At 37.4% G+C, this 138,671-nt stretch overlaps 6 protein-coding genes, 1 long non-coding RNA gene and 2 pseudogenes across 14 annotated transcripts; 7 read left to right on the top strand and 2 right to left on the bottom strand.

Moving 5' to 3' along the window:
- Positions 1–27,139: 27,139 nt before the first annotated feature.
- Positions 27,140–35,157, bottom strand: LOC122348356 (annotated as a pseudogene).
- On the top strand, positions 32,544–33,936 carry LOC122348535. Its single transcript, XR_006251338.1, has 3 exons — positions 32,544–32,957; positions 33,066–33,219; positions 33,504–33,936. It is a non-coding gene; the product is annotated as an uncharacterized LOC122348535 (long non-coding RNA).
- An 824-nt stretch (positions 35,158–35,981) lies between the features above and the next one.
- On the top strand, positions 35,982–38,605 carry LOC122342847. The gene is made up of 3 exons (XM_043236985.1): positions 35,982–36,435; positions 36,649–37,073; positions 38,552–38,605. The coding sequence occupies exons 1-3, from the start codon at positions 36,027–36,029 to the stop codon at positions 38,603–38,605; spliced, it is 888 nt and encodes a 295-aa protein (XP_043092920.1). The 5' UTR covers positions 35,982–36,026.
- Positions 38,606–41,528: 2,923 nt separating this feature from the next.
- Positions 41,529–46,697, top strand: LOC122342838. The gene is made up of 4 exons (XM_043236977.1): positions 41,529–41,790; positions 42,004–42,426; positions 42,533–42,751; positions 46,585–46,697. Exons 1-4 carry the CDS (start codon positions 41,529–41,531, stop codon positions 46,695–46,697), a joined length of 1,017 nt encoding a protein of 338 aa, XP_043092912.1.
- A 4,854-nt stretch (positions 46,698–51,551) lies between these two features.
- On the bottom strand, positions 51,552–56,874 carry LOC122335048 (annotated as a pseudogene).
- Positions 56,875–57,146: 272 nt separating this feature from the next.
- Positions 57,147–69,058, top strand: ncapd3 (non-SMC condensin II complex, subunit D3). Its single transcript, XM_043243043.1, has 35 exons — positions 57,147–57,240; positions 57,649–57,800; positions 57,909–58,071; positions 58,193–58,368; positions 58,485–58,652; positions 58,976–59,037; positions 59,507–59,594; positions 59,682–59,815; positions 59,909–59,981; positions 60,422–60,547; positions 60,677–60,929; positions 61,048–61,083; positions 61,171–61,290; positions 61,378–61,451; positions 61,708–61,842; positions 62,266–62,486; positions 62,582–62,773; positions 62,892–62,989; positions 63,521–63,630; positions 63,711–63,818; positions 63,993–64,104; positions 64,328–64,429; positions 64,554–64,792; positions 64,880–64,959; positions 65,036–65,173; positions 65,322–65,455; positions 65,697–65,893; positions 65,980–66,090; positions 66,263–66,433; positions 66,566–66,678; positions 66,863–66,930; positions 67,799–67,840; positions 67,942–67,992; positions 68,189–68,246; positions 68,729–69,058. The coding sequence occupies exons 1-35, from the start codon at positions 57,189–57,191 to the stop codon at positions 68,799–68,801; spliced, it is 4,230 nt and encodes a 1,409-aa protein (XP_043098978.1). The 5' UTR covers positions 57,147–57,188; the 3' UTR covers positions 68,802–69,058.
- An 813-nt stretch (positions 69,059–69,871) lies between these two features.
- wdr19 (WD repeat domain 19) lies at positions 69,872–85,483 on the top strand. Its single transcript, XM_043251215.1, has 37 exons — positions 69,872–70,005; positions 70,389–70,480; positions 70,578–70,643; positions 70,916–71,041; positions 71,137–71,252; positions 71,556–71,671; positions 71,760–71,840; positions 72,181–72,293; positions 72,530–72,703; positions 73,439–73,509; positions 73,586–73,758; positions 73,915–74,029; positions 74,296–74,402; positions 74,492–74,614; positions 75,314–75,463; positions 75,783–75,930; positions 76,227–76,434; positions 76,631–76,790; positions 76,929–77,039; positions 77,149–77,258; positions 77,429–77,486; positions 77,675–77,708; positions 77,740–77,817; positions 78,236–78,323; positions 78,439–78,522; positions 78,749–78,895; positions 79,069–79,193; positions 79,399–79,508; positions 79,735–79,803; positions 80,378–80,455; positions 81,755–81,851; positions 82,035–82,159; positions 82,797–82,878; positions 83,252–83,402; positions 83,670–83,793; positions 84,042–84,118; positions 84,213–85,483. The coding sequence occupies exons 1-37, from the start codon at positions 70,000–70,002 to the stop codon at positions 84,325–84,327; spliced, it is 4,008 nt and encodes a 1,335-aa protein (XP_043107150.1). The 5' UTR covers positions 69,872–69,999; the 3' UTR covers positions 84,328–85,483.
- Positions 85,484–86,709: 1,226 nt separating this feature from the next.
- Positions 86,710–107,552, top strand: glrba (glycine receptor, beta a). 2 transcript variants are annotated; one of them, XM_043238057.1, is made up of 11 exons: positions 86,715–87,234; positions 91,321–91,449; positions 92,522–92,628; positions 93,998–94,065; positions 94,216–94,442; positions 95,943–96,025; positions 96,186–96,326; positions 100,681–100,833; positions 102,685–102,833; positions 105,711–105,860; positions 106,563–107,552. In XM_043238057.1, exons 1-11 carry the CDS (start codon positions 87,230–87,232, stop codon positions 106,857–106,859), a joined length of 1,509 nt encoding a protein of 502 aa, XP_043093992.1. In that variant the 5' UTR covers positions 86,715–87,229; the 3' UTR covers positions 106,860–107,552. The 2 variants fall into 2 exon arrangements, with proteins under 2 accessions (XP_043093994.1, XP_043093992.1); XM_043238059.1 differs by lacking the exons at positions 102,685–102,833; positions 105,711–105,860; positions 106,563–107,552 and adding an exon at positions 102,500–102,609 and having other exon boundaries at positions 86,710–87,234.
- Positions 107,553–110,318: 2,766 nt separating this feature from the next.
- gria2a (glutamate receptor, ionotropic, AMPA 2a) lies at positions 110,319–138,465 on the top strand. 7 transcript variants are annotated; one of them, XM_043238055.1, is made up of 16 exons: positions 110,319–110,637; positions 110,842–110,982; positions 121,487–121,726; positions 123,655–123,851; positions 124,003–124,056; positions 125,443–125,601; positions 125,758–125,925; positions 126,012–126,116; positions 126,975–127,082; positions 127,181–127,387; positions 127,522–127,889; positions 128,393–128,591; positions 130,197–130,444; positions 133,413–133,527; positions 134,558–134,807; positions 136,475–136,694. In XM_043238055.1, exons 1-15 carry the CDS (start codon positions 110,565–110,567, stop codon positions 134,801–134,803), a joined length of 2,628 nt encoding a protein of 875 aa, XP_043093990.1. In that variant the 5' UTR covers positions 110,319–110,564; the 3' UTR covers positions 134,804–134,807; positions 136,475–136,694. The 7 variants fall into 7 exon arrangements, 5 of the variants coding, with proteins under 5 accessions (XP_043093990.1, XP_043093989.1, XP_043093988.1 ...); XM_043238054.1 differs by lacking the exon at positions 133,413–133,527 and adding an exon at positions 132,864–132,978 and having other exon boundaries at positions 110,322–110,637; XM_043238053.1 differs by lacking the exon at positions 133,413–133,527 and adding an exon at positions 132,864–132,978 and having other exon boundaries at positions 110,323–110,637; positions 134,558–134,692; positions 136,475–138,465.
- The last annotated feature ends 206 nt before the right edge of the window (positions 138,466–138,671 follow it).

Here is a 138,671-nt window from a genome sequence, read left to right as displayed (position 1 = left end):
TGGATGCAGTGTGGGATTTCGAGTTCACGCACACAGACCCTCTTGACCCAGTTATTGAGGAGGAGATAAAGGAAGGCCCTGATGTTTTCAAAACAATTTACGTGCAGCTTTTGCCCTTCTCAATGAGGAGGATGACAATACACAGGTATAACGTGATGATACTGTGATCTTTGTGCATCTCACTTACAAAATATAGTACATCTGATGCAGTGATTGTAATTTTTACTTGCTTATGATGTATTTTTCTCTACCCAGAGTGTCTAGGTGGTGTTGGTGAGAGGCAGGTCTCTGCAAAACTGTCCTTTTCCTACTTCATCCTTGGTGCTAAAACCAGAAGTCCCAGTCTTGAACAGAGACTATGTGGTCTGGGCAGCCTCTCTATACTTGTTGTTGCTAAAAATACCTGGTCAGTTTCTATCTTTTTGCATCTAGCTGCAGTGCTGGATTCTGTTCCTAATGCATGGCATGACACAGATTCATTTTGTTTTATTTAACACTCATTGGGCAGTGAGTGTCATCTCGTTTTACATGCGAGTAAAGCTAGACAGTTGGCATTATTACTTAAGAAAAATGCATGAGCGTTTTTAATGTTGAAAAATATTTGTGCATGAACAGCACTCATTACACAAGTACACTAGTGTTCTTTGTGTGATTCCTCTGTTTCTGTGGTTTGGAGGTGGATTTATGTGGTTTTGAGCATTGTAAATCACAGTACTGCTGGATATCTGGTAAGGCACACTACTGAGTGCCACTGCACCAGCACTGCAGGGCATCGACTCCAAGACGCTGTGATCTACTGGGAAAAGTTGCACTCTGGGTGATGGTTTGCATATGATAGATTTGTCCAGCATCACCATGGCACAGTGGGGACGGGAGAAACTTATCTGGACTTCTACAGGGCTGACCACGCCCAGAATAAAAAAACCTTCCACTGCTCATTCACTCTGCAGGTGAAAACATATGTTTCGCATTATGTTAACATTCCTCCTAGTCATTAAGTGAAAAGGAAAGTTGCTCATGCTAATCGAAGTACTCTTTCAGTCACATGTTAAATGCTTGTTAGGGTTCACAACTGACCACTAGATGGCAGCAGAAAAGCTATTATTGAATGTAGAGGACCGAGAAGTCAAAGACAGCGAGGAACACCAGCGGTCACCAGAAAAAAAGAGCTTTAATTAAACTCAAAGAGTACCTTTACAAACTCGACCAGGCAGACAGAGACAGACCAGCAACAACAACAACAACAAAATAGAAACAAAGGTAAATAACGAATACAAAGCAACTAATTTGTGTGCATCAAATCAGCAACGTGTATGTTACATAAATGAAACCTATGGAAAATAAGATTATAAACCGTGTATGCTTGTGATTAACAAATGCAACTGACAAACAGTTAAACTAAAACCATAAATAAACGCAGTTTACAAACTGTGTTGTGTGTGTGTAAAAGGTGATACAGGTATATTACCACTCATGTGTGGCCACCACTCCGGGCCGTCACATTGACACTGAACATACACTGCCTGTTCACCACCTACGATTTAACGAAGCAAACAGGTGATATGATCTGGCATACGCTGCAGCTGCTCAGGTCTAGGATTCCAGCAATGTTATGTTATTCCATACATTTTTCCCTGATTGCATGGGCATATTCAAGATAAAAAATATACCAAGGATTTATCAGGCTCAAATTGTGAAAGAAGGGTTCGAAGCATTAGATGTGATTTTCACACATGGATTGGCCACATAGAGTCCATGCTTTAACTCCGATGAGAATACTTTGGATCTTACTCTAGAAGACTATGTGAACAGTTCAACTCTCCGTCATCAATATATAATCTTGGCCGAAAAATGTATGCAACTCTGGATATAGGAACAAATGTTACGACATTGCAGAAGCTTATCAGAAGAATCAAAGCTAAAGACAGTCCAAAGAAATATGTGTGTGTGTGTGAGCCTTTTTTTTTTTGCACAGGCAGTGTACATTGATCATGAAATGTACACTGCCTGTACAACTAATCTTTTTGTTATGAATAAAGAAAAATAATTATTATAATTTTATAACGTGGTAACATTTAATTTAATTCCACTTATTTTTTTACTTGATGTTTTCTACACACGTGGAGTGAGTTAGACACATATATGAAGTATAAAGAGATATACATTACCATAAAGCGAATAAGGCCACAATTTGTATTTCGTCTATCTATCATGTTTTTGGATGTTCTAAACTTGCGATAAGCGCATCCTGCCCGTTTCTTTGTCTAACTACGAGCAGGTCGCCGCCATTGTTGTCTTTTCTTCGGCTGATATTCACGCAGACCTGCTCGTACAGCGACATCCAGCGGCTGGCTTTCTACTTTGGGCGGATTGGAAGATTGCTTTCTTAATAGAGCATTATCGCCATCTACTGTGTGAAGTATGAAATAGTATTTGGGGCTTGTTCATTTTACGTGGTATGGGTCTAAAATGGACCAAGTTTGCCACGATAGCAGTTCTGTTCAAATGGAAATATATTTGGTTTTGGTTTGATATATTTCATTCCATTCAGTAGTTTATGTAACACAGGTGGCTCTTTAAAGTGTGACGTGTGTGTGTGTGTGTGTGTGTGTGTGTGTGTGTGTGTGTGGCGTCCGGAAAATAATAGTGTAGGTGCGGTTTGATTGGGCAGCGATTGCCAGAAATGAAAGCATCCATTCTCTGGGAGCAACTGATTGGGTGTGGTAATATACACTTTGGCGGGGAGTATCGCGAGAACTTCTTCCATAGCGACTCAGAGGGCTGCTGAGGAAGTGTTGTGACATCAGCGAGGAGTTACTCGTGCGAGTAAAAGTTTTCAACGAAACATCGTCGTAACACTCGTGGTTATTTCCCCCTGCTTTTTCCGGGCGTTACAAAGACACACTCATGTATGAAAATCGTCATCTTTATTTAAAGGGCGTAATAAAGCGCTGTTTAAATTAGCATTATTTGAATTTCAGTTGGTTTCCACTGACATTCCAATACGTCACAAGCGCCCGATTGCTGAACAACGAGAAAGTTTGCATTTGTTTATGCGTTTGGTTGATGCGTTATCTCAAGACGACTTACATTGGACTGTAATCTACAATAAGTAGCTATTCAAAGTCTTTTCACGATCTACAGAGATAGTGTTTTTGACTGTTCTACCGGACATCATGTCATTTACTTCATCCGAGTGAAAATGCTCCTGACGACCCTCACAGGCCGACGACACATTCTCGCTGAGTTGGAACTTCGCAACAGCTTTGAATCGGACTCCGGAGGCATGCTTTGACATCACCCATTGCATAAAAAATGAGCTGCAACCCCGCATGTTCATGCAGGACAGAGGATGTAATGACGGTTTCAGGTGCTGAGCGTTGGCGGCATCTCCTCTTGTAGCCAAATCGTCCGCAGTCCTCCGATGTCCAGCGCATCCCTCCATACATCCTGCAATTCTCTAAGAAGCAGCAGGGCCTTCCAGAAAAGCATGGATTTCTGTAGTGACCACGAAGTGTCTTCTATCGAGTCTACATCTCTAAGTGTCTGGGCTGTGGACAGCAGTACAGAGTAACACTGAAATGTGGTCCTGCACTACAATATAAAGTATCTAGAAGCACACTATAGAGTATAAAAAGTTCCCAAGTCTCTGTCTCATATTTAGTTACTACATTTGTTGTATATTTTGCATAGAAGCAATTTTAATGTTAATGAATGTAATACTCACGGGACATGTTGTCGTCTAAGAGGTCAAGTGAATGCTTCTTAGTTTCGTTTTAGAAAACCATGTCAGTCTAAGGAAGAAAGTGAAGAACAGGATCTGCTCCTCTTCAAGAGGACATGGAATGCTATAAAGCGTCCTTCGTTCAGTTGTGAAACACTGACAGAGCGTTCACGCCTCGTCAAATGACACAGATCTAGGCGGTGCAGATTCATCACGTCTTGGGATCCTAGGCTGGCTGAATGGGCTTTGACAGTGCCAACAACCCCTTTGAAGAGGAGGGCGTGACAATAGCCTGGAACTGTTAAGCATTAGCAGTGAGGGAGGCGAAGTTGGTCCGGCAGAGTGGCCCCTGCTAGAAAGAGAAGAGTGCGCATGTTCTGATGCATTGAGAACACGTGCGTAACAAGTCTTCCCTGAGCCTGAAGAGGCAGTGTGAAGTGGCGCCTTCTGTGAGAACAGCACAGGTAGAAGCAGTACAGTGAAACCTGGGACATTTGTGCCCAGATAGTAAATACCAGCACAGTGCATGGCATATGCAAATGATTCAGTCTTTTGAATGATTTTAGAAAAACACAGCGGTTTGAGAAAAGGATGAAGAAAGGGGATTTCTTCAGTCTTTAAGCATGGAAGCCCTTAAAGTGGCCCTCCTTCTGCTGCTGCCGTGGGGACCAGAGTTGAGCCATTTGTGCCTCTGCAGAACTTCGGAGCCGAATCCAGAGCCAGCTGATCCCAAACCACACTTTGTTGCAGAGCCCTTTGGTTTTCAATAGTTTATTGAAATGTATGCATTTGAATTACACTGTATAATTTCATTAAGAATGTTTAAGCTAGTATTTGTGAAATAATCTCCTAGTTTATTGCTATTATAATTGTACAAAAAGCATTTCATTTAAATGGCTGATGATGTTTAAAATGTTTTATTTAATAAAATGTACATATAAAAATAATATCTCTCTTTGTCTCTTACTTTTGGCTGCTCCAAAAAGGTGAAATGCATCTCAAATGTTGAAGCTTAAATGTAAAGTCTATGAATTTAAAAAAAAAAGAGTATAGGCCTAAATATCAATATATTGAGATGAGATTCATTGACGTTTATTTTAGAAAAATCATTATAATTTATTTAAAATGCAACTACTAAATAGTATAAGATGCAGTCCTTTTTGTGACGGAAATAAAATAAAATTGAATTTCACTGGGAATTTGCAATCATAATTTCCACAATAAAGAAAAAGGTTATGGATGATAGTGTGAGTTAAAAAAATACTGCAACTCTATGTCACTTCTGAGGGGTTATCGCATGTCCTCTAAAGCTGATCGATTTCATGTGATAACCCTGAAGACTCATGGGTTATGAGGAAGAGCCAGAGGATGAATTAAAGAAAAACCCTGAAATAGATTTACATATTTACTTTTTTTAGGTGAATATTCCTTTAACAGAATCTGCTGCGCATTATTATTTATAAAGATCAAAAATTTATCAGACAGGATTATAGATCAGGTCTGTCACTTGCGTACAAATGTTATTTTTAAATTATCAAGAACAAAAGGACTGGAGTTTTTTTTTTTTTTTTTTTTTTTAAGTACTTTTTCAAAAGAATGGGACAAATCCACACACAGATCACACCTATGTGAAAATTAAAGATTGTAATTAATGTACCTTTTTGGAACTGAAAAAAGAGTGAAATACTGGAAGATGGCAAGATGCACTCGAGTCATTGATAAAGAGAAGTTTCAGAAATTACCCACTCATTGGGCAGTAAGGTGTCATCTCATTTACATGCGAGTAAAGCTGTAGACAGTTGGCATTGTACTTAAAAGAAAAATACATGAGCATTTTTAATATTGAAAAATATTTGTGCATGAACACTAGCACACACCCATTACACAAGTACACTAGTGTTCTTTTTGTGTGATTCCTCTGTTTCTAGTTTGCAGGTAGTTTATGTGGTTTGAGCATTGTAAATCCACAGTGATGCTTTGCTGGATATCCTGATGAGCACACTACTGAGTGCACTGCAGCACTGCAGGCATCGACTCTAAGACTGCCTTGATCCTACTGGGGAAAAGTTGCACTCTGGGTGATGGTTTTGCATATGATGGGTTATTCCAGCATCACCGCTGGCACAGTGGGAGCGGAGGCTTATCTGGACTTCTACAGACTGACCGCAGAATAAAAAACCTTCCTGCTCCATTCACTCTGCGGGTGAAAGCTTATATGTTTACGCATTATGTTAACATTCACTCCTGGTCATTAAATTAGAAAAGTTGCTCATGCTAATCAGAAGTACTCTTTCAGTCACATGTTAAATGCTTGTTAGGGTTCACAACTGACCACTAGATGGCAGCAGAAAGCTATTATTGAATGTGAGGGACCGAGGAAGTCAAAGACGAGGAACACCAGCAGTCACCAGAAAAAAGAACTTAATTAAACTCAAATGCCTTTACAAAAACAAACCAGGCAGACAGAACAGACCAACAACAACAAAAAAAAGCCACCCAAAATGGACATAGCAACATAAAGAGAAAGATGGACCCATTACAAATTAAAAAGAAACACTAAATCATCCCCAGAGAACCTAACCCATAACCAAACAACATAAATAGACAACCAAATATAATTAATAAATCAGCTACTTTCCTTTGCCCCCGACCATCTCTCTGAATGGTATGTCAGGAGAACCATTCCCCCTTAAATTCCCAGTTTCCACCGGACTCTTAATTTTAAGTCACACCAGGAAGCTGCAGTACTTGGGCACTGACAATCGTCACCACACACGCCCGGTAAACTTTAGCCAAAATAGAAACAAAGTATGCTAGATACAGCAACTAATTTGTGTGCACTCCAAATCCAACAACGATGTATGTTATAAATGAAACCGATGGAAAATAAGATTATAAACCGTGTATGCTTGTGATTAACAAATACAACTGACAAACAGAAGTTAAACTAAAACCATAAATAAACATGATTTACAAACTGTGTTGTGTGTGTGTGTGTGTAAAGGTGATGCAGGTATATTACCACTCATGTGTAGCCACCACTCTAGGTCGTCACGTGACACTGAACATACACTGCCTGTTCACCACACCACGATTTAGCAGAAACAAACAGGTGATATGATCTGGCATCGCTGCAGCTGCTCAGTCTAGGTTCAACAATGTTATGTTATTCCATACATTTTTTTCTTCCCCTGATTGCATGGGCATATTCAAGATAAAAATGTAGGATTTATCCAGGCTCAAATTGTGAAAGAAAAGAAGGGTTCAGAGAGCATTAGATGTGATTTTTCACACATGGATGTACCGCAGAGTCCATACTTTAACTCGATGAGAATCTTTGGGATGTACTCTAGAAGACTATGTGAACAGTTCAACTCTCCCGTCATCAATATAATCTTAGCGAAAAATGTATGCAACTCTGGATGGGAACAAATCTTCGACATTGAGAAGCTTATCAGAACAATCAAAGCTAAAGACAGTCAAAGAAATATGTGTGTGTGTGTGTGTGTGTGTGTGTAGGCCTTTTTTTTTTTTTTTTTTTGCACAGGCAGTGTACATTGATCATGAAATGTACACTGCCTGTATTCAATACTTTTGTTATGAATAAAAGAAAAATAATTATTATAATTTTATAACGTAGTAGCATTTCGTTTAATTCCACTTATTTTATGATGTTTTCACACGTAGGTGAGTTGAACACATATGAAGTATAAAGAGATATACACATTACCATAAGCGAATAAGGCCACAATTTGTATTAGTCCTCTGTATCATGTTTTTGGATGTTCTAAACTTACCGATAAGCGCATCCTGCCCCGTTCTTTTTGTCTAACTTCCACGAGCAGGTCACCGCCGTGTTGTCTTTTCTTCGGCTGATATTCACACGCAGACCTGCTCGTACAGCGACATCCAGCAGCTGAAACTTTCTACTTTAGGCTGATTGGAAGGTGCTTTCTTAATAGAGAGCATTATCGCCATCTACTGTAGTAGCAGAAATAGTATTTGGGGGGGCTTATTCATTTACGTGGTATATAAGGTCTAAAATGGACCAAGTTTGCCAGTAGCAGTTCTGTTCAAATGGAAATATATTTGGGTTTGGTTTGATATATATTTCATTCCATTCAATGGTTATGTAACACAGGTGGCTCTTTCCGGGAGTGTGTGTGTGTGTGTGTGTGTGTGTGTGTGTGTGTGTGTGTGTGTGTGTGGCGGTGGGGAAAATAATAGTGTAGGTGCCGGTTTGATTGGGCAGCGATTGCCAAGTGAACATCCATTCTTCTGGGGAGCAACTGATTGGGTGTGGTAATATGCCTTTCTGCTGCGGGAGTATCATGAGAACTTCTTCACGACTCAGAGCCTGCTGAGGAAGATGTTGTGACATCTTGAGTTACTCATACGAGTAAAGTTTTCAACGAGAAACATCGTCGTAACACTCGTGGTTATTTCCCCCTGCTTTCGGGCGTTACAAAAGACACACTCATGTATGAAAAATAAAATGCATCTTTATTTAAAGGGCGTAATAAGCGCTGTTTTAAAAAATTAGCATTATTTGAATTTCAGTTGGTTTCCACTGACATTCCAATACGTCTGGCGCTTGATTGCTGAACAAGCGAGAAAGTTTGCATTGTTTATGCGTTTGGTTGATGCACGTTATCTCGCGACTTACATTGGACTGTAATCTACAATAAGTAGCTATTCAAAGTCTTTTCACGATCTACAGAGATAGTGTTTTGACTGTTCTACGGACATCATGTCATTTACTTCATCCGAAGTGAAAATGTCCTGACGACCTCACAGGCCCGAAGCGACACATTCTCCGCTGAGTTGGAACCGCAGCAGCTTTGGGCCGGACTCCGGGAGGCATGCTTTGACATGTGCATTGCATAAAATGAGCTGCAGCCGCATGTTCATGCAGGACAGAGAGGATGTAATGACGGTTTTAAGTTGCTGAGCGTTGGCGGCATCTCCTCTTGTAATACGTCGTCCGCAGTCCTCGATGTCAGCGCATCCCTCCATACATCCTGCAATTCTAGAAGCAGCAGGGCCTTCCAGCATGGTTTCTGTAGTGACCACGAAGTGTCTTCTATCAGTCTACATCTCTAGGAGGTGTCTGCCTGCAGACTCTGTGGACAGCAGTACAGGTAACACTGAAATGTGAACCTGCACTACAGTATAAGAAGTATCTAGAAGCACTATAGAGTATAAAGTTCCCAAGTCTCTGTCTCATATTTAGATTCCTTTGTTGTATATTTTGCATAAGCAATTTTTAGACCAATGAATGTAATACTCACGGGACATATTTATTAAATGTAAGTCAGTGAATGCTTCTTCGTTTTCGTTTTAGAAAACCATGTCGAATCTAAGGAAGAAAAGTGAAGAACGAGATCTGCTCACTCTTCAGAGGACATGGAATGCTATAGCGTCCGCCGTTCAGTTGGCCAAACACTGACAGAGCCGTTCAACGCCTCCGTCAAATGACACGAATCTGAAGCGGTGCAGATTCATCACGTCTTGCGGATCCTAGGCTGGCTGAATGGAGCTTTGGCTTGGTGCCAACAACCCCTTTGAAGGAGGATGACAATGGCCTGGAACTGTTAAGCATTAGCAGTGAGAGGAGCGAAGTTGGTCTCGGCAGAGTGGCCCCTGCTAGAGAAGAGTCTTGCGGCATGTTCGTGCGTGAGAACACGTCGCCAACAGAGTCTTCCTGAGCCTGGAAGGGCCCGGGTGATGGCGCCTTCTGTGAAGAACAACCTCAGGTAAGAACGAGTACAGTAAAACCTGGGACATTTGTTGTGTAGATAGTAAATACCAGCACAGTGCACTGGCATATGCAAATGATTCAGTCTTTTTGGATGATTTTAGAAAAACACGCGGTTTTGAGAAAGGATGAAGGGATTTCTTCAGTCTTTAAGAAAGCATGGAAGCCCTTAAAGTGGCCCTCCTTCTGCTGCTGCCGTGGGACCAGAGTTGAAGCCATTTGTGTGCCTCTACAAAGAAGACTCGGGCGAATCAGAGCCAGCTGATCCCAAGCCACACTTTGTTGCAGAAGCCCTTTGGTTTTCAATGATTTATTGAAATGTATGCATTTGAATTACACTGTATAATTTGTAGAATGTTTAAGCTAGTATTTGTGAAATAATCTCCTAGTTTATTGCTATTATAATTGTACAAAAAGCATTTTCATTTTAAATGGCTGATGATGTTTAAAATGTTTTTATTTAATAAAATGTACATAAAAATAATATCTCTCTTTGTCTCTACTTTTGGCTGCTCCAAAAGGTGAAATGCATCTCAGAAATGTTGACTTAAATGTAAAGTCTGAATTTAAAAAAAGTATAGGCTAAATATCAATATGTTGAGATGAGATTCATTGGCGTTTATTTTAGAAAAATCATTATAATTTGTTAAAAATGCAACTTCACCTAAATAGTATAGATGCAGTCCTTTTTGTGACAGGAAATAAAATAAAATTGAATTTCACTGAAATTTGCAATCATAAATTTCCACAACGAAAAAAGGTTATGGATGATAGTGAGTTAAAAAAAAATACTCGCTCCTGTCACTTCTGGGGTTATCGCATGTCCTCTAAAGCTGATCGATTTCATGTGATAACCCTGAAGACTCATGGGTTATGAGGAGAGAGCCAGGATGAATTAAAAGAAAAAACCTGAAATATGGTGCATATTTACTTTTTGGGTGAACTATTCCTTTAACAGAATCTGCGCATTATTATTTATAAAGATCAAAATTTATCAGACAAGAGTTATAGATCAAGGTCTGTCGGCAGGTACAAATATTATTTTTAAAATTATCAAGAACAAAGGACTGGAGTTTTTTTTTTTTTTTTTTTAAGTACTTTTTCAAAGAATGGGACAAAATCCACACACAAGTCACACCTATGTGGAAAAATTAAAGATTGTAATTAATGTACCTTTTGGAACTGAAAAAAGTAGAAATACTCGAAAGATAGCAAGATGCCTTTCGAGTCCGTGATAAAGAGTTTCAGAAATTACCCACTCATTGGGCAGTGAGTGTCATCTCATTTTACATACTTGAGTAAGCTGTAGACAGTTGGCATTGTACTTAAAAGAAAAATACATGACATTTTTAATATTGAAAAATATTTGTGCATGAACACTAGCACACACCCATTACACAAGTACACTAGTGTTCTTTTTGTGTGATTCCTCTGTTTCTGGCACCCAGGTAGTTTATGTGGTTTTGAGCATTGTAAATCCCTGATGCTTTGCTGGATATCTGATGAGCACTACTGAGTGCACTGCAGCACTGCAGGTGTCGACTCCAAGACTGTGATCCTACTGGGAAAAGTTGCACTCTGGGTGATGGTTTTTGCATATGATAGATTTGTCCAGCATCCTGTGGCACAGTGAGGCGGAGAGGTTATCTGGACTTCTACAGACTGACCCATAGAATAAAAAACCTTCCTGCTCATTCACTCTGCAGGTGAAAATATGTTTCGCATTATGTTAACATTCCTCCTGGTCATTAAATTGAAAAAGTTGCTCGCTAATCAAGTACTCTTTCAGTCACATGTTAAATGCTTGTTAAAGTTTACACAACTGACCACTAGATGGCAGCAGAAAAGCTATTATTGAATGTGAGGACGAGAAAGTCAAAGACGAGGAACGCAGCAGCAGTCACCAGAAAAAAAGGGCACGAGTGAAACTCAAGAAATGCCTTTACAAAAACAAACCAGGCAGACAGAGACAGACCAACAACAACAAAAAAAAACCACCAAAATGGACAACACAACAGCTTATAAAAGAGAAAGATGGACCCATTACAAATTAAAAGAAACACTAAATCATCCCCAGAGGAGCCTAACCCATAGCAAACAACATAAATAGACAGCCAAATATAATTAATAAAATCAGCTACTTTTTCCTTTCTTGCCCCCCGACCATCTCTGAATAAGGTATGTCCAGAGAGAACCATTCCCCTTAAATTCCCAGTTTCCACCGGACTCTTGGTACCGTCCACACCAGGAAGCTGCAGTACTTGGGCCTGACAATCGTCACCACACACACTTGATAAACTTAAGCCAAAATAGAAACAAAGGTAAATAACAGATACAAAGCAACTAATTTGTGTGCACTCCAAATCACTTAACGATGCTTATGTTATAAATGAAACGATGGAAAATAAGATTATAAACCGTGTATGCTTGTGATTAACAAATGCAACTGACAAACAGTTAAACTAAAACCATAAATAAGCTTGCGGATTTACAAACTGTGTTGTGTGTGTGTGTGTGTGTGTGTGTAAAAGTGATGCAGGTATATTACACCACTCATGTGGCACTTCACCACTCGAATGCGTCACATTGACACTGAACATACACTGCCTGTTCACCACCTCGATTTAGAAGCAAACAGGTGATATGATCTGGCATCGCTGCAGCTGCTCAGGTCTAGGTTCAACAATGTTATGTTATTCCATACATTTTTTCTTCCCTGATTGCATGGCATATTCAGAATAAAAATGCCAGGTTATCAGGCTCAAATTGTGAAAGAAGGGTTCAGAGAGCATTAGATGTGATTTTCACACATGGATTGGCCACCACCCAAGTCCCATACTTTAACTCCGATGAGAATCTTTGGGATGTACTCTAGAAGACTATGTGTGAACAGTTCAACTCTCCGTCATCAATATATAATCTTAGCTGAAAAATGTATTGCAACTCTGGATGGGAACGATGTTCTGACATTGCAAGAAGCTTATCAGAACAATCAAGCTAAAGACAGTCAAAAATATGTGGTGTGTGTGTGTGTGTGTGTGTGTGTGTGTGTGTGAGCCTTTTTTTGCACAGGCAGTGTACATTGATCATAAAATGTACACTGCCTGCTATTCAATGCTTTTATTGTTATGAATAAAGAAAAATAATTATTATAATTTTATAACGTGAAATGTATTTACAATTTAATTCCACTTATTTTTATGATGTTTCTACACGTGCGTTGGAAGTTAGACACATATATATGAAGTATAAAGATATACATTACCATAAACGAATAAGGCCACAATTTGTATTTCGTCTATCTATCATGTTTTTGGATGTTCTAAACTTACCGATAAAGCGCATCCTGCCCGTTTCTTTGTCTAACTTCCACGAGCAGGTCGCCGCCATTGTTGTCTTTTCTTGATATTCACACGCAGACCTGCTCGTACAGCGACATCCAGCAGCTGAAAACTTTCTACTTTGAGCTGATTGGAAAATTGCTTTCTTAATGAGCATTATCGCCATCTACTGTGTAGTATGAAATAGTATTTGAGGCTTGTTCATTTTTACGTGGTATATGGGTCTAAAATGGACCAAGTTTGCCACGATACTTGAGTTCTGTTCAAATGGAAATATATTTGGTTTTTAGTTTGATATATATTTCATTCCATTCAGTAGTTTATGTAACACAGGTGGCTCTTTGAGTGTGTGTGTGTGTGTGTGTGTGTGTGTGTGGCGTCGGGGGAAAATAATAGTGTAAGGTGCGAGTTTGATTGGGCAGCGATTGCCAGAGTAACATCCATTCTTCTAGGAGCAACTGATTGGATTATTATTAATATACCTTTGCGAAGTATCGCGAGAACTTCTTCCACGCGACTCAGAACCTGCTGAAAGTGTTGTATCGCGAGTTACTCGTACGGTAAAAGTTTTCAACGAGAAACATCGTCCGTAACACTTTCCGTGGTTTTCCCTGCTTTCGGGCGTGCAGACACACTCATGTATGAAAATAAAAATGCATCTTTATTTAAAAGGGCGTAATAAAGCGCTGTTTTAAAATTCGCATTATTTGAATTTCAGTTGGTTTCCACTGACATTCCAATACGTCACAGCGCTTGATTAACGCTGGTATAGAAGAAAGTTTGCATTTGTTTATGCGTTTGGTTGATCGCGTTATCTCAAAGCGAGCTTATTGGACTGTAATCTACAATAGTAGCTATTCGAAGTCTTTTCACGATCTACAGAGATAGTGTTTTGGCTGTTCTACCGGACATCATGTCATTTACTTCATCGAGTCAAAATGTCCCTAGCTGACCTCCCAACAGGCCAAGCGACATTCTCCGCTGAGTTGGAACTTCGCAGCAGCTTTGAATCGGACTCGAGGAGGCGTAGCGTCATGCATTGCATAAAATGAGCTGCAACCGCATGGTTCATGCAGGACAGAGGATGTAATGACGGTTTAAGGATTGCTGGTAGGCGGCATCTCCTCTTGTGAAAGCCAAATCGTCCGCCCAGTCCTCGATGTCCAGCGCATCCCTCCATACATCCTGCAATTCTCTAAACAGCAGGGCCTTCGAACATGGATTTCTGTAGTGACCCGCAATGTCTTCTATCGAATCATCTCTAGGAGTGTCACCTGCAGACTCTGTGGACAACCCAGTACAGAGTAACACTGAAATGTGGACCTGCACTACAGTATAAAGTATCTAGAAGCACTACTAAAATTATAAAGTTCCAAGTCTCTGTCTCATATTTAAGATTCCCTTTACATTTGTTGTATATTTATTTTGCATAGAAGCAATTTTTAGACCAATGAATGTAATGCTCACGGGACATATTTATTAAATGTAAGTCCAGTGAATGCTTCTTACGTTTCGTTTTAGAAAACCATGTCAGTCTAGGGAGAAGAAAGTAGAAGAACAGGATCTGCTCATTCTTCAAGAGGACATGGAATGCTATAGCGATCGCCGTTCCAGTTGTAGAAACACTGACAGAGCGTTCAACGCCTCCGTCACATGACACAGATCTGAAGCGGTGCAGATTCATCCGTCGCCTTGCTTGGCGGATCACTAGGCTGGCTGAATGGAGCTTTGACGGTGCCAACAATTTGAAGGAGGGCATTGACAATGGCCTGGAACTGTTAAGCATTAGCAGTGAGCGAAGTTGGTCGGCAAAGTGGCCCCTGCTAGAAAGTGCGCATGTTCACAGTCGTGAGAACACATTTTGTAACAGAGTCTTCCCTGAGCCTGGGCAGTGGCCAGTAGGCGCCTTCTGTAGAGAACAACACAGGTAAGAGCAGTACAGTGAAACCTGGGACATTTGTGTAGATAGTAAATACCAGCACAGTGCACTAGCATATACAAATGATTCAGTCTTTTGAATGATTTTTAGAAAACACATGGTTTGAGGAAAAGGATGAAAGAAAGGTTCTTCAGTCTTTAAGAAAACATGGAAGCCATAAAGTGGCCCTCCTTCTGCTGCTGCCATTAGGACCAGAAGTTGGAGGCATTTGTGCCTCTACAAAGAGAACTCGGGCGAATCCAGAAGCCAGCTGATCCCAAACCACACTTTGTTGCAGAGCCCTTTGGTTTTCAATGATTTATTGAAATGTATGCATTTGAATTACACTGTATAATTTCATTAAGAATGTTTAAGCTAGTATTTGTGAAATAATCTCCTAGTTTATTGCTATTATGGTGTACAAAAAGCATTTCATTTAAATGGCTGATGATGTTTAAAATGTTTTATTTAATAAAATGTACATATAAAAATAATATCTCTCTTTGTCTCTTACTTTTAGCTGCTCCAAAAGGTGAAATGCATCTCAGAAATGGTATTTGAAGCTTAAATGTAAAAAGTCTGAATTTAAAAAAAAAAAAAGAGTATAGCCTAAATATCAATATATTGAGATGAGATTCATTAGCGTTTATTTTAGAAAAATCATTATAATTCTTTAAAAATGCAACTTCACCTAAATAGTATAAAGATGCAGTCCTTTTGTGACAGGAAACTAAAATAAAATTGAATTCACTGCATAGAATTTGCAATCATAATTTCCACAATAAGGTTATGGATGATAGTGTGAGTTAAAAAAAATACCAAGCTCCTGCTCTCCTTCTGGGGTTATCGCATGTCCTCTAAAATGATCGATTTCATGTGATAACCCCTGAAGACTCTACATAGGTTATGAGAAGAGCCAGGATATTGAATTAAAGAAAAAGCCACGAAATATGGTGCATATTGCTTTTTGAGTGAACTATTCCTTTAACAGAATCTGCTGCGCATTATTATTTATAAAGATCAAAATTTATCAGACAAAGAGTTATAGATCAGGTCTGTCACTTGGTACAAATGTTGTTTTTAAATTATCAAGAACAAAGGACTGGAGTTTTTTTTTTTTTTTTTTTAAGTACTTTTTCAAAGAGATAGGACAAAATCCACACACAGATCACACCTGTAGCAGAAAATTAAAGATTGTAATTAATGTACCTTTTTGGAACTGAAAAAGTGAAAAATACTGGAAGATGGCAAGATGCACTCGAGTCCGTGATAAAGAAGTTTCAGAAGTACACCACTCATTGGGCAGTGAGTGTATCTCATTTTACATGCGAAAAGAGTAAAGCTGTAGACAGTTGTGGCATTGTACTTGAAAAATGCATGAGCATTTTTAATATTGAAAAATATTTGTGCATGAACACTAGCACACACCCATTACACAAGAAGTACACTAGTGTTCTTTGTGATTCCTCTGTTTCTGGTTGCAGGTAGTTTATGGCGGTTTGGTGTTGCAAATCACAGTGCTTGCTGGATACTATCTGTTGACACACTACTGAGTGCACTGGCACTGCAGGGCATCGACTCCAAGACTGTGATCCTACTGGGAAAAGTTGCACTCTGGGTGATGGTTTTTTTGCATATGATAGATTTGTCCAGCATCACCATGGCACAGTGGGGCGGAGAAGGTTATCTGGACTTCTACAGACTGACCGCGGGAATAAAAAACCTTCCATAACCATTCCTCACAGGGTGAAAATGTTCCGCATTATGGCCAACATTCCACTCCTGGTCATTAAGTGAAAAAGTTTATATGCTAATCGAAGTACTCTTTCAGTCACATGTTAAATGCTTGTTAGAGTTCACAACTGACCACTAGATGGCAACAGAAAAGCTATTATTGAATGTGAGGGACCGAGAAGTCAAAGACGAGGAACACCAGCAGTCACCAGAAAAAAAAAAAAAGACTGAAATTAGAAGCTCAAGAAGTGCCTTTGCAAAAACAAACCAGGCAGACAGAGACAGTTAACAACAACAAAAAAAAAAAAGCCACAAAATGGACAACACAACAGCTTATAAAGAGAAAAGATGGACCCATTACAAATTAAAAGAAACACTAATCATCCCCAGAGAACTAACATAACCAAACAACATAATGAACCATGGAAATATAATTAATAAAATCAGCTACTTTTCCTTTCTTGCCCCCGACCATCTCTCTAGAATGGTATGTCCAGGAAACCATTCCCCCTTAAATTCCCAGTTTCCACCGGACTCTTAATTTCGTCACACCAGGAAGCTGCAGTACTTGGGCCTGACAATCGTCACCACACACGCCGGTAAACTTAAGCAAAAATAGAAACAAAGGTAAATAACAGATACAAAGCAACTAATTTGTATTGCACTCCAAATCAGCAACGATGTATGTTATAAATGAAACCGATGGAAAATAAGATTATAAACCGTGTATGCTTGTGATTAACAAATACAACTGACAACAATTAAGCTAAAACACTTAAATAACACCAGTTTACAAACTGTGTTGTGTGTGTGTGTGTGTAAAGTGTGAGTATATTACACTCATGTGTGGCCACCACTTTCGGGTCGTCACGTGACACTGAACATACACTGCCTGTTCGCACGCCTCGGTTGCCAGAAGCAAACAGGTGATATGATCTGGCATCGCTGCAACTGCTCAGGTCTAGGTTCAACAATGTTATGTTATTCCATACATTTTTTCTTCCCTGATTGCATGGGCATATTTGAATAAAAATGCAGGATTTATCAGGCTCAAATTGTGAAAAGAAGGGTTCAGAGAGCATTAGATGTGATTTTCACACATGGATTGGCCACCGCAGAGTCCATACTGCTCCGATGAGAATCTTTGGGATGTACTCTAGAAGACTATGTGAACAGTTCAACTCTCCCGTCATCAATATATAATCTTAGCGAAAAATGTAACTCTGGATGGGAACAAATGTTACGACATTGCAGAAGCTTATCAAGCTAAAGACAGTCAAAGAAAGTATGTGTGTGTGTGTGTGTGTGAGCCTTTTTTTTTGCACAGGCAGTGTACATTGATCATGAAATGTACACTGCCTGGCCCTATTCAATGCTTTTGTTATGAATAAAAGAAAATAATTATTATAATTTTTATAACGTATTGTATTTACAATTTAATTCCACTTATTTTTACTTGATGTTTTCTACACACGTGGAGTGAGTTAGACACATATATGAAGTATAGAGATATACATTACCATAAGCGAATAAGGCCACAATTTGTATTTCGTCTATCTATCATGTTTTTGGATGTTCTAAACTTACCGATAGCGCATCCCTGCCCCGTTTCTTTGTCTAACTTCCACGAGCAGGTCACTTGCGCCATTGTTGTCTCTTTTCTTCGGCTGATATTCACACGCAGACCTGCTCGTACAGCGACATCCAGCTGAGAAAACTTTCTACTTTGAGCTGATTGGAAGATTGCTTTCTTAATAGAGCATTATCGCCATCTACTGTGTAGTATGAAATAGTATTTGGGGCTTGTTCATTTTACGTGGTATATACGTTAAAATGGACCAGTTTGCCCACGGTAACAGTTTCTGTTCAAATGGAAATATATTTGGTTTGGTTTGATATATATTTCATTCCATTCAGTAGTTTATGTAACACAGGTGGCTCTTTAGGAGTGTGTGTGTGTGGCGTCGGGAAAATAATAGTGTAGGTGCGATTTGATTGACAGCGATTGCCAAGTAAGCATCCATTCTTCTGGGAGCAACTGATTGGGTGTGGTAATATGCCTTTGCCGGGGAGTATCGCGAGAACTTCTTCGCGTGACTCAGAACCCTGCTGGATGTTGTGACATCGCGAGTTACTCGTCGCGAGTAAAGTTTTCAGCGAAACATCGTCCGTAACGCCTCGTGGTTTTTCCCCCTGCTTTTCGGGGCGTTACAAAGACACCTCATGTAACAGAAAATAAAATGCATCTTTATTTAAAAGGAAGTAATAAAGAAAGCGCTGTTTTAAATTCGCATTATTTGAATTTCAGTTGGTTTCCTGACCAATGCGTCCGCAGCGCTGGTGCTGAGCAACAAGAGAAAAGTTTGCATTTGTTTATACGTTTGGATTGATACGATCTCATGACTTATTGGACTGTAATCTACAATAAGTAGCTATTCAAAGTCTTTTCACGATCTACAGAGATAGTGTTTTGACTGTTCTACCGGACATCATGTCATTTACTTCATCCGGTCAAAATGTCACAACGACCCTCACAGGCCCAAGCGACACATTCTCCGCTGAGTTGGAACTTACGCCCAACAGCTTTGAATCGGACTCGAGAAGGCATGCTTTGACATCATGCATTGCATAAAATGAGCTGCAGCCGCATGGTTCATACAGGACAGAGGATGTGTGGCGGTTTTTAGGATTGCTGAGCGTTGGCATCCTCTTGTGAAAAGCCAAATCGTCCACCAGTCCTCCGATGTCAGCGCATCCCTCATACATCCTGCAATTCTCTACGGCTTAGCAGGGCGCTAAAAGCATGGATTTCTGTAGTGACCACGAAGTGTCTTCTATCTGAGTCTACATCTAGGGTATCACCTGCAGACTCTGTGGATGTAGTACAGGTAACACTGAAATGTGGACCTGCACTACAGTATAAGAAGTATCTAGAAGCACTATAAGTATAAAGTTCCCAAGTCTCTGTCTCATATTTAAGATTCCTTTACATTTGTTGTATATTTTGCATAAGCAATTTTAGACCAATAGATGTAATACTCCACCGAGTTTATACTATTAAATGTAAAGTCCAGAAGTAGATATTCTTACGTTTTAGTTTTTTGAAAACCATGTATCAGTCTAGGGAAGAAAGTGAAGAACAGGATCTGCTCATTCTTCAAAGAGAGGACATGGAATGCTATAAAAAAGCGATCGCCTCGTTCAGTTGTGAAACACTGACAGAGCCGTTCACGCCTCCGTCACATGACACAGATCTAGACGGTGCAGCTTCATCACGTCTTGCGGATCCTAGGCTGGCTGAATGGAGCTTTGACAGTGCCAACAACCCCTTTGAAGGAGGGCGTGACAATAGCCTGGAACTGTTAAGCATTAGCAGTGAGGAGGCGAAGTTGGTCTCGGCAGAGTGGCCCTGCTAGAGAAGAGTGCGCATGTTCTGATCGTGAGAGAGGCGTGCGCAAGCAGAGTCTTCCCTGAGCCTGAAGGAGCCGAGTGGCCAGTGGCGCCTTCTGTGGAGAACAGCACAGGTAAGAACGAAAGTACAGTAAAACCTGGGACATTTGTGTAGATAGTAAATACCAGCACAGTGCACTGGCATATGCAAATGATTCAGTCTTTTTGAATGATTTTTAGAAAACACACGCGGTTTGAGAAAAGGATGAAGAAAGGGATTTCTTCAGTCTTTAAGAAAGCATGGAAGCCCTTAAAGTGGCCCTCCTTCTGCTGCTGCCGCGGGACCAGAGTTGAGCCATTTGTGCCTCTACAAGAGAACTTCGGGCGAATCCAGAGCCAGCTGATCCCAAACCACACTTTGTTGAGAGCCCTTTGGTTTTCAATGATTTATTGAAATGTATGCATTTGAATTACACTGTATAATTTCATTAAGAATGTTTAAGCTAGTATTTGTGAAATAATCTCTAGTTTATTGCTATTATAATTGTACAAAAGCATTTCATTTAAATGGCTGATGATGTTTAAAATGTTTTTATTTAATAAAATGTACATATAAAAATAATATCTCTCTTTGTCTCTTACTTTTGGCTGCTCCAAAAGGTGAAATGCATCTCAGAAATGTTGAAGCTTAAATGTAAAGTCTGAATTTAAAAAAAGAAGTATAGGCCTAAATATCAATATATTGAGATGAGATTCATTGACGTTTATTTTAGAAAAATCATTATAATTTATTTAAAATGCAACTTCACCTAAATAGTATAAGATGCAGTCCTTTTTGTGACAGGAAATAAAATAAAATTGAATTTCACTGAAATTTGCAATCATAATTTCCACAATAAAGAAAAAGGTTATGGATGATAGTGTGAGTTAAAAAAATACTCGCTCCTATGTCACTTCTGGGGGTTATCGCATGTCCTCTAAAGCTGATCGATTTCATGTGATAACCCCTGAAGACTCATAGGTTATGAGGAAGAGCCAGGATGAATTAAAGAAAAAAACCCCTGAAATATGGTGCATATTTACTTTTTGGGTGAACTATTCCTTTAACAGAATCTGCTGCGCATTATTATCAATCAATCAATCATTTTTATTTATATAGCGCTTTTAACAACACAGGTTGCATCAAAGCACTGTACAGTATAATGACAAGGGATGTATAATGACGAAAGTGACCAATTTCTTATTAAATGCAGAGACGGGTCTCTGTAGTCAATTTAACGATAATCACTAGAAGTTAAGTGTCCCCAACCAAGCAAGCCAGAGGCGACAGCGGCAAGGAAACAAAACCCCATGCATACAGAATGGAGAAAAAAAACCTTGGGAGAAACCAGACTCAGTTGGGGTCAGTTCTCCTCTGACCGGACGCCCAGCACTTAACTTCCAGTTCAATTTTAAGCGCTGCTGTGTCAGGTAGTGTAAATGACTTTGTGTGTGTGTGTGTGTGTGTGTGTGTGTGTGTGCATCAGGATCTGGTGATCTGTCGACGAGCGCATCTAGGTGTTCTGGTCTCTGATGAACATAATCTCTGGTGCTGATCCACCATCTAGTCTGGATACAAACTGTGAAAACAGATTGAGAAAGAAACAGGACTAATATTAGCGTAGATGCCATTCTTTTTACGATGTCACAAGTACATCGTATTTTAGGAAATAGTGTTCCCGGTTCCAGCAAATCTAAGTAATGCAGCCTAAAAATCCTTTAACGGTTTGAATAATAAAAGGTGTGTTGGTGTGTTATGTGTAGGCTAAGTTAAAAAGATGTGTCTTTAATCTAGATTTAAACTGGCAGAGTGTGTCTGCTTCCCGAACACAGTTAGGGAGATTGTTCCAGAGTTTAGGTGCTAGATAGGAAAATGATCTGCCGCCCGCAGTTGATTTTGATATTCTAGGTATTATCAAATGGCCAGAGTTTTGAGAACATGGCGGACGTGCAGGACTATAATGTGATAAGAGCTCGCTCAAGTATTGAGGAGCTAAACCATTCAGGGCTTTATAGGTAATTAATAAGATTTTAAAATCTATTCGATGTTTGATAGGGAGCCAGTGCAGTGTTGACAGAACCGGGCTAATATGATCATACTTCCTAGTTCTAGTAAGGACTCTGGCTGCTGCGTTTTGGACTAGCTGAAGTTTGTTTATTAAGCGTGCAGAACAACCACCCAATAAAGCATTGCAATAATCTAACCTTGAGGTCATAAACGCATGAATTAATATCTCTGCATTAGAGGTTGAAAGCATAGGTCGTAATTTAGATATATTTTTAAGATGGAAAAACGCAGTTTTACAGATGCTAGAAACATGATTTTCAAAGGAAAGATTGCGGTCAAACAGCACACCTAGGTTCCTAACTGATGATGAAGAATTAACAGAGCAGCCATCAAGTGATAGGCTGTGTTCTAGATTATTATATGTGGGTTTTTAGGTCCAATTATTAGCACCTCTGTTTTTCAGAGAATTTAACATTAAGAAGTTACTCATCATCCAGCTTTTTATATCGACTATGCATTCTGTTAGATTATCAATTTGGTGTGTATCACCAGGCTGCGCTGAAATATAGAGCTGAGTATCATCAGCATAGCAGTGAAAGCTAACACCATGACTCCTGATAATGTCTCCCAGAGGTAACATGTACAGGTTGAAAAGTAACGTCCTAGCACTGAGCCTTGAGGAACTCCATATTTCACTTTTGATCGATATGATACCTCCTCATTTAATGCCACAAACTGATAGCGGTCAGATAGATATGATGTAAGCCATGCTAAGGCGCTTCCTCTAATGCCAACATAGTTTTCTAGTCTATCCAAGAGAATGTTGTGATCGATAGTATCGAATGCTGCGCTAAGATCTAATAGCACTAATAACGAGATAAAACCACGGTCAGATGATAGAAGCAGGTCATTAGTAACTCTAATGAGAGCAGTCTCAGTACTATGGTACGGTCTAAAACCTGATTGGAAATCCTCACAGACACCATTTTTTCTAAAAGGAATACAGTTGTGAGGATACTACCTTTCTAGTATCTTTGACAGAAAGGGAGATTAGAGATTGGTCTGTAATTTACTAAGTCTTTGGGATCAAGATGTGGTTTCTTAATAAGAGGTTTAACTACAGCCAGTTTAAAGGTTTTGGGAACATAACCTAATGACAATGATGAATTAATAATGTTCAAAAATAGGATCTATGACTTCTGGAAGCAGATCTTTTAATAGTTGAGATGGAATAGGGTCTAACATACATGTTGCTGGTTTAGATGATTTAACAAGTTTGTACAAGTCTTCTTCTCCTATAATAGAGAAAGAGTGTAATTTTTTCCTTAGGGGTTCTAAAGCTCACTATCTGATGTGAAACTGTAGTTGTGGCTGCATAGTTACAATTTTATCTCTGATGGTATCAATCTTAGAAGTAAAGAAATTCATGAACTCATTGCAGCTATACTCTTGGGGCATATTAGCACCTGCTGATGCTTTATTTTTGTTAATTTAGTCACTGTACTGAATAAATACCGGGGTTGTGTTTGTTTTCTTCTAAAAGGGATGAAAAATAATCAGATCTTGCTATTTTTAATGCTTTTCTGTATGACAGCATACTCTCCGCCAGGCAATACGAAATACTTCTAATTTGTTTTTTCTCCACCTGCGCTCCATTTTCCGGGCTGCTCTCTTTAGGGGTGCGTGTGTTGTCATTATACCAAGGAGTCAGATTGTTTTCTTTTATCTTTTTAAGTGCAAAGGAGCAACTGTATCTAAAGTGCTAGAAAAAGAGAGTGCATAGTTTCTGTTACATCATCAAGTTTTTGCATCGTATTGGATGAACTAAGGAATTGAGATAAGTCAGGAAGGTTATTTCAAAGCTTTCTTTTGTGGTGAAGTGATGGTTCTACCATACTTGTAATAAGGTGCAGAGTTTACAGGTTTAGCTATACAGAGTTCACACAAGACTAGATAGTGATCTGAAATGTCATCACTTTGCTGCAGTACTTCAACCATTTTAACATCTATTCCATGTGACTGACCCATGTGTATTATTTATAAAGATCAAAATTTATCAGACAAGAGTTATAGATCAGGTCTGTCCGCTTGGTACAAATGTTATTTTTAAATTATCAAGAACAAAGGACTGGAGTTTTTTTTTTTTTTTTTTTTTTTTTTAAGTACTTTTTCAAAGAATGGGACAAAATCCACACACAGATCACACCTATGTGGAAAATTAAAGATTGTAATTAATGTACCTTTTGGAACTGAAAAAGAGTGAAATACTGGAAGATGGCAAGATGCACTCGAGTCCGTGATAAAGAGAGAGTTTCAGAAATTACCCACTCATTGGGCAGTGAGTGTCATCTCATTTTACATGCGAGTAAAGCTGTAGACAGTTGGCATTGTACTTAAAAGAAAAATACATGAGCATTTTTAATATTGAAAAATATTTGTGCATGAACACTAGCACACACCCATTACACAAGTACACTAGTGTTCTTTTTGTGTGATTCCTCTGTTTCTGGTTTGCAGGTAGTTTATGTGGTTTTGAGTATTGTAAATCACAGTACTTTGCTGGATATCTGATGAGCACACTACTGAGTGCACTGCAGCACTGCAGGGCATCGACTCCAGACTGTGATCCTACTGGGAAAAGTTGCACTCTGGGTGATGGTTTTTGCATATGATAGATTTGTCCAGCATCACCATGGCACAGTGAGACGGAGAGGTTATCTGGACTTCTACAGACTGACCATAGAGAATAAAAAACCTTCCACTGCTCATTCACTCTGCAGGTGAAAATATGTTTCGCATTATGTTAACATTCCACTCCTGGTCATTAAGTGAAAAAGTTGCTCATGCTAATCAAGTACTCTTTCAGTCACATGTTAAATGCTTGTTAGGGTTCACAACTGACCACTAGATGGCAGCAGAAAAGCTATTATTGAATGTGAGGGACCGAGAAGTCAAAGACGAGGAACACCAGCAGTCACCAGAAAAAAAGAACTTTAATTAAACTCAAAGAAGTACCTTTACAAAAACAAACCAGGCAGACAGAGACAGACCAACAACAACAACAACAACAACAAAAAAAGCCACCAAAATGGACAACACAACAGCTTATAAAGAGAAAGATGGGCCCATTACAAATTAAAAGAAACACTAAATCATCCCCAGAGAACCTAACCCATAACCAAACAACATAAATAGACAACCAAATATAATTAATAAAATCAGCTACTTTTCCTTTCTTGCCCCCGACCATCTCTCTGAATGGTATGTCCAGGAGAACCATTCCCCCTTAAATTCCCAGTTTCCACCGGACTCTTAATTTTAAATCACACCAGGAAGCTGCAGTACTTGGGCCTGACAATCGTCACCACACACCGCCCGGTAAACTTAAGCCAAAATAGAAACAAAGGTAAATAACAGATACAAAGCAACTAATTTGTGTGCACTCCAAATCAGCAACGATGTATGTTATAAATAAAACCTATGGAAAATAAGATTATAAACCGTGTATGCTTGTGATTAACAAATGCAACTGACAAACAGTTAAACTAAAACCATAAATAAACATGATTTACAAACTGTGTGTGTGTGTGTGTGTGTAAAAGGTGATACAGGTATATTACCACTCATGTGTGGCCACCACTGGCCGTCACATTGACACTGAACATACACTGCCTGTTCACCACCTCGATTTAACGAAGCAAACAGGTGATATGATCTGGCATCGCTGCAGCTGCTCAGGTCTAGGTTCAACAATGTTATGTTATTCCATACATTTTTTTTCTTCCCTGATTGCATGGGCATATTCCAAGATAAAAATGCCAGGATTTATCAGGCTCAAATTGTGAAAGAAGGGTTCAGAGAGCATTAGATGTGATTTTTCACACATGGATTGGCCACCACAGAGTCCATACTTTAACTCCGATGAGAATCTTTGGGATGTACTCTAGAAGACTATGTGAACAGTTCAACTCTCCGTCATCAATATATAATCTTGGCGAAAAATGTATGCAACTCTGGATGGGAACAAATGTTACGACATTGCAGAAGCTTATCAGAACAATCAAAGCTAAAGACAGTCCAAAGAAATATAAGTGTGTGTGTGTGTGTGAGCCTTTTTTTTTTTTTTTTTTTTTTTTTGCACAGGCAGTATACATTGATCATGAAATGTACACTGCCTGTACATTTCAATGCTTTTGTTATGAATAAAAGAAAAATAATTATTATAATTTTATAACGTGGTAACATTTACAATTTAATTCCACTTATTTTTACTTGATGTTTTCTACACACGTGGGTGAGTTAGACACATATATGAAGTATAAGAGATATACATTACCATAAACGAATAAGGCCACAATTTGTATTTCGTCTATCTATCATGTTTTTGGATGTTCTAAACTTACCGATAAGCGCATCCTGCCCCGTTTCTTTGTCTAACTTCCACGAGCAGGTCGCCGCCATTGTTGTCTTTTCTTCGGCTGATATTCACACGCAGACCTGCTCGTACAGCGACATCCAGCGGCTGAGAAAACTTTCTACTTTGAGCTGATTGGAAGATTGCTTTCTTAATAGAGCATTATCGCCATCTACTGTGTAGTATCAAATAGTATTTGGGGGCTTGTTCATTTTTTACGTGGTATATGGGTCTAAAATGGACCAAGTTTGCCACAATGTAACGGTTCTGTTCAAATGGAAATATATTTGGTTTGGTTTGATATATATTTCATTCCATTCAGTAGTTTATGTAACACAGGTGGCTCTTTCGGGAGTGTGTGTGTGTGAGCGTCGGGGAAAATAATAGTGTATTCCATTCATTTAACTTTTCACAATAATGTGTCATTTTTACTCACTTTATGGTATTCGCTTTTTTGGTTTTAAATTAAAGTGCTTGAAAAGGTACAATGACGTTTGACAACACATTTTACTTCATGCCAAATGTTTAATTTAAAGACATTAACATTCAAATTGAAGTTTTCTTTTTAGTAGGTTAAAATTTAACACTGCATCAAATCCCTCTTTAAAAAGGGGTCAAAGGTACAATCGAGATCAAAGTGTATTGTAATGTTCTACTCAAGCTAATAAGTATTGTGCTTCCAAATTAATCCATCTATGTATATAAAATCTAATACACTTTACACACTTGTAATATCCAAAGTCATATAATCTAAAATAATTTATGGAAATAAATTATCTTTGAACATTTTGAAAATACAGTTTGCTAGAAACAGAATTTAAGAACATATACTTTACAGTTTAATGCATAGAAAGAAAAGAAAGAAATAAAGAACTTCAGGTATTGCACTAGTTTGTTAATAATGACATTCTCCATCCAGGGACTTTTAGGTTACAAGGCCATCATTCACACTCGATCACTGCCTGGAGCAGAAGCTCATCGGGTACCTCTTCAGTGGCCCTTTCTACTTCCTGCAGAGCTTCCAGATAAGCAGGGTCATCCGGCCACTCTCCCCAGTCCTCAGCTTTCTCAGCCTGAGGAGCCGAGGAATCAGTCCTGGGTACAGAAGTCTGGGCAAGCTCGATGTTCCCCAGTTCATCCGTTAAATACGCCTGATCCTCCTCATCCTGCGCAATTCAACACACAAATATACATTCAAACTTATGTATGGTTACGTAAATTACAGGTGATTCTCCAGAAGAACTAAATCCAGCCTGACCTCCATCAGCAGGTGGCTCATGCAGACTTCTTGAGGCAGTGGGAAGCCTGTTAAACCATAGAAATGCCATAATATTACAATCTAACCCAAATCCATGTAACATCATTCCCTACACAAGTTCCCTATCTAGTTAACAAACAAACAACACTGCCCTCATCAGATCTGAAAGTAATGTCATCTATAGCAAAGAAACTGTCACCTCTACTGGCAGGACAAGCTAAAGTAGTTTAACTATATAGTAGCTAGAAAGTAAAAGGTTTATTACTGGAGGATCTGTAGTTCTGTCTTCTGCACTCAGGGTCATGACATCTCTGATACCACACTTCTTCTTTGAGATCCACCACAATTCTATGAAAAATAAGAAAGAACGAGCATTACTGTAATTGTTACAGACCCTCAAACAGACGATATTAATCAATGCAAGTCGCAGCCGTGAAGACCCACATGATGTTGTTGCTCTTGTGGCGCTTCACGTTGTGGCACCAGCGAATTTCTCGATATCATAAACCAACAGCTGTTCAGACGCAAAGTAGTTCCATCTCCGGATGCCTGTTTGGGTTAAACGTGACATTCAGTTAACAAAGTATTCAGTTGAAATAATTCCTTTTGAGAAAAAGGCGGTTTTGCTTAAAATTCAGTAGAAAGAAACTAAAAGTACAATGAAAGCATGGCACCATTTTGTTACAGTTGCTTACTTCCTTGAATGCCGTCTTTGCACAAGAGTGTCAGCACGATTCATCCACCTCTTTAAAAGAAGATAGCTTCTGTTCACCCAACAGATCTATACGGAAGGACAGAGCGAGAAGTGTCTACTTGTAGTTAACTGTCAATGATGTGAATAGTAAAGCATGACATTCAGGCAGGGTGGGAAATGATCCTAATAGGGCTGGTGAATGTTCAGTTTCATACATATAAAGGCACATTTTAAGTTAAGCACATTGCAGCATTGAGATGGTTAATTCTGTTCTTAGAAACCACTGCTAGCACTTGGTGATGTTAAGTTGTATTTCTCATTACCAGAGCTATGTGGCTCTCTCTGAGGGGACAGACACTGAGATCCTGCTGTACTCTTCTGTGGCATATCATAAGTCAAAATCCTCTGTCCTGTGAAACTAATTCAAAACAGCCATGTGTGTTAGTGTGTGTGTTAGTGTGTGTGTGTGTGTGAAACTCGATATTCTAAAACAATGGCACAATCAGAAAAAAGTTGACCCAACCGTAGTGTGGACAACACACCTGATATTGGTGATTAAGGAAGTTAAAAATATGCATTCTTCTTTTGTGGTGTGCTTGGAGGCTTTGGGACAAACTTGTTGTCTTCTGCCACACAAAAGGCAGCATTCTTTCCAAGTTTGGAGGACTTGTAGAGACGGAAGTTTCTGTTCTTGGTGTAGACCCCTTCAAAGGAGGAAAGAGTTACTTTTAATCTCGTCCCTTACCTTCACTTGCAGTACAATTTAAATCATAAGAACATATTTAAAAAACTACATTCTGATAATAAAAATTTAAATAAAATGTCATCAATACATTTTAAAAACAGTCAAGTACACTGTATAATAATGTTTAATATTTTATTTTAAATAATATTTTATATTTTAATAAACATGATTTATGTCTTCATTTAAAGAAGTACACTCACATTGATGTTAACTAACATACTAAAGCACACACAAAGTACTTGATTATAATTTTAACAGTTGTGTTATTTAAAATTACAAAGTAAATATAGATTAAATGTACAAAATTCATCATTATAAATGTAAATGAAATTACAAATATATTTAAATACGCAACATATTATAATTTATTAAACATATTGCAGATGACCATAAATTAAATATACTTTAACCATATTTCAAAGATAACAGTAATAGTAATTTTGAATTTAAAAGGTAGTCAAGTAACTAATTTAAAAAAATGTAAGTTTTATAAAAGTAATTTTAATTTCAAAAGCATTTATTTAATTGTAAATAAAATGCAATTACATATCAGAAAACATTACATTCTGCTAACACTCCATGCTTTTATTTACATTATATATTATTAATATATTATTTATTTAATAAGTACACTTATTCATTTCATCAACAGCAAAGAATTTGCAGTGAACAGTAGTCCTTTAAAGTCAAGTGTTTCATTGAAATAATCGATTTTATAAGACTTTTTAAAAATGAAAAAACTTTTAATTCCTACCCAGGTCAACAAAAAGTTGTTCTTGTCCATTTTTGCTCTTCACTATCAGAAAGTCAAGATCCTTCTCTTCATACTTTCTTCTCTTGGCCTGTGATCCATCCACATCAGCTCTGTTCTCTCTTGGACAAACTTCTGTTGTGGGTGCCTCTGGTTTGCTTTAAAACAAATTAAACCAATATGATATTATATCAGAAACAGAAGGATGTATGAAGGTAGAACACTGCGGAAATATAAAAGATTTGTCTGTGAGAAACAGATAAAATTTTGGTTACATCTTCCACTGTCTGTCATCTCACCTTTTCTGAAGGCTTTTTAGAGCAGGATGTAGGATATCATGAATAAATCGACCTGCAAACACACACATCACTATCACAGACCGTAACAAATATATATATATATATATATGCATCAACCACCACGTAATCACTTTTAGTAAATGTTGAAGATATGACTTTGACTCACCAACATGAGAGTTGTCTTTGAATGCAGCACTGGGAAGCATGAAGATAAGATGACGACTAAACTTCTCAGTGGTGCTGGAGTCTAGATTAAGGACATCTTTTGCAGAGCAGCGTAGACCGTAAACCTCCTCAAGCTTCTCACACACATACTGTTATTGCATACGGGGGAAAGTTATTGTAATTGATGAATAAATGTATTTGGAGCTATTTTAAGCTTTTTTTGTATAACACACTATTCAAAAGCTTTAATAAGGTCAATAAGAATTTGTTCTTTTGGAAAGATCTTTTGAGCTCAGCAAGGCTGCATTTACTTGGTTAAAAATACACTGTAGAGAGTAATATTGTGAATAATTATTACAATTTAAAGTATGTTTAAGTAACTTAATAAAATGTATTCATGCAATAGCAAAGCTTTATTTTTAGCAGCCGCTATTCCAATTTTCAGTGTCACACGATTGCCACGATGCAGATTTGGTGCTCAGTAACAATTTTCCTTATTATATATGTTGAAAGCAGTGGTGCTGTTTTTTTTTTGTGTGGAAAAATTATACATTTTTAAAAATATATGTCTTGAATTTGATATTTAGCATAAATGTAATAAAAATTAACAAATAATTTAATTATTTTATTTTAATCACATTTGTTTTATAATGAATATATTTAATTTTAATTATATTTATTTAAAAATTAAATAACACATCTGTTTGCAATCATTTGTAATTTATTGTGATTTATCTTTTGTAACATTGTAAATGTCTTTAATATTTGTTTACTTCCATATGTTCTTGCTAAATACAAATACAAATATTTAAACAAATCGTACTGACCCCAAATGACTGAAGTAGTGTACACTTACTTGAATTAGTTTTGTCACCATCATCTTGCCGTCCAGGTGCGTGTTGGAGGCTTTGTCGAACTCTAAGTCAAAGTAGAGTTTGCAGACGGCCCCTTCCAGAATGACCTCATAACAGTGCATCAGAGACTGTCTGTGAGTGCTGAGGAGACAAAGATCTCTCATTCACCTACAGCTATGCCTTTAAGTGCATGCACTTTTTATTAATTAAAAGTACATCACTACTGATTACACTTTTATAAAATTCCTCATCTGTAGCAAATTACTTCCTTTAAATATCTTTCCTAAAACTAATTTATACATATTACGTGTCAGGGGTACCTGTAGTAATGCCAGAGTTCACTGTAGCTGGTCACTAGGAAAATCCTCTGTCCAGCATCACTGCCTTCCTTCTCCAACGAAAATAAATGCACGTCCTGATAAAGACATAATAAGAGCCAAACATAGTGGTAGGTATACTTCATTTAAACAGATATACAGCAGCTTCTGTTAATGTATTTAACCTGTTTAATGTGCTGAGTGAAGGTGATGGCTGCGTTCTGCCGTGGGAAGAGTCTCCAGACAGAGGAGGGCTGCCATGGCCGGGACAGACGGGGCTTGTACGGACAGCTCAGAGGAGAAGACTGAAAAGATGAGGCTCTCTGCTCCACAGACTTCAGCCTGTCCTGCCATTTTTCTCTTGTCATCCTGGCTTGAAAACACTTAAGTATGATTAAATCACACTAATGCTCTGTGATGTGATCAGCAGAGTACAGTAAAGAGCTCAGGAGAACTGAAGTCACCCGTAAACAAATAAAAAAGTCCATCAGCAAACAACATACAGCGGATCATAATAGATTTCTCTAATACTACTTCTCTAATACTCTATATGGATATTTTTAGGCTGTATTATGTATGGTGTGCATATCAATACATTTAGAGACAGACAGACAGACACAGAGAGAGAGAGAGAGAGAGAGAGATACAATTGTACTGATGTCGGATGACATGTTAGTTATGTTACAGTACTTTATAATATATAACGTACAATGTAACGTGAATCTATGGTGTTTATATATTTACCGCCTGTACAAAGAGTACATTTGAATGATGAGTGCTACACCTAGTTTGGTCGCTTACTTGTATTCTTCCTTGTGTAGTCCTTCGTTAATTATTTTTTGTATATTTACAGTCTGAAGCGTTCCCTTTATCATGTATTTTCTCTTTTTGAGGAACGCGCTTCGCTGCACGTCATAAAAATGAAGCGTTGCGCATGCGCCGGATACACCAAGCGCGAAACGGAACTGCTTTGATTCATGAATATTAATAAGCCAACACCCTCCCTCATCGTTGATGACGTTATTTTTTCTTTTTTTTTTGTCTAATTGTTCACATGTTATATTTTTGTAGATGCGTAACATGTGTGCATGTTACGGTACAATATGGTATTGTGTTATAACAGAAAGTTTAATAAAAACGAAATAAAGTATTTACTTAATATTCATGAGCTCCCTGCGTATGTCGCCGAGCATAGCATAGCAGATAAACATTAACTATCCGTTTAAACTTTATAATTCGATTAAAAACAATCGGGTTTACTGTATCACTACATAGTCATACTATATAATACACATATAATCACATCTTGTGTCAACTTAACGAGCAGCCTGCGTCTTTTTGGGGGGCGTTATTAACGAGAGCGACCATATCGTGTTGACTTTTTGACATGTTTCAGCCTGGGTGGATGCAGTGTGGGATTTCGAGTTCACGCACACAGACCCTCTTGACCCAGTTATTGAGGAGGAGATAAAGGAAGGCCCTGATGTTTTCAAAACAATTTACGTGCAGCTTTTGCCCTTCTCCAATGAGGAGGATGACAATACACAGGTATAACGTGATGATACTGTGATTTCTTTGTGCATCTCGCCACAAAATAGTACATCTGATGCAATGATTGTAATTTTTACTTGCTTATGATGTATTTTTTCTCTGCAGAGTGTCTGGGTGGTGTTCGGTGAGAACGGAGTCTCTGCAAAAACTGTCCTTTCCTACTTCATCCTTGGTGCTAAAACCAGAAGTCCCAGTCTTGAACAGAGACTATGTGGTCTACAGGCAGCCTCTCTATACTTGTTGTTGCTAAAAATACCTGGTCAGTTTCTATCTTTTGCATCTAGCTGCAGTGCTGAATTCTGTTCCTAATGCATGGCATGACACAGATTCATTTTGTTTATTTATTTAACACTCATTGGGCAGTGAGTGTCATCTCATTTTTACATGCGAGTAAAGCTGTAGACAGTTGGCATTGTACTTAAAAGAAAAATACATGAGCATTTTTTAATATTGAAAAATATTTGTGCATGAACACTAGCACACACCCATTACACAAGTACACTAGTGTTCTTTTTGTGTGATTCCTCTGTTTCTGGTTTGCAGGTAGTTTATGTGGTTTTGAGTATTGTAAATCACAGTACTTTGCTGGATATCTGATGAGCACACTACTGAGTGCACTGCAGCACTGCAGGGCATCGACTCCAAGACTGTGATCCTACTGGGAAAAGTTGCACTCTGGGTGATGGTTTTTGCATATGATAGATTTGTCCAGCATCACCATGGCACAGTGAGACGGAGAGCTTATCTGGACTTCTACAGACTGACCCGCAGAATAAAAAACCTTCCACTGCTCATTCACTCTGCAGGTGAAAACATATGTTTCGCATTATGTTAACATTCCACTCCTGGTCATTAAGTGAAAAGTTGCTCATGCTAATCGAAGTACTCTTTCAGTCACATGTTAAATGCTTGTTAGGGTTCACAACTGACCACTAGATGGCAGCAGAAAAGCTATTATTGAATGTGAGGGACCGAGAAGTCAAAGAGACGAGGAACACCAGCAGTCACCAGAAAAAAAAAAAAAAAGAACTTTAATTAAACTCAAAGAAGTACCTTTACAAAAACAAACCAGGCAGACAGAGACAGACCAACAACAACAACAAAATGGAAACAAAGGTAAATAACAGATACAAAGCAACTAATTTGTGTGCACTCCAAATCAGCAACGATGTATGTTATAAATGAAACCTATGGAAAATAAGATTATAAACCGTGTATGCTTGTGATTAACAACCGCCGGTGCAACTGACAAACAGTTAAACTAAAACCATAAATAAACATGATTTACAAACTGTGTATGCTTGTGATTAACAAATGTGTGTGTGTGTGTGTGTGTGTGTAAAAGGTGATGCAGGTATATTACCACTCATGTGTGGCCACCACTCGGGTCGTCACATTGACACTGAACATACACTGCCTGTTCACCACCTCGATTTAACGAAGCAAACAGGTGATATGATCTGGCATCGCTGCAGCTGCTCAGGTCTAGGTTCAACAATGTTATGTTATTCCATACATTTTTTTTTTTCCCTGATTGCATGGGCATATTCCAAGATAAAAATGCCAGGATTTATCAGGCTCAAATTGTGAAAGAAGGGTTCAGAGAGCATTAGATGTGATTTTTCACACATGGATTGGCCACCGCAGAGTCCATACTTTAACTCCGATGAGAATCTTTGGGATGTACTCTAGAAGACTATGTGAACAGTTCAACTCTCCCGTCATCAATATATAATCTTGGCGAAAAATGTATGCAACTCTGGATGGGAACAAATGTTACGACATTGCAGAAGCTTATCAGAAGAATCAAAGCTAAAGACAGTCCAAAGAAATATGTGTGTGTGTGTGTGAGCCTTTTTTTTTTTTTTGCACAGGCAGTGTACATTGATCATGAAATGTACACTGCCTGTACATTTCAATGCTTTTGTTATGAATAAAAGAAAAATAATTATTATAATTTTATAACGTGGTAACATTTACAATTTAATTCCACTTATTTTTACTTGATGTTTTCTACACACGTGGGTGAGTTAGACACATATATGAAGTATAAGAGATATACATTACCATAAACGAATAAGGCCACAATTTGTATTTCGTCTATCTATCATGTTTTTGGATGTTCTAAACTTACCGATAAGCGCATCCTGCCCCGTTTCTTTGTCTAACTTCCACGAGCAGGTCGCCGCCATTGTTGTCTTTTTCTTCGGCTGATATTCACACGCAGACCTGCTCGTACAGCGACATCCAGCGGCTGAGAAAACTTTCTACTTTGAGCTGATTGGAAGATTGCTTTCTTAATAGAGCATTATCGCCATCTACTGTGTAGTATCAAATAGTATTTGGGGGCTTGTTCATTTTACGTGGTATGGGTCTAAAATGGACCAAGTTTGCCACGGTAACGGTTCTGTTCAAATGGAAATATATTTGGTTTGGTTTGATATATATTTCATTCCATTCAGTAGTTTATGTAACACAGGTGGCTCTTTCGGGTGTGTGTGTGTGTGTGTGTGTGTGGCGTCGGGAAAATAATAGTGTAGGTGCCGGTTTGATTGGGCAGCGATTGCCAAGTGAAAGCATCCATTCTTCTGGGAGCAACTGATTGGGTGTGGTAATATACCTTTGCGGGGAGTATCGCGAGAACTTCTTCACGCGACTCAGAGCCTGCTGAGGAAGTGTTGTGACATCGCGAGAGTTACTCGTACGAGTAAAAGTTTTCAACGAGAAACATCGTCGTAACACTCGTGGTTATTTCCCCTGCTTTTTCGGGGCGTTACAAAGACACACTCATGTATGAAAATAAAATGCATCTTTATTTAAAGGGCGTAATAAAGCGCTGTTTTAAAATTCGCATTATTTGAATTTCAGTTGGTTTCCACTGACATTCCAATACGTCACAGCGCTTCGGTGCTAGACAACGAGAGAAAGTTTGCATTTGTTTATGCGTTTGGTTGATGCGTTATCTCAAAGCGACTTACATTGGACTGTAATCTACAATAAGTAGCTATTCTCAAAGTCTTTTCACGATCTACAGAGATAGTGTTTTTGACTGTTCTACCGGACATCATGTCATTTACTTCATCCGAGAGTCAAAATGTCCCTGACGACCCTCACAGGCCCAGAAGCGACACATTCTCCGCTGAGTTGGAACTTCGCAACAGCTTTGAATCGGACTCCGAGGAGGCATGCTTTGACATCATGCATTGCATAAAAATGAGCTGCAGCCGCATGTTCATGCAGGACAGAGGATGTAATGACGGTTTGGGATTGCTGAGCGTTGGCGGCATCTCCTCTTGTGAAAGCCAAATCGTCCGCAGTCCTCCGATGTCCAGCGCATCCCTCCATACATCCTGCAATTCTCTAGAAGCAGCAGGGCCTTCAGAAAGCATGGATTTCTGTAGTGACCACGAAGTGTCTTCTATCGAGTCTACATCTCTAGGAGTGTCACCTGCAGACTCTGTGGACAGCAGTACAGGTAACACTGAAATGTGGACCTGCACTACAGTATAAGAAGTATCTAGAAGCACTATAGAGTATAAAGTTCCCAAGTCTCTGTCTCATATTTAAGATTCCTTTACATTGTTGTATATTTTGCATAGAAGCAATTTTAGACCAATGAATGTAATACTCACGGGACATATTTATTAAATGTAAAGTCCAAGTGAATGCTTCTTCGTTTTCGTTTTAGAAAACCATGTCAGTCTAAGGAAGAAAGTGAAGAACAGGATCTGCTCACTCTTCAAGAGGACATGGAATGCTATAAAGCGTCCTTCGTTCAGTTGTGAAACACTGACAGAGCCGTTCACGCCTCCGTCTAATGACACAGATCTAGACGGTGCAGATTCATCACGTCTTGCGGATCCTAGGCTGGCTGAATGGAGCTTTGACAGTGCCAACAACCCCTTTGAAGGAGGACGTGACAATAGCCTGGAACTGTTAAGCATTAGCAGTGACATATCCTCCACTGAGGAACGAAGTTGGTCTCGGCAGAGTGGCCCTGCTAGAGAAGAGTGCGCATGTTCTGATCGTGAGAACACGTACGCAAACAGAGTCTTCCCTGAGCCTGAAGGAGCCGAGTGGCCGAAGTGGCGCCTTCTGTGGAGAACAGCACAGGTAAGAACGAAAGTACAGTAAAACCTGGGACATTTGTGTAGATAGTAAATACCAGCACAGTGCACTGGCATATGCAAATGATTCAGTCTTTTTGAATGATTTTTAGAAAAACACCGCGGTTTGAGGAAAAGGATGAAGAAAGGATTTCTTCAGTCTTTAAGAAAGCATGGAAGCCCTTAAAGTGGCCCTCCTTCTGCTGCTGCCGTGGGACCAGAGTTGAGCCATTTGTGCCTCTACAAGAGAACTCGGAGCCGAATCCAGAGCCAGCTGATCCCAAACCACACTTTGTTGCAGAGCCCTTTGGTTTTCAATGATTTATTGAAATGTATGCATTTGAATTACACTGTCTAATTTCATTAAGAATGTTTAAGCTAGTATTTGTGAAATAATCTCCTAGTTTATTGCTATTATAATTGTACAAAAGCATTTCATTTAAATGGCTGATGATGTTTAAAATGTTTTTATTTAATAAAATGTACATATAAAAATAATATCTCTCTTTGTCTCTTACTTTTGGCTGCTCCAAAAGGTGAAATGCATCTCAGAAATGTTGAAGCTTAAATGTAAAGTCTGAATTTAAAAAAAAGTATAGGCCTAAATATCAATATATTGAGATGAGATTCATTGACGTTTATTTTAGAAAAATCATTATAATTTATTTAAAAATGCAACTTCACCTAAATAGTATAAGATGCAGTCCTTTTTGTGACAGGAAATAAAATAAAATTGAATTTCACTGAAATTTGCAATCATAATTTCCACAATAAAGAAAAAGGTTATGGATGATAGTGTGAGTTAAAAAAAAATACTCGCTCCTATGTCACTTCTGGGGGGTTATCGCATGTCCTCTAAAGCTGATCGATTTCATGTGATAACCCTTGAAGACTCATGGGTTATGAGGAAGAGCCAGGATGAATTAAAGAAAAAAACCCTGAAATATGGTGCATATTTACTTTTTGGGTGAACTATTCCTTTAACAGAATCTGCTGCGCATTATTATTTATAAAGATCAAAATTTATCAGACAAGAGTTATAGATCAGGTCTGTCCGCTTGGTACAAATGTTATTTTTAAATTATCAAGAACAAAAGGACTGGAGTTTTTTTTTTTTTTTTTTTTTTTAAGTACTTTTTCAAAGAATGGGACAAAATCCACACACAGATCCCACCTATGTGGAAAATTAAAGATTGTAATTAATGTACCTTTTGGAACTGAAAAAGTGAAATACTGGAAGATGGCAAGATGCACTCGAGTCCGTGATAAAGAGAGAGTTTCAGAAATTACCCACTCATTGGGCAGTGAGTGTCATCTCATTTTTACATGCGAGTAAAGCTGTAGACAGTTGGCATTGTACTTAAAAGAAAAATACATGAGCATTTTTTAATATTGAAAAATATTTGTGCATGAACACTAGCACACACCCATTACACAAGTACACTAGTGTTCTTTTTGTGTGATTCCTCTGTTTCTGGTTTGCAGGTAGTTTATGTGGTTTTGAGTATTGTAAATCACAGTACTTTGCTGGATATCTGATGAGCACACTACTGAGTGCACTGCAGCACTGCAGGGCATCGACTCCAAGACTGTGATCCTACTGGGAAAAGTTGCACTCTGGGTGATGGTTTTTGCATATGATAGATTTGTCCAGCATCACCATGGCACAGTGAGACGGAGAGCTTATCTGGACTTCTACAGACTGACCCGCAGAATAAAAAAACCTTCCACTGCTCATTCACTCTGCAGGTGAAAATATATGTTTCGCATTATGTTAACATTCCACTCCTGGTCATTAAGTGAAAAAGTTGCTCATGCTAATCGAAGTACTCTTTCAGTCACATGTTAAATGCTTGTTAGGGTTCACAACTGACCACTAGATGGCAGCAGAAAAGCTATTATTGAATGTGAGGGACCGAGAAGTCAAAGACGAGGAACACCAGCAGTCACCAGAAAAAAAGAACTTTAATTAAACTCAAAGAAGTACCTTTACAAAACAAAACCAGGCAGACAGAGACAGACCAACAACAACAACAACAACAACAAAAAAAAAGCCACCAAAATGGACAACACAACAGCTTATAAAGAGAAAGATGGGCCCATTACAAATTAAAAGAAACACTAAATCATCCCCAGAGAACCTAACCCATAACCAAACAACATAAATAGACAACCAAATATAATTAATAAAATCAGCTACTTTTCCTTTCTTGCCCCCCGACCATCTCTCTGAATGGTATGTCCAGGAGAACCATTCCCCTTAAATTCCCAGTTTCCACCCGGACTCTTAATTTTACACACCAGGAAGCTGCAGTACTTGGGCCTGACAATCGTCACCACACACCGCCGGTAAACTTAAGCCAAAATAGAAACAAAGGTAAATAACAGATACAAAGCAACTAATTTGTGTGCACTCCAAATCAGCAACGATGTATGTTATAAATGAAACCGATGGAAAATAAGATTATAAACCGTGTATGCTTGTGATTAACAAATGCAACTGACAAACAGTTAAACTAAAACCATAAATAAACATGATTTACAAACTGTGTTGTGTGTGTGTGTGTGTAAAAGGTGATGCAGGTATATTACCACTCATGTGTGGCCACCACTGGTCGTCACATTGACACTGAACATACACTGCCTGTTCACCACCTCGATTTAACGGCTAGCAAACAGGTGATATGATCTGGCATCGCTGCAGCTGCTCAGGTCTAGGTTCAACAATGTTATGTTATTCCATACATTTTTTTTTCTTCCTGATTGCATGGGCATATTCCAAGATAAAAATGCCAGGATTTATCAGGCTCAAATTGTGAAAGAAGGGTTCAGAGAGCATTAGATGTGATTTTTCACACATGGATTGGCCACCGCAGAGTCCATACTTTAACTCCGATGAGAATCTTTGGGATGTACTCTAGAAGACTATGTGAACAGTTCAACTCTCCCGTCATCAATATATAATCTTGGCGAAAAATGTATGCAACTCTGGATGGGAACAAATGTTACGACATTGCAGAAGCTTATCAGAACAATCAAAGCTAAAGACAGTCCAAAGAAATATGTGTGTGTGTGTGAGCCTTTTTTTTTTTTTTTTTTTTTTTTTTTTTGCACAGGCAGTGTACATTGATCATGAAATGTACACTGCCTGTACATTTCAATGCTTTTGTTATGAATAAAAGAAAAATAATTATTATAATTTTATAACGTGGTAACATTTACAATTTAATTCCACTTATTTTTACTTGATGTTTTCTACACACGTGGGTGAGTTAGACACATATATGAAGTATAAGAGATATACATTACCATAAACGAATAAGGCCACAATTTGTATTTCGTCTATCTATCATGTTTTTGGATAGTCTAAACTTACCGATAAGCGCATCCTGCCCCGTTTCTTTGTCTAACTTCCACGAGCAGGTCGCCGCCATTGTTGTCTTTTCTTCGGCTGATATTCACACGCAGACCTGCTCGTACAGCGACATCCAGCGGCTGAGAAAACTTTCTACTTTGAGCTGATTGGAAGATTGCTTTCTTAATAGAGCATTATCGCCATCTACTGTGTAGTATGAAATAGTATTTGGGGGCTTGTTCATTTTACGTGGTATATGGGTCTAAAATGGACCAAGTTTGCCACGGTAACGGTTCTGTTCAAATGGAAATATATTTGGTTTGGTTTGATATATATTTCATTCCATTCAGTAGTTTATGTAACACAGGTGGCTCTTTCGGGAGTGTGTGTGTGTGTGTGTGTGTGTGTGAGCGTCGGGGAAAATAATAGTGTAGGTGCCGGTTTGATTGGGCAGCGATTGCCAAGTGAAAGCATCCATTCTTCTGGGAGCAACTGATTGGGTGTGGTAATATACCTTTGCGGGGAGTATCGCGAGAACTTCTTCACGCGACTCAGAGCCTGCTGAGGAAGTGTTGTGACATCGCGAGAGTTACTCGTACGAGTAAAAGTTTTCAACGAGAAACATCGTCGTAACACTCGTGGTTATTTCCCCCTGCTTTTTCCGGGGCGTTACAAAGACACACTCATGTATGAAAATAAAATGCATCTTTATTTAAAGGGCGTAATAAAGCGCTGTTTTAAAATTCGCATTATTTGAATTTCAGTTGGTTTCCACTGACATTCCAATACGTCACAGCGCTTCGGTGCTAGACAACGAGAGAAAGTTTGCATTTGTTTATGCGTTTGGTTGATGCGTTATCTCAAAGCGACTTACATTGGACTGTAATCTACAATAAGTAGCTATTCAAAGTCTTTTCACGATCTACAGAGATAGTGTTTTTGACTGTTCTACCGGACATCATGTCATTTACTTCATCCGAGAGTCAAAATGTCCCTGACGACCCTCACAGGCCCAGAAGCGACACATTCTCCGCTGAGTTGGAACTTCGCAAACAGCTTTGAATCGGACTCCGAGGAGGCATGCTTTGACATCATGCATTGCATAAAATGAGCTGCAGCCGCATGTTCATGCAGGACAGAGGATGTAATGACGGTTTGGGATTGCTGAGCGTTGGCGGCATCTCCTCTTGTGAAAGCCAAATCGTCCGCAGTCCTCCGATGTCCAGCGCATCCCTCCATACATCCTGCAATTCTCTAGAAGCAGCAGGGCCTTCAGAAAGCATGGATTTCTGTAGTGACCACGAAGTGTCTTCTATCGAGTCTACATCTCTAGGAGTGTCACCTGCAGACTCTGTGGACAGCAGTACAGGTAACACTGAAATGTGGACCTGCACTACAGTATAAGAAGTATCTAGAAGCACTATAGAGTATAAAGTTCCCAAGTCTCTGTCTCATATTTAAGATTCCTTTACATTGTTGTATATTTTGCATAGAAGCAATTTTAGACCAATGAATGTAATACTCACGGGACATATTTATTAAATGTAAAGTCCAAGTGAATGCTTCTTCGTTTTCGTTTTAGAAAACCATGTCAGTCTAAGGAAGAAAGTGAAGAACAGGATCTGCTCACTCTTCAAGAGGACATGGAATGCTATAAAGCGTCCTTCGTTCAGTTGTGAAACACTGACAGAGCCGTTCACGCCTCCGTCTAATGACACAGATCTAGACGGTGCAGATTCATCACGTCTTGCGGATCCTAGGCTGGCTGAATGGAGCTTTGACAGTGCCAACAACCCCTTTGAAGGAGGACGTGACAATAGCCTGGAACTGTTAAGCATTAGCAGTGACATATCCTCCACTGAGGAACGAAGTTGGTCTCGGCAGAGTGGCCCTGCTAGAGAAGAGTGCGCATGTTCTGATCGTGAGAACACGTACGCAACAGAGTCTTCCCTGAGCCTGAAGGAGCCGAGTGACGAAGTGGCGCCTTCTGTGGAGAACAGCACAGGTAAGAACGAAAGTACAGTAAAACCTGGGACATTTGTGTAGATAGTAAATACCAGCACAGTGCACTGGCATATGCAAATGATTCAGTCTTTTTGAATGATTTTTAGAAAAACACCGCGGTTTGAGGAAAAGGATGAAGAAAGGGATTTCTTCAGTCTTTAAGAAAGCATGGAAGCCCTTAAAGTGGCCCTCCTTCTGCTGCTGCCGCGGGACCAGAGTTGAGCCATTTGTGCCTCTACAAGAGAACTCGGGCCGAATCCAGAGCCAGCTGATCCCAAACCACACTTTGTTGCAGAGCCCTTTGGTTTTCAATGATTTATTGAAATGTATGCATTTGAATTACACTGTCTAATTTCATTAAGAATGTTTAAGCTAGTATTTGTGAAATAATCTCTAGTTTATTGCTATTATAATTGTACAAAAGCATTTCATTTAAATGGCTGATGATGTTTAAAATGTTTTTATTTAATAAAATGTACATATAAAAATAATATCTCTCTTTGTCTCTTACTTTTGGCTGCTCCAAAAGGTGAAATGCATCTCAGAAATGTTGAAGCTTAAATGTAAAGTCTGAATTTAAAAAAAAGAGTATAGGCCTAAATATCAATATATTGAGATGAGATTCATTGACGTTTATTTTAGAAAAATCATTATAATTTATTTAAAAATGCAACTTCACCTAAATAGTATAAGATGCAGTCCTTTTTGTGACAGGAAATAAAATAAAATTGAATTTCACTGAAATTTGCAATCATAATTTCCACAATAAAGAAAAAGGTTATGGATGATAGTGTGAGTTAAAAAAAAATACTCGCTTCTATGTCACTTCTGGGGGGTTATCGCATGTCCTCTAAAGCTGATCGATTTCATGTGATAACCCCTGAAGACTCATAGGCAAGGCAAGGCAAGTTTATTTATATAGCACATTTCATACACAATGGTAATTCAAAGTGCTTTACAAAAGAGGAAATAAAATAATTACAAGGTTTAAATAACAATAAAAGAAATTAAAATAAAATAAAAACACTGATTTAAGATAAATTGAATTTAAAGCAAAAAGAGATTAAAACAGTTTAAATAAAAGAAGCAAAGTAGCACAGTTCGGACGCAGCACAGTGCTCATTCTGTAAATGCACAACTAAACAGATGAGTTTTGAGTCTGGATTTAAAAGTGACTAATGTTTCAGCACATCTGATCTCTTCAGGAAGCTGGTTCCAGATGCGAGCAGCATAATAACTAAAAGCAGATTCTCCTTGTTTGGTGTGAACCTTTGGTATTTCTAACTGACTTGATCCTAGTGATCTGAGTGGCCTGTTAGGTGTATAAATAGTGATCATATCTGCAATGTATTTAGGTCCTAGTCCATTGAGTGATTTATAAACGAGTAAAAGTGCTTTAAAATCAATTCTAAATGTCACTGGAAGCCAGTGTAAGGACCTGAGGACTGGTGTGATGTGCTCTGATTTTCTGGTTCGAGTCAGGATCCTGGCAGCAGCGTTCTGGATGAGCTGCAGCTGTCTGATGGTCTTTTTGGGAAGGCCAGTGAGGAGACCATTACAATAGTCCACCCTGCTGGTGATGAAGGCATGGACTAGTTTCTCCAGGTCTTGCCTGGGCACAAAGCATCTGATTCTTGCAATATTTTTAGGGTGATAGTACGCTGATTTAGTCACTGCTTTGACATGACAGCTGAAACTCAGGTCGGTCTCTAGAATCACACCAAGATTCTTGACTTGCCTTTTGGTTGTTTGACCCCTTGAGTCAAGATATGCATTCACCTTGTGAACTTCATCTTTATTTCCAAATGCAATGACCTCAGTTTTCTCCTTGTTTAACTGAAGAAAATTTTTATGCATCCAACTGTTGATTTCATCGATGCATTGGCAGAGTGAGTCAATGGGGCTGTAGTCACTTGGTGATAAGGCTAGGTAAATCTGCGTGTCGTCAGCATAGCTGTGATAGGCAATTTGATTCTTTCTCATTATTTGACTTAGTGGGAGCATATACAGGCTAAACAAGAGCGGGCGCAAGAATTGAGCCTTGTGGGACTCGCATGTCATGGACGTCCACTTAGACTTATGCTCTCCTATACTCACATAATAACCCCTCCCCTCTAAATATGACCTGAACCAGTTTAGAGCCATTCCAGAAAGCCCGACCCAGTTTTCCAGTCTGTCTAGAAGAATGTTATGATCGACAGTGTCAAACGCAGCACTAAGATCTAGTAGTACCAGCACTGATATTTTACCAGAATCAGAGTTTAGGCGAATATCATTTATTATCTTAACTAACGCTGTCTCTGTGCTGTGGTGCGGTCTGAAACCAGATTGAAAATTATCCAGATAACCATTTGAGTTCAAGTAGCTGTTCAGCTGATTCAGAACTACCTTTTCAATGATCTTGCCTATGACCGGAAGATTTGATATCGGTCTATAGTTACTCAATATACTGTTATCAAGATTTCTCTTTTTCAGGAGGGGCTTAACAACCGCAGTTTTCAGGGCGTTTGGAAAAGTCCCAGAAAGAAGTGATGTGTTCACCACTTCTAAGATGTCAGCTTTTAAACAGTCAAACACGCTTTTAAGAAAGGATGTGGGAAGTGTGTCAAGACAGCAGGTTGAGGATTTTAGGTGCTGTACTACTTCCTCCAAAGTTTTGCTATCAATTGCGCAAAAACACACATAGTGACTCCTTTTTGAGATTTTGGTTGAATCTGACATATCTCTACATCATCTGATGTTTTAATTGCCTTTCTGATGTTTTCGATCTTCTCAGAAAAGAATGAGGCAAACTCATTGCATTTGCTGTCAGAAAGCATTTCACTGGGAATCTGACTTGGGGGGTTTGTCAGTCTCTCAACCGTAGCAAAAAGAGTGCGGGTGTTGTTCAGGTTACTATTTATAAGGTTTGAGAAAAACTTCTGTCTTGCTGTGGCTAATTCCACATTAAAAGCATGCAGGCTGTCTTTATAGATGCTATAGTGGATTTCAAGTTTTGTCTTCCGCCACGTCCGCTCAGCCTTTCTGCATTGCCTTTTCATGATCTGCACTGCTGTTGATTTTCTCAACATGACTTTTGTCTGCCAGTCTTCTTACTGACTTTCACTGGTGCAATGTCATCCATGACATTCTTAACTTTTGAGTCAAAGGACTCTAGGAGAAGATCAACGCGATCGGCAGAAATGCTTGGCATTGAAGAAACAGCCTTCATAAATAGCACACTTGTGTTCTCATTAATGCATCTCTTTCTGACAGTGACAGATCTGGATTCAGTGGTAGCAGAGATCAATATATCAAAGAAAATACAGAAGTGATCAGACAGTGCTACATCCTTGATAACAATGGATGAAAGCTGTAAACCCTTACTGATGAGTAAATCTAGCGTGTGCCCATGGTGATGTGTAGGTCCATGCACATGCTGAATCAGCTCAAAAGTGTTTAAAACAGTTATAAATTCTTTTGTAGTTTTGATTTCTGCATTTTCTATGTGGATATTAAAATCCCTGCAATCACAAAACAGTCAAACTCTGAACAAATCATTGATAACAATTCTGTGAACTCTTCAACAAAGGCTGGAGAATATTTAGGAGGCCTGTAAATAATGATAAACAGGATGCGTGGAGCACCTTTCAACACAATCCTAGATATTCAAATGACAAGTACTGACCAAATGACACTTGTCTGCACTGAAAGACATCTTTAAAGAGAGCAGTAACCCCACCCCCTCTCTTGTCAACTCTGCAAACATTCATATAAGTGAAGTTGGGAGGGGCTGTTTCATTGAGCACTGTTGCACTGCAGCTTTCTTCAAGCCATGTTTCATTTAGAAACATAAAATCTAGATTGTTTGTAATTATTAAATCATTGATGACAAATGATTTGTTTTTAGTGATCGAACATTTAATAATGCTAGCTTGATGGTAGTACTTTTTTGTTTCTATAGCAGTCTGAGTTTGTTGTCTAATGGGCCGCAGATTAGATTTGTCAGCTGTACGCCTTGAGAAGGCCTTAGACTTTCTATCCTGTAATAAGACGGAGATAGTGAGAGACACACTGGGTTCCCGCTTGTTTTCTAAACATCCCTGAAAGTTTTTGCTGTAGTTGCGGGGACCCGAAACACATCACTGAGAGCTGTTATCAGTTGTTTTTGCTTTACCAGCTGCAGATGGAGGAGGATGGCCTGGCGTTGTCGCAGCGGCCGAAGAGCTCTCGCTGGAGGAGGGCGAGCTGGGCCCAGCGGCCTTGGAGGTGGTGGTGCCCGCCGTTTTGTAGTTGATAACTGGGGGCTCGCAGCAAAGGAGTGGGAGAGTCTGGTTTTAGCCACCAATTCCTCCATTTTTGTGAGAAGCTGAGAAGTGGCGATGCTGGAGAGGGATAATGTCTCTGGTAAACAGAGCATTGGTGTTTCCGTGGCAGAATTATGCTGTCCTGGCTTCCCTGGCTGATTACCAGAGAGTCGCCCTTCGGCTCTGAGTCCTGGAGCCGTTGTTGTGCGTCACATTGTGTCTGTGATGGGCTCTGCGGGCAGGGCTCAACCGTGATAGTGTCCACAAACAGTGCTTGTTGTGGCTCTGTGGTGTTTTCAGTGTCCTTGTGGGATGTGTCGACCAGATGATGACTCTGAGGCTGATATGAAGTCCTGTCGTCATCCATACTTTGTCCAGGTGTGTGTGTGCCATTCATGTTGAGTGGACTGGCACACTCTGCTGATGGATGACGGAGTGAAAAATAGATGTTGTCCTTTAACACTCTCGCACCAAGTTTGTTTGGGTGAAGGCCATCCAGTTTAAACAGTTGTCTGTGTCCCCAGAACAGATTGAAGTTGTCGATGAAGTTGACTCCTTTTTGACTGCAGGTTCTTTGTAGCCAAGTATTCAGTCCAAGCAACCGTGAAAACATGTTTGTTCCCCTTGCTGGGAGTGGTCCACTGATGAACGACTGGACTTCAACTCTTTGAAGTGTTTCGATGAGTTCACTGAAGTCCCTCTTCAGGAGTTCTGATTGCTCCTTACGAATGTCATTCTTCCCCACATGGATGATGACTCGTTTTGCAGTCTTGTGCTTCATTAGAATGTTCTGAAGTCCATTGTTTACATCAGAGACGGTCGCTTGAGGAAAGCAGCATGTAGTTGTCGTTCTGCTCCTGACGTTTCTGATAATGGAGTCTCCGACTATCAGAGTTCTGGGCTCGGCTGCTCTGTGATCTGAACGCCCGCTGTCTGCTCGACCTTGAGCGCCTGTTTGTAGCGGTGTTAGCTACTGGCTGATATGACTCTTGCTCAGTCACTTTCGGGGATTCCTCACCCAAATTCGTTAGAGATTCAAATCTGTTCTCGAGCTGTACAGGGGGTGGTAAAATACCAGTTTTTCCAAGCCTTCTCATGGCCATGTCTGGGGTAGATGATGCCACAGCGGCAATATGAGATACTCGTGACAGTCTGATGTCTCGAGTGCCTTTGGGTCTCGCTCCCTGTCTTTGCCACTGATTTGTGTGTTGATCAGCTTTAGCTTGATTCGCTACATTTGTATACTGTCGAGGTTGATTCGATTCACAGGACTCACCGGCTGTGGGCTGAGGGGGTCCGTGATGATCTGCTGTGTGATCTGCTTGTTTTGGGAGTCCAGCAAGTAACTTCGTTTCAAGAGCCACAATCCTTTGTAGCAGTCTGTGGCAGTTTGTGCAGCAAGTAGATTCCAGAAGAGGCATTTTCTTTCTTGTTTGTTGAAGATAGGAAGCTGTGTTTTCCCGTCTCCGGAATGTAAGCTGCTAGCAGCGGGAGGCAGATAATCTAGTTCTTTGTAGTAGCTATTATTGCAATCCCGAAAGTTTTTGCCAAATATGTGTTGTTTGAGCACTGTGCTATATGCTGAAGTTAAAACTTAGTAAAATCAGAAAAAAAAAGTAGATAAAAGTAGATAAAAAGTAGATAAAAAGTAGATATGATATAGGTTATGAGGAAGAGCCAGGATGAATTAAAGAAAAAAACCCCTGAAATATGGTGCATATTTACTTTTTGGGTGAACTATTCCTTTAACAGAATCTGCTACGCATTATTATTTATAAAGATCAAAATTTATCAGACAAGAGTTATAGATCAGGTCTGTCCGCTTGGTACAAATGTTATTTTTAAATTATCAAGAACAAAGGACTGGAGTTTTTTTTTTTTTTTTTTAAGTACTTTTTCAAAGAATGGGACAAAATCCACACACAGATCTCACCTATGTGGAAAATTAAAGATTGTAATTAATGTACCTTTTTGGAACTGAAAAAAGTGAAATACTGGAAGATGGCAAGATGCACTCGAGTTCGTGATAAAGAGAGAGTTTCAGAAATTACCCACTCATTGGGCAGTGAGCGTCATCTCATTTTTACATGCAAGTAAAGCTGTAGACAGTTGGCATTGTACTTAAAAGAAAAATACATGAGCATTTTTTAATATTGAAAAATATTTGTGCATGAACACTAGCACACACCCATTACACAAGTACACTAGTGTTCTTTTTGTGTGATTCCTCTGTTTCTGGTTTGCAGGTAGTTTATGTGGTTTTGAGCATTGTAAATCACAGTACTTTGCTGGATATCTGATGAGCACACTACTGAGTGCACTGCAGCACTGCAGGGCATCGACTCCAAGACTGTGATCCTACTGGGAAAAGTTGCACTCTGGGTGATGGTTTTTGCATATGATAGATTTGTCCAGCATCACCATGGCACAGTGAGACGGAGAGCTTATCTGGACTTCTACAGACTGACCCGCAGAATAAAAAACCTTCCACTGCTCATTCACTCTGCAGGTGAAAATATATGTTTCGCATTATGATGTTAACATTCCACTCCTGGTCATTAAGTGAAAAAGTTGCTCATGCTAATCGAAGTACTCTTTCAGTCACATGTTAAATGCTTGTTAGGGTTCACAACTGACCACTAGATGGCAGCAGAAAAGCTATTATTGAATGTGAGGGACCGAGAAGTCAAAGACGAGGAACACCAGCAGTCACCAGAAAAAAAAAGAACTTTAATTAAACTCAAAGAAGTACCTTTACAAAAACAAACCAGGCAGACAGAGACAGACCAACAACAACAACAACAACAACAAAAAAAAAAGCCACCAAAATGGACAACACAACAGCTTATAAAGAGAAAGATGGGCCCATTACAAATTAAAAGAAACACTAAATCATCCCCAGAGAACCTAACCCATAACCAAACAACATAAATAGACAACCAAATATAATTAATAAAATCAGCTACTTTTCCTTTCTTGCCCCCGACCATCTCTCTGAATGGTATGTCCAGGGAGAACCATTCCCCCTTAAATTCCCAGTTTCCACCCGGACTCTTAATTTTCGTCACACCAGGAAGCTGCAGTACTTGGGCCTGACAATCGTCACCACACACCGCCGGTAAACTTAAGCCAAAATAGAAACAAAGGTAAATAACAGATACAAAGCAACTAATTTGTGTGCACTCCAAATCAGCAACGATGTATGTTATAAATGAAACCTATGGAAAATAAGATTATAAACCGTGTATGCTTGTGATTAACAAATGCAACTGACAAACAGTTAAACTAAAACCATAAATAAACATGATTTACAAACTGTGTTGTGTGTGTGTGTGTGTGTAAAAGGTGATACAGGTATATTACCACTCATGTGTGGCCACCACTCGGGTCGTCACATTGACACTGAACATACACTGCCTGTTCACCACCTCGATTTAACGAAGCAAACAGGTGATATGATCTGGCATCGCTGCAGCTGCTCAGGTCTAGGTTCAACAATGTTATGTTATTCCATACATTTTTTTTTTTTTCCCTGATTGCATGGGCATATTCCAAGATAAAAATGCCAGAATTAATAAGGCTCAAATTGTGAAAGAAGGGTTCAGAGAGCATTAGATGTGATTTTTCACACATGGATTGGCCACCGCAGAGTCCATACTTTAACTCCGATGAGAATCTTTGGGATGTACTCTAGAAGACTATGTGAACAGTTCAACTCTCCCGTCATCAATATATAATCTTGGCGAAAAATGTATGCAACTCTGGATGGAAACAAATGTTACGACATTGCAGAAGCTTATCAGAAGAATCAAAGCTAAAGACAGTCCAAAGAAATATAAGTGTGTGTGTGAGCCTTTTTTTTTTTTTTTTTTTTTTTTTTTTTTTTTGCACAGGCAGTGTACATTGATCATGAAATGTACACTGCCTGTACATTTCAATGCTTTTGTTATGAATAAAAGAAAAATAATTATTATAATTTTATAACGTGGTAACATTTACAATTTAATTCCACTTATTTTTACTTGATGTTTTCTACACACGTGGGTGAGTTAGACACATATATGAAGTATAAGAGATATACATTACCATAAACGAATAAGGCCACAATTTGTATTTCGTCTATCTATCATGTTTTTGGATGTTCTAAACTTACCGATAAGCGCATCCTGCCCCGTTTCTTTGTCTAACTTCCACGAGCAGGTCGCCGCCATTGTTGTCTTTTCTTCGGCTGATATTCACACGCAGACCTGCTCGTACAGCGACATCCAGCGGCTGAGAAAACTTTCTACTTTGAGCTGATTGGAAGATTGCTTTCTTAATAGAGCATTATCGCCATCTACTGTGTAGTATGAAATAGTATTTGGGGGCTTGTTCATTTTACGTGGTATATGGGTCTAAAATGGACCAAGTTTGCCACGGTAACGGTTCTGTTCAAATGGAAATATATTTGGTTTGGTTTGATATATATTTCATTCCATTCAGTAGTTTATGTAACACAGGTGGCTCTTTCGGGAGTGTGTGTGTGTGTGTGTGAGCGTCGGGGAAAATAATAGTGTATTCCATTCATTTAACTTTTCACAATAATGTGTCATTTTTACTCACTTTATGGTATTCGCTTTTTTGGTTTTAAATTAAAGTGCTTGAAAAGGTACAATGACGTTTGACAACACATTTTACTTCATGCCAAATGTTTAATTTAAAGACATTAACATTCAAATTGAAGTTTTCTTTTTAGTAGGTTAAAATTTAACACTGCATCAAAAAGGGGTCAAAAAAACAATCAAGATCAATTTGTCTGAGATCAAAAAGTGTATTGTAATGTTCTACTCAAGCTAATAAGTATTGTGCTTCCAAATGAATCCATCTTTGTATATAAAATCTAATACATTTTACACACTTGTAATATCCAAAGTCATATAATCTAAAATAATTTATGGAAATAAATTATCTTTGAACATTTCGAAAATACAGTTTGTTAGGAAACAGAATTTAAGAACATATACTTTACAGTTTAATGCATACGTAGAAAGAAATAAAGAACTTCAGGTATTGCACTAGTTTGTTAATAATGACATTCTCCATCCAGGGACTTTTAGGTTACAAGGCCATCATTCACACTCGATCACTGCCTGGAGCAGAAGCTCATCGGGTACCTCTTCAGTGGCCCTTTCTACTTCCTGCAGAGCTTCCAGATAAGCAGGGTCATCCGCCACTCTCTCCCCAGTCCTCAGCTTTCTCAGCCTGAGGAGCCGAGGAATCAGTCCTGGGTACAGAAGTCTGGGCAAGCTCGATGTTCCCCAGTTCATCCGTTAAATACGCCTGATCCTCCTCATCCTGCGCAATTCAACACACAAATATACATTCAAACTTATGTATGGTTACGTAAATTACAGGTGATTCTCCAGAAGAACTAAATCCAGCCTGACCTCCATCAGCAGGTGGCTCATGCAGACTTCTTGAGGCAGTGGGAAGCCTGTTAAACCATAGAAATGCCATAATATTACAATCTAACCCAAATCCATGTAACATCATTCCCTACACAAGTTCCTCTATCTAGTTAACAAACAAACAACACTGCCCTCATCAGATCTGAAAGTAATGTCATCTATAGCAAAGAAACTGTCACCTCTACTGGCAGGACAAGCTAAAGTAGTTTAACTATATAGTAGCTAGAAAGTAAAAGGTTTATTACTGGAGGATCTGTAGTTCTGTCTTCTGCACTCAGGGTCATGACATCTCTGATACCACACTTCTTCTTTGAGATCCACCACAATTCTATGAAAAATAAGAAAGCTGAGCATTCTGTAATTGTTACAGACCCTCAAACAGACGATATTAATCAATGCAAGTCGCAGCCGTGAAGACCCACATGATGTTGTTGCTCTTGTGAAAGCGCTTCACGTTGTGGCACCAGCGGAATTTCTCGATATCATAAACCAACAGCTGTTCAGACGCAAAGTAGTTCCATCTCCGGATGCCTGTTTGGGTTAAACGTGACATTCAGTTAACAAAGTATTCAGTTGAAATAATTCCTTTTGAGAAAAAGGCGGTTTTGCTTAAAATTCAGTAGAAAGAAACTAAAGTACAATGAAAGCATGGCTCCATTTTGTTACAGTTGCTTACTTCCTTGAATGCCGTCTTTGCACAAGAGTGTCAGCACGAATTCATCCACCTCTTTAAAAGAAGATAGCTTCTGTTCACCCAACAGATCTATACGGAAAGGACAGAGCGAGAAGTGTCTACTTGTAGTTAACTGTCAATGATGTGAATAGTAAAGCATGACATTCAGGCAGGGTGGGAAATGATCCTAATAGGGCTGGTGAATGTTCAGTTTCATACATATAAAGGCACATTTTAAGTTAAGCACATTGCAGCATTGAGATGGTTAATTCTGTTCTTAGAAACCACTGCTAGCACTTGGTGATGTTAAGTTGTATTTCTCATTACCAGAGCTATGTGGCTCTCTCTGAGGACAGACACTGAGATCCTGCTGTACTCTTCTGTGGCATATCATAAGTCAAAATCCTCTGTCCTGTGAAACTAATTCAAAACAGCCATGTGTGTTAGTGTGTGTGTGTGTGTGTGTGTGTGTGTGTGTGAAACTCGATATTCTAAAACAATGGCACAATCAGAAAAAAGTTGACCCAACCGTAGTGTGGACAACACACCTGATATTGGTGATTAAGGAAGTTAAAAATATGCATTCTTCTTTTGTGGTGTGCTTGGAGGGCTTTGGGACAAACTTGTTGTCTTCTGCCACACAAAAGGCAGCATTCTTTCCAAGTTTGGAGGACTTGTAGAGACGGAAGTTTCTGTTCTTGGTGTAGACCCCTTCAAAGGAGGAAAGAGTTACTTTTAATCTCGTCCCTTACCTTCACTTGCAGTACAATTTAAATCATAAGAACATATTTAAAAAACTACATTCTGATAATAAAAATTTAAATAAAATGTCATCAATACATTTTAAAAACAGTCAAGTACACTGTATAATAATGTTTAATATTTTATTTTAAATAATATTTTATATTTTAATAAACATGATTTATGTCTTCATTTAAAGAAGTACACTCACATTGATGTTAACTAACATACTAAAGCACACACAAAGTACTTGATTATAATTTTAACAGTTGTGTTATTTAAAATTACAAAGTAAATATAGATTAAATGTACAAAATTCATCATTACAAATGTAAATGAAATTACAAATATATTTAAATACGCAACATATTATAATTTATTAAAACATATTGCAGATGACCATAAATTAAATATACTTTAACCATATTTCAAAGATAACAGTAATAGTAATTTTGAATTTAAAAGGTAGTCAAGTAACTAATTTAAAAAATGTAAGTTTTATAAAAGTAATTTTAATTTCAAAAGCATTTATTTAATTGTAAATAAAATGCAATTACATATCAGAAAACATTACATTCTGCTAACACTCCATGCTTTTATTTACATTATATATTATTAATATATTATTTATTTAATAAGTACACTTATTCATTTCATCAACAGAAAAGAATTTGCAGTGAACAGTAGTCCTTTAAAGTCAAGTGTTTCATTGAAATAATCGATTTTATAAGACTTTTTAAAAATGAAAAAACTTTTAATTCCTACCCAGGTCAACAAAAAGTTGTTCTTGTCCATTTTTGCTCTTCACTATCAGAAAGTCAAGATCCTTCTCTTCATACTTTCTTCTCTTGGCCTGTGATCCATCCACATCAGCTCTGTTCTCTCTTGGACAAACTTCTGTTGTGGGTGCCTCTGGTTTGCTTTAAAACAAATTAAACCAATATGATATTATATCAGAAACAGAAGGATGTATGAAGGTAGAACACTGCGGAAATATAAAAGATTTGTCTGTGAGAAACAGATTCAATTTTGGTTCCAATGTCTGTCTGTCATCTCACCTTTTCTGAAGGCTTTTTAGAGCAGGATGTAGGATATCATGAATAAATCGACCTGCAAACACACACATCACTATCACAGACCGTAACAAATATATATATATATATATATGCATCAACCACCACGTAATCACTTTTAGTAAATGTTGAAGATATGACTTTGACTCACCAACATGAGAGTTGTCTTTGAATGCAGCACTGGGAAGCATGAAGATAAGATGACGACTAAACTTCTCAGTGGTGCTGGAGTCTAGATTAAGGACATCTTTTGCAGAGCAGCGTAGACCGTAAACCTCCTCAAGCTTCTCACACACATACTGTTATTGCATACGGGGGAAAGTTATTGTAATTGATGAATAAATGTATTTGGAGCTATTTTAAGCTTTTTTTGTATAACACACTATTCAAAAGCTTTAATAAGGTCAATAAGAATTTGTTCTTTTGGAAAGATCTTTTGAGCTCAGCAAGGCTGCATTTACTTGGTTAAAAATACACTGTAGAGAGTAATATTGTGAATAATTATTACAATTTAAAGTATGTTTAAGTAACTTAATAAAATGTATTCATGCAATAGCAAAGCTTTATTTTTAGCAGCCGCTATTCCAATTTTCAGTGTCACACGATTGCACGATGCAGATTTGGTGCTCAGTAACAATTTTCCTTATTATATATGTTGAAAGCAGTGGTGCTGTTTTTTTTTGTGTGGAAAAATTATACATTTTTAAAAATATATGTCTTGAATTTGATATTTAGCATAAATGTAATAAAAATTAACAAATAATTTAATTATTTTATTTTAATCACATTTGTTTTATAATGAATATATTTAATTTTAATTATATTTATTTAAAAATTAAATAACACATCTGTTTGCAATCATTTGTAATTTATTGTGATTTATCTTTTGTAACATTGTAAATGTCTGTAATATTTGTTTACTTCCATATGTTCTTGCTAAATACAAATACAAATATTTAAACAAATCGTACTGACCCCAAATGACTGAAGTAGTGTACACTTACTTGAATTAGTTTTGTCACCATCATCTTGCCGTCCAGGTGCGTGTTGGAGGCTTTGTCGAACTCTAAGTCAAAGTAGAGTTTGCAGACGGCCCCTTCCAGAATGACCTCATAACAGTGCATCAGAGACTGTCTGTGAGTGCTGAGGAGACAAAGATCTCTCATTCACCTACAGCTATGCCTTTAAGTGCATGCACTTTTTATTAATTAAAAGTACATCACTACTGATTACACTTTTATAAAATCCTCATCTGTAGCAAATTACTTCCTTTAAATATCTTTCCTAAAACTAATTTATACATATTATGTGTCAGGGTACCTGTAGTAATGCCAGAGTTCACTGTAGCTGGTCACTAGGAAAATCCTCTGTCCAGCATCACTGCCATCCTTCTCCAAAGAAAATAAATGCAGGTCCTGATAAAGACATAATAAGAGCCAAACATAGTGGTAGGTATACTTCATTTAAACAGATATACAGCAGCTTCTGTTAATGTATTTAACCTGTTTAATGTGCTGAGTGAAGGTGATGGCTGCGTTCTGCCGTGGGAAGAGTCTCCAGACAGAGGAGGGCTGCCATGGCCGGGACAGACGGGGCTTGTACGGACAGCTCAGAGGAGAAGACTGAAAAGATGAGGCTCTCTGCTCCACAGACTTCAGCCTGTCCTGCCATTTTTCTCTTGTCATCCTGGCTTGAAAACACTTAAGTATGATTAAATCACACTAATGCTCTGTGATGTGATCAGCAGAGTACAGTAAAGAGCTCAGGAGAACTGAAGTCACCCGTAAACAAATAAAAAAGTCCATCAGCGGATCATAATAGATTTCTGTAATACTACTTCTCTAAGGATATTTTTAGGCTGTATTATGTATGGTGTGCATATCAATCAATACATTTAGAGACAGACAGAGAAGAGAGAGAGAGAGAGAGAGAGAGATACAATTGTACTGATGTCGGATGACATGTTAGTTATGTTACAGTACTTTATAATATATAACGTACAATGTAACGTGAATCTATGGTGTTTATATATTTACCGCCTGTACAAAGAGTACATTTGAGTGATGAGTGCTACACCTAGTTTGGTCGCTTACTTGTATTCTTCCTTGTGTAGTCCTTTGTTAATTATTTTTTGTATATTTACAGTCTGAAGCGTTCCCTTTATCATGCATTTTCTCTTTTTGAGGAACGCGCTTCGCTGCACGTCATAAAAATGAAGCGTTGCGCATGCGCCGGATACACCAAGCGCGAAACGGAACTGCTTTGATTCATGAATATTAATAAGCCAACACCCTCCCTCATCGTTGTTGACGTTATTTTCTTTTTTTTGTCTAATTGTTCACATGTTATATTTTTGTAGATGCATAACATTTGTGCATGTTACGGTATAATATGGTATTCTGTTATAACAGAAAATTTAATAAAAACGAAATAAAGTATTTACTTAATTAATATTCATGAGCTCCCTGCGTATGTCGCCGAGCATGCTGGGATTGCGGTCCCCTCCGGTGCAGCGGCTGTTGGCGCGTTATTTTGAACGAAGTATGGAGTTGATGCATGCGTTGCAGTTATTAAAATTAAACAGTGTGTCTACAGGTACGGTTCATTTATTTATTTTGTCACCAGCATGTCCTAGAAACAACGGCTAAAAGCCTTTTGAGGTGCACTGCGTGTTTTGTTGTAGTAAACTTCGAAACATTTTGAGTTGCAACTGACGCTGTCATTTCTGGGGATTGTTTTGGTTTCGGTTTATGGTTTATTGTATCACATATTAGATTTTAGTACAAAACCTTTTTGTTTTACCATAGCAGATAAACATTAACTATCCGTTTAAACTTTATAATTCGATTGAAAACAATCGGGTTTACTGTATCACTACATAGTCATACTATATAATACACATATAATCACATCTTGTGTCAACTTAACGAGCAGCCTGCGTCTTTTTGGGGGGCGTTATTAACGAGAGCCACCATATCGTGTTGACTTTTTGACATGTTTCAGCCTGGGTGGATGCAGTGTGGGATTTCGAGTTCACGCACACAGACCCTCTTGACCCAGTTATTGAGGAGGAGATAAAGGAAGGCCCTGATGTTTTCAAAACAATTTACGTGCAGCTTTTGCCCTTCTCCAATGAGGATGATGACAATACACAGGTATAACGTGATGATACTGTGATTTATTTGCGCATGATGCCACAAAATAGTACATCTGATGCAGTGAGTGTAATTTTTACTTGCTTATGATGTATTTTTTCTCTGCAGAGTGTCTGGGTGGTGTTCGGTGAGAACGGAGTCTCTGCAAAAACTTTGGTGGCTGTCCTTTCCTACTTCATCCTTGGTGCTAAAACCAGAAGTCCCAGTCTTGAACAGAGACTATGTGGTCTACAGGCAGCCTCTCTATACTTGTTGTTGCTAAAAATACCTGGTCAGTTTCCATCTTTTGCATCTAGCTGCAGTGCTGAATTCCGTTCCTAATGCATGGCATGATACAGATTCCTTTTGTTAGGCCCTTGTGAGTTTATGTTATGCTTTTTGTCCGTCTTTAGGGAGTGTTGCAAATAAAGTGTACCACCAGATTCTTTTTGATACCTGTCTGAGCATGCCACTGAAATGCTGGCCTCAAGACTCCGGCAAGAAACGCAAGAAAGATTCTTTAAAAAGCTCTCAAGGTGATCCAAAAACTGGCAAACGATCAAAACCCCCAAAGAAAGTGCCAGAAGAGGTATAGAGTTTTGAATTAGTTTGTTTGCGTATGCCACATTTACATTTATCATCTTTAAAAGCATTTTTCTACTCAGTCAGTGTGACAGTGGTGTTATGTATTTTGTATCCAAACAGGTAGAGTTTGATGATGACGAAGATGACGAAGAAGAGGGGATGTACTTTGCTGCGCAGGATTTGCTGAAAATAAGAGAAGGCATTGTCTTGCTGGTTCGCACACTTCTGAGACTGCTCGAGAGATTTTCTCTTCGAGACAAACCTCAGAGTGCTGACAGCTGTGTTCAGGTCAGTCAGTGATCAATGAATGATCAGGAAGTTCCTCACTCAGCACTTGTTGTGTGCTTCTTGTGCTTGTGTTGGGGATTTGTGTAAATATTAAAGTATTTTTAGGTATAGCTATTTTTGTCTGTTTAAAAAGCCCATTTTTGACATCAATAAAAAGCCTCTTTGCTCAGTTAGATGATCAGTTCTCACATAGCTTATAAGGCAATGTTTTTGTATAGATTTGAATATATTTTTCACATATTAATAATAACCTTTGAAATTTGTTTTACAACTGTACTTACAGAATGCAGTTTTTTTATTATTATTATTTAATTTACTTTCAGCTTTTCACTGAACTTACCAACTTTGAGCCGGTCATTGGAGATATGTCATTCTCTCAGGAAAGGTAAATGGAAAAAAAAGAGAAAGATAAGGAAATGCATTTCAGCCCTACTTTTAGTATTATTTAGATATTATTTATTAATATTTTTCATTGGCTTTTATTTTTATATTTTATTTTAGTAATGTTATACAATATTATATAAAAGTGTGTGTGTGTGTGTGTGTGTATTTATGTATGTATATATATTGTTTTACCTTTTAATTTGTTTTTATTTCAGTTATAGTTTTTGTAACTGTAATATTTCAACTTAAACTAATTTTTTTTTTATTTTGTTGCCAAGACAGTATTTCTATTTTGCATTTGTTTTTCAAAGAGTTTTTAATTGTGTATTAAATGTATATTGATATTAAACTATTTCAGTTATTCCAAACTATTCTTCTAAATCAAACTATTGTAGTACAGTTTTATTTAATGATATCAGTTGTAATGCATTTGATAAGAGCCTGATATTTATGATATGTGTGTTTTGAAGGTGTGTGGACCAATTAAAGAGTCTGCCTGAGCTGTCCTATCATGGACTGGGGCTACTTTGCTCAACCATTCATGGTGAAGGAGATGAGGTATGGGTTGCTCCAAAAAGACCACTGCGTTTTAGTTGCGTGAGTTACATTACACTGCTTGATCTTTATAGGTGTTGTGTTTTACAGTGTCGTCGCAGAGTATTCCGCAAGCTACTCTATGTTATTCTGATGATGAAAACACAAGAGAGCTCCAAGCCATGTCTTCTTGCTCCATCTCAGGCTGTTTGTGGTGCCAGAGACCAGGCTATACTTTTCATTAGGTTGGTGACTTTTTGTTTTTAAGATCTTTTTTTGTCTGTGTGTTCAGCGTTGATTCTGTTGATTATAACTGAATTATGTGTTGTGTGTTTTAGTCATATTGTTGATGAGCAGAGGGAGGCCACGCTGCCGCTTTTACGGATCCTTGTACAACATATCTGCCATCAGGTATATATTATTTTCAAATAAAATTGACTAAATTCGAAAAACTGAATTTCTTCATTTTAGTTATGTTATTAATGACTCTCATTTCTCGTGTTATTCCAAACCTGTATGTTATATCTTTTCATGGAACATGGACATTTTTGAAGACATTTATATTGACATTGTTGAAGGAACACTCCACTTATTCTCCAGCTTTAAAAAGTAGAGGTTTTTTTTATTTATCCATTCAGCCCATCTCCTTTGACCAAAGATGACCAAAGAGTTTCAATATTTTTCGTATTTAAAATGAATGATATCATGCAAAAATTTTGGGGGATATTTCTTTCATTTACTCGCCTCCATGTCATTCTAATCCCACAAGACGTCTGTTAATCTTCACAAATTTTTAATCCCTCCATTAAAAAGTCCAGGTCACTCTGTGTTTGTGTGTGTGTGTGTTTAAGATGGTAGAGAAGTCTGACTATCGAGCCAGTGGAGCACAGGCTGTTGGGAAACTAATGGCTAAGATGTCATGTCAGGACTATGCAGCCATTGTTAAGTGGCTCTATAGCTACTCCCGAAACAAGAAGGTAAACTGTGTGCCATGTAATGTAATGTAATTTTAATTTCAAACACAACTTACCTTGTGCACTATTCATTTGTTATTTGTCAGTGTTCTTGTCTGTTCCTGATGACAACCAGTTAAATCCTCTGTTCAGGTGGCATTCAGAATGTTTGCGCTTGATGTTGCCATGGTCCTGCTGGAGCAGAGTGAGAGGGAATTGGACGACACGGTGGACCCTGAGCTGGCTGTGTTCCTGCCACACAGGTTTCTGGTGCACAACATCATCTACAATCATCGTAATGATGTTTCCCCTACAGTCAGAGGGCACGCGTTGCACTGCCTTGCACAGTGTCTGGAGCTTGGTTCCCAGAATGCTACAAAATGTGTTCATGAGCTCTTTTCCAACAGTATGTATATTACTACAGTAATGTAACTGTACAGCTCTGTGTACAGTGTTTGTATATGAACGTTATATTGTTTATTTGTAACAAGTTTGAATACTGAATAAGCTTTTTTTTTTATCAGGTTCTCAGACTATATTGGAGTCAGGCCGCTCTGAGCGTAAGATCATATTTCGGTGTTTAGAAGGAAGTAAGAGTGAAGCATTTTCGTAGGCGGTGATGGTTCAGTTTGGGTTTTGTTTTTCAGAAACTCTAAAACGACGAGAGACTGTTCAGAAAACCGCTCTGACCTTCAGAACCATTGAGCTTTCAAAACACAAGAGCATGACCACGACCCACAGGAGCGTCATGAATACTTCTTTACAGAGTAAGCTCACCATACATTAGCCTCGTCATTTAAGTGTACAATTTTACTTGACTATTTCTTTATTAATGTTTCTGTATTTATTTTTAGATGAGGAAACTGTGACCCTGTTTAAAAAACACGTCAGTGATCCAAAAACCAATGCTAGAAAAAGCGCACTGGAGGTACGGAATAGATTCTACACTTTGAAGCATTTCACCTTGTTCCTACTGGTTAAGGTTACTTCCGGCCAACATTCTGTTTTAGTCCTTTATTTGTTAGATGATTTGCACTGTAAAATCAGACCCTATTGAAAAGTTGCTTTTAAGACCTGCTGTTGTAGCCATCGCTTTTCGATCTTTTCCAACAAAACCATGATTTTTACAGTCAAAATACTATAAAGAAAGCGGCTATAATTGTGTGTTTCATGTGTTTGTGTAGACTATCATGAGTCTGCTGAAGCATGGGGTGATCTCATGCAGTGCAGAGAATCTGAATATTCTGTCAGATCGCTGCAGGGATCCTGCTGTCTCAGTGAAGAAGAAAGCCATGCAGTGCCTTATGGATCTCCTTGCTGTGAGCAACCCCCACCCACCTTACAATGCTATGTCCATCTGTTAAGACCGTAATATGATTAGCTAGTCAAAACATCAATCTTTTACCCTTGCCTCTACATTGTAACTGTTACTGCCAAGGTTTGAATTCTAACTAGTTTGAATTTCTCTTTTTCTCGTAGCCAATGTAAGCCATATAGTATGTTCGCTTTCTTTCACAAATTTAGTCCTAAATTTGTCCTACAAATCCTAAATCCTAATCTACAAATGAGATCCTAATCATTTTTGTTTGCACAATTTTGTCCACAAAATAATTGAAAAAACATTTTTTTAGGCCTGTCCGCATAAGGGTTGCTATAAACCTTTAAACTCATACTTCCATACGCTGGTTTCGTGTGTCCCCAGCAGGTTGAAAACTTCTTCCTTTGAAACATTATGTTTATAGGCTCTGCCTGAGAATAGAGAAGTGCAGGAGGCCTGGCTGAGAGGAGTGTTACCGGCTGTCATGGACTCTGAGAGCTCTGTGCAAGAGAAAGCTCTTGAATGTCTTGACCGTGTTGTCATCGCTCACATTAAGAGTCAAGGCAAATATCTGGATAGTGACACCTCTCAGATGCTGGCCTGGGAATTACTGGGGCTGATTTGTGAAAAGTGTCAAGACCTCAGGTCAGTAACACGTGTCTTAACCATCTGTGACTAGTGGAATATGACATGTTTTCTGTTTTAATTCTGTCATCCTCCTATATCTTTTTATTTTTCAGCCGGTATTTCAGCAAGGCTTTCAGCGTGTGGGCTCCGCAGCAGAAGTTCACTCCTGCGTTTGTGAATGGTTTGCTATCTCATACCAAAGGAGAGAGAGCTGCTGCTGCCTGGTTGCTGTTAGCTAAAGTTGCCAGTTGCTCTCCTAAACTGAACTATGGCACCATACTGGATACCTGGGAGAATACTATCAGGTCAGAAAACACAGCTAAGCAAGTGGGAGAAGCAGGATTTTTTTAAACCTCATAGTAAATGTACAAACAGGTAAAGTATTAGGAAAAATATAATTTATTTATTTGTTTTTATTAATAGGTCACCAGTTGTTTCAGTTACAATGACCTGTCATATCTTGAGTGTTCTGGGTGACGTTGCGTCTAATATCAATGACGACACCAAAACTAGAATAGTAGGTAAGTGGACTTCAGATTGCAACTGATACGGTCGCAAATGCATCAGAACATCAGAAGAGTATTATTTTTTTATTATATTTAAAACTAGTTCCCATTGGTGAAAGATTAGGCTGACCAAAGCTCCATTTATTATGTTATATATATTAAAATAAACAGTGACGTTGAGAAATCTTTTTACAAATTAAAATACCAGCTGTTTTAATATATTTAATGATACGAAGCTGAATTTTCTGCAGCCTTTTATCTACTCTTCAGTGTCACATGATACTTCAGCAATCATTCTAATATACTGATTTGATGTTAATAAAACATTTCTTTTAATTATCAAAATTAAATAGAACTTTTTAATTGTTCTTCAATTGTTCTTATTTATTAAAAATAAATAAATACTTGCTGCCTGAAACTTTTGTACTGTAGTGTATAGGTAGTCAATTTAATTAGCTACTGCATGTTTGAGTAAGAAGGGTAATTCAGTTAAACTGATTGTATTTTAACTCAAGTACATTACAAATGCACATTTTACCTGTGTAGATGATCTGATGAGCTGGTTGAAGACTTTCAGCCTGCCTTTAGAAGTGATCAGCTCCTGTGTGGATACTCTGGTCCGATTTGCAAGATCGGACAACACTCAGGACGCATTGGTAAGATCATCACCAGTGCAATTTTATGTTGTAATGTGTCATTTATACCCTAATACTTTGTGTGTGTGTGTGTGTTTTAGAAGTTCTTGGATTGTTTCTGTGGAGAGCTGGTTTCTGTGTGTGAGAGTTACCTGTCTGCTGTCATTCTACAAGAGAAGGGAGCTGAAAACATCAATGAAGACCTGCTGGTATAGAACAAGATTTTTATTAAAGAGGTCAAATTTAAAAAAATATATATGCTTAACACATCATTGAAGTTTTTTGCAATGTCAAGCAATATAATTTAGTTTTACATGACTGTTCTACACAATGTCTGACTCTTACTATTAAGGATGTTTTTCTATCCTTCATGTGTTTCTCAGGTCAAACATCTTTACACACTGGGTGCTGCTTCTCTCCATTGCCCTTCTAAAGTGGGAAAGAGAATTTTCCTTCTGGTTCAATCTGTTCTAACTCCCTCAGAACAACAGCCAGGTTTGTCCATGCAACTTTTTTTTTGCTTTGTATGGATGTGTATCTATCCAAGTTTTCTTGTATGCATATGTCAGTGTTAAGCCAAAGAAAGAACAAAGAGCTTCTCAGAAAACTGTTGTAAAATCTGCCCAGACTAATAGTATGTGGGTTTAAACCATATACACCTGATTTGTCTTGGAGAAACCATCTGAACTGCATGTTTTTTTTTTGTTTATTCTTCCAGTTCCTGCTGAAGGAGAAGAGCTGCCAGCTAGTCAGCCTCTTTCTCAGTTCAAACCCAATTCCATGCCAACATTGGTGCGAGCGCATGCTGTTATTACATTAGGTCTGAAACATTTCCAAACAAATTGGTTACTTTTAGATTGGTTACTTTTTTTCTACACAAAACCCGGCAGGCAGAATGTGACGACATCTGTTTTGAGTTTGGTCTTGTTCTTTTTCTTTCATAGGTAAGCTGTGTCTACAGCACGAGGAACTGATGTTGAAGTATCTGCCTGTGTTTGCGCGGGAGCTGGAAGTGGGCACAGAGTTGGCCGTTCGCAGTAATGTGGTAGTGGTGATGTGCGATCTTTGCGTGCGGTACACCAACACAGTGACCCGATATATCCCAAATATCTCAGCCTGTCTGAGAGACAAAGACCCCATTGTTCGAGAGCAAACCCTCATTATGCTCACTAATTTATTGCAGGTACACATGCAAACCTGTGATCAGACCTACAGAGAATCCTCAGAGAGTTTTGTTCTGATATTTGTTTGATGTTTTGCTCTTTAACAGGAAGAATATGTGAAATGGAAAGGTGCACTGTTTTTCCGATTTGCTATTGCCCTTGTGGACCCAGACCCTACCATTGCAGAGTAAGACCAAAGAAGAGCTTATTACAGTGCACTTTCTTTTGCCATTTAATCTAATGTTTTGATGTGTTTTTTTTAGTCTTTGTGAGTACTGCCTGGTTGACCTCCTGCTTAAGAAGAGTCCTCTCATGTTTTCCCAGCATTTCATCGAATGCGTTTTCCACTTTAACTCTTATGAAAAACACAAGAAATATAATAAATTCCCTCAAACAGAGAGGTAAATTCTAAAATGATTCATCATGAACCTGGATTTGACTTTTTGCAGTGGTTTGCAAAAAATACTTTTTAATTTTCTTCTGTTTATGGGAAGAAACTACTTTTAAATGCTGTGAGTTCTGAAATTGTGTTTGTATGTTTTCTGTCAGTGAGAAAAGCAAGTTTTCTCTGAAAGGACCACAGAATCAAGGCAAACGTTTCAGGATCTACAGGTTCCTACTGAAAAACTTTACTGATGAACAACGATTCAATATCACTACCAAAATCTGCCAGGACATCCTTGGTAAGAGCTGTGTGTAACTGACTGCTTGCTGTGCTGTTTGTAGTGTGAATCATAATTAGAACATTATGTAACAAATGAATGATCAGTGTTAACATTAAGATGAATGGTCTTTCAAAATGGAGTAAAACAAAGGTTAAACGAATTCTGAATCTGAATTCATCCTAAAGAAGATACGTAGATGTTATCCTCGCATATATAAGCATACACGGAAGTTAACTTTACAGAATCTTCTTTTCTCCAGCCAGCTTTGTGGACTCTGAGCTGCCTCTGGATTCTGAGGGTTCAGAGTTGCTTGCTGATACATTTGACATCCTGTCACTAAAAGAGATGAAACTGACAGCCATGAGTGGCCCAGCAGCAGGAGAGGAACCTCAGGAGGATGAGATGGCCATGGCTAAAGCTGTCTTACAGGTGGCCCAGAAAAAGCTGATCTCACAGGTGAGGGATCCTGAAGGTGGATTCGGAAGGTGGTCTACAAACTGTTGCCTGATCTTTGTTGAACTGCCCGTCTGTTTTATGTTCAGGTTCAAAAGAGGAACTTTGTGGAAAATGTTATTCCTATCATCATCAGTCTGAAGAACATGCTTGAGGAGCAACACTCGCCTGTCCTCAAACACCTTATGGCCTACCTACAGGTAATGCATATAGATGTGATTAGAGAAGAAAGGCTGAGGAAATTAATCTGTTATTCATGCCTGTCTATATTGCATACTATTAGTCTAACAATGTGCATTTGAAACAAGCCAAACAAACCAAATATTTTGCCCCAAACAAACATTTATTCTGACTTTCATGTTTGTGTTACAGGTGACCATGCAGGACTATCGTTCAGAAGTGAAGGAGCTGTTTGCTGCTGATGAGCAGTTGGCTGCAGAGGTGGAGTATAACCTCAAACAGTTTGAAAAGGAAAAACAAGAAAAAGAACAACAGCAGACGGAGAACCAACTGGCTAACTTTACCCTGTCACCTCGGCAAAACGTGAGTCAAACATACACCTGCGTCAGGAAATTGGAACTGGCAACAAAGCCATTATGTGTTACTGCTGGTTTTAACTACTTTGCTTCTTTCCTGTTTTTCCTTTCTCTTCTCTTTTATTTTTTATTTTTTTAGGGCAATGCTGTGGCTTCTCCTGCCCAGGCAGCAAACGTAGGGGGGCAGACAGGTTTTGCCAGCCCTCTGAATGCTGCTAAAAGTTCTGTACAAACCCCTAAATCTGCTCTCAGGTAAAACTAGCCACATTCCAGTACAACAGATAATTGGTATTTTTATTTAATTATTAAATTAATTAATTAGACATTGCCAGCGTGGTTTAAGCTTTAAAACTATTGTCATTAGCACACATTATTTGCAAAGATTATTTGTATGAATAGATATGGTGCATTTATTTTTTGTTTTGTTTTGTTTTAGGCGTCGCACTTATGCTGGCATGGTAACTCCAGTCAGGACCCATTCTTCCCCTACGGTGTTTTCAACAGGTAAACCAAATAACAGCCTTTCTGTTGTCGGCAAGAGAACAGTTATATCGCTTATACAGAACAATAAAGAAAATTGATTTCTTATGGGGTTTTTTTGCTTCTGTCATTTTAATAATTACATGACTTCGAATTAATTTTTATTTTATTTTATTTTCCACTCATTTTAAGGAAAATAACAAAGACCAGTTAAAATTAAACATTAATTAAATAGATTTCACTTGCAGGATCTTAACAAAAAAAGAGCTATTATATAAAATGCATGTTATGTTTTTTTTTGTTGTTGTTTTTTTAGTACTGTCCTGAGTAAGATATTTTACACAAAAGTACATATAGTCAAAAAAAAGGGCCAAAAAATATTAAAATAACCAATACAGGTGATCTACGATCTATTTTTTTTTGTTTTGTGACGGTTGTTCATGTTCATGTTTGTCCTGAACAGATAAAACTGAGCTCTGTTTTCAGAAAAATCCTCCATGTCCTGCAGATTCTTCAGTTTTCCTTTCCAATAGTCACTGTAGGGTTTTGAGATCTGTCTTTTCACACTGAGGACAGTTTTAGGGACTCAAATAGAACTATAAAAGAAAAAATAACATGCATTTAGTATAATCTCACTTAAGTATAATTTGCCTTATTTTTCACACATTCTGCAAGGGGTGCCCAAACTTGTGCACACCACTGTATGTCTCTATATTCAAACTGGTCTTCAAACCAGCAACAAATAAAAACTGCACTTATGGTTACAAACTTTGGCAAAGGTGTATTTGTGTTCTGTTATGGGTGGCAAAAAAAAATAATAATTTTGTAAAAGTCAGAGTTTCTCTCTCTCTCTCTCTCTCTATCTCTCACTCTTTCTCTCTTACTCTCACAGGACGAGGAAAACAGCTTGGGAGAGCCATCAGTACTCCACAAGGTAGTACTCATCTTTTTTGGATTTCGCAGATAGTTATGATGGGTCCCCTTTAAGCTTAAACTTTCTGATTTGTATTTTTTTTATTCCCCCTCTCTTTTAAGCGAGCATCAATGAAGTGACATTTGGAGAGCAAGTCAGTGCCATCTGCAATGGTAAAACATAATTTTTTGTCAGAATAAAATAATGTGAATAGCAGTTTCTATGTAGATATATTATCGAAAACCTTTTTTTATATGTTGGTGACTTAAAATTAGTTTTTCAAACATACTGTATACGGTTTTCAGTCAAAATCAGTAAAAGTACTAAATGAAAGATTGTGAACACATTAACATTTCTATCTGGTTACAGGAAGCAAAATTTTGGATGAAGAAAGGAGTGTTCTGCATCTCATGTCACCAGAACAACAGTATGTTTATATATTTCAGATAAGTTAAGAATTTACAGTGTTTCATGTAACTGAATTGTAGTAGGAGTTCCAAACAACAGGTTGACATGCACGCAAGGTCAAAAATCATTTTCTTTACCTTAAACAATTCATTTTTGCAAAGCCCTCCGGTGATTGTTTGATTTCATTTAAAGCAGGGTCACCACTCCAAAAGAAGTGCCTAGTGGCAAAGAAGGAATTTTCATTTTCATTCAGACCAACGACAATATGCAAATGATAATTATTTTTTTTTTTTTTTTATCAACATCTGCTCAGGGTTGACTTTTTCTTTTGAGAAACTGTAGCTTTATACACATGCACATTCATTTTTTTTTTTTTTTTTTTACTTTGCACGATGTTTTCATTTACGTACTGTTACACACTGCATAAAAGGTCATTTTCAAAAAATCCTCAATAGTGGCACTTTTAATATTAGTAATATGTATTTGTTTTATTTCCCACAGAAAACCGGTGCCCAGGCAGTGGAATGTGGAATCTCCTCTTGTACAAAAACTGAGAACTAAAAAAAGGTTTTAGTGAATGTTTAATTGTGCCTTTATAACAAACAAACTTTGCATCAAGAGTCATCTGTGAAGTATTGTTTTTTCTTTCTTTTTTTGCTGTTCCATCTTGTCTTATGTCTTTCTTTTGATACATTGGGTTGAATCATGCAAATTCTGGCATCCTTTTTATATTGAAATATACTTGTTGGAAAGCTACTTTCCTGATGTTCATATCTGTAGAGATGTGTGGCTGACGGTTAATGGCTGGATTACATAAAAAATGCACTTGTACACAAGTGTTTTGTTTCTTTATGGTGTCTAAAAAAGTTTGCCACTTCGTGGATTACTGCATGTGTGCATGCATACACACCAACATAAATATGAAATAAACCATAAAAGAGAAAATGTTATGCAAGTGTCTCTAGTAATAAATGTTAGTTTACTTACTATCACTAACTGAACCTCTTGTAGTATTGATGAATATTAATTAACTGATCCAAGAGAAAATATGACATGAATGTAAGAATGTTTTTTTGTCCTTATTGCTTTTATCAAGCTTTTTCCAAAAGGCCATCTTGTACATTTTAGTTTCATCTCAAAAAGTACAAAGTTCAATGTCACAGTAGTTGTAGTTCATCTCAATGCCACATGAGGGCGACAAGTGCCTTTTGATAACTCAGGAATTGATAAATCAATTCTTCCACACGTACATACAGAGAATTGATATTACGTTACGTTATATATATATATATATATATATATATATATATATATATATATATATATATATATATATATATATATATAAGAACAAAAAATGATTATCATTAATCATTTAAGATTATACATTTTGTATCAGAAATAAGTAAGTTTAAGATCCAGGTTTCAGATTTGCTGAATAGTCTTCAGTAAAACATTTCGTCTCCTTTGCGAAATTTGTAATATGGTTGCAAAATATTAAGGTTTAAACAAATGAGACTTCATTCTAAAACATTAACTCTCAATCATACTGTTTGTAACTGAAGTTTATAATTTGCTTTACATATATTTAGGCAGATAGGCGCCGGATATTATTTACCGCGTGCGTGTAATGTATCATTACTAAATAAATCCGCTTTCTTGTCAGTGATGTCTTGCTGAAAGCTGACTGGCTGTTGCTAAGAGGTTGCTAAGAGAGATTAAGACGCGTCGGAGTGAAGCACTCTGGGAAGTAACGTGTTCGAAATACAAACATGAAGGCACGTATGTTTTTACAAATATGAGCTATTTAATGTCCCGTTGTATCTCAAATGCAACGTCGCTGTTTGAAGTGCACGTGTGCTTCCTCAAAGACACATTAGCATGCTTTTAGGAGCATCGAGAATAGCGTTAGCATGATGGCTAGTTAGCTCTACAGCAGTTCAGTCTGGTAGCAGAGAAAATAAAAGGGTTTAAATAAAGTGTAAAAACTGCAAAATATTTGTGTGTTTCCTAATAAACAAAATGTTGACCTAAAGGGCTGGACTGCTTTTTACTTTTATTTCATAGTAACGTTGTGTCGTTTTGTGGTCATTTTATCCCGAAATTGTATGACCGCAATTTATAAGCGTTTTGAATTGAAACTAGTTTCGTCTCTTTTCAGCGTGTTTTCACGCTGTCAGAAAAGACCTGGTCTGCATCTTGCTTGCAGTACAAATGGCAGAAAACAGTAGGAAACTATCTTGCAGTTGCAGGGTGAGTACCTGCGCTTGCTTAGTTTAAGATACATCTATTAAGTTTACATCTTTTTAGGCAAAGTTTGAGTTATTTGTCATATTTTATTGATCCACAGCCCTGACAATTTAGTAAAAATCTTTGATCGGCATGGACAGAAGGTTAATGAGTTGAATCTCTCTGGGTAAGTCAGCATTCATGCATGTACTGTCTATCTATTATTAAGAGAGTAAGTTTAGGTTGCTTTGTTTTTGAATAACTAAATATGTTAATATTACTGGACCGACATTCTCTTTCTGTCATTGCTCATATTTGAATGTTCTTTTATTTATTTTTTATGTATTTTATTATTTGTATTTTATATATATATATATATATATATATATATATATATATATATATATATATATATATATATATATATATATATATAATTGATTTATTTTTTGCATGCAGGATTTGTGTGTCTCTTGACTGGGATAAAGATGGCGATATCTTGGCAGTGATTGCAGAAAAGTCCAGTTCCATTTACTTGTGGGATGCAAATGTTAACAAAACCTCACAGCTGGACAGTGGCATGAGGTGAGGAATGTGATGAAAAAACATGTTCTTGAGAATAAATGCCTTCAGTTGCATTGTTTTTGAAATGTCTTTTGGTTTGTTTTCTTTTGATGCAGAGATCAGATGTCCTTTCTGCTCTGGTCTAAAACTGGGCCACTATTAGCAGTTGGCACATCTAAAGGAAACCTGCTCATCTACAACCAGCAAACCTCACGCAAGATTCCTGTTCTGGGTAAAATTTAAGCGACAGATTTATGAGATGAAAATGAATATTGACTATATAATACTCTCAATTATCAAGTTATATGTATAATGTTCTGCACATATGTTTTGGGCAGACACTCAAAAAGATACTTGCTCTATGGAATAAACTCCTCAAAATCCGGTGGTTTTATAATAATCCTCATAAAATACTTTTCTGACGTTTTATTTATTTCCATACTTTTAACTTCAATTTTCTCTTTATTTTGTTATATATTCTAGGGCAAAAAATCGCTAGTTTAAAATATTATTACGATACTGTGTGTACTTGTAGGCAAGCACACGAAGAAGATCACATGTGGCTGTTGGAGCTCTCAGAACCTCCTGGCACTGGGCAGTGAAGACCGCAGCATAACAATCAGCAACCATGAAGGAGACACCATTCGACAGGTGCACGAGGCTCTCTCAGATCAACACCCTTATAATATTGAATATGTTGATGCAGACATATAAATACCCCACCTTTTTTCTCCTTCAGACCTCTGTGAGGGCAGATCCTGCAGATGTTCAGTTCTCAGTGATGAAAACAGATGAGCGATCATCTCCAGGAGAAAGCACTGTATGTTAACATGCCCATTTTTGCACTGATCTTACTTATAGGTAGAGGTCAGCGTAATAATAATAATATTTTATACATTTTTTTTTACATCAAGGTAAAATAAATATATTTATAATCTATAAAATATAGTTAAAGTATATAAATATAAAAATATGGAACATGTCCATTTATTATTATTACATATTAACAACAACAACAGGATTATGCAGTTAATTAATTCGTTACTTAATCTTTTCTGATTATTTTCTAATTTATAGATGCTGATTTGAAGTTGATGTATGTTAACCCTTTCACATTGTTTTATGCAAATATATCTACAGGTATGATCTTTCATTTTCAGGTTAGTGTGGCTTTAGGAAAGAAGACCTTGTTTCTGTTTAATCTAAATGATCCAGATAACCCTATAGAACTGGCCTTTCAGCAGCGTTACGGCAACATCATCTCCTACCGCTGGTACAAACACACACACCGAGATTAGCTATACTTAAATGTACGTTTAGTATATTTGTCACAGCCTTGCTCTTTAACCACTGTGCTCAAGCAAGGACTGTTCCTTCAATGTTCAATGTTCCTTCATACTGTAAACTTAAATAAACATTTGTTTCGATTAAAAAGCTGTAACAAAAAATACAAAGAAAAAAATCGGGTTGTTTTTCACACGCTGAGCATATTTTCCATTTTCTCTCTAGGTATGGGGATGGCTATATCATGATTGGATTTTCACATGGCTACTTTGTAGTCATTTCAACACACATCCGTGAGATTGGCCAAGAGTTGTTTCAAGCCCACAATCATAAAGACAGCCTGACTAGCATCGCCATCTCTCAGTCTCTAAACAAGGCTGCGTCCTGTGGGGACAACTGGTAAGTGTTCATTAGTATGCGTGTGTCATTACAATAGATGTTTTCACAACTGCCATATGCCACATTTCCCAGTGGGCAGATTGACTTGTTGGCCGGTTGTCAAAAACAATTTATATGTACAGAACCATAAGGCTGGGAGGTGTATTGAGTTTGTATGCTGTATGAATATATTTTTAGTACACAGAATGAGGCAGTACCATTCATATCGACATGCAGTAATTTGATACAAGCACATCTGAAAAATAGAGGTAGACATACAGTGAGCTGCTGCAGGGAATCCTGCATAATCCATTGTGTCTTATACATTTTTTAATATTAAGGGATTTCTTGTATGATATAGTTAATGTGTAGTTTAAAGTTTCTTGCCCCTGTCTGTTTCATTTATTGTTTCATTTTATTTTCATTTTTAGTTAAGCAAAATATTTTTAAAAGGCATTTTTGCTTTAAATTGTAATTAGAATGTAATGTGATTTCAACCCTTTTGTGCACGTGGTTAAATTCACTCATTTTCATTAGCTTTTAAAATTAACATTATTTCATTGGGCAATAACAAATACAGTTTTTTTATTATTATTTTAATCCAAGTAAAAAAAATCTATAAAATATAGACAGATAGAAAGTTATAGAAAAACATTGCACCTTTTTTTCTGCCTGTCATGACATTATCCACCACACATTAAAAATTACATTTTCATCTTGTGCATATGATATAACACTAATATATCTTTCTGCCAGTATTAAGATACATGACTTGACTGATCTGAAGGAAATGTATGCTATAGTCACTCTGGATGAGGAGACCAAAGGTATAAAATATTTTTGATGAATATATGTATATGTGTGAAAAGCATTAGTTCTTAGTTGTGCACGTGTGTTTCTCAGGGCTTGATCAGATGTGTTGGACTGATGATGGGCAGTTGTTAGCCGTATCTTCTCAGCAGGGAACTTTGCATGTCTTCCTCACCAAGCTGCCCATATTGGGAGACAGCAGTGGCACTAGAATCGCCTTTCTCACATCCTTGTTGGAGGTCACAGTTGCCAACCAGGTGGAAGGGGTAAGGGGCTGACACTTATTTATCAACCGCCCAGAACACACTAGAAATCATCTAGCTCCCTCCCACAACACCCTTCTATTATTTGTGTGTTTTTACCAGAATGTTTTTCCATAGAAATTGGAATAATACTATTTGATGTATTTTCTCTCTTCTAAGGAGTCCCCTGTTCCTGTTGCAGTGGAGGTGGAGCCTAGTTTTATAGCTGTGGGACCTTATCATGTTGCTGTGGGCATGAATAACAGAGCGTGGTTTTATGCATTAGGAGACGATGGTAAGTGAAAAATAATATAAATTCATGGTAGGGGATGAAAGGAATATTTTGATTTGTAGTATTGACTTCTCTAATTAAAAGGAACCTCTACCAAACAAACCTCTGTCATCAGACGAATCCATGTGAATCGATTGGTTTAATTCAATTCATGTTAATAGATATGATAGCTTCATATGTTGAACAGATTTTATTTTGCCGTTTATTTAGATTTATAGAACAATTGATTAGGTGAACCAACCATTTAAGTGTGCGTGTGTATGTTTTAGGTGTGGAGCGTGTGAAAGACACTGAGTATTTAGGGACAGTGGCCAGTATGTGCCTGAACTGTGACTATGCTGCTGCCTTGTTTGAGGGGAAGATCCAGCTGCATGTGGTAAGAATCTAATGTCATGTGTAAAAAATAAAATACTTTTTCCTGCTTTTTGTTTTATTAGTATTGTGTTTGTGTGTTTTATGTGAAAGATTGATGGAGATGAGCAGGTTGTGCAGGAGGACAGACAGACAAAACTGTTTCCAGAACCCGATCAGAAATACCGCATCCTCAGTCATGCTCTAACCTCTGAGTTTCTATATTATGGGACGGATGTAAGTATTTTATCTGTACATCTTTTTTCACTTTCTCATTTTATTAAGTGCATGGTTATGGTCCTGTATGCTGATTGGTTTGTGTTAAAATATACTTTATAAAACGCATGCATCACCTAATTCTGTAATGTTTGCAGTATGCAAATACTGCACCTTAAAATGACTAATATGTCCAAAATTAGATGAAAGACACCCAGATGAACCTTCTGCTGAGAGTGAGAGTCTGCACATGTAATGGGCACTTTATTTTGTCATCATTTGTGATGTACACTCATCATTCATTAACTGGCGAGGAACAGCAACATAGCTGTACATCATAGTTTACATGACAATTACAGCATAATGGATAATATTAGTTTTAAACGATTCATGTATTAAAACAATTTTACTTAAATACAATACTAAAAGGTGCAGTCAAGATGCAAACTGAACTGACACATTTCTTGCTACCCCTCCTAATAAATATAGTTTTTTTTATAGGAACTCCCAGGTTTCTATTAATAATATATTGTAGTTTTGTTATTCATATATATAGAGTGTATCAAAGGATGTTTTCATAGTGTTTGAAAGCAATATGATACCAAAGCATGAGTAATGTGAGGCTTTTAATGTGACTGTTCATGAAATGGTTCATGGCTTTATGTGCCTTATTACCTAAAATTTGTATCATTCTTTGTGTTTTTCTCTCTTTTTCTGTAGACTGGCTTGATCCAGTGTTTTTATTTTGAAGACTGGCAGAGTGTGAATGAGTATCGCCACACAGTGGGTGTACGCAAAGTCTTTCCAGACCCCAATGGAACACGTCTTGTTTTTATCGATGAAAAAAGTGACGGCTTCCTATACTGTCCGGTACATACACACACACACACACACACACACACAAATTCCGCTCTTAAAAGGATTGTTTATCAAAGAATGTCTTACCCTTTGTTGTTCCAAACGTGTGTGCCTTAAATTTTCTGATATTTTGGTGACTATTTACCTCTATTTGGTGACTATTTAACACTTGGACATTTTCAAAATATTTTTTCTTTTGTATTCCACAAAAGAAAATTAGTAATTCAGGTTTGGAACAACATTAGGGTAGACAAATGAGGACCATTTGTTAAAATATGACATTGCTGAGAGACTCGTGTCAAACTTTAAAATAAGTCTGTATTTCCTACAGGTGAACGATTTAGTGTTTGAGATCCCAGACTTTTCTCCTGCCATTAAAGGGGTATTATGGGAAAACTGGATCAGCAATAAGGGTGTGTTTGTGGCGTATGAGGAGGACAAAGTCTACACGTATGCCTTCCACAAAGACACCATACAGGGTAAAACAATGTCTTTTAGACATTCCTAAAAGGATTTTAAGGAAAGCATGGACTATGCCTTGGAGACATAAACCTAGTCATACTATGCAAATATCAACAGTACAGTAATGACATGTATGTGGAAATCTGTTTATTGCAAGAAAATCACATGCTAGTTGGTTCTGAATAAATTCTCAAATTCCATTCCTAGTCATCAATTCCCTGTGCTAGAAAGTTTGTCTTATTTGATACAGAATTTTTTTATTTTGATTACAGGAATAATGATACAGAATTTTATTTGTGGTGTTTTCCCCTAGGCTCTAAAGTGATTCTAGTTGGTGCCACCAAGTTGCCGTTTTCCCATAAGCCCTTGCTGTTGCATAATGGGGAGCTGACATGTCAGACCCAGAGTGGGAAGATTAATAGTGTGGTTCTGAACACACATTCGTTCCTCAGCAACCCACACAGTGACACCAGTAAAGACAAACACCAGTCGTTACTGCAACAGGCCATTATGCTGAAAAGGTATTTTCATGCTACGTTAGTTTGATTCTGTAGTTTATTGTGCAGGCTTAACTAAATTAAGCCAGATAATACTAACCTAAATGCTTCTAAAACATGGTTGTTGGATGCATAATGTATCAATGATCACAAACGATTTCACTTCAGCGCCTCAGATTTCTTCAGCAACATTCATTACGGTATGTTGGTGTGTGTGCAGGTTTTCCGATGCGTGGAATATCTGCAAAGCTCTGAACAGAAACGAAGCATGGGGTGAGCTGGGAAGGGCATGTCTGCATCACATGGAGGTGGAACTGGCCATCAGAGTATACCGCATGATGGGAAACGTCGGCATGGTCATGTCCCTAGAGGATATCAAGGTCAGATAGCAAAGCTTTTAGACAGCATTTTAAACCTGATAAACTGTTCTTATTGTAAATATTTTATCCATGCATATGTTTCATAAAAAAAAGCTCTATTTCACAACAAAGTGCTTTTGCTTTTGTAACTGTTTATAGGGAATAGAAGATCAGAATTTGCTGGCTGGTCATCTGGCCATGTTCTGTAATGACTACAACCGAGCCCAGGACTTGTATCTGACTTCTTCATATCCTATGGCAGCCCTGGAGGTAAAATACATGCATGCACATTCATGAAGGTTTACAAGTATGCATCTATACTTCCCAAGTCACTTTGACTAGTTGAACAGTTAGACTAATCGAGCTATTGTATGTGTAGATGAGAAGAGACCTACAGCATTGGGACAGTGCGTTACAGCTGGCTAAAAGACTGGACCCTGATGAGATCCCGTTTATTTCTAAAGAATATGCCATACAGCTGGAATTTGTGTAAGTCAGCTACATTACATGAGTTAATTACACCTGTTTTGTACACCTGTCATTAAATGCTTGTGCACAGTTTACTGTATCTGATTGTAAGTGACATTGACTTGTTTTCTGTGCTAGATGTGTCTGGCTGTGTATGATAATGTAAAGTCAAATGTTGTGTTGCCCTCTAGTGGAGATTATACGAATGCACTGGCTCACTATGAGAAAGGAATAACCGGAAACAACAAGGTCAGTGTCTGCATGTTTGTGAAATGATGATAAACCACTTTAAAGGGAATTCCCAGTTTCAGTAGAGGCTGGCATCTGTTTTAATCAAAAAGGGTGAAAGTTTTGTACGTCAATGTGATGGAACAAGGCATGGCTCATTCAGTGACCGTCGCTGGTAGGAGATCCTTGATGTGTGTGTGTGTTTCTAGTTTCAAGATCACGATGAGAGCTGTCTGGCAGGTGGTGGATCATGTCTATGTGTGTGTGTGACTAGTTTCAAGATCAGCTAACCTGGCTGGCAAACACCCCAGCAGAGCTCTTAAGAAAGACTGTGGGGCCATTCTGAAGAGGAGCTAACCAGGCCATCAAACACCCCAGCAGAGCTCTGTGTGTGTGACTGTGTGTTCTGTGTGTGTGTGTGTGTGTGTGTGTGTGTGTGTGTGTGTGTGTGTGTGTGTGTGTGTGTGTGTGTGTGTTAGGGCTCCACGATAATGACAAAAATCATAATTGTTGATTATTCCCTTGAAATTGTAATTGCGAGTATAATCACAATTTACACAAGCAAAAACAACTTTTCTATAGTATCAAACCACAAATGTGAACTATACATTGGATTTGTTTCTTAAAAAAAAAAAGAAAAAAATATGCATAGTATTAAAATAAAACCTAGTGTATGTGTGTGTTTGTGTGCATTCATTGAAATACAAATTACTTTCGTTTACCTCTTTTAATAGTTTGCTGTGATTTCTTGTTGGCTGAATGATTTTGTGTGCAGCAATACTCAGAAGCAGCTCAGCTTTATGAAAAAGGCCAATACTATGACAAAGCTGCCTCCGTCTACATACGCTGCAAAAACTGGTAATTAACAACTTCACAGCAGTAATTAACATTTTATATCACAAATTTGAGTGTTGCACGATGGATGCAAATTTGTGATTTGTAGCTAATTTTTAATGTTGATTTCTAAACACAGGGCAAAGGTGGGTGAGCTCCTGCCCCACGTGACTTCCCCAAAGATTCACCTGCAGTATGCTAAGGCAAAGGAGGTGGATGGCAAGTATGTATCAGAAGTCCCTTTAAGAAAACACCCTCTAACAAAGCGAGGACTTGATAACATTTCATTTTTAAATATAATTTAGCAAAGTGTAGAATAATCTCAGTCTATTTTCTCTCTAAATAGAATTTTGACTCTGACAGTTGAAAGTGTTTATTGAGGGTAATGCATCTACAGTATTGTAAAAACATGTTCAACCACATGCCCCTTTACAACTTTTGTGACTTAGATATAAAGAGGCGGCAATGGCCTATGAAAGCGCACGAGACTGGGACAACGTCATTCGAATCCTACTGGAGCATCTTAACAACCCTGAGGAGGCTGTACGCATCGTACGAGAAACTCAATCCATCGAAGGAGCCAAAATGGTGGCCAGGTGAGTAACGAGAGAAACACCAAAAATCTGTGTGCCAAGAAAAACTAAATTATAACATTTCTTTTTTTTCACCAACCATTGAAAATGGTTTACTTAGATTGCTAGAGATTATTAGGGTTATTCTAAGCTCAACTATTTGCTGTTAGTGTAATAAATACTTGGCGTCTGCACAGGTTTTTCCTGCGTTTGAGTGATTACGGCTCAGCAATCCAGTTCCTGGTTTTGTCACGTTGCAGTGATGAAGCTTTTCAGCTTGCCCAGCAGCATGGGCAGATGGAGGTCTACGCCGACATCATCGGTGATCTCTCTGATCATCACACACTTGGGCCATTCCTACTATGCAGAATGTATTTCTAAAAATATAGTAAACCCTGTTATAAGAATCCTTCCTTCAATTACTCCACAAAAACATAGTGCTGCATATACAGTAGGAATGACCTGCTTCATTTAACCAAACAGCACCATTTATAAGTCTTATTCAACTAAATTCTGTTTGAGTTTAGGTTCAGAGGCTACAGTAGAGGACTATCAGAGCATAGCGCTGTATTTTGAGGGAGAGAAGAATCATCTTCAGGCTGGGAAGTTCTTTCAGAAGTGTGGACAGTACAGCAGGGTAGGAGAACTGTGTGTGTGTTACTGTAGATTCCTTCTCTCTATTTCCTTCCCATGTATGAGTGCATTTCCTCTTGTCTTTTAAGCTCTCACTTTTTGTCACACTTGGTTGCTCTTCCCTCTTTGCTCATTATCTCTAAAAGGGATTCTTGACTCAGCTGACTGTGCTAATTACATCAGTCATTAAATGCTTATTAATGTATTTGTATCTGTCTGTCCACACACAGGCGCTGAAGCACTTTTTGAAATGTCCTAGCTCTGATGACAGTTTGGCCATAGAGATGGCCATTGAGACGGTGAGCTGGGGAGCTGCTGTTTCACTCTTTTCTACACTACAGTTTACGTAATTTATCACAAAGGGAGATGCACAATGCTTATACTGTGTATGTTTTTAAAAACCAGCGCTGGGATATTTTAGCTCAAAGTATGTCAGTATTCTCTCTAAATATTCTACTGAAACACCACAGTTTACAATTCCAATCAAGACTGTTAGGAATAACATTATAACCTAGAAATCAGTCATATTACGAGTTCTATCCCTGCTAATTCCCATCTCTGTGTAATGGTTTAAAAGCCCAGAAATAAGCATCCGCATACATACTAGAAAACATATCGCACATTGTAACGTTGTTTGATGCCTGAATTCACTTGTACCATATTTCCTTTCATTTCATTTTAATTTGATTTTATTTCTTTTTTACTTTGTAAAGTTATAGAGCAGCCATCATTCTTACCAAATAATAAAAATATTTTTTAACATTTATATGTTCCCTAACCAGAAAAAAAAGTGTTTGGCAAGAATTATTGATTATGTCTAGTTGTAAACAGTGTTATGATGATGATGATGATGATTTTATGTCTGCTTGACAGGTAGGGGAAGCCAAGGATGAAGCTCTAACCAATCAGCTTATTGATTACCTGATGGGGGAAAGTGACGGAATGCCAAAGGTATTGAAAACTTAACACAGATCTTAACATAGCTGCAAACGAACTGTAGCATCTGATATTAAATTAAAAGTTATATCAAGATGGGAATTTTGTGCCATATATTACATTAATTTCAGTTAATTTTATATATATATATATATATATATATATATATATATATATATATATATATATATATATATATATATATTTTTTTTTTTTTATTATTATTATTATTATTTTTTTTTTTTTTTTTTAAATTTTTTTTTTTAGCAGGATGTAATAAATTGATCAAACATTTGATTAAAGGCTTCTACATTGTTGCAGAAAAACAAAAAAATAAGTCCTAAAATAAAAATTATCAGAAACTGTCAAGCAGCACAAAAAATTAAGGATCATGTGACCGTAAAGACTGCAGTAAAGACAACACTTCAAATCATTATTGTTTGCACTTCAAGTAATGTAGCAATGGTGAGGGGAACCTTAAAATCCCTTAAATCTTACTGACCTAAAACATTTCAACAGTTGTGCAATGTGACCACACGAAATATTAATATACTGTATGTGGGTTGTATTGCTATAGCTGATCACAACATCTGAATTTGAGGTCCATAAACGCTTATTTCTTGTTTGTTCCATGACCCTGCTGGGTTCATCATTGCTTAGTGCTCCAGGTTTCTTTTAATATTTTATAAATTACAAGGGTTATCTAGTGGCTCCAGGCAGCTCTAACATTGCCCGTTACTTTAGGATTTTATCAAGTTTGACTTTTTCTTTTGTAAATGTGTGGGTTCTCTTAAAATATCGGCACTGAAACATTTAAATGACTGTATTTAAACAAGTATTGGTTGAATTTTGCAATTATGTACTATAAATATGTTGTTGCACTCATCATCTGATGGGTTCCTTTTGTCCGTACACTCATCATCTCTCACTCATCCTCTCTTTCTGGCGTGTCACTGCATGTGTGTAGTCTCTTGCCGTGAGTAGCTCATTGCATTTGCTGATGTTTCTCTTTGTGGTGACCCAGCAGAAGGCACTTCTGTGTGTGTGTGTGTGTGTGTGTGTGTGTGTGTGTGTGTGTGTATGCAAAGTAAAAATTGTGTTTGTGTTTTGATTGCTTCATTACTTAAAATTCTAAATGTGTGTGTTTGTTTTGTAGTTATTTGAACAGTTTAGGTAAAATAGTGTGATTCTGAGGAAATGTATAGGGTGGTCTACCTTATTTGGTTGCAACATATATAGTATGTAGCGTCAGAAGTGTGTTATCAGAAAAAGTGTTTCGACTAGATAATGTCTGTTGGTTCTGCTCTTTCCTAGGATGCAAAATATCTGTTCCGGTTGTACATGGCTCTCAAACAGTACAGAGAGGCAGCAAGAACTGCTATTATTATTGCCAGAGAGGAGCAATCTGCAGGTCTGATTTCAGTGCTTTCGGGTTATCCATGTAGAGTTGTAGATTGTCATTCACTGTTATCGTGTTAAGTGTAGTTTTTTAGGAGCACGTTGCGCCAATCCAGACTCAAAGTGGGAAAATAAGAAGATAATACATTCTTAGGGAATTCCCGGTGTGTTTGTGTGTGTGTGTTATGTGCTATAGGAAACTACAGGAATGCCCATGATGTTTTGTTCAGCATGTACGCTGAGCTTCAGACACAGCACATTAAGATCCCAGCAGAGATGGCCACAAACCTGATGATCCTGCACAGCTACATACTAGTGAAGGTGGGAAACACATGCTTGCTGTATGTCACATTTTAACATATATTATTTGCATAAAAATAGAATAAAATTTTTGCATTATGTTACAAAATGTCAAACCGAGTGTTGTATTACTACTGTTTAAAGGTTTGTAATATGTTAAAGGTGAAGGTAGGGATTTTTGCATTGTCACATAGATGTAGAAAAGTTCTTTTAAATTGTAATTGTAAGTATTTGACAGTGTTTCTGTTTTATTCTGTTTTATTTTTTTATCAAATAAACTAAACTTGGTGAGTACAAGACATTTTTGAAAAAATCTTCCCAACCCCAAACATCTGAACTATAGTTTATATCATTTATTTCAGTAATACACTATAACATATTGTTAATCTTAAAGTATTATTAAACCTTTTGGTTGTCTAATATTAATGTGACAAAATACTGGCTACTCCGCAAAGACACGCGTGTGAACTTGAGGGGAAACTAACTTCACAAAAAAATCACCTAGATACCGGTTGGTTTTTCATCACTTGTCTTGTATCTAATATTTCAAACATACATTTATGTTTGGTTTAAGCGACTAAGTGTTCAAATTATTTTTGCTGCCCCAGTTTAATATTAGTATTTTATATTTATGTCATGAATGTTTATATTCTTTCAGATCCATGTTAAAAGAGGAGATCATTTAAAGGGGGCACGAATGCTTATCCGCGTCTCCAACAACATCAGCAAATTCCCATCCCGTGAGCTGCTTTTGTGCACCTACCCACACACACACACACACACACACATATACAGTACATACCTCAGTACTGTTATGGCTGTCAAATCCACTAAACATTTTCTTATATAAAGATGAGATGACAATCCTGCATCTCTTTTACTGGTTTAACAGTCAATAATAGATCACTTGGATCTCTTGTGCCTTGTAAGCTGATTATATAATGACCCTGACATCACTGAACAACAGCAGTTTATCCAGCATATTGAGGCATCTCCTTCATAGTCTCTGTGGTCTCCCTGAGCATTATGCCTTTTTAAACTAACTTTGGAGGCACTGGGTCCACCTTTAATGTAGCATAAAGCAGTGTATGTGTGTGTGTTTATGGCCTACAGACATTGTCCCCATCCTCACATCAGCGGTTATTGAATGTCATCGTGCTGGACTAAGGAACTCTGCCTTCAGTTTTGCCTCTATGCTGATGAGACCAGAGTATCGCAACAAGATTGATCTCAAATACAAGAAGAAGATAGAGGCCATGGTCCGGTAATACACAAGGAAACACATCTAATAAGAATTAAATGCTCCAATTTATAACGTAATTTATTTGCGAACGTTGTCTGTTTTGTTTTAGCAGAATGCTATTTCAGTGCATTTAGGTTCTGTTTAAACCAGTGGTTCTTGACCTTTTTGACTTCTGAGCCCACCATTGTCCACAACAACTGCTAAACAAATTTGGACTGAATTTGCACAAACGCAGCACAAGTGTTTGCCGCGACCCAATCATTGACTTTTTTCTGTTTTTCACGTCAGTCGCCCAGATACTTCTGAGGTGGAGGAGGAGAGCTCTCCCTGTCCCTACTGCGGCTTCAGCCTGCCTGAGTGTGAGCTGCTCTGTCCCGGCTGCAAAAACAATCTGCCCTACTGTATCGCCACAGTGAGTACACACAACTTAATCTACTGCATCACTGCACTGCCTGAACACAGGGAGCGGCATACAGTTTCACAGACGTCACAGAGAACTGTTTAACTTCCTCTCTAGGTGCTATATATATTTCATTCTAGACTTGTCCGTGACTATAATGAGAAGAATGTCAATAAACTTGACTTGACCTTTTGGTGTGTATATGCGGGCACACACAGTTACACAGTTTGTCTGATAGATGTGTGTGTCATTATTTTCAGGGTCGTCACTTGGTCAAGGAGGACTGGTGTGTCTGCCCACACTGTGATTTCCCTGCTCTCTATTCACAGTTCACCCAGTAAGTCTCATCCATCCACGCTTCACCTCTCCATCCACCTATCTAGTCACCCACCCATCCATTGATTTTCTGTATTTGGATGTGTTTGTTTCAGGCTCTTGGAGACAGAGTCGGTTTGCCCCATGTGTTCTGAGACCGTAAATGTCAGTGAGGTGAAAAAAGTTTCAGACTGCTCCAGATATCTACAGCAGGACCAACTGGAGCGCTGAAATCCACAAAAAGCATGAAAAAGGGAAAAGAACGGGTAATGAGAAAAATCTCTTGCTTCTTTTGCTCAAACAATGGGGGGCCAAAATCGGAGACCTCTAATTAAATGAATCTGTTTTGCATTTTGCATAATCTGTCTGCTTAAGGTTTTAGTAAATGAACAATACTAATTGAATAAAATTGTTTCATGATTATTTTTGTGGACAAAACTAAAATGGATGAATTGTGTAACTGTGCCCCTTGTTTCTTGTTTTTAAGAAGCAAGAAATTATATTCTTTTACTGAAAATACAAAAATATTATTTATTCATCAATATTGTAGCAATTCGCAATCATGTTATATTATTAATTTTAAAATGCAGAATAAAAAAAGAAAATATGTGAGCTTTTTTGTACATTTGTAAATGTGTATACATGCATTTATAACTACGGTAGATGATGTGGGCTAAACGTACAGAGGCAACTACCAACATTTATAATAAGGACGACATGATATTCTCCAAAACCCTCCTCCATCTGCCACTGGTCAAACAAACAGGTAGCCTTGTCTTAAACTCATTTACTAAATCTGTGTTGTTATATCAGGCAGCTCAAACTCAAAAGCAATGTTGAAAAAAGCATCTATACTTTTGAGGGACATCAACCTATAACTGTTGTCTCACACATTAAAGTGGTAAAGAAGAAAATGACACAACCAGCTTTAGTCCGAGTGATTCGTGCTGCTGTTTTTTAGCTTGGCCACAAGAGTTCAGCACTGCAGTGTGAGCTAATGAAAGGAGAAAGACCGTTAATCTAACCACCCAAGTGCTGACATTTATGTTGAGCTGGACTGTCCGTTCATTTTACACGTGGCCTTAAAGTTTTTAATATAGAGAGGCTCTAGTTTTGTTTTTTAAATTTTACCCATACCTTACTGCTTTTGAGATTTAGGTCAAATGCATTTTGAATAAGCTTTAATGAACTAAAATAGTGTAATTGTAATCACCGGAGTTTGTGAAATCTGATTTATTTGCTAGTATATTTGCTTTGAGATTCTTGTTTGTTCTTTTTAAGGGATATTTCAAATTTAATATGACGTGCTTCTGTGTAACACAAATAAAGATATTTTGAAGAATGTTGTTAACCAATCAGTTTTGCAATAAATCTCTTAAGGCACAAATGTTTTCATACTTAATATTTTAATGTGGATTGAAAATACACGCCCTGGCTGTGTCTGTGGACACCGCATACAAACAGTGAGCTCCATTCTTCATTTGTAGTGGTCAAATTTGTCCGAGCAGAAGATGAATTGTGTTCCTGTCAGCCCTGGACAGATGGTGTATGTGTGTGTGTGTGTGTGTTGTATATGTGTAGAAGGCATGAAAGCATGTCCCATATTTGGCATAGCATCTGTCTTGTTTTGTAGTATCTAAGCGGATGACATTGTGTAATGATCACTTTTATTAGAATGATAGTCACTCACCGTAATTGTATTCTTTAAAGCATAATTCACCTGTGAAACCACCACATCTGACACAAGATTGTGTGTGTGTGTGTGTGTGTGTGTGTGTGTGTGTGTGTGTGTGTGTGTGTGTGTGTGTAATACAGGAGTGAAAGCTGATGTTTTACAGCTTCTGAAATGCTGAGGTAAGTTTGTAATCCGTAAAGACCGTCATGAAGCTGTCCAGTGTGTGTGTGTGTGTGTGTGTGTGTGTGTGTGAGAGACAGTGAGAGTGAGTTTGTGTGTCTCCTCTGCAGCATGCTGGCGTTGTGCCATGCTGTGAGCAGAACGGCTTCAAAAATTCTGAAACAATTGTATTGTTTTATTTCCTAGTTGTGCTGAACATGTACTGGGTTCTCTGCACCAACGTTTTATATACTAGTACTTCATGTATGTAAATAGAGAATGAGTTTTATTCAGTGTTTCTTATATATATTCTGTGTGTGTGTATTATACCTCATATGTATCACTGATATGCTAAAACAGCAGCACAGAAGAAATTTAATTTTTGGATATTATATATCATTCAGATCAAGTATAAATTATATATATATATATATATATATATATATATATATATATATATATATATATATATATATATATATATATATATATATATATGAAGGGGAAATAAAATTATGTTTGACCAGTAAATAGTCTTTTTTTAAATAAATGTGTTATATTAATTTTATATAAATGTATCTAATTATTTATTTAAATATAATTCATCCTATTCTTAGTGTACCTTCACATTGTTTGTGCGAATCTTATTCTCTCTTATTCCTATTCTTACATGGGATCATTTATCTTTCCTGCCACTTTCCCAGCTCTCTCTCTCTCTCTCACTCACACACACACACACACACACACACACACACACACACACACACGAGAGCCCATCCCATGCCCTCATTTAGTTCTGTGGGCTCAGTGTAAATCTGTTAAGAGAGACGGCTGTGATTTAATGTGACACAAAGGACGAATCGAGGTGAGGAGGAGCTGTTTCCAAAACCACTAACGTCTCGTGAATTCTTAAGCCTCTCTCGCGTAGTACACTCAGGGATCGCGGCTTTCTTTAATTCAAAACGCTTTCATTTGTTCAGCGCTTGATTTCGCACAAGACCGGTCCTTTACATCTCCCGAGTCACTTAATGCTAGGCTGTAGTCGCGCAGTTAGGTTTCGTAAGTTAAACCCAGGCGGAGAAAGTGACGCCGGTGCGGGACAGCGCGTGCTTCATCGCGCGAGAGCACAGCAGCAGCAGCAGCAGCAGCCTCACTGCAGCGGGACAGGTGCATCCACGCGCAATCCGTCACACACACCGAAACTGAGCCCGAGCGTGGATGTGCATGCAGTGACAGACATGTCGGTTGGCTGGAAGCGTGCTTGAGCGGGGGGACGCTAACATCAGCTGTGTTTTCTTCATGAGGTAAGCCTACGTGACTTTACTGTATTACGTACGGATGAGACGATCTCAGTGACACGCGGTTTTTCTGCGGTTCGGCATGATTTCACAAGTTCTCGGAGTGAGTTATTGCGAGTGTCTCTTTATTTATATCGCCGTGTACGTCTGCGCCGGGAGGTCTGGAAGTGCTTCGCGGTGAGCCGAGTGTTCTCTCGTGTTTTCACTGCGGATCTGTGCTGGATTCCGTCCCGGGTGTTTTTCGCTCCGCCGCTGGAACGAGAGCTCTTATTAGCGTCAGGCTAATTAATCTGCACATTATAAGGTGCGACCGAGCGAGTAGCAAGCTGTTCCAGGGGTTTTTACAAGAGAATGTGTTAATGAGTTTGAGCAAGACACATTTCTCAGATGATACTTATCTAAACCAAACACTTTAATATAGGCCTTTATGCAGTTTGGGCTAGTTACTCGAACAAAAACAAAATAAAAAATACTAGTTACTCCTTTCAAAAGTAATGTTATTGTTTCACCATTACTTTCTGGCAACGGTATAGATACATTACTTTTTTACATTACACTACTTCTTTTTTCTTCATAATCTCCATAACATTCTTCTAATATGTTACTAACAATATTTTTCTGCCTCATCATTTGACCAGAATCAACATAGGAACAATCAATAATTGTAATTGTAGCTATAATTTCTCTATTATACCTAAATACAGTTACATTCCATGATGTATTTTATAAGAGGAAATTTTTTTATATAGGATCAGAGGGATGTAGGTGGGCAAGCCATATAATGCCAGAGTAAATTAATGCCACCTTTTTTCATCAGTGTTCAGAATATCTTTTCTCCCGACAAAATCAACGTATTGGCAATATTATTATCCGCTTATTTATATTCCGTACGCCTCTCTGGTGAATTCACGTGCCTGCGCGAGTTGTAAAAATTATAAAAATAAATCTAGGAATTATTAGATTTTACATCAGTAGGGGTTGAAGCATTGAAATTAACTAGCTGTTTTATGGTCAGTCACTGTAATATTATTACTGGAATCTTGTTAGTAATTTGTTACACTACTAGTTACTGCAAAAAGTAATTTTTATTACTGTGACTAGTAGGGCTGCCCTCGACTAAGGAATTATTTCTTTTGGTCGTTCATTTGAAGTCATAGTCGATTAATCACACGTTTATTAATAAACCATTTCAATGAATATAATGAGCCTTTAATTGCCTACATAGCCTATAGTGCTCTAGCGCTCGCATAAAGCTTGCCACAGCACACCGGCAGAAGTAATGATTATGAATGTGTCCGAGAAAAACTGTAAGGAGGCTGCATTAACATTTTAATAATTTGGTAACCTAGTGTTTTATTTGTTTTGAGCTTCAGAGATGCAGTCGCGGCCCTAGCTCGTCTTCTCTGTAACAGTGGATGCCTGTATGAATTTTTAATATGGATTACTTAATCTGAGAATTTGTTTTCCGTTTGAATTAGTTAATTTGAAAGTACATTTCACTTAAATGTATTTTAAGTGAAAGACCGAGACGGCAGAAAGCGCGTCATCTTTGCTTTGATTATTTTTCAAAAGCACAGTATTGTGAGTGCGCACAAATAAACATAGAGCCTTTACGGAATTTAAAAGATGTATTACTCTTATCTGTATGATTAGAAGTGACAGAGTATTTTAAGAGCAAGTGACCGCACCGGCGCCTCCATCTGCCATGCAGTGAGCGCTACTGTTCACATCCATGCTCCTCACAGACACCTCAGTAGCCCACGTTTCTCTACGAACAACATTATTACTATTGCTGGCCATATAAATTTGTAATATGTCTATCTATCTGTCTATCTATCTGTCTATCTATCTATCTATCTATCTGTCTGTCTGTCTGTCTGTCTATCTATCTATCTATCTGTCTATCTATCTGTCTATCTGTCTATCTATCTATCTCTGTCTGTCTATCTATCTATCTATCTATCTATCTATCTATCTGTCTGTCTGTCTGTCTGTCTGTCTGTCTATCTATCTATCTATCTATCTATCTATCTGTCTGTCTATCTATCTATCTATCTATCTATCTATCTGTCTGTCTGTCTGTCTGTCTGTCTATCTGTCTATCTATCTATCTGTCTATCTATCTATCTCTATCTGTCTATCTATCTATCTATCTATCTGTCTCTGTCTGTCTGTCTGTCTATCTATCTATCTGTCTATCTATCTGTCTATCTATCTATCTATCTATCTATCTATCTATCTGTCTATCTATCTATCTCTCTGTCTGTCTATCTATCTATCTATCTATCTATCTATCTATCTATCTATCTATCTATCTATCTATCTATCTATCTATCTGTCTGTCTATCTGTCTATCTATCTGTCTATCTATCTATCTATCTATCTATCTGTCTATCTATCTATCTATCTATCTATCTATCTATCTATCTATCTATCTATCTATCTATCTATCTATCTATCTATGTCTGTCTGTCTGTCTGTATCTGTATATCTGTCTATCTATCTATCTATCTATCTATCTATCTATCTATCTATCTATCTATCTGTCTGTCTGTCTGTCTGTCTGTCTGTCTGTATCTGTCTCTATCTATCTGTACATCTATCTATCTATCTGTCTGTCTGTCTATCTGTCTTGTCTATCTATCTAAGCTGAAAAGCATGAGCAATTGAATGTTTTCATTGTGACAACCAAGACCATAAAAACGATGACAAGCTGCCCCCAGGTGAACGCGTGTTCAGTGAACTGTTTCTGTTTTAGTGGGAAATCATAGTTGAAATGTTCAATAGCTCAACATCTAGCCTTGGTCTCCTATATGAAAGTAAGCAACGATATTTGTGGAAGAAAAATAGAATGCAAGCCATGTTTCTCTATTAGTTTTTTTTAAGCTCTCTGAGAAATTTCCGAATGTGTCTTGTCCCCACTTTCCATTTAACCCATGTTGTTGTTACATTTTCTATCTTTAAAAACACGCATTGATCTTTTGGACATCACGCATAAAGGGTGATATTATTCTATGTGTGTTAAGCATTAAATTGTTCAAATTAAATGAATGAAGGACTTAAAATAAATATTATTGTTATTATATAATAATAATAATAATAATAATGGATAGATTTGTAACTCACAAACAAAGCTTTTCACTTTGATGAAGATGATAATCAATCACCTGGAGTCATATTGTGATGTTTTATCACTCTTATCTCTCAGACTCTCAGACTTATTTTGACGGCACCCATTCACTGCAGAGGATCCATTAGTGAGCAAGTGATGTAATGCTAAAGATTTTCATATCTGTGCCAAATTAGAAACAAATGAATCTGCATGTTGAATGACCTTAGGACGAGTACACGAGTAGGACGAGTATAATCCTTTTTTGATACGAACCATTGCAAAGCAGTTTTACATTTAATTAAAGGGATAGTTCAATTTGATGTTTATCTGCTTACCCCCAGGGCATCCAAGATGTAGGTGACGTTGTTTCTTCAGTACAACACAAACAAAGATTTTAAAACACCTAAACGCTGCAGTCTGTCAGTCATATAATGGACACCAAGTGTTCCAAAGCTTTCAGATAAAAAAAATACACAGACGAAAACAAATTAAACTTCATTAAAGATCACAAAACATGGAACCATATTTGTATCTCCGACTGTCCTGAGCTCATCTATGTGTGCATATCTATGTGTCAGAACACACTGAAGCATCACGTGCCCGATGTTGTCAATGAGCTCAGGACAGTCAGAGATTGTGGTGTATCAGAGGTAATAAATGATATAAATACTGTTCAGTTTTTTGCACAGACTGATCAATGTATTGTCAAGAGCCCTGGGGGTAAGCAGATATACATCAAATGTTTGTTTTTGGGTGAACTATCCCTTTAAGTTTCGACAATATATTTATGTATCATAGAATTTAATACGTTTAACTTATGGTAATATCGTTTGACCAGACAAATAAATATCTTCACATGCCTTTATTCCAGATATGACCCGATGTTTTATGTTTTGGTGGCCTTTGTGTAATAGTTCAATGAATGCCACCATTACATTCAGAAGTGTTTTTGCTGACTGATCCTTCTGTGTGAGTTGCAGGTGTGCAGTCATGGTTCTCAAAGGGCTGATCTTGTTGTTGCTGCTGGTACAGTTCTCTGCAGAGAGCACTGCCAAAGAAGGAGGCAAACCCAAGAAGGGAAAAAAGGGCAAGCAAGTCATCTGTCCCTCGTAAGTCTCCCAGGCAGTTGCACACATACTCTACGTGTACTGATTCCATTATCATGTACGTTTGCCAAGGATGCATGGATGTCAGTCATGAAGAATTACAGTGCTGTTAAGCAGAGTGAAAGTCTGGCGATAAATTTTGGAGCCTGCCAGACTGGATGGTTCTGTTAGCACTGGTCCAGGACCAGCTGTGTCCTTGTCAACACTCTCTGTTGCATACTAACAGATCCAGTTAAACTGGCCTTAGGCCATAGACAGGGCCAGCGTTCCAAATCTATATGACTAAGCATGAATAGGTGTTTGTGTCATTTCTGTGTTTCCTGATTATTCCAGACATCATTCCAGATAGGGCTGGGTGATATATCGAGCTTGAGCGATATTTTTGTAACTGGTATGGCATAAGGAAATATTGTTTATATCGATATAGGCCTTCAGTAGTTTGATGTGAGCACATCTGCAAAATATCTAGTGGAGCCAAAGCATGATGACAAACATGTGACAAGCTTTATATGAAGGACTGAAAAAAAAGGAGTATTATTTATACTTATATATTCATGCATACTAAACAAACTGAGCTTAATGAAATAGGAGCGCAATAATTCAGACTAAAACATTGCTTTTGCTGCAGTATTTGTAGTTGGATAATAAATGTGACATAGAATTTAAAATCTAAAATAAGTGTATTTGTATAATAGCACTAACTGTATAGTAACTAATCGGGTTATCAAAATAGCCTTTTTGCAGTGTTAGAAAGAAATGTGATTTAAATTTTTTTTGTTTTGCACGTAACATATATGCCTACATGGTTACATTTACTTTGTTTTTTTTATAGACTGCATTAGCATGCATTGGTATTAAACATTAGGCTGGATGTGAAATACATATAAACGTATGTAAAGCATAGAATACTGAGATATTTACCATATACCGCAAATTCAACAAAAAATACTGAAATATGAATTGTGCTCATATCGCCCGGCCCTACTTGATATGTTGAATAGCTATGTCCTTGCATGACTTTGATAAGTGATGTACTGCCAGTATAGTGAGCATGTGTCTGTTTTGACATTGCCAGTCAGTTATCAGCAGAGGACTTGGACAGAGTCCCAGCCAACTCAACCAGCAACATACTGAACCGTTTGTTGATGACATATGATTCACGAATACGACCAAACTTCAAAGGTACTGAGATTTCAATATATGTTTCTTTTACAAAAAAAAAAAAAAAAAAAAATTTCTATTTATTCCTTTCTAAATAAATCCTGCTATAGACCTTTTTCACGGAAGATGAAATTACCCATTATTCTTTGCACGTGCATGCTCCGAACGTCCAGTTTGCAATGTATACATATGTATTACAGAGTTACTAGGTGATGACAATTGACCATTCGCAAAGACCCGCCCTCCGTACTGTTGCCATGACCGACAAACAATGCAGTTTTCACACTACACGTGTGTTCTCACACAGTGAAAAATACATCACAGAATAAAGAGAAAACTGACAATACAACGACGGAGAAGACAGAGCAGGTTATTTCTGATATTAAACAATGTCTCATGACTCTCAGCTTTTAAACTGTGTAATTTTTACATAAATACAAACTATAAATACCGTTTTGGGTCTCTTTAATGTCTCGTGACAACACATGAACTAATCATCTATTCATATTTATCTAAAGCATACAATGAAAATAAATGAAAGTACTTTATTTAAATTGCGGAACACACCATATTACATAAGTCCACCGAAGTTAACCTACTCTTCTGCCTGATGGATAATAAATCCATCCACATCCAAAATAAAAGTTTTTGTTTACGTAACATGTGAGTGTACTGTGTATATTGTTTTATGTATATATAGATATATTCACATACGGCATATATTTTGGAAATGCTTACATGCATATGCATAATAAACATACACAGTACACACACATATTTTGTAAACAATATATATATATATATATATATATATATATATATATATATATATATATGTATGTATATATATATATATATGTATATATAAATATATATTTATATAAATACACACAAACATACTGTAGTAAAGCATTTTAGTATTCATGTCATACCCTAATGCCTGATTATCAAACCTCTCAGACCTCTAGCAAGTTCATAAAACAGCTATAACATTCGACGCCTGCTCTTTTTTCACAAAAAAGTCACAAATAATATGGCATAACATAATAGATGACCTCATTAGAATGATAATTTAATCACAGTGTTAGAGAATGGCAGAGTGTGTATTGTACAGAGTAATTGGAAATTCTCTTGTGCGGTGCTGCTCAGGATCACAAGACCCTGTGGAATTAGAACGTGTCATTCTGAGCCCAGTGGAATAAGAATATGTCAGAACGAAACTCCATTAGATCAATGGGCATCTGCCACAGTCCCGAGATCTCACATCCAACAGAGCACACATTTGAGAGTATTTATTTCACACTTTGGTAAATCTGAGAATAGCACATCTTTTATCCTACACACATGGCTGATGTCCATAATTATAAGGCATGCTATCATGTGCTTGCAGGCATCCCAGTGGAGGATAAGGTGAACATCTTCATCAACAGCTTTGGGTCGATCCAGGAGACCACAATGGTTTGTAAAAAAAAAAACACCTAAGTGTTTTTACATATCTTTTCTCTGCATTTTTTTGTTTTGTATTAGTCATTTATGCACACGGTTTTGTTAAATGCTATATTTTTATACTATTTTGTACCAAGACCAAGTTGTATGTTTAATTTCCAGGATTACCGTGTTAATATATTCCTGCGCCAGCGCTGGAATGACCCACGGCTACGGTTACCAACTGATTTTAAGTCAGATGCATTGACCGTTGATCCAAAAATGTTCCAGTGCCTGTGGAAACCAGATCTGTTTTTCGCCAATGAAAAAAATGCTAATTTTCACGACGTTACACAGGAAAACATACTCTTGTTCATTTTCCGCAATGGAGATGTCCTTATCAGCATGAGGTAATTGTCAAATATTTCAGTTTCATTTAAAAAAAAGTGACATTAAAATAACATTGTCAGCAAATGCATTAAAAGAAAGAACTTATCACATGGTGAAATGTAGTGCAAATATGCAAACATACTAAAATATGCGTTATACGGTATATGGAAGTAAAATAGTTTTGCTGTTTTGGTTAATAAGCCACAGGAGATCTACATTATTACATACAGAGGTTTTTCATATTCTGTATTTAAAATAGTAAAAATGCATAAAAATGCAATTTTTAATAATGCAGTGGCAAAATGATAATAAAAGCACCAATGTTCAGTGTATAGTTTTCCCTATTTATAATACTAATCCAAATAATCAATTTATCCACCATGTGATATAGTTCATGAGGCCATTCACAGTAGCCAAGCAACATAGTAGTTCTTAAGCATCGTCTTAATTTTTTTTCTGAAGAATTATTTGACACTGAAGACTGGAGTAATAGCTGCTGAATAGTTCAGCTTTACTATCACAGGAATAAATTACATTTAAAAACAGTTATGTTAAATTGCAAATATATTTAACAATTTTGCAGTTTTTACTGTATTTTTAATCAAACAAATGCAGTATTGGTTAGCATAAGAGATTTTAACATTAAAACGTCTTACACTTTTGAATGGCAGTGCAGATGAACGACATTGCTGCATTTTGTGATTAAATTTTAAAGAAAGCCAGGCTTCCCAAGCAGTCTTAAAGTAGCCACCATCCTTTCATAATCTAATCTCTTTACGAAGTTTCAGAAAGTTTAGAGTTTTGTATCAGAGAATATCAGAGCTTGATGCATTATTCACCAGATATTTTGCAGTAGATTAAAATTAGCCCTAAACAGTATTTGCAACTATATACAGAGATTAATATAAAGAGAACTGTTCATACTGCTTTTATAATAGAAACATGAAAGGGTGTGACGTTTCAGCTTTAAGTTTTTAAAGTGCTATTTCCCTCCATTTCAAACCTGGCCCAGGAGTTTATTTCTTTCACAGATATGAAATGCTTATTGCACCCTTGGCGATGTGCCCTTGTTACATTTGCTTTTCTGAAAGAGCTGTTGAAATGATTCTTCTCTTCACATTTATCATTTGACACGTTTTCACTATATATTTCTATTGTTGTTTTCCTTGCTATTTATTCTGTTCTGATTCTTAACTGCAGCATATTGAGATGGCAGGATGTTTAAAGCTATGGCTGTTTGCTCAAGCTGAAAGGGTCTTTGTGGCATCTTTGCTTTTCCGTGTGTGTGTGTGTGCATGTGTGAGAGAGCCTTGGAGTCTCCTTTACTCTCTCTCTCTCTTTCTCTCTCTCTCTGTTTCTCTCTCTCTCATCTGCTTCTGCTGCTCCACATGCACCCAAGACTAATGAACCCTGCAGTGTGTGTGTGTGTCTGTCCTCTCTTCACATACTCTCTCGTACACATACCGTCTGTTCTAAATATATATAAAAAAAACTGTATTCAAGTAAATTCTCTTTTTCAGGTTGTCTGTCACTCTTTCTTGCCCTCTGGATCTAACACTGTTTCCTATGGACACCCAGCTCTGCAAGATGCAGTTAGAGAGCTGTAGGTGAAACAAACGCATGCCCACACAAACCGGTAGTCCTGGAATAGGACAAAACTACCGAATTTTATTTTTATTTTTAGAGATGAAAATAAGGACGAGGCGACACGTTCGTGTTAATGTTTTGTGTGTGTGTGTGTGTGTGTGTGTGTGTGTGTGTAGTTGGCTATACCACGAAGGATCTGGTGTTTATGTGGCAGTCGGGAGACCCTGTTCAGATGGATGAGATTGCTTTGCCACAGTTTGATGTAAAGCAAGAGGACATTGAGTATGGAAATTGCACAAAGTTCTACCCGGGAACAGGTATGGATTGATATATAAATATACACTTATATTTACATACATATTAAAGGAGGGCAACACGGAAAGAGGACATAGTGTTCAGGACGGCAACAGCTCAAGAATAGCACACACACACACACACACACGCACGCAAGTGAGAAAACGCTGACCTCATACCTCTTTTACACTCCTAATTCAAACTCAAATGAATCAATACCTCTGAGATGGGTAGCTTGGCAGAACCACGTCAGTATTAGAGCCAGAGTCTTACTGTAGCATTAAACACTTGGAATGATCGCACGTTTCTGTTTTTAATGAACGTTGTGGTATCTTGGTAAATGTTCATGCCTGAGCACCTTCTGTTCTCCCATCGAGCTCTAAACACCTGATCCTTTTCTTTGTGTGTGGGAACTGTATGTTCCCATCCGCATCCCTTGTTGTTCCCACAGCCTAGCTATGATTGAAGTAGCATACTACAAAACCACCCATGCTATTTCTGCAGTGACTAATTACATTAGTTAACATTAATAAACAAGAAAAAAAACTGCTAAAAACATTTATAAGTTATAAGTAATGCTAATTTCAATATTGAGTAATACATTATTAAAATCTAAATACGTATACGTTATTTGATGGACGTAAAGTAACATGAACTAATAATAAACAGTTATTATGTTAACTAATATTAACAATAGTAATATTTTCTGAATCTACATTCATTCCGAACGTGTAGCTTTGCTCTTGCTGTATTCACAAATCTTAGATATAGCTACTGTATCTATGATGCTGCTGCATTGTGAGCCTGAGGCAGGCTGGCAGAGATGTTAGTGATAATGATAATGATACTGTTAATGTTGCTATAGACTGTGCACAGCATGTTTGCCATGTGATCTGTGCAGTTACGTTTAGGAGAGTCTTACGGTGGCCGGGAGAGCTCAACACGCTGCAGCTCAGGAAAACAGATGCAAATAGAAAAAAGCAAGAGCAAATTAAGGAACTTCATCAGTTTGACAACACATGCACTGCAAATGCTCACAATAAAGAAATGCGCTGCAAATGCAACACTAATGCATAAAGGAGCTATGCACAATGCAACCAAATACAGAAAAGCATCGCAGGTAGCACAGACCACAGTGGAAATGCCTTTTGATTCATTATAGTGGATTCCCTTTAAAAGGAACCTAGTGCTGTAAGTTAAAAGCCATAATATATTTTTTCTTTTTTATAGTTTAGTTTTTAAAATCTAAATCAGAAACACTTTTAAAATCTGCTAAAAGAAATGTTCACCCAAAAATCTAAATGTAAAAATGTAATCACCCTCTAGTCATTCAAGATGAAGTGGACTATTTTTTTTTCATCAGAACAGAATTTAGGGGAAATTAGCATTACATAACTTGTTCACTAGTGGATAGTTCTCTATAGTGAAAGGGTGCCGTTAGATGAGAGTTCAAACAGCTGATAAAACAGTAATCGACATGACTCCAGTTAACAACTTGTGAGATAAAAAGAAGCAAACCATAGTTTACAGCTAAAAAGTCCTCTATCCATAATATTGTTTTTTTAAGTTGCAAGACTCATGAATCAGAATAATATGCACCGAACAAGCACCTTTTGCAAGTGAAAACAGACCGAAACTGTTACGAACATTTTTGGAAAAACAGGGAATGAACTTTTTGACTAGAGGAAATGTTATCCTGGATTATGGACTTGTATTTTGGCCAGATGCCTTATATAAGGATTTTCAATTCACAAGACAATCATGTTGGTTACTTGTGGATTATTGGGATGTTTTTATCAGTAGTTTGCTTCTCTCAGAGGACATGTTGTCTCTTTGTTCTCACGTAATAATTTCAAATTAAAATTTCATATACTTTTAACTAAACATAGGTGGATAGTGTGCAGTCAGCAGGTCATTATTGCAAAATAAATCCCTTCGGGGGGATAAAAAACAACTTATTTTGGAAACTGCTGACTATACGTTATCCCTCATTTCACCACCCTTATAAAAATACATACAATTGTGCCTTAAACATAAAGTATAGCTTTAGAGTGTATTTCTCCTGTGGGAATCTATTATATAATACCATATTCACTTCTTATATAAGAGAACAGAACAGCATGAGCGTAACTTGCTAACATTACAGACACAGACAGCAGTACCTTCACGCACTTTTATATAAATGATCAAACACAGTGTCGCAATAAACATTACAGTAAAAAGAACATCTGTAGCCTGCTCTTAATAATCTCTTTATCTATTTTATTGTAAAATAGACACACAGAGCTCAAATCTTCTTCACTGACAATGGCGTTCAGCCCTTTCTAAATGTGCTGTTCTGTTCTTCATTTCTGTGAGTGATGATACTGCTTTATAATGAACACTATAGATTTATGGTGTCTTATTCTTAGAGTAATCATGACTGTCTGTTTTACCTATTACGCATAGGTAATAAATGTTTTACTGAACTGTAATAAATTATCTCACAACTTTGTTTATCTGCATCCCTGTTATAAGCATCATTAATTTAAAGGAGTAGTCCACTCAAAAATGACAGTCTGCTCCCTCAGACAGATCATTCGAGATGTTTATGAGTTTGTTTTGTGATTGGAACAGATACAGAGAAATTTAACATTACACAACACTTCCTCACCAATGGATCTTCTGCAGTGAATGGGTACCGTCAGAACGAGAGACCAAACAGCTTGATAAAAACTTCACAATAATCCACAAATAATGTACAGTCCATCAATTAACGTTGCATGAAGCCAAGAGCTGTGCGTTTGGAACCATTTCAGACCATTGCTTTTGAGTCCTCTATACAAAATAGCTTTTTCCAGTGAAAAAAAAAATCATATAGTCTGAATCAAGAAAGAAATGTGCACAGATAAAACACTGTATCAAAAACAGTTCAAACCCGTTTTAAACAAACATGCCGGTGGGTTTTGATGGGTGAGCAAACCAGGATTGGATTTTTTTTATTTTTCTGAAAGAAGTGTTAATATGGATTATGGACTATTGGTATTTGTCCAAAAGCAATATGTCCAAGAGCAAATATGTATGGCTATATGCACAGTATGTTCATATGAGAATGATTATGTGTAAGGCGTCTAAATATAGACATGAATGGATTAATTTCTGCTCTACTTAATGTAGTGAAATAGAGCTTGAGCTCTTCTGATTTATTGAGTGTAATTTTTTAATTTTTTATTTTTTTTGTAAGGTTTTTATTCAGTGTTTAACACTGATATCACGGTGACCCCAGAAGGCTTATAAAAACTGCAAATGCACACACGCATAGAGACACACAAGGCCTGGACTAAGTCAGTGAATATATAGTTTGGAAAGATTGGTGTTTTTTCAACTATGGGCCAATTTTGGCCATGTGGACTAACAACATTGTACTTTTCAAACTCACTATAAACTCACAAATGTAATTTCCACCACATTCACACAAAGTTATGTTTTTTGCTTGATAACTTTCGCTAGCACTTTATTTCACATTGCGTGTACTTACCTGGTACATTCATGATAAACATATTTTATATTTTACCTACGGGCAAATGAGTGCTAACTAATTAGATACTTTTCTGTACTTATTAATGTATATACATGGTAAATATGTATACTTACGGATAAGTAAATACAAACAGGCGCATCTTTATGGACTGTATGCTACAGTATCTGTATATGGAAACTTATAAGACACATTACAGTACATTGTGTAGCACCTATAGAGAAAAATGTGGTATTATGTGGTAACAAAAAAGACATACATTGAAATTCATGTTTTTTCTCTCTCCCACCCACAAAAGTCCACATTAAAAAATCTATTAAAAAAAGTAATATTGTTCAATATTAAATTGTTTTACTGTATTGTTTAATTAAATAAATGCAGCCTTTATGAAAAAAAATATCTATAATTTTTTTTTTACATTGAAGAAATGTACTGAACGTCTCCTAAGCTCCACAACATCCCGGCATAAATACTCCACTTAAAATATTTGTTATTTAGCCTAAGCTCCAACATTAACAAAGCACTGTTATTTTTAACAGAAAAGCCAGCATGGGATGCTGCATGCATGGTTTGGCATGGCAGAATATGGCCAGCGCTTCCTTGATTTATTATCATAAAAATTATTTATTATTATTATTTTAGTTTTCTTTCCATACAAGAAGTATTATCGTAGCTTCATAATGTTATAAGGGCTTCATAAGGGTTGTATATAATCTTAACCCTTTAAGATTTAGGTTAAAACAATAAAACAGTACAGTACATAAAAAGCATTTTGAAGGAACAAATGATATTCTGCAACGCTTCCAAGACCTTTATATAATTTGAATGCATTCTCTGTTGTTCCCCCTTAAACACTATAGGTTATTATACTTGTGTGGAAGTCATCTTCACTCTCAGGAGGCAAGTGGGCTTTTATATGATGGGTGTTTATGCTCCCACCCTGCTGATTGTCGTCCTATCATGGCTGTCCTTCTGGATCAACCCAGACGCCAGTGCAGCTCGAGTCCCCTTAGGTGAGTCAGTCTTCAAATGAAGCTGTCAGTTAAAACAAAAGAACACCACGTACAGAAGCAAGCTGTTATTGAAACTGCAGTGTTGTGTTTGATGACTCTTATCAGAGTTGCTACAGCTCGGTCTTTCTTGTATGATGTAATAAGTCCTAATTCCTTAAGGATTTCATGTGACAAAATATTTAAATATTTCATAATAGCGATTTCTAATAATTAACAAACAATGTTTCTAATACACTACCAGTTTTATTTTTTTCATCAAAAATTCAGCAAAAATGTAATATTGTGAAAACGTATTGCATTTTAGAACACATTTCCGTATATTTTTATATATTTCCATATGTATTTCGTTGATGACAAAGCTGAAATTTCAGCAGTCAGTTTCAGTCTTCTGTATTTTTATTTTTTTTCAGAAGTCATACTAATATGCAGTTTTGGAGATCATGAAACTTTTCTTTTTATTATCAGTGTTGAAAATAGTTTTTGTCGAAACCATGATACATGTTTTTCAGGATTCTTTGATAAATAAAAAGTTCAAAAGAAAGTTTTTTTTAACATCCTTGCAGAATATGTGATTTAATAAGTTGTAGGATTTGATGTGACAAAGATGTTAAAATTTGCACACTTTCACAATAGTGATTTCTTATACTTAATAAATAATGTTTCTAATACACTACCTTTTTTATGTTTTTTTTTTTTTTACGTTATTGCAAAAATGCAGCAAAAAATAAATATTGTGGAATCTTATTGCAATTTAAAACACTTATTTTCGTATATTTTAAGATGTAACATTACTTTAATGGCAATTCTTCAGTCTTCTGTATAATTATTATTATTTAAAAAAAATGATACAAATATGCTGATTTTGTGCTCAAGAAACGTTTCTTTTTATTATCAAGGTTGAAAATAGTTGTGCTCAATAATATATTTTATATATGTATCTATACGTTTTTTCTGTATTTTTTGACACATAAAAAGTTCAAAAGAACAATTATTTGAAACAATATTTTTGTAACAAATTCAAAAAGTACCTTTTTAGTAATTTAACACATCCTTTTTAAGTAAATATTGCTCTATGGTAATGTATATCATTTTCTAATAAATGAGAACAAATAATTTACTAGTAATAATAAAATATTCTGAATCAAAAAATGTTAATTGAATAATAACATTAATAATTAGTAATATTAATACAAATTATGCAGATTAGTGCCTGAGCCCTTAGATGTATATCCTCTAGCCACTTCAGGGTTACAGAATTAGCTAGTAACTTCTGAAAGAGCAACGTGCAAAAATAACAGCAAGTTAACCAATCCTGAACTTTCTAATTCATCTATAGTCATCCCCAGAAGAAGAAACCTTTTCACAAAAGTATAAAGTACTATATATTTGTATGTAATTTTAAATTGAAATGGCTCAAATATAATGTACTGAAATTAAATTCTGTGCTCTTTTTGATGAAGCCATTTCATTTTTTAAAAAAAGATTTATTCATAAACATTTCTAAATGAAATATACATGAAACATCTGGACACACAAAAGGATAAAAAGGTTAAAGAAAGAGACGTATCTTTCCACTTATGGAAATTCATCCGTCCATCATTCCCATGATTACCCAAACTCCAACCCGTTTTTCCTCTCTCATCTCTCCATATTCCTCCTCTCATAGGCTCCACCTCTCCTTCATTCCTCTCTCTCATTTGTTCATCTGTCCATTCCAGGGCTGGCTGTTACTCCCAGGTCAGTTTTAACATGTTGGCTTAAGTTCAGGGGACAGTATAGTGTTAATGAAGTTGCAGTATACAACTATGTGAGGAAATCTTCTTTTTTTCTGTCGTGTCTGTCTCTCTTTAGGTATTCTGTCAGTTCTGTCACTGTCATCCGAGTCTATGTCTCTGGCATCTGAGCTTCCTAAGGTCTCCTATGTGAAAGCCATTGATATCTGGATGATAGCCTGTTTGCTGTTTGGTTTTGCCTCTCTTGTGGAGTACGCTGTGGTTCAGGTGTGTATGCACATGTCTGCTGTTGTCTTGTATTGAAACTTTTACATTTCCTTGACTCAGAACATTGCAGAACTACATATTTAGCTCCTTCAGCACTCTGTTTCATAAACACAATCTCAGTTTATTTTTCTACTAACAATATCCAAAAGATGAAAAACACAAGAGAATTCAGTTGTAATTTAAATTATATTTGTAATAACATTCTGTAGTGATACTGAATTTGAGTAAAATAGCAGAATTATGTCTATGTAAAAAATATGAATAAACAGAAGAATAGCCACAAAAAAGTCGTATATGTTTTGAAACTGTGGTCTTTTCCTGATTATCATACAGTTTGCCACAGTTTGTACATATCTGCTTATGTAGCAGAATACCAATGTGTTCTCACTCGAGTCTTATATCTCCATGTGTTTTGGGAGCTTGGCAGCAGACACAGCATCTTGGTCCCAACTCAGAGAACATGAGTTATGCATATATAGCTATTCCTTAAATAGGAGGAGAAAAGGCTGACATGGAAAAGCAGTCTTTTTGAGAGGAGAAAATACATCTGTAATGAATGCCTTAAAACTGAAAACAGAAAGTCTCAAGTTATTTGTGTAACCAATATTTTCTGAGTAAGAAACTAAATGCTGCGTAGCTATAATGCAACAGGAGCGCCCTCTGGGTGTGCCGATTGTCTGAAGCCTGTATAGAATCACAGCAATTCATTGGCATGCAAGGAGCTCGGCAGCAGCATCTTGTTCCCTACTCAGAGAACATGGGTTACGTAAGCAACCTGAGAAGTTCTCTCTCGTAGGTTCACTCGACGCTGTGTAGCTATGATGCAATGAGAATGATATACCAAGCATGCCAAGCGTTGCCGTATCTGGCCTGATGATGAACCAGATAGTATCAATGGTTCCAGCGGACAAGACCCACGAACCGGGAGCTGTGACAAGATCCAAATGATAGACTTGATGAAAGTGTGCAGAGAAGACCATTCTGGCGCTACACAAATATGCTTTAGGGCAGTGGTCGAGAACCTTTTTAAAAATATATATATTTTTAATCAATGCATTTTTCCAAAAGAGTCAAAGTTTAAAAAAACAGCCTGCAACAAGTGCTCAGAATCCAAGTGAACTCCTACAAGAAAACAAAGAGGGGGTGAGAGCACTCTTTTTGGAGTTTATTCTTAGGTTAAGAAACAGAATGTGGTGGAGGGGAATATCCCTGTGTAACTCATTAATTCCCTGGAGTGGACTAAAATAAGTCAAGTGAACATACCTGTGTCTACTGAGATGGTTCAGAGGGGATAACATCATCCGCCACGAAGAAGAGCCCCTGGCATCCTGATGAGGGATGAGGAAGCCCACTGGGACTGATGCGAGGGCCTGATCCTTGGCTGGTACAGGGTCTTCTGGCTCTGGGAGAGATCCGTACGTGACTCCTACCACATGAGCAGCAGATGGCAAGCCTAATGTATATCCTACGTTACAACAGAGTGAGGCTGAATGATTGCTGCACAACGTTGGAGTGGTGGAACCAAATAAAACAGGGCGTCAGAAGTTCTGGCCCCTTAAAATTTGTTGACCACAGAGTTGACTCCAGTACCTTCCGGAGCGTGTTGACTCCTTCTCAGAATTGGCAAGCCTAGTGCGGAGGGATTTGAGACAGAGGCATTTAACACAATTAATGTGTGGGTCATCATAATGAACATAATGAAGCGAGAAGATGACGGCTGGCAGTGATGAAACTCCATGGCACTTCACCACAAGGAGAACAGAGCTCCATTGTCGCAGTCTCTGAAGTGCAAATGAACAACGCTCAACAATAAAAAAAAAAATCGAAATATCATGCCAGAAAAAACACAACAGAAGGGCTAAAATAGTCAATTCATGAAGGCAGAGAAATCTTAGCAGATGGCACGTTCTCCAGTAGAAGGATGGCGACCAAAGAATTGGCATGATTCTATACAGGGCAGAACCTGATTTTGCCAAGTTCTTCATGTTCTTAGGTTAACACCTATGTTGACCCTGGAACAACATTGTGGCTAGATAGATCAGATTTAAAGAACCAGTTTACAGTGTTTGTGTAGTTTAGGCATACAATCAATGTTTAGTGCTTCTACATTCATCTATCAGTACAGTATCTATTAGTAGAGTATCATTCATCTATCAATAAATCTGAGTTTAGGCATTAATCAGGTAATGTTAAGGTTAAAGATAAGGTTAGGTATAAAGATATGGTCAAGACTAAATTTGGTTGACCTAGGAACACATCAAACTCAGCAAAATCAGAACATGCCTATATGGGCTTTAGACAGTCGGCACACCCAAAGGGTGTTCTCATTGCATATGAAAGAGAACAGAAACCACAACAAAAATGCCTTACTAAGGAACAATTAACTCCTGAGCTATGAAACAGATATACAGTTCCTGTGGTTACATTGTCCATCAATCCTGGAAAACTGGGATAAGAGCTCTGGGAGCACTGAGCCATATAACACTGCAATTTACATTCTGCAATTGCAGAATAATGTATTTTTAATTTTGTGCTGAAAATGCAGAAATATGAAATATGTACGAAAATGACCCGAAATTATTTTGACAGTGATTTTGTGTGTGAATCAGTATTACATTTTTATATAAGAATTCTCTTAAGGCAAACAACAAAGTATTTACAAAATACTATTTCTAAAGTATTTAAAAAAAGTTTGGTTTCTGCCGGTAGAGAGATGTTTTAGCAATCAATATAGCAGAGAGAGAAGTAGAGGATTGCTACTTTATATACATTGGGCTTAAACATCATGAATCATGTAACATCTTACTATTCATATTGTTGGCCATAAGGGAGTGTTTAGATTGCATGAATTTGCTCTGTCTGTGTGGTGTGTCCCAGGTGATGCTGAACAGTCCCAAGCGCATTGAGGCAGAGAAGGTAAAGATGGCTCAGAAAGAGAAAGCAAGAGAAAAAGAGAACAAAACACCAGCTAAAACTAACAGTGCCAATGGCACCGGTGGGACACCTATACATGTCAGCACACTACAGGTCAGTGTGTGTATGCCGTGTATTCCTTTAAGTAAGATGAATGTGTGCATTCATGTGTTTTGCGCATTCTTTATAAGGAAAAAAGTGTGTATTCATATTTACTTGTATGTGTGTGACTGTTCTCTTTATGTAGGATGTGTGTGTGCATGTGTTCTCTTTATGTAAGATGAATGTGTGTGTGTTAATGGGTACATGGGGAGATGAAATGGCTGTAATTGAGTCTTCTGCTCTGAGCGCGCTCAGTGGGACAAGGGTGCAGAGAAGAGCAGAGGATTCTGGGGGACTGAGAGTAATGTGACCCGACAGCACCGAGGCCTGAAGCTATGACAGAGCAGCACAGGGGTTCACAAGTGTGTGTATGTGTGAGGGGGAGAGGTCATATTACAAACAATATTTAAGAGAAATGTCTTGTGAGGATGACTGCATTGGCTGAAGATTGACGTTCGCTGCTCAACTTTGGTATAAAATAAAGCAATTCGAAAATCATTTAGCAACTTAACTGACCGAACTGATGATACATTCTTGTCGAAGCAACTTACTCTTTAAGGTTAACACAGTAATGAAGATAGATAGATAAATATATGGATAGATGGATGAAGAGAGATGATGGATGGATGAAGAAAGACCATGACAGACACAAATATATAGATAGATTTCCCTGTATGTATTTGATTGTTTTCGTGTGGTTTATGTTTTGTGCAGGTTGTGGAAAACCGCTGTAAGAAGGTGTGTACTTCAAAATCTGATCTGCGCTCAAACGATTTCAGTATTGTCGGTTCTCTCCCACGAGATTTCGAACTCTCAAACTTCGACTGTTACGGCAAGCCTATTGAGGTCACAGATGCTGCCGGCAAATCACAGAACAAGAACAACAAGAAGCCGGCACCTCCAAAACCCGTCATCCCGTCTGCTGCTAAACAGATTGATCTCTATGCTCGAGCTCTGTTCCCTTTCACCTTCCTTTTCTTTAATGTTATTTACTGGTCTGTCTACCTGTGACCATGACAGAGTGTAAGTGTGTGTGTGTGTGTGTGTGTGTGTGTGTGTGTGTGTGTGTGTGTGTGCGTGCGTGCGTGTGTGTGCTTTTACGTTGATGAGGGTGATAATCAAGCATGAACAAAGTGTCAAAATGTTCATCATTTTCATTCTTTAATGTCTGTTACTTTGGTCTGCCAGCATAGTCCTGCTTATTTGTATCTCTCCTTATAAGTCGCTTTTTTGAAATGTGTAGCTTTAATACGAGCAAACTTTGCAGCATGACTTTACAGTGTGTTCAGCCATGTTTGGCCAAAGTGCTAGATAGTGATTCACTCCATGATGTTCCATGCCAAAACAACCATAAATGTCTTTTGTTTATAAACTCAGGCAAAACAATTGCTTATGGCAAGAAAGACTGTATCAGATCTTGACACAGACAGCATGCCGTATTCATGATGGGCTTATTGCATATGAGTCTGTAATAACAAGGGATGTAACTGCTGTTATTGAGCCATACAATAAAGATCCTTCATCAGCTACATTCTGATTTCTCCATCTTATCAAATGTATACGATTTTACTATTTTTTTTATATTATTTTAGTCAAAATCTGCCATTGATATGCTTCATGTCACTGTAGTACTTCCATACTAATTTACAACTTCTTCCCTTTTGAACATCCAATGACTCTTTTTTGCATTGTTTATATTGCATATATATATATTACTTACTTGCATCCTAAATTCCTGCATATATTTAGCCATATTTAGCATCTAGGCTGCACTTGTGTTGTGATTCTTGTGTGCAACCGCCTGAAAAAAAGACACATGGTCAGTGCCATGACAACGGCTCTCTCGCAGCATTTTATTTTGTGCAGAAAGAAAAAAAGTACATGCAGTTTTATAGTATTGCTGTTTTGCAAGCATTTTTATCAAAGATACAAAACTAGTTAAATATATAAGAAATAAATACTTTATTATGCTTGTAGGACTGGGATTTTAGGATTTTAGAATGTTTGTGAATGTGCTTTTTTTTTTTATATAATAGCAATAATTTATGCATAATTACATGCAAGTAAAACCCTAAGCCAAACCCTAATACTAACCATATAGTATCAGGTGACCATAAGTGCCATTTTCCCGGACGTGACCTTGCCAGGATTTATGTATTGCTTTGATTCAAAGTACCTCGAGAGCGCTTTGAAAGCATGAGCAATCGATGTCACACGCTGATCGGTCTGCACGCAAACAAAGACAAAACAAAGATATTTTAGGTAATATAGAAATCCTGGCAGGACGTGTCCGGGGGAAATGGCTCTTATAATTCAAAATGAAAGGATGGATGGATTCATTGATAGGTGACCGGTGAGTGGGTAGATAAAGAAAGAGTTAGTTGATGCAAGGACTGGATTTGTGACAGCTTGTTGTAATGCAAGAAACATTTCATCAAACAGACACGCACCAAAATTGTGCATAATTTGCATATTAACTCGAATCTTTAATGTGGAAGTAAGCCTATGGGCAAGATTTCCGGTTCATTAGCCGTTATGGGAAATAATGAGAAGAGTAACAACTTGCCGTAAACTGTACAGCAAACATATGTGTTTAAAGGGTAATATGGTAAGCCACACCAATTTGCAATAAGCCGTGATGTTAACACTAACATATCAATTCAAGCATGCTCTTGTAGAAAAAGTGGTACTTGCCATCGCCGAACTTGAGCGGGGTAGCTAAAATGATTAGAATTTTGTTAACATGAATTGAACAATTTTAACATGTTGCTAACATGACACTAGCCTGGTTTTAACAAGATTCTAACATGCTAAACATGTTACGCTAACTAGCACAACATTAACCGTGCAGGCCTACACTGCAGCCTATAGCACGTGTGAAATAAAAGAAATAAACTTTTGTATTAGTGCAGGGGTTCCCATTCATGTTATTAGTAAAAAATGTCCTGAAATATCAATAAGATCACAAAATCCAATTTTGTTTTTGATCCGGATTTAATCCTCTGTTTCTGTTGTTCAAATTTTTCATTAAGATTGTGATGCCGATTAAAAAACAAAACAAAAAAACTGGTTTACTCAGTGTCACACCCCTGGGATGTTTTGTTTTCATTCACCATGTGCCCCGTGTGAGCTAGTTTTCTGTCATTGTATAATTGATATGTTCAGGTGTGTCTTGTCAATTATCCTCGTTTACCTTCCCCATATAAGTTTGGTTATGTTCAGTGTTTGATCGTCTGGTTTTGACTATGTATATGTTTGGTTCCTGGTCTTCTAATGATTCTAATTTCAGGCTGGTGTGTGTGATCATGATTGGAAATGAACTCTGTATTTAGGTAGTTCTTTAAGAACAGGATTGGACACCGGTGGTTTCTGCAGTTGTAGGGTCAGACTTCCACAGCTCTTCACTGCTCTCTGCTGGTCAGCCCGGAAACTACTTAGACGCCTGCAGGTATTTAATAGCCAGATTTATTGGACAAAAACTGCATCTAGTGTCTCCTTCAATACTTAAACCGCTTGTTTTGTAAAATCATGGTTTATTTATATTTGCTGATACTGTGCCGTTCTGAAATCTGTGCACATTCTTGTAAATGCCTTCTGTGATCTAAATTACAATGTTGTAAATTTATACTTTATTTCCAGTTTCACTTTTGTTAGAAAAGTATGTCATTTAAAATCCATATCTTCCTTTTCATGAAAACGGCTCACAAGACTTTTCAAAGAGATACAGCCAGCATTTGAGCCTGAAAAGAGTGCTTGATCTGTGCGTATTTCTCTCCTTTTCCAGACAAGATTTTTTTTTTTTTTTTTTTTTGGAGGAAGCATATTTAGGCTAGAAGATAAAATGCCTTAATGATGGATTAGTTTATTACAGCCAAACATCATTTACCAGAACATGATTTGATGAGCTATGGTAGAGTGGTTTCCTTGAATTATTGTAATGTTTTTTTTTTTTTTGACGGCACCCATTCAGTTACTTGAACTTCTAAACTTTCTGACAAACACCTACATTCACATGGGTGAGTTTTTATATCTATTTAATACTGAGATGAACTAGGTCCTTTTGGTTAGCAGGTCCTTGCTCCATCTCTTCATCCAAGGTCTACAGTCTGAATAAAGGGCCCATTCTATTCAGTAATATGTGTATGTCAGTTATTGATTAGCACGGAGAAAGGTGGATAAGCTGTTCTTTATGCGTTATATTTCAGAAGATGGGGAGCCCAAACCTATTGGATTTCAAGAGAACATCTGTCCCGCTCCGCCTATAGTGGACACTCGCTAGGCGTTTTCTAATTCAATAAATTCATAACAAGAAGAAATCACGCGACATTAGATTTAAACTAATGAACAAGATCGACGAATCGTTATCCTATTCACCTAAACAGCTGAGCCAATGTCCAGGCGCGAGCGCCGCCTCTCTCCACGCGCGTTTCAACACGAGAGCGGCTTCGGCTCCGCTCGGCTTTTTTCGTCTTCATCAGTATTCTTACCGTGTCCTCTGAGTTGAAACGATTCTCAGGGACGGAGCCGCAAAGGAGGAGGGCAAGACTCCCGCATCATCGCGCCCGCTCTTTCCCTCATCAGCACCGCGGTCCGTCGAGAGCCTCTGCGTTTGAACTGTGCTCAATTTTAACATGTGTCGACGACTCTCCGCGGTGCCCGCTGTTTTGTGAACAGTGCGCGTTTCGTGGATGTGGTCGCGCGGATAAGCAGAAGACGATGATTTTGTCGGGGCTCCTCTTCCCCGCGTTATGGGGACTGGCGCTCGGCGGATCTCCAAGCGTCCAAATCGGTGAGCGCACTTCACCTGTCTACGCCTTTACATCGCGGGCATCTCGGCTTGACGCGTCTGGCGACCGAAATTACGCGATAAACGTATTTTGCACTGTGCGGGATTTTCGCGTAAAGCTAGAAAATGTGTATTTAGATATGTTCTCGTAGGTGTGATTCGTTGTGTGATTCAATTCTGAGTCGTTTGCATGCGTTCTTTTCTCAGGTGGCCTGTTCCCCAGAGGAGCAGATCAAGAGTACAGCGCGTTTCGGATCGGAATGGTTCAGTTCGGCACGGCCGAATTCCGCCTCACTCCTCACATTGATAACCTGGAGGTGGCCAACAGCTTCGCCATAACAAATTGCTGTAAGTCAGCATGGAGTTTTTATCACTTGAGCCATTTCCCCCCCATTTATTATAATCTGCGTGTTGATATGAATTCGCTTTCAGACGCACAGGTGTGATCATAAGGCAGCCGGTTTCCTTCCCTATATTATTCATTCATCCTCCAGTCATGCTGTGTTAAATATTACAGGAGCCTTTATGGCAGCTTCTGTGCCTTTATTCGTAACGCAGAATAGCTATCGCCTTAATACATGTGTTCTATTATTAACGCTGGTGTGTTATCCTCTCGTTTACGCAACGCTTAAAAGGACCGGGGGCTGGTTGTTGGCAAACAGTCGGTTTATCATTCCAGCACTTTGGTTTTAATCAGCCTTAACCGTGTGGCATTTTGGTTCTGTCTGTCTAGATGTGCAGACTGTGCGTTGAGAAGGTAGTGGTTATATAAACCAGTTTTTTGGGGGGATGTGATAATTGGCATTCGCGGGAGCAGCATGATGATGGTTTCCACAGTAACGGAGGAGGAGAGGAGATGGCCCCGTTTTACCAGCATCTGCACAATTAGATGCCCAAAGAAACCGCAGGTTACCTCCCTCGAAAGTATCGAAGTGCCTTTTGTCGTTGTCGGATGTTTCGCGATCGAATTTCTTTATTTTATTCTGCGATATTTATAATTTAAGGGTTTATGACAAGCGAGGCACGAGGGCGTAAAAATGGACCGTCCCTCCCCCACGCATCTTACATCTGAGGCACGCACGGAGACCAGCGTCGAAGGATGAAACGCTTTACGATTAAAAAAAAATGCGATTAATTATTAGTACTTGTAGTCAGTGTAAAGGGTTTGAAGTTTCTTGAAAATTGCTGGCCTTACACAACATTCAGACTCGTTCCATCCAGTCAGATCTGTTCAACGGTTCCGTTCGACGGATTCACAAAACCGGCCTGAAAGATTCGTTCACGAATCGGACCGAACGATTCGTTCGCCAGTTGGACTGAATCGGTCCGAGCAGTTCATCAACTCGTTGATTCGCTGAACTGAGAACATGTGTGATTCGTAATGAGCAGATAGAACCTGTGAGTGAACCGATACCTGGAGCATTTCATGGGATTAAAAGTTACTCGTTTGGACGAATTCGAATTGCAAGAATTTTACAAATAAAATGTCTTGGAGATATTCAAGTATAGGTAATAATGTAAATTCTATTTTTATGCATTTATAATGTGAATCAAGTTTGCAACTGGCCACGTAGGGAAGAATGTAGTATACATCCAATACAGTATGCACTAAATACATACAAATAAAAATGCCACATCGGAATACTTCTTTGAAACAAATTGTTCTCAAACGGAGCCACAGAAACGAGCCAGATCCTCCGTTACCATGCATAAAAATTCATTTAATTTGATAAAATTACATCTGTGTTTTTATGAGCTGAATTATGCTTGCAACGCTAAACTGAAAAAGTAAAACGGTGATATGTATGTGCTGTGAATGTTCCTAAATTAATATTTATTTGTATTTATAATATGTCATGTCAGTAACTGTACTATGATGTCATAATGCTAATGAATAATTGACTGTTTTTTTAAATTACTTGCGTTGAAACAAACCGTTCACAAGAAATGATTCATAGCCACTAGTCAAATCTCCCATCGCTGCTCCTTTTGTAAAATGTAGTATTTGGTAAAATCTAACAAGCAGGCTTTAAGGAATGATAATATTGTGTTGCATACCTGTAGGTATGTTCAATTTAGTTTTAACAATTGAATATTTTCAGCTATAATTTCTAAATAGAAATCTATGCATATGCACAACAGTTTTAAGATGATTGGGGTCCCTGAAGATGCATGCAAGTCTGAATGGGCCGTTGAGACGCCTTGCTTGGCCCCGTTACTTTTTACCCAATCCATTAACCGGAACGAGTTGTCTCTCGGTGTGCATGGCTCCCTTTGATGTCAAACACTGATGCTTTGCGATGTGAGCTTCACTGCGACAAGCCTGTGTCTTAACAGCCCGAGCGGCCGCTGATTCATGCGAACGGCCTGCCCACCCCCACATTCCCGTCCCACAGATACATACATCATCATGAATCTCAGCGATATTTCAGGGTACCCGTACATAATTTTTGTAAAAATGCTTGGGCTTTTGATTGTGAGGAGGTGTTTGGAACGGGGGCCTGTGCTTACTGCTTTTCTCCTGCAAATGTAGAAGGCGTGTATTCACTGCACCTGGAAGATGAGCGGGCCTATTATTTTGTGTTGCTGTATGCAAACATGCCTAGACCTACATAATGTTGTATGTTTAATGCACACAAGGGATTTCCTTTACTGTGGGATTTACCCACATGGCGATCATGGGTGTTTCTTTTAAGGAGGCAAGGGAGGGAGTGAAAAAAATAAAGCAAAGAAAATGTTACTAAAATATGATATTAAAATGAAAAAAAAAAAGTGACAGTGTCCAAAAACAACACTTGCGTGTCAAGCTGCACTGGAGGAATCTGTCTCTCTTGCCACCCTTGAGCCCGCTGAGTTTTAACCAGCCTCTTAAGGCTTGCGGTGGGTAATTGAAAGTGAATGAGGGAAAGTCACGTGAGATGAGACATCGTGTCATGATGGGTTATTATTAGATAGATATGAGTGGATATGATATTATTTGATTCATGTGATTTAAATCCCACCTCTGGTTTTTTATACACATTTTCAACGAGCAATAAGCTTGGTGAATTTAAAGCTACAGTACATCTCGGCGTCTGTGACCAGGGTTTTCCCAGCTTTGCTGAGCTGAAAAAAGTTGACTGTCAAAAAAAGCAGATAGTTCACAAATTAAATTATATAGGTTAAAATGTTATTTATTTTATTAAACCACTAACTTAATGAGACCTATGATAATTAATTATAATCAGTGCAAATTTTTTTTATTTAATTGAATTAATTTTTTTTAATTATATTTGCGATGCTGGACCCCAGAATCTTTAGGATATTAATTAAAGATCATGTTCCATGAAGATATTTTGTAAACATCATGCCATAAATGTATCAAAACTTTGATTAGTAATGTGCATGGCAAAGAACTTAAAGGTGATTTTCTCAATATTTTGATATTTTTGCACCCTCAGATTCCAAATTTTCTAATTGTTGTATCTCAGCCAAATATTGTCCTATGCTTTTTTTTTTTTCTTTAAAAGAACTTAAACTTAAAATGAAAAACTTAAAAATAAAAAAAACGTATGTGAGAAAGTTACCTCCTCATTTCATAACACGCTGCATGCCAGTGATGCAGATATATACATCGCACTGAGCAGGCTTTTCTGTGAATGATATCTAAGCATTATTACTTGATATTTGAGTTTGTATTCCTAGAACACCGCAGCCTTTCTTGAATAGTCGGCTTGAATAACACATTAATGTAAACACTGAGCATACTACGCCTCCAGTCAACAAAAACCCATTGTGGTGCAACAACAATTGAAACGCACACCACTGCTTTGTGGATTTCTTGATTCTGGTTGGTTGATCACAGCATTATTCAGATCAAGTTTTTTTGTGCAAGGGGGGCATTGATTAAAGCATTAAGGCGGCGGTGAAGACGTTTATAATGTTACAAAATATTTCAGTAATGGATGTAGAAATGTATCTGTTTCTATAAAATATGAAGCAGCACAACTATTTTTAATTTTGATAATTATAAGAAATATTTCTTCAGCACTAATTCAGCATAAAGGAGTAATGGAAGTTGAAATCACAGCAATATTTAAATGTAAAAATATATTCAAATCTGATATGAAAATAATAATATTTACAGTTTTACTGTGATCAAATAAGTACATCCTTGGTGAATATAAGAGACCTAACATAACATTTTTTTTTTTTTTTTGCTGACCCCAAACTTCTGAGCAGAATTAAATTTTCCCAGTCACAATGATCTCATGTTAATTATTATATATATATATATATATATATAGTGTGTGTGTGTACACATAACAGTTTCTGCTGGCACATATTTATTGTGACCAGCATCAATAAAGCGTTCTCTCTCTCTCTGTCTCACTTCTGCTAAATCTAAATCTGTCTCACAACCACCAGTATGTTGAAGGCAGTACGATGATGTGTTATATGTGTGTGTGCTATATTAAAGATATTCACATCAGCGCATCCAGAAGGGGGTGTGGAGGATTTAGTGCTGAAGACAGGATGAAAAACGAGTGACTGAGCATTTTCTCTCCTTTACTGACAGTCCCTCAATCCCAACAATCTGCAATCACCTTGAGGAACAGAAAGAGAAGTGTGTGGGGGGGGGTCAAGTAAAGCAGGGGTTTATTTAAAGGCATTAGTTAATCAGGAGAACACAGTCGACTCTTGAATGAGGAATGTGTATGTGGTGTGATGCTTTGGTGCTCTGCAAGGAAAAGGGCTCCTTTAAAGTCATTAATGTATGCCTGCAAGGATGACCTGATCATTACAGACGAAACATGCTTTTGAAGGTGAAAGATGATTGCGTGTTGTCAGAACGCGGACGAGGCCATCAATCAGTCAAAAGTGAGACGATAAGAAAGTATTGGGCGATATGACATGTTTTTATTAGGAGGTGAGCTTGTCATTAAGGGGTGTGCAAATAGATAGTTGTTCATGGGTACGATGACTTGACACATTAAGATATAAATCAATTGACGTGCTGGCACATGCTTGTATATGTTTCGGTTAGCATCCATCAAAAAAAAAGAAGAGAAACAGAAGGGGAAGAGTCAGAATAAATATTGTTATATTTAAAGTATGTATTATACTTTTTAATATAAAGTATTTTTCTGTCTGGATTATCTGGGGGGAAAGGCATTACAGCATTTCTTCATTAGATTTCAAGCAAACAATATCTATTTAATCAATATAACATGAGCAAGAGTGTCAAGTCACATTTACATACATCCAATATTATTGTTGAAAGTTCTTAAAATATTAATTAAATCTATTTTCGGCTGTGAAGCAGAAATGCATTTCATCATTTAATAAACCAGCCATAAAAAGGTAATGGTGTCGTTATTCACCTCAAGTTAGTTTGTTGTTAAATTTAGTTAACAGGGTAAATGTTCACTATATATTTTCACTAAGTGAACAGTTTGGTGTTTATGCAGTTTAGTTCCAAAAATAGCACATTGATGGTGCAAGTTTATTCAATTATGAAATGAGTTACTGATGATGTGCTTTTTGACCACAGAATGAAGTTTCGTACCCTCCAAGTAGAAGACACAGAGAAGTTTTGTGAAAATAGAACATTTGTGGTTAGTTACTTGGAATTATTTTTCAAGGGTCTCATGTCAGTCGTGGTATTGAGAGTGGAGAGAGCGATGGTTATTCCCTTCTACACTTTCTGCCGGACCTGAGACTCAAACCTGCAACACATCATGTTTCTTTATGACGTGTGTTTTTCCTGAATCAGATGAAGCAAAGCGAAGTGTGAAACCAGAACTTTCTTTAGTTTTATGGTACAATTTCAATGATATCACTCCTACATTGCAGTGTACGTTTATTTGTGATGTTCATTAAATATTTACTCTGAACTTATGAGGAGAGACTTTGAAGCTTTAACAAAGCACATTTTCTTTCTTAAAGTCTAAATAGCATCTGCATATTCAGATTATAAATGAAAATTAAAATTAATGCCTTGGAACAAATGCAAATGTGGGTGCATCTCTGTCTCATCCAAGGTCAAATGCAGCAACATCCATGTTTTCTGATTGCCACTGATTGACAGATGGGCTGTCTTGTCAATTGACTTTAATGTCTATGCCAATAAGAGCTGACAGATCCAATTAGTTGACAGAGTTAACCCTCTTCTCATAAATGAAAATCTACAAAACTACAACCAAAATGTTCTTTTGTGCATTGCATCTAATGCTATACAATGATTATGGTTCTATGCTAATGGTTCAGTAACAGAAATAAAAAGATGATTGGTTGGAAACAACAATTCAGAGACATTTTATGTCAAGTATGTGCCGAGAGTGTGTTGACGGTGATTGTGGAATAAAGAACTCTTTATTTAGGGTGATATATTTCCAAATACATCTATTATTATATGTTTGGGGAACCTTTCAGAAAACCTTAGAACAAGTATGCATTTGTTTTAAGTATTTTTAGTTATAGCTTGATTGAACTGGAAGAAAATGTTGAAAGATCATTGTCTTCTGGTCACGATTGCCAGTGTGAATATGGCATACAAATTGTCATACTGAAATTCCCTACTGTACTGACAACACGTTTAGACAGCTAGAGCAATTGACACACAAATGAATCCCCAGTGCATGTATATGTGCGGCCCCATTCACACACAGGCATATCCCTTAAGCCCTGATGTGTGGCAGTGCCAGCTCAGACAGCAGCAGGCTCTCTCTACTGTTCCATGTGACTGCTGATCAAAGTCTCATATTTAGCTATCTGACTGCATGCAGACTGTCTGCAGATCACTCCGTGTGAGCACAAGTTGCAGCTGGATTATTAATATGTTTCATAGTTTGACAAGCACGCATATACACACGGAATTAACTACGCAAAGCAGAATATTAAGGGTGTAGCGGTGCACATATTTGTATCAAAATGTTTCTGTTTGTTACGCACGCATTCAGTGCAGTGTGCGCAATCATCACTTCATCTTCATTTTAGTTTTAATGCGAAACTAACATGAATTAACATCTTGTGTATCTTGGAAATATGTGATTAAAACGGCTTGTAATTCAGCATTTCATTTACCTCAGAGTCATCGGTGTCCACAGCTGATCAGTTCAACAGTGAAAAAGAACATTTTGCGCAACATTAGACTAGCTACTCAGTATATTTATCTTTACCTTTTAATGTATGTTTAAATCTTTTTTTATCGAACGACTTATGACAGTCACTTTGTAAATTGTTACAAAACATTCGAATATTTAATTTGCGTTTCATTAAATGACTGCTGTATAAAGTCCAGGTATCTCTTGTTCTTTGAAAGCACAATAATGGGCAAGAGTGCCGACTTGGAAATGGTCCAGAAGACAATCATTGACACCCTCCACAAAGAGGGTAAATCACAGAAGGTCATTACTGAAAGGACTGGAAGGAAGAAATTGGGCAGGAAAAGGTGCACAAGCAACAGGAATGACCTCAAGCTTAAGAATACCGTCAAGCAAAGCCTATTCAAACGCTTTCACAAAGAGCGAACTAAAACTGGAGCCAGAGCATCAAGAGCTCAGACATCAGGAAAATCCAAGAAAACTTCTGAAACAGAAACAGCGTCAGAAGCATCTTACTTGGGCTACAGCTGCTCAGCGGACCAAAGTCCTCCTTTCAGATAAAAATACATTTTGCATTTCATTTGGAAATCAAGGTCTGGAGTCTGGAGAGGCACAGAATCCAAGCTGCTTAAAATCCAGTGTGAAGTTTCTGAAGTCAGCAATGATTTGGCGTGCCGTGGCATCTGCTGGTGTTGGTCCATTGCATTTTATCAAGTCCAAAGTCAATGCAGCCATCTACCATGACATTTTGAAGAACTTTATGCTTCTGACCATGATATTACTGCGCTTGATTGTCCAGCCAGCATGCCTGACCTCAAGCACATATGGAATCTATGGGATATTTTCAAGAGAAAGAAGAGAAACAGTTGATCAAACAACACAGATGAGCTTGAAGGCTCAACAGTGCCTCAGCAGAGCCACAGGCTGATCTCTTCCTTTCTCTCCTCACTGATGCTGGAGTCTGTGCTAAAGGAGCACAGACCAACTATTGAGTTCTAAAACTATTGATCTTTGGAATATATTCTAATATTTTGAGATACTGGATTTTTGATTTCATGAGCTCTAAGCTTATTTTAAGCTAAATTTTAAACAAAAACAGTTTTTGAAAGGTTTTACTTTACATTTAATCAATGTAGAATATATAAAAGTTTCACTTTTTGAAATAAGCTACAAAATAAAAGGTTTTTGAAGATATTATTATTTTTGTGGTTGCACCTGTGGGGGATATGTTCCCCTGATTTTCAGAGTATCGGTCAGTATTTAATGAGTTAATGAGTTTAACATTTCTAATAAAGGGCAATGTTTGCCCCTGGAATTGATTTCCAAGAGCATTTTTTAATTAGCTTTATAATTAATATATTTGTAATTATGTTAAATACCTAATCCTCACTTAGTGGAAAAAGTTATTTGACATAAAATATAACAGATTAATTAAAATAGATTAATTAAATACACATTTAAGCTGCTAAAAGGTAGAATACATGTAATTGCATAATGCTAAAGAGCCTACATAAAGTATGATTATAAATGCTGATTAATGAAATACATACAATTCTCTTCTGTGTTTGTGGAAACAGCATTTCTGGAAATATATTTGATATTCTGGATACAAAAGAAGCTAAGAACTAAGTTTATTGCTTTTTACGCATTAGATAGTCAAGATGTAAGCTTGGTTATTTTAGTAGCATGCAAAAACAAAATGTTTATTTAAACTGGGAATAAATTATATAAAGAAAGCAAAGAACATTTCTAATGACTGAAGTGCACTATGACTACAGTCTAGTGTCTAGTTCTGCACTCTCACTAAAACTCAAAGCTGTTAAATAAAGCTCTTACCCAACTTTGTTGTCTGTGACGAGAGAATTCAGATTAGTGCAGATGAGCGTGCACTCTCTTCTAAATGCATCTGTTTGGCCATTGTACTCATGTTCAACCTAAATGTGGATCAGTGATTATGCAAAGTTACAAAAATGCTAAAAAAAATAAATCTGTTGCAAAATCTACTTTTTTATTTTCATTTTAATTGCAACAGTTATAAAACATTGTTTAACTGTGCAGGGGCATTGTCCCTTTAATTTTGCAACCTCAAGTATGAAATTATACAGTATTGTGCTTGTACTGAAGATTCATCTTGTGCATATAATTGTGCATATCCAAGATGCATTATTTCTAGTTATGTAATTGATGACAGACGCCATTAGCATTTGCCCAGAAGATTTTTTTATAGAGAATATTTTTGTTGTTAAATATGTTGACATAACCTTTCATTTTAATAGTTTTTTTTGTTTTGTTCTGTTTGTTCCGAATACTGTAGCTAAACTACAGTATGTATTTCATGGTTTAATAATGATACATTTTATGTGTCATGTTGTATTCTTCTGTGTGAACTGTAAGTTTGCTTTAGTAGTGTGATGTAAACTAGAGGGTGCAAATTTTCTACTGCAAATTGATTGAATGGGGGGGATTGACTTAGACAGAGATTAATTGTCACCACAAAAATAGCTATGTGAGATAACAAAATGTAGTTATTTTTAATTTAAGCGCATGTACATGTGTACGTGCGCATAGATCTATAGTCTTTGCTCTATACTGGCATGATTTCAGTTAGTCTAAAAAGATGATTTATTGCTTTAGTCTGACTGAAATTGAACTTTTAAAGTGCAGGCATACACACTTAATTCTTCAATTGATTTTTGTCCTGTTTGTCCTGAGTGTACATCATTCAGTGGCTTCTGTCAAAATAAGAGACTCTATATATCAACTAATGGCTAAATACTTAACCATTTAGCAGTAGTTTGAGTTAGTGTGTATATCATGTTTGCATAGATTTATTGTGTTTAAAAAGCCAGGCTGGCTTTAGGAGTGGGCGTTATCTGTATCTGATCCATTTTTTCCTCTTCAACGCTCAGTCACACATTCTCAGATCAGATTAAGCTCAATACTCTCAGACTAGTTTATCATCCAATAGAACTACAGGCAGGCACCGATTCGGCTCTTATGGCCCCTTTCTACGTTTCTGACTTCAACACTAGTAGCACTTTTTTTAATAGTCGAAAACCGTTGCATTTGTATGTTAGTTAAATATTTTCTGTTATGTCAAACGGTGAAAAGTCCTGAAAATTTTCATCTTGAGTATCATGAAGTGAATCCCCTTTCATAGTTCATGACACTTTTACCATATATTTTTCTCACAAATAAGTACTACTGTACTACATTGCCATTCAGTTAAATATTTAAAGAACTAAATAGAACTAAACGTGTGACTTTTGTAACATGATTACGTAATGTGAGCATCTGTGGTTAAAAAGTATATACATTTGTATTTTCTTATCTTGCATTTGCTAGATAAGATCTTTTAGACCTTAAACCTGTTGGCTCCCATTGAAGTCCACTATATGGAGAGAAATCTGTAAATGTTTTCCTCAAAAACCCTGACTAAATCATAAGGATTTCCTCTAATTGCATTGTAAATGAAATCTCAATGTATGGTCAAATAACAGGCTTCTCTCTGGAAATGTAAATAGGACTTCTCTAGTTATTTAGTCTAGTCATTTGCCTAATCATATATATATATATATATATATATATATATATATATATATATATATATATATATATATATATATATATATATATATATACAGTATATAGTCTTTGAGCAAAAAATGTTACTTTTAAGTTGTTACATCAGCCATTTATTAGTATTGGAATTGTATTTTACAATATTTTAGTTACTGCATATTGATATGTTACTGTTTTTGTTTCAGTTTGCTCACAGTTTTCCAGAGGAGTGTATGCCATCTTTGGCTTCTACGATAAGAAGTCGGTGAACACCATCACATCCTTCTGTGAGACGCTGCACGTGTCCTTCATCACACCCAGTTTTCCAGCCGATGGGCTAAACCAGTTTGTTCTGCAGATGAGGCCTGATATCAAGGGTCCTCTCATCAGCCTGGTGGAGTATTACAAGTGGGAGAAGTTCGCCTATCTGTATGACAGCGACAGAGGTAAACACTTTCTCTCTGTCTTTTGAGAAATGTATGCATTTTTAATCTTTTTTTTCCCTCAGCCAAGGCTCTTTTAGAGCTGCTCGCACACACACTTAAACACACATACACTAGAGAATAGAATTCAATCAATAGTCCTATTACTTTGTGGTGAAATGCCTCTCAGAGAACAGGGCATGTGAGTTGGGAGTGCTTACAGATAAGCACATTACAGTCTCTGTCTCATTCTCCCTCTCTGCCTTGCTTTCTCTCTCTCTCTCTGTCACTTTATTTGTCTTTATTTATACATCTTTTAATTATTTAATTTTAAAATTAGTTATATCAGTCATTTATTTCCTTGTTCATTGTGTATTATTTTTGCACTACCAAATGTGACATGACAAGTTTCTCTTGATAAACAATCTGTCTGTCCAAATTAAATTTGAAAGTGCTGTTCGTCATGATAAAATCTTTGCCAAATAGATAATATTTTATGTTTAATGCACTGCTGTGTAAAGTACCATAACACAAAAATAGAAAGAAAACAACTGACAAGTTTCTTTTGATAACCAATTTATATGTCCAAAATGTGAAAGTACCGTGCATCATAGACAATCAGTTAATGAATAAGATCAGAAGTAATATGATAATGAAGTAAGATCATAAAAACAAAAACATTTGTCAAAGTCACAGCTGGTTAGGACGCAGTGTTGTTTATTGCATAATTAAATTACAGTTGGAAAATATATTGAATATTCACATGTTTGCGACAATTTTGCTGGTAAAATAAACTTAAATAAAAGTAACATTGGCAATGCTTTAATTTTTATTTGCCCATTAAGTTTCCTCAAGACTTGTTTCACAGTCTTTTCTTATCTCATGACTTAAAAGTGTAAGCGTGCCAATTGTTCCAAAGTGTCTGTGCATTTCAGTGAACTGATATAAAAGCTTTTTTCAGTCAAGATTTAAAAAAGCTAACATATATTTGTTTGGATTTTTCATATATTAAAATGTATTAATCTTTTAACACTTGAATTTGACCTTTCCAGTTGTTACTGGAATCCAGCTTAATTACTGGATAATTATTATATTTTATTATTATTTTATAGATGTTACACTTATAAAGAGATAGTTAATTAAATATTCAAGAATAATGTTATCAGTTCAGGTTTTGAATCAACTGCTGTGTCCTTTCAGTCAAAACAACGATTCTTCTAATTGGAAATAATTTAAAATAAATCCCTTAAATAATTAAATACGGAGAAAAACTCTATAGAACAAGCATGGCAAAAGGGCTAAAAATATCACTGTATTGTAACTCAGTCTTGGACATTTTCTGTAAGCTCTTACCTTACATTTTTTGGCGGTCTCAGATTTTCTGCTGTTGCGACTATGCTAGCTGAATGCTTTCTGAATGTTTTCGCTATTGACTGGAGCGTCCATGATGTGCTGCATCTCTGGTTGGAGGCTGCGAAACAAATCTCTCCCCCAAGACCTAGATATGAAATCAACCGAGAGAGATAGAGAGAGGGAGAGGAGGCAGAAATGTGCAGTTAGGAGGGAAGCTTAAGAGAAAAGGAGTATGAAAGGGACGATGACCAAAAGAAAGAATGCTGAAATAAAGAGAGCGAGGAAGAGAAATGATAAATGAAGGAGAAAAAGTGTCCCAAGGGGCCTTCTAGTGCAATAAAAATACTCCTGATATCAAGGTCTCTGGGTGTAATTTGGAGTAGCGGTTGATTAAAGTAGAACAGTGGTTCAAAACGAGAGTAACCGTAATTGAGATTGAATCTCATTTAAAAAGACACAGTGAGGCAAGTAGACGTGGGGTTTTAAAGCAATTACGCTTTAGGAAGGTAATTAAAGCTTGGGCAGATTGATGAAAAATTTTATGAAGACATTTGATGTGAGGCACTCACATACACACTGCTGTGCGTCTCCCTATGTAGGTCTGTCTACCCTGCAGGCAGTGCTGGACACAGCAGCAGAGAGGAAATGGCAGGTAACAGCCATAAATGTTGGAAACCTGAAGGATGAGTGGAAAGACGAGGCGTATCGCTCCCTCTTTCAGGACCTGGAGAACAAGAAAGAGAGGAGAGTCATTTTAGACTGCGAACAGGACAAAGTCAAGGACATTATGGAGCAGGTGAATGGCGCTATAAAAACACATTACAGCACACGTGTAAGGTCAGGAATGTCATTAAAAGATGATGTACTGCGTACACCTTTAACATTCATTATGAGGCTCTTTAATTAAATTGCTCTTTTGAATGATTTTTTTGCCTTTTTCTCCTAAGGTGATCACGATCGGTCGACACGTGAAGGGATATCATTACATCATTGCAAATTTTGTAAGTCGTCAATGATGTATTTTTACTGTTGTCATTTTATCCAAAAACGCTAATTGTTTTTGTTCCAAAACCATTTGATAAGCAGCAGGTTCCCAGGAGAATGTTTTAAATCCCATAGAGCTACATTATACAGTTAGTGGGAGCTGAGTCAACTGAAAAAAGTAGTTTTGGAATTTCTTAGTGCCACAAAAATGGTCTCTTTACCATTGCAATTAAAAAATAAAGCTGTACTATTTTGAGAATTAAGTCCAAATTATTAATAATAATTACGTCACATCATTATGAGAATAATGTCATCATTTCAGCTATGAAAATCATACAAAAAATCCAGGATTACCACAGTAATATTAAGTAATATGAAGTAATATTTTGATAATAATGTCAAAATGACAAGAATAAAGTCATAGCAGCATGAGAATGAAGTTGAATTTCTTTGAAAAAATTAAAAATGACAAGAATAAAGTAGCAATACGAGAATATTGTCAAAATATTTAGAGAATAAAGTGAAAAATTATGAAAACAACTTTGAATAAAGTCTTTCTCTGCAAATATAAGACACATGGTATGATTTCTGTTAATAGACCATCATATATTCAAATCACTTGCCAGACCACTGGAGTTTCTTGAGGTGCTTCCAACCTACTCCATTTGCATGCTGAATATAGGCTATACCATCAAAAATATTTTAACATTAGTCTCATAGTGTCAGGTTCTCTAGACTTTTGTTATTGTTTTGTCGTGTGCCATGTGTTCCGTTTGACCTACTTTTAGTTAATTGTCTCAGCGTTTACACCTGTGTCTTGTTTAAGTAATTCCGTAAAGTATTTAAGTCCTGTGTTTTCAGTTCCGTTTGTCCGATCTCGTCTTTATTTGCGTGTGATTTTGTCCTGCCTGACTGTATCTATATTGTTTATTTCATCATCTGAATAGATTAAAACTCTTTATTTTCATTTATGTTCGTTGTGAGCTCTCCTGCTTATCACACACGTGACACATAGTTACTGCAGTTTAATTCTCATAATTTTGACACTTCTCAAAATATTTAAACTTCATTTTCAAAATATCTGAAATTTAATCTTAAAATTAATACAACCTAATTCTCATAATTTTTACTTTCTTTTCAAAATATTTCAACTTTATTCTCACAATATTTAGCTAATCCCTAAAGGTTTTTGTTGTTCAAAAAGAGCAGCTTGGACATTATACCAAGCATTCCTTTTTGCTTTTTATAAATGAAAGAAAGTCGTACAGGTTTAGAACATTACAATGGTGAGCAAATGACGATAGAATGGAAAGAATTCTTGTTTGTGATACGATAGCTCACAGTTTTGTGTAGCATGAATTATATTATTAAAAAGTGTCTATGTGTGTGTGTGTGTGTTGTAGGGCTTTGTGGATGGAGATTTGTCAAAAATCCAGTATGGAGGAGCAAATGTATCTGGATTTCAGATAGTGGATTTTGATGACCCGCTTGTTGCTAAATTTGACCAGCGCTGGGAGGCACTAGAAGAGAAGGAGTACCCTGGAGCAGACAGCAGAATCAGGGTGAAAGAGTGCAAATATTTCCATCACGCTCAAATAAAAGTGCTACTGACAGCATTTTGAACATAGTTATTATATCAATTTCTTATGGCTGTTACAGCTACCATAAAACACCCAAGTAAGACATTTTTATTGTCTTCATATTTCTTTCCCCTGCAGTACACTTCCGCTCTCACATATGATGCTGTGCAAGTAATGACCGAGGCATTCCGCTTTCTGCATAAACAAAGGATTGACATCAGTCGCCGTGGCAACAACGGAGACTGCCTGGCCAATCCTGCGGTGCCGTGGGCACAGGGGGTGGAGATAGAGCGTGCTCTCAAACAGGTCTGCTCTGCCGGCACATTATCAATGCCTGCTGTCTGTGCATGAGAACTTTACAACGTATTACATTTGCGCATGTGTTTGATCAGGTGCGTGTGGACGGATTGACAGGAAACATTCAATTTGATCAGTACGGCAGAAGAGTGAATTACACAGTCAATGTCATGGAGCTGAAAAACAGTGGCCCAGTGAAGGTAACACAGACTTAAACTTAAACCATTGCTGGTGGTGTGGACGGGAATTATTCTGATTTCAGCACCATTTCATACCTAATAACGATTCTCACTTCCCTGCTCTACAATTAGTTAGAATTATACCACAGTTGTACTGTACTAAATTTGTTATAATATATGGCACTATTATTGTCTTTACTGTATTTTTAATCAAAAACAGGTCTGTCTTGTAAACAGTAAACCGTGTACACTTCTCTTGTAATTTTATAAACAGATGATTGTGCATCATTGTATAGGTTGTCATCTGACAAGTTTCACAAACTTGTAAGTTGCTATGAATTGATATAAACAGTTTAACTGATCTAAAAGCACAACACTTGAAGAAAAATGTGCTCTCATAAAATACCGAACTGTTAATGAATACATAATGACTTATAAATGATGGGCATGAGTTCAAGAATGATTCTTTATTCATTGCAATTCATTACAAAGAACCTGTTCATAAAAGGTAATTATTGAAGACTGATTGTGAAGGTTTGCGCAGCAACACAGTGTAAAGGTGTGTTGACAAGTCTTATTTCACTGCACACAGGCTTTCTCTTTCATCACATTCCAGTCAGACTACAAGCAGACAGCCAAGCTCAAACATCATTTCTTTTGCCTTGGCACTGGTGATTCAGTCGTATAACAGCACTACTGCAGAATAGTGATGTAGGAAACACTGTCAGAATATTTTAGTACTGTGTTCCATTCACATTTAGAAAAACATACATTATAGACTGAACCAAAATGCCCAGAAAAAAATGGTTTTGAGTACTTTGTGCTTTGTGTTCTGAACAGAAGTGAAGTTCAATTTCATGAGTGTGTACTTTGCCTCAGATTGGCTACTGGAATGAGGTGGACAAAATGGCGGTGACAAAATCTGACCTTTTCCCCAACGACACAATGGGAATGGAGAATAAAACGGTTGTTGTGACGACAATCTTGGTATGAGATATTCCATGTTATTCCACATCAAGAGCAACCGAAATCGCCTACGTTCAAAGATGTGTTAACGTATTTCCCACCCTGCTTGTTTGTTGTAGGAGGCACCGTATGTAATGCTGAAAAAGAATGCAGAGTTATTCACCGATAATGAACGCTATGAAGGATACTGTGTGGACCTGGCAGCCGAAATTGCAAAGCATTGTGGCTTTAAGTATCAGCTGAGGATTGTAGCAGATGGAAAGTATGGCGCACGAGATGCTGAGACCAAGATCTGGAATGGCATGGTTGGGGAACTGGTGTATGGGGTGAGAAGTAAAGCAAACACTCACGCACACAAGAGTGGACTCCTGAGAAATCTGAACACTAGCTCGTCATCGTACATTTCCTATAGGCCTATGTGTGTCATTCACCTAATTCCTCCTCTTTTCACTCTTAACAGAAAGCAGACATAGCTGTAGCTCCTCTCACCATCACTCTGGTCCGAGAGGAGGTGATCGACTTCTCAAAACCTTTCATGAGTCTGGGCATATCCATTATGATCAAGAAACCACAGAAATCCAAGCCGGGTGTCTTCTCTTTCCTGGACCCGCTGGCCTACGAGATCTGGATGTGTATTGTATTCGCCTACATCGGAGTTAGCGTTGTGCTCTTCCTCGTTAGCCGCTTCAGCCCTTACGAGTGGCACACTGAGGAGTTTGAGGACGGGCAGCTGGGCCCTAGCGAATCTACGAACGAATTCGGAATCTTTAATAGTCTGTGGTTTTCTCTGGGCGCTTTTATGCAGCAGGGATGCGATATTTCGCCAAGGTTGGTGCATGCAGTGGGCACTGAAGCTAGCTGGCTAGCGCGTGGGGTGTGCTTTCGGCTTTGTGCATCGACGGTTTTCCCACCGATGCCGTGGTTTGTGGATGTTCACGCTCCTGCAGCTCATGCTTCCTATCCATTTCCATTGCAAATAACCTATTATATAACTCCCTTGTCCCCAACTTCAGTGTATCAAGAGAAAGAAGACAGAGACAACACAGGATTAGAAATGTTTAATCAAAGATATGGTTTAACCTTTGGTTGGACATTTCTTTTGTGAACATTTACTTACCCGGTTGGGAACAGTAAGATGCACAAGGTCGCCGTTTTTTGCCCTCTTGGAGTGGTACCGTGTTTCGGCTGCATATTCCCCATTTTATCCAAAGTGAAAGGGTTTTCTTTCTTTCTTTCATTCTTTCTTCTGGACTTTATAGTAACAAGAAGCTGGTTCTGTTGGTGGAGTGTGTGATCGTTTGTGTGTGGCTGACTGTGTTTGCTGTGTGTAGGTCCTTGTCTGGTCGTATAGTTGGTGGTGTGTGGTGGTTTTTCACCCTCATCATCATCTCCTCCTACACTGCTAACCTGGCTGCCTTTCTCACTGTGGAGAGGATGGTGTCACCTATCGAGAGTGCTGAAGACCTGGCCAAACAGACTGAGATTGCCTATGGGACACTGGATGCAGGCTCCACCAAAGAGTTCTTTAGGGTGAGTGAACCAGTGTGGATCGTATGGAAGGGCTGCAGACAGGCACTGTCCTAACTAGCCATGGCCCAACCATCAGTAACAAAAAAAATAACATATTTTCCTTAGACCTTAAGTACATGAGTGTAAACATAATTTTCAAAAATATGCATTTAAATCGGCCATCGGATACCCATTTCAAGTTAATATAATTCTTTAGGGTCATAATGATAAGTCTGTAATATAATTTGGTTAAAATTTCTCAATGGTACTGTAAAATAACACCCATTTTGGATGTAAAAAAGCAGCTCTGTTCACACTGAGTTTCGGTGCATGTCCCTTTAAATGCTAATGAGCTCTGTTAACCCCACCTTTCTTTTCTGTGGGTGACAGGTCACTATCATGAGACTGTAAACTTTAGCTGCATTCATCATGAAACTTCCTAACTAGCATTTTTTTTAGAAAAGATGATTAGCAAAGATTCATAAAAAATATACTCAATTCTTCTAGAGGTTAAGATGGATTACGAATAATTTGTGCAAACAGAGACGCAATTTGCTAGATTGGGGATGCAGTCTTTAAAAAGTCAAGTAATCCTCTGCATCTTTAGCGGCTCAGATGTTGTTTGTAAATGATGACTGCTGTGTTTATTGTTACACCCAGAAACAAAGCACCTCAGTTGCTTAGAGGTCATTCCTGCTCCAACATCAAAACAATGGTGGACTTGGAGTAGATCTGAGTCACTGCTCATGATTTATTGGGACTGAAAAAAACACTGGGTGGATTTTTATCATTACATATTGGTTATGTATGCACACTGCCAACACATATTTTAGTTCAAACGACATGTAAAAGTGAATTTTACATCTGATGACCCCTTTAAATATACAATGTTTTTTTTTCCACAAATCATGAATTATTCATTTATATTTGTCATGTCATGAATAAGATAAATGTTTTTCAGTATGTATACTATTTTAGAAAAAATCTGCTTAAGAGAATAATAAATATAAATGTTATCCCAATAAAACCTGACTCAACCTCCAGACATCCAAGATGACTTTGTTTATTAGCATTACATCACTTGCTCAGTAATGGATTCTCTAGTGAATGGGTGCTGTCAGAATAACAGGTCAAACAGCTGATGAAGACAACTCAATTAACTGCAGGTAAAGCTTTTATTATATTGGCTGGTTATATTTATATATATTCTGCACGACCATATTCGATATCCATAATCCTACAAAATTCTTAAATGCAACAACTATCTTATTAACTACATTAATAAGAAGAAAATTGGAAAATTATTGAGGAAAAAAGTCATAGTTAGTAGTTTGTTAATAACGAGACTTAACAAGACTTAAAATAAAGTGTCACCAAAGCAGGGATCCTGACCAAAATACCAGCCCGTAGTTGGACTCTAATTCTCGCGGCACCCATTAACTGCAGAGGATTCATTTGTGATCAAGTAATGTAATGCAAAATTTCTCCAAATCTTTTTCCAATAAAGAAAAAAATTCAACGTTGTTGACTTATTCCTGACATAGCTAACCATCACGTCATCACTAACCTGAATCTAAACCTCTCTTTTTTTGTCTTCATCTTTATGTCTTTCTTTGCTTTAACCAGAGATCTAAGATTGCTCTCTTTGACAAGATGTGGCAGTACATGAAGAGCGCAGAGCCTTCTGTGTTTGTTAAAAACACAGTGGAAGGTGTTTTGCGTGTCCGAAAATCCAAAGGCAAATATGCTTACCTTCTGGAGTCCACTATGAATGAGTACATCGAGCAGCGCAAGCCCTGTGACACCATGAAGGTCGGAGGGAACCTTGACTCTAAAGGCTACGGCATCGCTACACCCAAGGGATCTGCTTTAAGGTGGGTGGAGTAGTATAACAATATGGCCCATGTTGTTATAGTATCCCACCTACCCTGATGTAGGCCGGGGGTCCCCCTTTAAAATGAGGTAAACTAGGTAACAGCAGTGCTGAGTGTAGGGATGTATGGAAAAACCAGCAGTATAGAGTTACAAAGGAAACTGCACACGGTGGGGGGCTTTAAAAAGCCTAGCTGACAGCTGACAAGCAGGTTACCTAGCAACCAGTGCTCTCCAAGACTGATGGTGTAGAAAATGGAGTATAGTGTAGACTGAAACAAAAAGGTAATTATCTTAACATGAGCTTAACAACAAATTAGGTTTTAAGATTTTAACAGGGAGTGAGTGAGCACCATAATAATATGCTAAATTAATTAAGATTATATAAAAATTATTAGGGCTGTCATATGGAAATATTGGATTGTGGATCATTTTGTATTTTTTTTGTATTAACACATTTAATTGCTATTGTTATAAAGGTAAATGATATTTGTAATTATTTGTGGCTATATATGCATCTGCAATAATAATGTAATAATTTGCACATACTTAATGCACTTCAAAGGACTATTTAACAGTGCTGTAAGCTAATCACTTAATAGCTTCCTATGTTTATTGATAGATGCAATATTAAGAGTAATGATCTGGTATTAAGAATATATCAGAATAAAGATCTGATATTAAAACCACTTATCTCTAAAATGAGTAATGGGAAATATAAAAAAAAAAAATTTTTGCTCCTGGTTTGCAAATATCTAAAAAATACATTAATGGTGTCAACAACAATTCATTATATAGCTTTTGTTATCCTTATTATTAGCAATGTACAAAATGGTCAAAAGGTTATCAGAATTGGCCAATAATGGTTTAAAATGTAAAAATTGTCCGGTTTAAACAAATTAAATTAAAAAAGCCTTGCCGACAAGACAGATAGCTCACATGTGCTCTATAGTGTGGTCATTCTTAAAGCAAACCTTTGCCTGAATGATGATTAGATTCGCTGTTTTGGATCGCTACATTTAAAGTGAGAATGCACAACAGAACGACATGATCTGTGACAGAGTGAACACTCACTAGTGCGTACAGTAGCAGCGTCCTCCCCCACTCCCTAATGCCCATCCACACAGGGTTTTATTTACTTAGGGGCCGGTTTACTTGTAAAATAAAGTAAAATTCACATTAAGATATTATTTTATATAATTTTTATACAGACAGTGTTTCTGACTAAATAATGTCACAAAATATCTTTTTTGAAGGCCAAAAGCTATAATATAATAATGTAAAATTTAATAATATCAACTTTAATAATGTTTATTAGTTTTAACAAAGATGTTTTTGCTCAAAAATAACAAATTCTAAACATTTTCTTTAGAATTTTAGCACAAAAGAGATTTGTTTCAAAACAAAGGGAAATATATAGGTATGAAGATCAGCTGTTGGCCAAAATGATTTAAAAAAATATCGGATATCAGCAAAATCTCATAGTGTGCATCTCTAGTTCTTATTTTGACAGCCCTAAACACAATAGATTAGTTCATGTGATTCTTTTCCAGGAATTAACATTCTACTCATGGAGCTCAGTAAATAGTTGAAGAGAAGGGTTGAGGTGTAATTTATTCAATAGTCTTTAAGTTCTGAATCCTTTTTTCCACCTTTTTTGCTGATAATAAACTGTCGTGTTCAATGAAGCAAACATTGCGAAACTGTTAAACTTACATTAAACCCTTTCTAAGACAAAGCATAGTGTAGTAGTAAAAAAAATTTTTGTATGTGGTTAGTATAACTCACTACTCATGTTTGCCTTTCAGTATCTGTTTTATTGAATGCATGTCTGTTCTTAATGACTGAAGCAATGGCCTCTTGCAACCAGACTGTGTTATGACAAAAGCTATTTATTGATAATGAGTAATAATCAATGCATGCGATTGGGCACTTGGATTTTGAATGGTTGCCATAAGCATTAAAGAATGTTTAAGCTGATGATGCAGAGGCTGAAAACACAGTAACTTGATTATGAATGCAATTGATGATGCACTGTTTGAACCATGCATGCTGTCTCTCTTGATACTCCTAACCAGATTTGTTTGCCTCAATGCTTAAAATGTTTTCTGCTAACTGATTTGAGGATCTGAATGTGCGATTGGTTAATAACTGATACTATTGCTGATCCTCCTCTGTTCTAGCCTCCTGCCTCAAGAGTTTGAGTTTAAAAAAGAACTCTTAAAAAAGCTCGACCACCTCATATTTTAATGGGTTGCTTAAAGTCATTTTGATTGGTTGGTTGATTTGATGGATTGATTGATTGATGGATTGTCTAACCCAATGTTCCATTCATTCTATGCAACTTGTGGGGGGCGTGGCCCGCTGCAGCCCCGCCCCCCCTCATGCTGTCTGACAAGTATGTTTTATCGTTTGTTTAAGAAACGCGGTAAACCTTGCAGTGCTAAAACTGAACGAGCAGGGGCTTCTGGATAAATTGAAAAACAAATGGTGGTACGACAAAGGAGAGTGCGGCAGCGGAGGCGGGGAGTCAAAGGTCAGACCCGTGCTCGGGACTTTGGGTAAAAAATGAAATGAACGAAATGCAAATGAGCAGGAAGCACTACCAGCCGTTCCAGAAAACAAGCCGAGGCACCAACAAATTCAAATTATTACGTCAGCTGGTCAGCAAGAGCTTTCAGTAAGACACGTCTGCTCCAGAATGAAACCGAAACAACCTAAAAAAGACATTCCCAGAGGTACACGGCTTGTCGGCGGGCACTGTTTCTGCTTCCTGCTCGCGGCGATGAGTCTGTGCACATCTGGCACGGCAAAGCCGCGTTTGCCGACTGCCAAATGGAGCGCAGACTGCAGATCGCCACCACGCTCAGGGCTGAATCATTACCAGCGCTGTTAGCGAGTGCAAATGTTACTGACAATAACATAAAATAACATTGGTAATGTTATTTATGTTATTTCCCATACGCGAAGAACGCCAGTAAACCTTGCAGTATTGAAACTCAGTGAGCAAGGCATCTTAGACAAGCTGAAAAACAAATGGTGGTACGATAAGGGAGAATGTGGAGCCAAGGACTCTGGAAGTAAGGTCAGTCACTGCAGGGAGCGTGTGTGTGTGTGTGTGTGTGTGTCTCTGGCAGGGCTAGAATGTGTACTGTATGTGAAATTAAAAAAAAAAAAAACACTGTCTCAGTTTGGGAGATCCAAACCCAAGCATTTGCAGACTGTGTGTACAGTATGTGTGTGTCTATGTGTGTTTGGAAGGAAAAGAGTATGAGAGTGATATGAAAGGAAGCTTGTGTAAAAAAAGAAAAACAGCCTATGGTGATGTGTGTGTGTGTGTGTGTATGTGTGTGTCAAAGCAAGTCCCCTACACAGATTTACCACCGCATGAATCAGAGCCTGACCTGTGTATACAATCAATGATGCCTATACAAACAGGGATGTAATGTAAACACACAGTAATGCATGCGAGTGACACATAGCAAAGACATATTTTATGCACACTCAAGCGCGTACTTGATTCACATTCACGCACAAACACGCATAGTCACACTTGTATAGGCTCAGAATTTCCTTGTGCTCCTTTGTATTTCTATGTGCTTTATTGACAACTTGTCCTGTTCCTTTTAATTTTTTATCTTTCTTACACTCTCTCTTTCTCCCTCCTATCTCTCTTTCTCTTTCCCATGCGGTCTCTCCTTCTCCCTCACCAATGCTGTAAATGTTGTTTGTATATTTGCCTTTTACTTCAGCTGTCTTTAATTGCAATTATGTAGGTGGCGTCTTTTTTTCCTTCTTTATGTGCACACACTGCACCGCATTGTCCTGTTGTACTTTTGTAGCCGTCTTTGTATTTTTTGTGATGTACTGTTAGACACTCACATATGCACACTTAATACTGTACTGTTTTTATAGTCGTAATCTTATATATATATATATATATATATATATATATATATATATATATATATATATATATATATATATATATATATATATGTGTATATTTATATATGTATATGTGTATATTTATATATAGTGATAATTAGTAGTATTGGCATAATGTCACCTTTTCTCTCCCTTATCTTTGACCTTTGACTTTCAACCCCTTGCAGGAGAAGACTAGTGCCCTCAGCCTGAGTAATGTTGCGGGCGTTTTCTACATCCTGGTGGGCGGCCTCGGGTTGGCAATGCTGGTCGCTCTGGTGGAGTTCTGCTACAAGTCTCGCGCGGAGGCCAAACGCATGAAGGTTGCCAAGACTCAGGCTCTAAATCCCTCCTCTTCCTCGCAGAATTCTCAGAATTTTGCTACTTATAAGGAAGGGTACAACGTTTATGGGCTGGAGAGTGTTAAGATCTAGTGGGGTAGGAACGGCAGAGGCTTTATTTTTGTCGTTTGTTCACAGTTTTTTTTTTTTTTTTTTTATCGTATGCCAAATGCTTCATCGCCACTGCACGATTTTCCAGGCATCATGCTGATACACATTTGTCAAATGTTTAAAGGGGTCATATCTTAATTTTCATATTCAGAATTTCCTAGTTTTTTCTCTGAGGTCCACTGGTAAGATTTAATTTTAGGCTCTAATTCAATTTTCCATATTTTTTTCACTCTCTTTCTGACTCTGAATTAAATGGTGCCTTTTGTTCCCAACATATAATCTAAATGGACCATACTTAATTAAACAATCTTTCTTCGGGGAATCTTCCTTATTGTGGATGATTCAAGATGTTATTGTAAGAAAAATGTCATCCTTTGGAAGTATCATAAGTTTACTGGAATAATAACATCATTTTGCTTCCTCCTCTTTACAGGTAGATCACATTTCTCAAAGCAGGATAGACATATAAATATGGCAGTCATGTCTTAATATATAAATTTTGTTCATTACCAAAATCCTAACTAACTTTCTTTCAGTAGACTTTTTGAACTGGAGACATTTTCAGTACTGAGTTTTTATATAGTATATTAAATTACACTACCGTTTACACCTAGCCTGCATTCATATACATTAAAACTGTAATATTGGGAAATATTATTACAATAAAAAAATTCTATTTGAGTATTTTAAAGTGCTATTTATTACCATCATGGTAAAGCTGAATTTTCAGCAGCCATTACACCAGTCTTCAGATGATCCTTCAGAAATCATTTTAATATATTTAAGTGATTATTTGCTGCTCAAGAAGCTTCTCTTATTATCAGTGTTAAAAGCAATCAAGCTGCTTAATACTTTTGTGGAAACCATGGTCCATTTTTTAGGATTTCTTTGAAAGAATAGAACAATTAAAAAAGCATTTATTTGAAAACGAAAATCTTTTATAACATTATTAATTTATTTTTATTGCTTATGATCAATGTAATACATCCCTTTTAAAAAAGAAAACATCTTACAGATTCCAGAATTTTGAATGGTACGTCAAAAGGTGAAGGAAAATGAGGATTTTTTTCATGATATGACCTCTTTAAAAAACAATACCACACAAGCAATTGTTTGACAGCACAGTTTTGGTAAACTGTGGCTACATACACAACTTATGTGATCAAGATTAAAGATGAAAGAAATTAGGCAGACAAAGGTTAAACAAAGAGAGAGTAAAATATGTATATGGATAAATGAATGGCTCATAGAGAAATGAATTAATTTTAGCTGGCGTGACATCATTTTGCGTTTGTTGATCATCATTGGCGTTTGTGTTTGTTTGTGGATTGGCTGCACCGCTTGCTTTTGCTATAAAGCTCCGCCATCTTAATGCGAGACCCATTAGCTGTCAATCATTCTCCACCCCATCTGCTCTTCATAAACATCTACAGTTTATATAGATGTTATATATATATATATATATGTGTGTGTATATATATATATATATATATATATATATATATATGAAATAAATCTGTATTACACATAACGTGCACTGTAGAACTTTAATGAATCTTTTTTTCTCTCTTTTTGTCTCCTTGTGTGTGAATCTGGGTGTGAATCACTGTGCATTTATATATTCTGTTTGTGTGGGTGTGTGTTTGGAAACAGATGACGTTCACAGATGCTATGCGCAGTAAGGCCAGGTTGTCTATAACGGGCAGTACAGGGGAGAACGGGCGAGTGCTGACTCCAGACTTCTCTAAAGCCGTCCATGCTGTGCCGTACCTGAGACCTGGCATGGCAATGCCTCTGAGTGTGAGCGAGCTGTCCTGAGTGCCTTACATACATACACACACACATTGGTGCAAGCATGCTGTACCTCCACTTTCATACATATGCACACACGTGTACATATTCTTAAAAAAATACTATACTATAAACACGACATCTATACTAAGGATGTCAAATCCATACATGCATAGACACATATGTTTACTGTTCAGTGCAATCACATTTTGACCAGCGGTGATGTATACATCCAACATTTGCAAAAAAAGAAAACCACGCTGACAGACACATAAAAAAAGTATACAGGCACATTGCTGTGTGTACATATGCAGATAACGTCACAAACCTTGTGTAGCCACAGTCCTATAGTTTCCTGTTGTGTATATTTTACATAACACAAGTTCTCGTTTCGTCACACACTTGAATACGCACATATAATATGACCTCATTTCGCTCATATATTCACACACTTGCCCCACTTCAGTTTTCGTGGACGTTTTTTTTCACATTGTAAGTGACATTGCAATGCTGCACTAAGGAACAACGTTACACATTGAAAATAATTCCTATGGGAAAATCTCGACACCTGTTTCCATAGCAACGTGTTTTTTGGAATCTCTGATTCTCAAGAACTCAAGCACACGAAACATCTGCATCAAATGTGATTTTGTTTACTCAATCTACATGATATATATTTAAAAAAGTGTTTGACTGGAATCATTTCTTATTATATGAGATATGTATAATAAATTATGTATATAATTACACTTTTGTTCATTTGATGTTAATGTTACCATGCAAATGCTTGACTTACAGAAAAAAATGAAATGATTTGAGTAGTTTTGTTTCTTCTCCTCACTGGTTTGATTTGTTGTGATGTTAATTTTTTTTTTTGGATCAGTGTGTTCAGATCCATTTTTTCTTGCCTGTGGGCAATGCAAGCAGTAGTTTTATAATTCTATAAGTCTTTTAATTAAAAAAGAAAAACAAATAAAGAATACTATAACTTCTGCATTTCGCAATTTAGATGGCATATTGAAAGTGTTATATTGATTAAGCCGGATCTGTACAATAATATATGAACTTAATATAATATATTATGATACCCCAAAATGCCAAATTTTGATGTGTGCCAAAATATGTTAAGGCATTTCCGATGCGTTTATTAATATTGTCTCTATATGGGGAAATGTTACAACTTCAAATTAGCACCCTATAATCAGGGGGTTGTTATTTATGTCATCTTTGGCTTTTTTTTGTTAGTTAGTTTTGTTTTTCATATCAGATGCATTGTACTTTTAATAAGGTGCACTACGATATGCAGTTTTAACTGTGAAAAGCATGACAACCTTTAGTTATGTTTGTTTTATAAAAGCGATGATTACGTGTATCACTAAGATTAGTTAACTAGGACTTTCATTTATGTAGTCCAGTTATGACCTTGAGACTAAGAGATGGAGATGATTATTACAGATAGTTATATTGATAAAGTATAAGCCGATTACCCTTTTCTATGCCATGCTGTGTAACTGAAATCTTGTTCATTAGTTTTATATGTATATGTACTGTACATGTAAATAGAAACCATTCATGTGTATAACTTAAAATCTTGGATGATACACCAATTCACACAGACGCACACAAGAGGATTGCTCGTATTGTGCATTCGGCAGCACGTTTGGGAACATGACCGTCGTACCAAGCTGTCTCTCACGTAAAGACACACAAAATGGACTTGCCATCACTAGCATCATTTCAGTTGGAAAGTCTGCCATGGGATGAAATGGAGGACGTTTTTCTAAATGGAATGTGGACCGATTGCTTTATTTTTTGGAATCTTTTGGAATAAACAGAGACTGAGAATCCTCTGATATTCTGTTTTCCTCTGTTTCATGCGAAGGAGAAAAGTGCCGCAGGAGGGGGTTGACAAGCATGTCAGCTGTTCTCTCATAAATTCACATCTTGGGTCCAAAATTAACACACAGGAGATGAAAATGTTCAAAGCGTTTATCTAGGATGCCTATTTTTTTCTTACAGAACATGTGGAAACACATACGTGGAATATTCTTCACATTAA

This window comes from Puntigrus tetrazona, chromosome 1 (genome assembly GCF_018831695.1).
Source record: "Puntigrus tetrazona isolate hp1 chromosome 1, ASM1883169v1, whole genome shotgun sequence".
In the NCBI taxonomy this organism is placed as follows: Eukaryota; Metazoa; Chordata; class Actinopteri; order Cypriniformes; family Cyprinidae; genus Puntigrus; species Puntigrus tetrazona.
The sequence above is the reverse complement of the archived record's forward strand: the minus strand, read 5'-3'. Positions and strand labels throughout refer to the sequence as shown.

What these genes read in the sequence shown, in the direction of transcription:
- glrba (XM_043238057.1), top strand. An exon ending in AAGCAAGTCATCTGTCCCTC is followed by an intron (nt 91,450 to 92,521) that starts GTAAGTCTCCCA and finishes TGACATTGCCAG; the next exon opens with TCAGTTATCAGCAGAGGACT. An exon ending in AAAGTTCTACCCGGGAACAG is followed by an intron (nt 96,327 to 100,680) that starts GTATGGATTGAT and finishes TAAACACTATAG; the next exon opens with GTTATTATACTTGTGTGGAA.
- LOC122342838 (XM_043236977.1), top strand. Translation starts at nt 41,529, where the DNA reads ATGAGCTGCAGCCGCATGTTCATGCAGGACAGAGGATGTAATGACGGT. An exon ending in CTCTGTGGACAGCAGTACAG is followed by an intron (nt 41,791 to 42,003) that starts GTAACACTGAAA and finishes TTTTCGTTTTAG; the next exon opens with AAAACCATGTCAGTCTAAGG. An exon ending in TTTCAATGATTTATTGAAAT is followed by an intron (nt 42,752 to 46,584) that starts GTATGCATTTGA and finishes TTGCTTTACCAG; the next exon opens with CTGCAGATGGAGGAGGATGG.
- LOC122342847 (XM_043236985.1), top strand. Translation starts at nt 36,027, where the DNA reads ATGTCATTTACTTCATCCGAGAGTCAAAATGTCCCTGACGACCCTCAC. An exon ending in CTCTGTGGACAGCAGTACAG is followed by an intron (nt 36,436 to 36,648) that starts GTAACACTGAAA and finishes TTTTCGTTTTAG; the next exon opens with AAAACCATGTCAGTCTAAGG. An exon ending in TTCTGTGGAGAACAGCACAG is followed by an intron (nt 37,074 to 38,551) that starts GTAAGAACGAAA and finishes TCTGGTTTGCAG; the next exon opens with GTAGTTTATGTGGTTTTGAG.
- gria2a (XM_043238056.1), top strand. Translation starts at nt 110,565, where the DNA reads ATGATTTTGTCGGGGCTCCTCTTCCCCGCGTTATGGGGACTGGCGCTC. An exon ending in ATTACATCATTGCAAATTTT is followed by an intron (nt 124,057 to 125,442) that starts GTAAGTCGTCAA and finishes TGTGTGTTGTAG; the next exon opens with GGCTTTGTGGATGGAGATTT. An exon ending in GGATGCGATATTTCGCCAAG is followed by an intron (nt 127,890 to 128,392) that starts GTTGGTGCATGC and finishes TGCTGTGTGTAG; the next exon opens with GTCCTTGTCTGGTCGTATAG.
- wdr19 (XM_043251215.1), top strand. An exon ending in TGTCCCTAGAGGATATCAAG is followed by an intron (nt 76,791 to 76,928) that starts GTCAGATAGCAA and finishes AACTGTTTATAG; the next exon opens with GGAATAGAAGATCAGAATTT. An exon ending in TGCCCTACTGTATCGCCACA is followed by an intron (nt 83,794 to 84,041) that starts GTGAGTACACAC and finishes CATTATTTTCAG; the next exon opens with GGTCGTCACTTGGTCAAGGA.
- ncapd3 (XM_043243043.1), top strand. Translation starts at nt 57,189, where the DNA reads ATGGAGTTGATGCATGCGTTGCAGTTATTAAAATTAAACAGTGTGTCT. An exon ending in TGCTCACTAATTTATTGCAG is followed by an intron (nt 64,793 to 64,879) that starts GTACACATGCAA and finishes GCTCTTTAACAG; the next exon opens with GAAGAATATGTGAAATGGAA. An exon ending in ACCTTATGGCCTACCTACAG is followed by an intron (nt 66,091 to 66,262) that starts GTAATGCATATA and finishes TTTGTGTTACAG; the next exon opens with GTGACCATGCAGGACTATCG.